General features: G+C 51.0%; 7 protein-coding genes and 1 non-coding gene across 13 annotated transcripts; 3 read left to right on the forward strand and 5 right to left on the reverse strand.

Annotated features, from left to right (window-relative positions):
- Positions 1-3,366: 3,366 nt before the first annotated feature.
- On the reverse strand, positions 3,367-28,562 carry KNL1 (kinetochore scaffold 1). The gene is made up of 26 exons (XM_074149515.1): positions 28,462-28,562; positions 25,577-25,631; positions 25,127-25,166; positions 24,819-24,878; positions 23,240-23,301; positions 22,688-22,743; positions 22,195-22,234; positions 20,923-20,960; positions 20,531-20,583; positions 14,239-19,470; positions 13,340-13,484; positions 12,307-12,374; positions 12,083-12,181; positions 11,161-11,276; positions 10,248-10,338; positions 8,606-8,722; positions 7,885-7,972; positions 7,504-7,572; positions 7,081-7,120; positions 6,866-6,967; positions 6,313-6,413; positions 5,950-6,018; positions 5,695-5,804; positions 5,007-5,125; positions 3,578-3,700; positions 3,367-3,472 (listed from the first exon to the last, which is right to left on the reverse strand). The coding sequence occupies exons 2-26, from the start codon at positions 25,609-25,611 to the stop codon at positions 3,367-3,369; spliced, it is 7,179 nt and encodes a 2,392-aa protein (XP_074005616.1). The 5' UTR covers positions 25,612-25,631; positions 28,462-28,562.
- A 358-nt stretch (positions 28,563-28,920) lies between these two features.
- On the forward strand, positions 28,921-29,002 carry TRNAS-GCU (transfer RNA serine (anticodon GCU)). The gene has a single exon. It is a non-coding gene; the product is annotated as a tRNA-Ser (tRNA).
- A 3,190-nt stretch (positions 29,003-32,192) lies between these two features.
- RPUSD2 (RNA pseudouridine synthase domain containing 2) lies at positions 32,193-36,383 on the reverse strand. The gene is made up of 4 exons (XM_074148645.1): positions 36,349-36,383; positions 35,074-35,575; positions 34,268-34,564; positions 32,193-33,560 (listed from the first exon to the last, which is right to left on the reverse strand). The coding sequence occupies exons 1-4, from the start codon at positions 36,381-36,383 to the stop codon at positions 32,727-32,729; spliced, it is 1,668 nt and encodes a 555-aa protein (XP_074004746.1). The 3' UTR covers positions 32,193-32,726.
- LOC141466184 (protein-L-isoaspartate(D-aspartate) O-methyltransferase-like) lies at positions 35,740-42,095 on the reverse strand. Its single transcript, XM_074149962.1, has 9 exons — positions 42,056-42,095; positions 41,639-41,770; positions 40,138-40,242; positions 39,805-39,836; positions 39,219-39,323; positions 38,565-38,685; positions 37,346-37,431; positions 36,956-37,125; positions 35,740-36,621 (listed from the first exon to the last, which is right to left on the reverse strand). The coding sequence occupies exons 2-9, from the start codon at positions 41,751-41,753 to the stop codon at positions 36,609-36,611; spliced, it is 747 nt and encodes a 248-aa protein (XP_074006063.1). The 5' UTR covers positions 41,754-41,770; positions 42,056-42,095; the 3' UTR covers positions 35,740-36,608.
- Positions 42,096-42,257: 162 nt separating this feature from the next.
- On the forward strand, positions 42,258-48,911 carry CCDC32 (coiled-coil domain containing 32). Of its 6 annotated transcripts, none has more exons than XM_074149966.1 (4): positions 42,258-42,298; positions 42,698-42,947; positions 45,162-45,318; positions 47,164-48,911. In XM_074149966.1, exons 2-4 carry the CDS (start codon positions 42,707-42,709, stop codon positions 47,300-47,302), a joined length of 537 nt encoding a protein of 178 aa, XP_074006067.1. In that variant the 5' UTR covers positions 42,258-42,298; positions 42,698-42,706; the 3' UTR covers positions 47,303-48,911. The 6 variants fall into 6 exon arrangements, with proteins under 6 accessions (XP_074006067.1, XP_074006066.1, XP_074006065.1 ...); XM_074149965.1 differs by having other exon boundaries at positions 42,267-42,335; positions 47,164-48,519; XM_074149964.1 differs by having other exon boundaries at positions 42,286-42,331; positions 47,164-48,252.
- A 6,846-nt stretch (positions 48,912-55,757) lies between these two features.
- On the forward strand, positions 55,758-56,849 carry LOC141466149 (prolactin-releasing peptide receptor-like). The gene has a single exon (XM_074149909.1). It carries the CDS (start codon positions 55,758-55,760, stop codon positions 56,847-56,849), a length of 1,092 nt encoding a protein of 363 aa, XP_074006010.1.
- A 35,285-nt stretch (positions 56,850-92,134) lies between these two features.
- On the reverse strand, positions 92,135-93,226 carry CHST14 (carbohydrate sulfotransferase 14). The gene has a single exon (XM_074149807.1). It carries the CDS (start codon positions 93,224-93,226, stop codon positions 92,135-92,137), a length of 1,092 nt encoding a protein of 363 aa, XP_074005908.1.
- Positions 93,227-104,998: 11,772 nt separating this feature from the next.
- Positions 104,999-117,511, reverse strand: BAHD1 (bromo adjacent homology domain containing 1). Its single transcript, XM_074149670.1, has 6 exons — positions 115,882-117,511; positions 112,340-112,701; positions 110,223-110,382; positions 109,179-109,255; positions 106,724-106,815; positions 104,999-105,439 (listed from the first exon to the last, which is right to left on the reverse strand). Exons 1-6 carry the CDS (start codon positions 117,509-117,511, stop codon positions 105,250-105,252), a joined length of 2,511 nt encoding a protein of 836 aa, XP_074005771.1. The 3' UTR covers positions 104,999-105,249.
- Between the last annotated feature and the right edge of the window lie 21,775 nt (positions 117,512-139,286).

The raw sequence follows: 139,286 nt of genomic DNA on the forward strand, positions 1-139,286 counted from the left end.
CCCAGAGAAGCTGTGGCTGCCCCATCCCTGGAGGGGTTCAAGGCCAGGTTGGAGGGGGCTTGGAGCAACCTGGTCTGGTGGGAGGTGTCCCTGCCCAGGGCAGGGGGTGGGAACGAGATGATCTGTAAGGTCCCTTCCAACCCAAACCATTCTATGATCTCTTGCTTGCTTTCTTACGTAGTATTAAACATTAAAAACAAAACAAACCAAATGACTGTTGTGTTAGCTGGTGAGGTAATAACAGAGTGATAATAAGAGGTGATAATAAGAGAGGCTTAACAGAGAGCTCCACAGTATTTTGGTGTATAATATAACAAAACTAACTTGCTATGAGTGGTATCTCATTTTAGCAAGGTTACTTGGTCCTGTTAGAAGATGTTTTACTTGAGACTGGCATCAGTGCTCTACGAGACTGCCCTCGGGACAACCACGATACCAGCACCTTGTGGGGCTGGGAAGGGGCTTTGAGTCCTCCCTGGGGACCCTGCTGACACCGCCAGGCATCCATGCCACCCTCCCCAGCACCACGGGGGCACGGGCAGCTGAAGGGGACAAAGAAATGTATACGTATACACGGGTATAACGTTCCTCAGGTGGCTTCACCCAGGGGCCTGGCGGCGAAATCACCAACCCCCAATGTCCAAGCGGAGCAGACGAGCCACAAGCGGCGACAGTGGCGATATGGGACACCTCTGTCAGCCCAGCCCCCCCCCCGCAGCAGGCCGCAATCCCCGCACCGCCTGGCAACCGCCGCCTCACCACCTCCTCGGCGCACCGCATCTCACGATTCCCTTATTTCCCCGACGCTGCCTGCCCTCCCCTCCTCCAAATCCATTATTTTTCAAATTTTTCCCTCACAAATCCTCCCCGGCCCCTCAGGCCGCTGAGGGCTCCCCCTCAGGCCGCTGCGGCCTTCCCCGGGTCGAGCCTCCCGCCGTTGAAGACCCGGACCGGAGAAGGAGCCGGGGCGGTGGGGGGGGAGAGAGCCCCAGGAGGACCGGGAAGGGCGGAGGGGAGGCGGCCGGGCCGGCCTTCACTCACCCCGCGGCGGGGACCGGACCCTCCCGTTAGCGTTGGTGGCCGCCGGCGGGTTCGGAAGAGCCCGCCACCGGCCTCACGTGACGAGGGGGAGGGAGGCGGAGCGCGCCAAGCCCCGCCCCTTCCCCGAGCGCGCGCCTCCGCGCGCGCTCGGGGAAGGGGCGGGGCTTGGCGCGCCTTAAAGGGACCGCCAGAAAAAATGGCTTTAATGTTACTAATAACGCCTTTTTTTTTTTTTTCCCCCCCTAAAAAAAGTAAATTAATTCTTGAAACGTAATTAATTTCTTCTCCCTGGACCTTTTTCCCTCCCATCCTTAAGAGCGATAAAGCCCTCGCTCCAGGTCTGATGGGAGCTTTCCCCATCAACCCCAGGGGATCGTCGAGGGAAAGGGGAGTTCTCCGATACCGTACGTCCAGCTTTATGATTGAGCAATGGCTGTGAAAAGCTTTAGGAATGGCATTCGCATCCAAATCTGGCTTGCAAAATACATAGTTTCTGTAAATACGTTCTATGAAGATTACATGTTATACATGGAGTGTATATATATATATACACACACATCGAGGTGACAGATGTTACCATCTTTAAGTCCTCATGTCCTGAAAGGAGTTTAAATTAGAGTGTCAAGTACAAATATAAATTAAAAAAATAAAACTGGGATCGCTCAATTTCTGCCAAATCCTCTTTTTCCACTGCAAACGCCGGGCTTTGCTTTGCGTCATCCGCTGCTTTGATTCAATCGCCGATAATAAACTCTTCCAAACCCCCCCCTCGGTCTAGTGAATTTAAGACTCTGACAGCGATCACGTCCTTCGGCTTGTAAATATTCTGAAAGACACCCAAACCAGGCAAAGGGAGAAGCCGGAGCGGGATAATGCTGCTCGAGTTCTGCTGCAGGACCTTCTGCCGCCTTGGGACGCTGGGACCTTGAAAAGGAACTCTGGGTTTAATACCCCAGTCAGTTGCAGCTTGGGCACGAGTCTCATAATAATAATAATAATAATAATAATAATAATAATAATAATAATAATAATAAATGCATCTGCAAAAGCCAGGCCACGAAAGCTAACACTAGGAAACGCAAGGGAAAAAAACCAAACCAAAGCCAAAACAACCAACCCAAACAAGTTCATCAGACAAAACGTCCTCCCAAAATTATTCCAATAGGATCAAGCACATTTTCAGTCACAAGTTTAAACAGAGCAGCCAAAAATCACAACTTGAAGAAAGAAGAGATATAATTCAAAAGTTTAATGAACTTCTACCTTCAAACTGAAGGAAAATTTGTAAAAAGACACAAACATTTATAAACACAAACACACAAAAACGCCTTGAAACTCAGCATATTTTACAGAGATCCAGAGATCTGCCTCCGGCTGGGAGAGCTGAGAGCTGGTCCCGGGGACACCTCCCCACGACCAGGGTAACATCAGCTCCCACAGCCCAACCCCATAATATACAAAATATGTACAAAAATCGGGCTGCTCCCGCGTTATTAGACACCCCCTGAGTTTAATTAGCTCCGTCTCCTCCCGGCCATCCTCGGGCATCACCGCTTCCGTGGACCAGTGCCGCCAGATGGGCTGTACTGGTCAGAGACAGCGGGTACCAGAGCAAAGTCCCAGCGGGAGAAGGTCCCACCGACGGAGTCTCCTGCTCCGCAAAGTCCATGGTGGAGGGAGGGCAGGGGGCTTTAGTCTTCATGAGAAAAGCGTTTCTGACTTTGGCCACCCAGCTAATTACCAGGGGTTATTTGGTTAATGGGAAGCAGGACTGGGGCTTCTGGGTTTTGGGAGAGGTTCCAGGGAACTTGGTCAAAAGTCAAACGTGATGCGATACGGTAAAACGCTACGAAGCAGTGAAATAACGACAGGGAAAAGTCAATCCCCAGCGGTGTTGATTTAGGAAATACTCGTCATTGTTTTATACAAAGAGCTCTGTAAATCAACCCAGAACAAAAGGAACATGTTACGGCAGGGGAATATCCACGCTAGGACAAGACTATACACACGCAAGGGGGCCAAGACCTGACTGAAAGAAGATAAAAGGCAGATTGGATAAATCCAAACCATAAGAAATTCTTCCTTCTCCTTTTTAGAGACCTCCGCTTTTATAAAGGCTTGGGGCCTACACCCTTTGGGGTGCTTGGTGTAGGCCCCAAGCCTTTATAAAAGCGGAGGTCTCTAAAATTATTAGAGATTATGGAAGACCTGGGGAGCAAACGGCGCTCCCCCTTCTGGCGAAGAGACACCTTGAATCCTCACGAGACTAAAAACAAAGAGCATCCAGTCCCGTTTCTGCAGTCCCTGCCCGTGAGATCTGGCGACTCATCTGGGATCCCGCAGCAGGTTTTGATGGATCGAGCTGACGATTCTCCGCAGGTAGCGGTAACCGATGGGGACTTCGGAGAGAACAGCAGAGATTTCCTCCTCCCTGGGAACGATAAAATTATCACCCGTGTTTGAGAGGACACGAAACGTTTAATTCCCCGTCCCTGGCTTTGAAAGTGTCGTGCGGAGGGGGTTCTGTCCAACTCACCCCACGTTCCCAATGAGCTTCCGGGCGGTGAAGGGCAGGGGAGCAGAGGGGTAGTTGGGAGATAGATCCAGGGTCAGTTCAAACTTGGCAAAGGCTGCGGAAGCGGAGAACAAAAGCTTCACTCTGTATGAGAAATAAACACAACCATCAATACAAAATATTCAAACGTACTGCTATCGCCTTGGAATTCGCTTCCAGAACTGAAAACAAACATTGGAATTGATGCAACAAGCTCGTAACTTCTGAAGAGTTCCAGCACAGACTAGCAGGAACTTCATAAATAAGGCTGAAAGAACCTTCCCACTCCCATTCGCTCAGCGTTCTAACACTGAGTCAGAATGCAAACCCCAGCTTCCCTCGCGGATAGAGTTAACACACTCATAATCCACAGAACCTTGCAAAAATTACAGGAGAATGTAGAATAATAACCAAAAATGTGTTTTCTAGTTAACATAAAATATTCCTAGGTAGCTAAAGTTTTCTGAAGTTTTAAGTGGGACTGATTTACCTCCAGTTCCAAAATTCTAAGCCTGTTCCACACATCCAACCCCATTTAAATGAGGGCAGATGTCTCTCTGGCGCAGTTCTCTGGCCTAGGACAACGTGCAGGAAAGGCCAGAGTTGAATTTTATTGAAAACAGGGGTAAGACCGTCACCAAGGACACAGCGCCCAGGAAGCAGGTGCTTTGTGACAGCACAAAGTGGGTCTTTTCCAGGTAAATCTCCCACAACTTGCAACTTCCTGAGCACAGGCTGCATCCGTTCTGTTGACTTAACTAAACAGAGCTTTTGTGGGATTTTTGGCGTGCAGTACAACACCCCGCTTGCAAAGGGTAGGACAAAATTAGAATAACCCCTGGGACCAGCATAAGGCACACAGGGCAGGGCTCACGGGCGCTTCTTCCTTAAGGATAGACATCAATAATGGAAGGATAAGGTGAGTAGTATTTATCTTGTTCCACTGGGACATGTTCCAAAATCAGGAATTAGTATGAGAAAATGAAAACTAAAGAAAATAAACTTTAGTTTAAGTGCATTTGTCCTTCAACAACTGATTCTGCTTGGCTGAAACAAGTAGAAGATTAATAAAAACAAAGCACTAAGCTCCAGGTAAACTCTTGGCTCTGTTTCCCTTGCACTGCTATGCTCTAACGTTTTAAGTGAGAGAGTGAAGTGGACCAGGGAAGCAGCAGGGAAGGAGAGGTTATACGGTAGCATGGAAATTGGCTGAATCCAAGAACAGCTTAATTTCCATACATTTGAATATTATAGTCCAACTGTACTAAAATAAATTACATTGTTGTTAAAAATCGTGGCATAAGATCTCAATTTCAAGCAAACCAAATTGATAATACTTCAGTGTTTGGTTCCTGATTTTCTAGAGACACTCTCTGAAGGAGTGCTGCAAACCCCATCTGAAGTTACTTACTTTGTGTCATTGACCTCTGTCTTCAGAAGATTAAATTTTCCACCCCATCTCTCCAGAAATTCAATCTCCTCTCCCAAGACCTTGCAACGACTCACCACCAGAGAGATGTCATGGAGAACCTAAGTGGGCAATCAGAAAAGCAATCACATCGGCGCTCGGGCTGGTAAACTATGTGACACCTGAAAATGCAGTTTATCCTAGAAATTATGCTAAAACCCCATGCATTTTAACTGCTATCTCAGTTTGGATGTGAAAATGAAATTGTACAAGCATAACATCTAATACACATTCTTTGCCTTAAGCTTCTCCCTTCAGCTCTGTGAGCAGGGATACACAGAGTCCCCTCCAGGGACACCAAGGCTGGCTTGGTGATTTAAATCAGTAATTCTTTAGGAAGCAGAACAGCATTCAGCTCAATTGTTTAATTTCTACTAGCAGAAAAAGAAAGGATTTTTAAAAAAAAATCACTAAGGCAGACATTAATGCAGCAAACAAGGAAGAAACCATAGGTTTTAGGACTCTTGCCTTCAGGGACAGGTTCTTCCCCTGCACCTCAGAACGCTCAGGGGCAGGTTTTGATCTGCACTGATGAAGCATTCATTAAGATGCTTTTGTTCTCGGTACCAGCCCTATTCTCTGTGACAGAAAAGATTTGAGAAAAGATGTTTTTCCAGAGCTGGGACATTACCTGGGGCAAGTAGTACAGCGTGGGACACTTCTCCTGCCAGCATCCTTGACTTTCAATAAACTGGAAGATGAGTCTTTGGACTAAACATGAGGAGGGTGGAGCTTTTTCCTCTGTAACCCAAAAGAAAAACATGTTGCCAGAAATCTTTCAAAAGCCATATGGCAATACATGAGCAGATAACCCACAAATTTACACGTGCCTTCCCAAGGACAGGTTATTAGGGCAGCTACTTTCAAGCTACTTGAAAAATCTTACCATCCAAGAGAGATTCAAAGTTCAGGCTCACTATCTTTCGAGAAGGATCTTCCCCAAAAACATCACCATCTGAGAAGGAAAGGAAAAAAAAAACCCAAAGAGTAATTATTTCCATACTTAGTTCTGAAGTTACAGCTCTTCCTCTTCAGAAACAGCCACTCATTACACACTTATTCTGAATTTTCACAGAAAGCATTGATAAACACAAAGCCAACTCTCTCAGCTTACATGCTCCTGCTGTTGTATGTTTTCTATTTCCTTTTAGCAAATCTTCACAAATATAGAAACTTTAGGTTTCTATTATGTAACTATTTAACCTTTCAAATTCATAAAAAACAGCAACCTACCAATATTGTCGCTTACCTATTGGGGGTCCAAACACAACCGTGAGTTCAACAGCGTCATACAGAAAACTAAAGACTGCCTGCTGTTCACTCCATTCGGTAATCTCCCACTCGGTGAAGCTACAACGGGGGGAAAAAAACACCGTCACCCTAAATTTCAACCAACCAAACCAATTATCTGAAGGACAAAGATCAGAGCATTAAGTGCACTTGCAGTTAGTACCACTGAATATACCAAGGAAATTTTCACTTTCCAACAGAATGTAAGAATCTGTTGGGAACGCAGCATAATAGCATTCATTTTACATAAATGTTCAGTTTGGAGTTGGAGGCGAGTTGGATATAGAAAGACTGAACATAGAATATCACTGCAGAGTAGTTAATGGAAAAACAGCACATCACACCTGGAAGTTCCCCAAGGCTTTATGGCTTATCCCAGGCTGTGAGGAGATGGGCATCCAAAGATTTCCCACATCAAATAGCAAGGAAAACCAAACCCAGAAACATTTATATGCAAATGCGAGGCCCCAGAACTAGTTGATAAAAATAAACCCTGAAGGTCTTTTCCTTACTCGTATGTCTCCACGAGTTCCCGGCAGCTTTTCTCCGTTTCCTTCAGCTGGTCCATCTGAACGAGCATTTGCTCATTCTCAGCCTCCAGATCCAACAGTTCTCTGCAAAGAAGCCCACCGTGAGATGCAGCACTCTGGTTACAAACACACCCACCCTCTAAAACCTCAATGTCCACATGCTATTTAAGGTCTTTAGATCCTCTGTGACATCTCACCTTTGAAGCTCCTCTTCTTGGGCTTTCAGGCTTTTCAATTCTAAGAGGAAGGAAAAAAAGCTGTGAGAGAAAGGAGCAGCAGAGAAAGCCTGAACTTGCTCTGTGGTCACTGTGCTCAACAACGTGAAAGAGCTCAACCCGATGGCTGTTACTGCCACCTGGGTATAGGCACGTGGTCACCACAGGTGAGGAATTACTGAACAATAAACTGCTGAACAGGACAGCCAGTGCACACTCTTCAAGTCACACCGTACCAAGCCCAAAACTCCATGTTTCCAGGGGAAAATCAGTCCTTTTTGTACTTTAACGTCTGTGTAACTAGCTATATCCAATGCGGAAAAGAAAGCAGAAGTGTTTGTATCCATGTCAGAATTAATATATCAGAATTTAAAAATCAAAAGTGCCATTCAGCTGGTACATTACCTTTCCCGAGGTTTTTCCCTTCTGCCGTTCCATCATCGCAGTCTGCTTCCCATTCTTCCCAGTCCGAATCTATGGGAAAGAAGCATCAGGTCTCTGCAGAACTTCCAGATTCAACGCTTAGATTCCACTTTATTTGTCTGTGCATTCTAAAAATCTTAGTATTTCAAAGCTAACTTAGAAAAATGTACCAAAAGCTGGAAGGGTATCTACCAAAACCCTCAAAAATAAGAGATAACAAGGAAAACTCCTTTTATTGCATTGTTTCAAAGCTGCTCCTGTGCAACTGATTTCTACTTAAGGCATTGGAAGAAAATTTCTTGGAAGAAAATACAGAGCACATCATTATGCAGCGATACTGGTCACCAGTTTGGAAACACACACCTGCTTCCAGAGCAACAAGACAGCTCTCAGCCTCCTTGATCAACTCATCCACCTTCTCCATTCGTGACTGTAGCTTTTCATGTTGTTCCTAAGATGGAAAAATTGTAAGTCAATAGCATTTTTTAAAAAGCTGAATTGTGTTTCTGGGACCACCACGTGGATCTTTGCTTGCTGAGAAGCTAATGAGGGCAGCTGATGTACTCTGTCGTTACAGCAGAGAGGCAGACTGACAAACACTAAGGCAGTAGCCAAGCGTAAGGAAGTATTAGATAATTAGCAATGTGACTTTCCTAAAGACTTTTCTTATGAAGGGATAAGACATGGAAATAAATACATTCATAGAGCTTTCAACATGTACAGATTTCTGATCCGTATCACAGTGCATTACTTCTGCATTTCCTTGATAGTTACTAATATTGACATTCCAACAGTATAAAGAGCTAATTTCTGATGACATTTCCTTTAATACTCCCATTTTGCACTCTGTTACTTTAATTGCCAAAACCCTTAGGCCAAAGGTTACTACAGTGTAAGTGCAAGAAACTCACTGTCCCAATGGGTTTTACATTTGCATAAAAATAAAAGGGGAGTATGTTTAATAAGAAGGAAACTTTCAGGAGAATGCACACTTACATACAGTAATTATGCTCCTAAACTTGACAGCCAAAGATAGAGGAAATACGGCAGAAGTTCCTTTTTTTAAAGCTAACCCCCCCCTTACCTGCGCGCTTTGCAGCAATTTGCTGTACAGTGTCTCCTTCTCATTGTGAGCCAAGATTTTGCTCTCCTTGGTGAAATAGGATTTCATCTTGTTCAATTCTGCTCCAAAGCTCTTCAGCTGCAATGAAGGGAAAATACAGAAGAGAGAGGGAATGGGACCATGCAACAAAAGATTGTTCAATTGACCCCTTAGACTCTTTCTCCCTTCTCTGTTCCCCACAATATCCCATTTCTCTACATGACACTTGCAAATTAAATCAAATTTAAGGCTGGGCAATCCCTGTCAATTTGAGCACAGTCGCCTACTAAAGTAACTCATTTTCTTCGCAAAGATCCAACAAGATCTTTACTCAAAGAGGGAGCTGCACAAACAACTAAAGAGATGCTTTTACCAAAACCCAGAGCACCTTCATTAAATACAAGGGATATCTCCCATCCCAGTTGTTTGAGACATGGATTAAGGAGGCCAACTGGAACGTTCACGGAACTCCAGGCAGAACCCACACCACGGGAACTAAATTTAAACCCTGTTTTAACAGCAGGTAGTGACAGATCATGCAGCTCTGGGTTTTCTCTGAGAGCTGTAAAGCCAGAAGCTGCAGAGCAATGTACAAAACCCCTTTTTCTGCCATATTTGCCATCTGCCTGTTTCCATTGGGTGGTACCGTTCTAACTGCAGGGTGTAGAGATTTGCTTAATAAGCTTTCACATGTTATTCTTAGCTAAGGGTTCCAGGTGCTTTCACTGTTCATAAGAGCAATTCTTCCCAGATCTAGTTAATGGCCTAGCCTCAGTGAGATCCTCTATCAGTCTAATTATGAACTACGAAAAATACTGTCTTTTATCAATGTTGAGACTTTATATTCGTTGAATAATCTTTACTCTTGCCATTAGTACCACAGAAAACAGAATCTCTTAATCTAATGTCTCAGTTGTGGCTGGGATACTTTTATAATGCTTCTGGGCTTTAAATGCAAACGTCTTTGCCATACTTTTCTGTGCCCATAATCATTAGCATTCTCCTTCAAATACCCTCCGGCCTCAGCTTTTGCTTTGGCGTGTGACAACATTATTGCACTCCAAATCACTGAATTTCACTGAATTTTTAGAGTTGGAAGGGACCATAAAGATCATCTAGCCCAACTCCCCTGCCGAAGCAGGATTGCCCAGAGCATGTAATCCCTTAGGCAGTTTTATCTTCTGTTCATTTTACACCTTGCAACATCACGTGTCTTTTTGAACTAAATAAGCATTTCAGTTAATGGCCAGTTCTGCTGCACCAACGAAGCCACAGAGTCTCTACAGCAAGAGTTCACTTTTTCCTTCCACAGTCGCACTGTTTGCTTAGGTCCCTTTGAGCTTCTCTTCTCTTTTCTGCCCTCAACTAACCTGAATTATCAAGTTTTTCTGTTTTATAGCAACATATTCCCTTTAATATATTTAAAGGGCACATATCCTTGCGTTCTCCTGACATATGAGAAGTTCTCACAGCAGTTTTCCATTCAGAAAGTATTTTGCCTTGTATCACCCACCTGCCTAGTGTTATTCTGTGACCATTCTGGTTCCTATTTTATTTAAATACATAAATTAACCTTACTTCCTCATTATGTAAGAAACAACATTCTCTCTTCGTGCAGTATTACCTCTTCGTCAGAGCAGGTTCTCATTACTTCCCACAAACCCTTATTCACGTTCACCAGGAGTTCGTCTTGGAGATTTACGTACTCTTTTAACCTGAAATGTGGAAAAAACAAGTTGAAAGAAAGTCTTGTTGCAACTGCACTGAGCTCATAAAGGAGCACGTTGCTATTTACACAATTCATTCCCCTTTTCCAATTAAAACACGGAAAAGTAAATATTTTCATTTAGTTCAGTCTTACATCTTGGGGAGACCTTCTAAAGCCTTGATTAAACATTTGTTAAACTCTAGCACATAATATAAAGTTAATTTCCTGTAGTCTTTGTGCTGAGGGCAGGGCTGAAGGAGGTGGGGAGGCAGAGAGCCACAGATATGGGAAGTGGTACTAATGAGAAAAAGTGCTGATATGAGAAAAATCTTACTGCTAATTTTGAATTTCATCATAAAACTTGTTTCTGCACATAAATTGTAGAAGGCACAATGAATCAGACCAGAAGTGACCTTCAGGTGAGAAAATAAATCACGTAACTGTATTTCAATCTAATAAACACTGGAATATTGGAACAAGCAACAGATCGTAACCAGTTACAGTTCTGCTTTCTATGTTTGATCGTTTTTGACACAATTTAAAAAACTGTACTCTAACTCTTCTGATCTGCGACGGAGACACTATTAGTAAAAGATAAATTGCTTGAGGAAAATCAAACTTTAATTATCTCCATAACCATGACTCGTCCCCGAGAGTTAGCCCTTTACCACCTAAATCTGCAATGAACTGGCTGCCAGCACGCAGTAGGTTAATTATCGTTTTTTATTGTCCCCATATGTAACATATGAACTTTCTTCAGGGCACTCTGCGGGCAACCAGAGCTGAAACAATAGTTACTGATATACTCTGTGACTGAAAAACCACTCACTCATCTATCCTCTGAGAAAGGGCCTGGCAATCTTCTTCATAAATACGCAGCTTGGGGCGGTAAATGTACTGGCTGTAAAGGAGGTCTTCTGGAGTAGGTGGTGAGCTGACTGCACACTGGGGAAGACAGAGGGGAAAACGGTGAAGGAAAAGAAAAAAACATGCATACTTTTCAGAAACAGTAACTTTCGATCAAGTCACGTACAGAAACCAGTAAAAGGCCCAGAAGATTTATTTTTGCAGAACAGAAGCATTACAGGACGATTGCAAAGTAAGATTATCACCTTGCTGGTAGTAACTGGTGCTGAACCAGGGGTACTTGTCTGCACACAAAAAAATAGTTCCTGTGTCTGCATGAATTCAGCAGAAACCTTTCAGGATCAGGATACTGAACCTGGGTTCAGGAAGGACAGACTCAAGGGGCAGAAATAAAGAGTAAGAATGTCCTGGTGAAGCACTTAAGAAGAAGAGAGTAGAACAGGAAGCGGGAGGCAGAGTAGCATTGCAGGGTTCTGGTTTCAGCGGCTGACAGACACAGTAAGAAGATAAAGTGAAAAGGTTAGATTGGGCTTCTAACTCTTGCTTTCAAAATTATCATCTTTAAAACAAGTTGAAAAAAAGCAAGAAGAACAGATAGTCCTGAATATATGGTATTTCATTAACAGATTGAAATCTGTTCTGTTTTTCAGTACTGAGGAAAAAAAGCATCAGACTTACAGAGGTGAAGAAGCAAAGAGAGAAGAGGCAGCACGGGGTGTCTGACACTCGGCAAGGCGGAACTGACTCTGGCTTAGCTCAGTTAAAGGCCTTTAATGCAGACCGGTTACTTGAGAAAAATTAAAAAAAAAAACCCAACCCCAAACCGACAAAGGACTCTAATTTAAGGTCAGTTATATTACGCGTCTCAAAGGACAGATACTCACGTTGGCTGGAACATGGCTGCGCCGGGGCTTCTGAATGGGAACATGGACTTGAAGAAGTGTAAAAAACTCCCCAACTGTGATAACACCATTCTGAAATTTCTGTAAGGATTAGGAAAACCATAGGGATAAGTACATTTCTCAAGCAAGAATGCTTGCTTGCATATATGCACACAAGTATTTTCCTGCACGGACAAGAAGTTGGCACCTTTCAGCTAGTCACGTACCTCCCGTAAGTTATCTTCACAAATGCTGTCTGTGAGAAGCAGAGACTCCATCTGACTGCTCCGCTGAACTAGCCAGGGGAAAAAAGGGGGATATTGCTGGGGTTAGTAACATTCTTACAGAAATATGAACCTAAATTCATTAGCTCTAGAAAAAAAAGCAATTTTAATGTAGAGTTTGACCTTTCTGTGTGTTTCCAGTGCTGAATGAAGTAACTAAGGAAACAACTACTTGGGACAAATAAGGAGGACTAGATTTAGAACCTAATGTAAAATAAACTCTGTGCCAGGGCAGTAGTGAAATGTCGGAGATTTCTCCGGGAGGAAAGCCATATGTCACATACTAAAAAGTAGTACAACTGAGAAAGAGACTCCATCACGTTCTCAGAGGGCATCCCACGCAGACAGAGCCCAAGCTTTCAAGGTGAAAACAGAGCACTGGAGTTCTGAGCCAACAACGGCTACTTCCTCACTCAAAGGAAAGGGCCCAGCTACTACTGGGTAAGGCATATGCTTCCATAGTCGCAGAAGGCCAAAACTAGAACTGGTTTTGTAAACAGAGGCAAGATATCACTTCTCAGATGACTGGCAGATTTCCGCCTCATTGCTAGGTATTAGCTACTGAGCAAGAGCTAATTAAACCTGGGAGCTGAATCTGCTTAGAGCCTGTCCCTGCAATGTGCTCTGAGGAGCCTTTTTCCAAGAGCATCGTGCTGAGACACGCAGACTTGTTCTGCATGGAACCAGCTTAAAATCACCTGTGGGCCAGCAGAGTTTGAGATGGGGCCTTAAACTACCTCATCAGCCCAACTTGCCCTGGGAAACAAAACTGGACTTAAAACTCTGCTCCTTTTTCTTCCCATCTCAGTTTTCCTTGAAGGGCTTGGATGTAGAAGCACTGACAGGCTGGGTGGGAAGCTGTGACATGAGCATTCAAGGCCTTTCACAAATGAAATATACTCTACAGGCAGAGGTCTTCCTTGATCAAGCATAAAGAACATGAGGTTTGAGGCTGTTCCCACAAAGGAAGTCTTACTTGTGAATTCTGTGTCAGGCTTAACGGAATCCAGAGAGCTGCTGGTGCTGGCGTGAGTGCAGTTAGGGCTTTTTGCCGACAGATTTGGAGGGTCTTCATCTTCACGAACTTCTGCTTGGCTTTGAGACACAGCGCCAAAGGTAACCTAATATTAGCAAGTTTAAAAACAAGGAAATATTAAAAGAGGTCTATGAAACAATGCAGGAGTTAAGTTCATCAGTAGCTTACTGTAGCTGTTTCTTGACATTCAGAATTGGTTTATTTTTAGTATCGGCACGTTTTACATCTATCAGCATGACAAACCGGCCTTTTCCTACGATGATATATAGGAAGCAAAGCTGCAAAATCCTTCATCCATTTCTCAAAGCAGTAGCCACCACAGCACACTCTTCCCGCTTTTGGAACTGGAAAGTTTTGACTGCTGATGTACAAACGTGCTTTTAAGGTCAGATTAACGTTTGCACAGATTTTCTTGATTCAGCTGCAATTTATGTTGTCTATGAAAAAGCTAATTTAAACTAAGCATCCATGTTTGGATTTTAAATAATTGCTTTAGGCCTTACTCATCGTACCTAAGCAACACCTAGCAAATAGTTTAGTTCAGAGGAGTAGGAGGAGTTAGTCGAGAAAGGGTTAAAAGGATACTATGGAGAGAACGATTTACAATTGACATATCCCTTATCCGTCTGGTTTGTGCGGTTCAGGAAAGTTAGACAGATCAACCCCATCCTTCTATTCTGGCAAAACAATGAAAAATCCAGGGGATGACATAGCAAAAGAAATGCTATGTCAGAGCATTTGAAAACAAGAAAACCTACCAACAGATCTGCTCACACCCCAACATTAAGCAGAAGTCTGTTAGTGGTCACTGTATCCTTATAGAGAGCAATCAGGCTCACCTGCAAGTCCTGGGAGGCCTCACCATCCACGTTTTCATCCCTCTTGACCTTCTTTGCACCTTGAAGATCCTCCTTATCTTCTTCCAAGGCTCTTTTTGCGTTGTTGCAAGTTTTTGTCTCTTCAGATTGATTCTCTTCATTGGGGGAGATTTGGTTTTGGCTTATCTCATTGCAAGCATTTTCCACGAGTTCGGAGCTTACAGATTCACTGGAATCCATTTCTTCCAGGCAGACGGGAAAAAATTCTTCTGCTATAAACTGCGAAGGGCTGAAGTTCTGCCGACTGGACGTGCTGGTACCTGGGGTTTCACCAGTCTTTACACTTCCTTCTGGAACTGGTGCTTCTCCTTTGTCTGCAGATTTTGCATTTATGCCTTGTACACTAGAAATGGAAGGGTTTCTTCTGTTTGGTAATTTAGGCTGGAAGATACCCAGAGGGACGTTTAGTCCTTGATATTTATCCTTAAGTGCCATGCCTAAATTTGCATCTATGGGGGCAGCTCCAGATTCAAGACTTGGGTTTTCCTGCTCTTTATTATAAAATAAATTATTTGGTTCATTTACAGTGTTTTTTCCTAACTTCAAGGTATCCTCTGGCTGAATTGATTTGGGCAACTGGTCAGAAAAAGCAGTTTCAGAGAGAACTGTGGATTTCCTTCTAATATTTTTCAGTTTTGAACAAACATTTAAAATACCTGATAAGTCAGGTGCAAGAGCGGGATCTCTTGGACTGTCACTGACCAAAAGCTGCTTAGTTTGTTCAGAGTTTATTTGAAAGTCCTTCGGAGGTGTCTCCCCCTCAGTTGGCAGCCCCCCATTTTCCTCTGGTTCCTTGTCAGAAGCTGGACCAAGGCTTGCTCCAGCCGAGCCTGAATCTGCACCTAAATCTTCACGTCCAGATGAATCATCTTTCAGTACTTGGTTCCTCCGAGTACTACGTGCATCTGGAGAAGCCTTCAAAGAATCTGGTTGCTGGATGGGACGTGAAACACCAGATACCAAATTCCCACTTTCTTCACTGCAATCTATGGGCCTGTTACTCGGAAGCTTGCAAGAGACTCTCTTTGATTCCCGGTTCTCTGGCGGTACGAAACCCTGCTGACTGCTCTCAGGGATGGAATCATCCGGGGGAAGGTCGCGATCCCGTGGTGTCCGCACACCCAGAGTCTCTTCTGGAAGTGAGACAGAATGGGCAGAATCTGGTGTTGTGCCACTGGGGACTTCGCGAGCTCCTTTCTCACTGGAAAATGCTGGGGCTGCTGGAGCAGAAGAGGCAACGCTGCCCTTATCCTCAGATTTTGCGTGATATTCACTGTTCAAGTCTTTTGTATGCGGAGAATCTGTTTCATCTCTGCAAGATGACAATGCACTACGCGAGTCTGGTGGCTGAGTGCTTTTATACGGCACTTCTTGGTTCTCAAATCCATTAATATTGTTATTAACAGCAATAGTATGGGATGCAGTTATTTCCATATCATCTTGGTTGTGGGTAAACACAATGGTTTTATCAGGAGGAACTGCAGAAGTGGCAGGAACGGACACTCTGTCCCGTACGTCCATTTCATCACTTGTCACAGCCGTGGGAGTCTGGGTGATCTCCATGTCCTCAGCCAAAGTAAAAATGACAGTTTTGCTCCCTGGGCAGGAGGTGGTTTCAACCTGCTGAGCCAGGTTTAATGTCCCCTCAGAAAAGACTCTTTCAACCCTTTGATCAACAGAGTGAGACTCGGTCATTTCCATGTCAGCCTGGAAACTCGTGAACATAATGGTGGAAGTTCCAGGAAGAGCCTGTGTGAGTTTCCTGCCTGGCCGAGAGTGTTCTTCCAGAGCCGCAGTGTGGGTTCTAGTGATTTCCATGTCATCCACAGCAAACACCGTAGCTTCGCTGTAGGAAAGTGCTCGCTGTCCAGCCTCCCGATCCACGCTTGGTTTAGCATCACACACAACTTTTGCAGTATTTTTATCAGCAGAGCAAGACTCGGTGATGTCCATGTCAGCCTGGCTACTTGTGAACGGAACAGCTTTAACAGGATAAGCTGAGGAGACAGAACAAAGCCCTCCCTCGTTTTGCGAGACGATTTCACGGCCTATTGCAGCCGTATGGCTCGCCGTGATCTCCATGTCATTATTCTCATCAGTCAGTGAAAATAAAACAGTCTTTTCCCCTGCTGTTCCCTTCAAGCTCTTCCTTCCAGCCCTTTTAGCCACGTTAAGCATCCCTTGAGACACAACCTTTTCCATAGATTTATCAATTACAACAGTATCGAGTCTACTTATCTCCATGTCATCGTTGTAGGTAAAAAAACGAGTTTTATCTCCAGAAATTAAGGCTATGTCATCATTTGAACTTTTATGCTGCAAAATTATTTTGTCTGCTGAAACTGTATGACTTCTGGTGATGTCCATATCAGCGTCTTCTGAAAATATGGTAGTTTTCTCACCCGCAAAAGGCAGATGTTTTAAACCAGTTGTGGTTAACATTTTCCTGCCAGATGCCAAGCAGTACGCATCGTGCACAGGCTCCTCCTGGCTATTTGTCACCATGGCCCCTTCTTTAAAGGACGTTATTTTATTTTCATCTTGAACATGGTATCCAGGAACTGCTTTTCTTTCTGATAAAGCAGCATTGACGTTGCAATCAGGGGCCATCACCATACAGTTTCCAGTCAAGTCCATGTTTTCACCAGAAGGAAACACAACTGACTTTTCTAAAAACGAAGGCAAGTGGGAACTTCCCTTCCGTGGTTCACAGGTGTTGGCTCGAAAGGGCTCCTCAGCCCCGCTTAAGGGCAGGCCAGCACCTGAGCGAGGCGTTTTAAAATCCTTCTCTGAAGAGACTGTTTTACCAACTGAAAAATCTCTCTCAGAATCGACTCGAGCTGGCAATACTTTGTTTACTACCCTCATAGTATGGCTTTTCTCTTGCCTCTCTGAGGTTTGGCAATCTGTGTTTATTCCGAATATTGTTCCAAGTTGTTCATTTCCTTTCATTCCAGAGGGAGCGGGCTCATTACTGGAAATAAACGAACCACTTGGAGCCAAAGCAGTAACAGTTTGCTTTTTTGTGTTCATTTTCAAATCCCCACGTTCTGTTGTTGGAGTCCGACTTGTGATATCTCCACCAGAAAACGGGAAGGTCTGGCTTTGCAGCTGCTTGGCCACGTCATTATTGTGATTATCATTATTCTCGTGTTCTTGTACTGTATTAATAGGAGCAACATCAAAGGCAGCAGGATGCGTTTTGGTGATGTCCATGGTTTGATCACCTGAAAACACGCCCATTCTGTCATTTGTGCAGGAAACTGAAGCATTTAAAAGGTTTGTTCCCAAAGCCTGTGATGTAACAACTTTTTGCCTTTGCAAAGACACGAACGCAGAGGTGTCGGGGACAATATTCTCAGGGACTTCTCTCTTTTGTTCTTGCAACAGACGCATGCTCTTTGTACAGGAACTCAGACTGCTTGCCTGAAAGTTTGCTTTTCCAAGCTTCTTATCCACCATTATCACCCCAAGATCTCCAGTGTTCATTTCTATAGCCTGGCTTCTTTTCATATCCCCAGTGAAACTCATCACCTCAAGATTTTCCTTGTCCACATCTAAAGAATTTGCATTTTCACTGACATTTTTATACTGGTTCTTTCTTGGAATCATTTTACAATGCATTTGTTTTGCTTCTGCAGTTGTCCCATTGCTTTGGTCATCGATGACAACAGGGTGGCATTTAGTTATTTCCATTTCTTCCTGCTCGTTTACACTGAGAGATGTAGATCTGTTCTGGAGAAAACGAGGTTTGCAGGTGACAGAGGCGAACACTCCAGCAGCAGATTGGTTTTCAACATTCTTCCCATCATCCTTGACAACACAGGTTTTAGTCAAGTCCATATCTTCTCCTGAGAATAGCACTGTCTTCTCACCTGGCCGGGAAACAGGCTGAGCGTTTGGTGGTCTGTGCTGAAGTCTGCTCTTAGAAACACCAGCAGACACTGAATTTGTGTGTGAACCCCAACCAACATCCACTGAAGCGGTCCCGTGGTCTTGGGTCACTCTTTCCATTCGTTCATCTGAGCCCACAGATAGTTCAAATGCACTATTTTTATATGACGCAGAAGCTCGATTATCTAAAGGTGTTAAACTCTTTGTAATGTCCCCGTCACCATGTGCTGGGCGTCTGTTTTCTGTTAGCAAAGGGTTCGTATGAACTGGCTTTTCAAAAGCTTTATGATGTGAACTGTTCGTTTCTTTGGTGCTGTCACTATAGATTACATCCGTATAATTCCCAGTAATTTCCATGTCATCGCATTTAGAAAAAACAACAGTTTTATCACCTCGGAAGACAGTCTCAGAAGAAATGGATCCCGGGATGGCAGACATTCTTCTGGGCTCTTGTTTAACAGTTTGCAGCATTGCAGGATCTCCTCTGTCTTCAGCAGTTACTGGTTTTTTGTCTGTACAAAGTTGAGGGTCCTGCTGAACAATTAAGTGCTGATTAGATGCTCTCTTTAATACGGAATTATCTAACGCAGTGGATGGGAAATCCTTTTTGAAGTTTAGACTTTGATTCCCAACACTGGAGAAGGGAAAAGACATTTTTGCAGTGTGACTAGTTGTCATATCCATTCCATCGTCTACGAATGCCTCGGTAACATCCCCGCACAGAAACTGCTCCGGTGGAGCTTCACAGCCACCAGAAAACACAGCTTTGACATCAGATCCCTGGCATTTTGTCATTTCCATTCCATCCTCTTGCCCTCTAAAGAATTTTGTTACATTGCAGGTGTCCGAGGGTTCATGGGAATGTACCAATTCCCCCGACGCTCGTGCCGTGTCTTCTGAGACTTGCGATGAGACAAAAAAAACATTCTCTTTTTCAGGTCCCCCAATAGGATCGGGTGTCTTTTCATTTGACTGCAAGCTCATCAAAAATTCATTGAAATTTATTTTTTTTATAGTAGTTGCATCTTCCTTCTGTTCAAAAGATGGGCACGAATGGCTTGTAGGGTCAGAGAAGAAACTAAATTCTTTGCTTGTTTCTGCCTTTCCATTATTAGAGTTTAACCCAGCCAGAAACGATGTGATATCTATTTTCTCAGTTTTGTCAGCTTGATTGTTTTTCAGGTTACGTGTAATCACTGCAGTGTGACTGGCTGTCATATCCATTTCATTTTCCTCTGAAAAGATGAGGGTGGTGTCAGGTCGATCTGTTCTCTGAATGGTGTTGTCCACATCATGCCACTGAAAAAAAAAAAAAAAAAAGAGGAAGAAATTGCAGTTACTGACACATAAAACAAATGATACAATAGTTTATTCTATTTCAAACAGAAGTCAGGTAATGCAGTCCTAAGGTTATAGCTCTATCTTTATACCTTTTTTTTTTTTTGGAAAAAAACCCAACCTGATTCCTGATTTCAGTTCTCCTCAATAAGCAATAACACATTCAAGAGAAGGACGACGACTGAGTTATTAAAGCATATCATTTTAAAATGTCTTTTCTGGAAAGAAATTGTCTCAGTTTTACTGTTGGGCAAAGACTTCATACCTAGACATATCTCAGTAAGCATGGAACAATTATGCAACAACCACACCAGATTTTAACTGGTTTGCTCCTAACATTCATTAACAAGAGCTAACATACACTTTTAAGCCGTATCTTTAAACTCAACGTGAAAGTCAGAAGCCACTGGAGTAAGGGAGACTTTGGGCAATTGCTTTGTTTAACAGCACAGCACCATGAGATCATCCCTGAGTGTAACACGGGTCAGGATTTCTGTCCAATTGAGCCTGTGAAAGTCTTGGCTAAGAATTCTGTGCTTTATCATTTGATTCAACTCAAGAAATTCAGTCACCTTTTCATGCTAATCACCGCAATTTGTCTAAAGTTCTTTAACAGCAGGAACAGAGAGTACATATGTGCATATTGTTCTACCCATGGAAGAAAAAATACACAGGCAGAGTAGTATGTCAGAAAAAATACAAACCCAGAGCTATCTGAAACATAAGATCCTTTGCATCTTCTTAGTTAAGAATTGAAAAGACTGGAGGAAGTAGCTGAGGTACTGAGAAGTTCACAAGCAATTTTAGAAGCAAGAGTTATCCCTACTGCAGTATAATGCCTATCAGATTAGGACAATACTTCAAAATAGAGAAGATGAGCTTTCGGAAGAATTTTATGTGAATACAAGGATGTGATTTTTAGGCAGCTGAGTTACATTTCTCATCTTTACTATGCAAATTATTGGAATATATTTTGGACACTGATACTCTCAGCATCAAATAAACAAAAGCCTTCCCATACCTCAGTCTGCTGCACCGATGCCTGGATAGGGGCATGAAGCAAAGTGTCCATCCCTGTCAAAAGAAAAGGAAATACTCCAGTTGTTGCACTACTTTCTTATTATTTTAATCACTGAGCTGAAGATCTATGCACTTGTTTTACAAATACTGCTGAGTAAGTAAGTACTATTAAAACCAAATATATCCTGAAAATATTTTCAGTGCTCCCTTCAGCATGTGAAAGAGCCGCCTGTACTTCTACAATCGATGCCTGTAAACAGCTTTAAGGAACAAAGCCCGTCTGTGCCATAGCCCTCTCGCTCAGGGAGACTGTTCTAAGCATGTTAAAATTATTCAAACAGGATCAATAGCTTTGAATAGTCATTTTGTTATTAAATCTATTTCCAGACTCACCAGTGATCTCACACGGAATGGCTTCAGGTTCTTCATTTCTAGAAAAGGCAGGTTAGGGAAAGAGTTTGTTAAAAGATTTCAAAACAAGGCTTCAGCAATATGCTGAAAAGGCAGAGAATTCTGTCGCAGGGCTCATACAGGCCTGGACAGCGGGTACCAGACACTACTTATGTTTCTTCAATGTATTCTGATGCGAGTTGCAATCTTATTTCCCCCTTCCAGTCCCTCAAGGGGCTCCAGGAAAGCTGGGGAGGGACTCTTGATGAGGGAGGGGAGCCATAGGAGGAGGGGGAAGGGTTTGACACCGAAAGAGGGGAGATTGAGATGAGGTGTGGGGAAGGACTTCTTTGCTGTGAGGGTGGTGAGAGCCTGGCCCAGGTTGCCCAGAGAAGCTGTGGCTGCCCCATCCCTGGAGGGGTTCAAGGCCAGGTTGGAGGGCGCTTGGAGCAACCTGGTCTGGTGGGAGGTGTCCCTGCCCAGGGCAGGGGGTGGCACTGGGGGGGCTTTAAGGTCCCTTCCAACCCAAACTATTCTGTGATTCCACAATTCTATGATTAAGAACAGCTAAGGTCTGAGAAAGGTAAGTTGCTTAGGAAATAGTGCATGGGAGTATGAAGGCCGGCTCTTTCCAGGCCAAGAAACCTTAGCTAGAGTCCTGATTTCTATATTTATATATACGTGCACGCATATAACACGCACATACACATTTGGGCTGATAACTTTTAAAAGCATGAGTTAACTACAGTTGCACTTAAGCTGTTTTCTTGCTATACATTTTAAATGTAAGAAATTCCCCATCACACACAGAAACTGTCTAAATTTGTTATTTTACCTACCAGGTCATGTTAATTTTAAAAATCCCATCATTGTTTATCTAGACAAGAACTTTAGGGCTAGACCAATACTTCATCTACCTCTGAGGGAAAACATTATAGTAATAAATATCAAAGACTATGTCTATGAGATATGGACTCTGGTAGGTTTTTCCTGGAAAGCATTCCCAAGCCATTGGCTTTGGAAGGAAGCAGTTTCAACCCATAATTGTTCAGTTTTTCAGAAACCGCTATCTTTTTGTGAGTGACCAACATGGGTATATCCTTTTTTTGTTGTATCCCTTCTTTCACCAATCCAAAGCACTGAGCAATTTGATATATAAATCAATACATATGCTGCATTTCTTTGAGGAGTAATATTTTGATGGTTGAACATCATGTGAAGAAATGTACTTGCAGGATAGAACTTTACAGTCATGGGAATTTTTTTCAAACTTACTGATTAAGCAGCACATCATTCCTCGTATCTGCTGCACACTCTAAAAATAGCAAGAAAATCAGGCATTACAATGTGAGAAGCATGATCAAAACAGCAGAGACAAGAGTAAACTCCACAGAAAAGAATGTTCTGAAGTACTCCCTCTCCATGTGCATTCTTATCGTGGCAAAAACCCAGCGAAGCAAAATACTTGAAAGTGCATTAGTTTTTCAGTTTCTTCCTGGGTAATCTTTGACAGAGCCAATAGGACATTCTGCTCAGCCTCCTGTTGATCTAAATCCCCAAGGCAGATTTTCTTCTAGGTGCATTTTGTCTAAGAAAATAACTCCTTTTCTGAGCTACCAGCTCCACAGTACCAGTAACTAATGGGGTTTCAGCCAGTCCATGACAGACAGCTGACCGTATTGTTCCTTACACAACCTCTTAAATTCAGGCTAAAATCTTATTGCTAATAGTCTGGGAATCCCACCAGGAGAAGAGAAAGGAGTTTTACCTGTACTTTCTCTCTCTGCTGCGTTATTCTTAAGATCTGACTCGAAGACTCTGCAGCTAAGAAAAAAAAACAAAACAAAACAACCCAGTTTTTTAAAAACACTAGACGATCTGTTTTGAAGCAAAGAAAATAACCCAATAAAGTAAAAAAAAACCAAAACCACCAGCCCTAATTTCAATCTTTTCCACATGGTATGTTCTGAAATGAGATATCAAAAGCCAGAAGCTTACTGAACCAACCATGTTTTCCAGTGGGAAGATGCCATTAGCATATTTAAGACAGAAATAACAAAAAAATTTAATGGGAAACAAAAATTTCTAATTCTATTAAATTCACTGAATTGTTTTTTTTCTAGCTAAGAAGTGAAAATGAATAATGGTTCTCTTAGGTCTCAAAATGAACTCATTATAACAACAATCACCAATTTGCCTTCACTGGATACTCACAAACGTACGCAAACAGCAGTTTTAGTTGGTACCATATTATTATCCATAGCCAGCATTTTACACTTAAATAAAGGACATAGAGCTGCATCCTTCAGATCAAACTTACTTTATGGTGTTCGCAAAGCTGACACGGCGAGAGTTCTTCCTACGTCTTTCTATATTGATGTCCTGACAATAAAGAACACAACACTTTGATATACAGAGAACTGTTCTTACCCCATAAGCCACAATAAGCAAAGCTGAAAAGCACAAACAAAAACAAAAACTCCCACATCCCTCAAAATAACAATCTATGGCCCCAACAAGTACAACAAATATTTACCGACATCCTTAAACTACTTTATAGTTCTCTAGCTTCTCCTGACATAAAGACATCACTCTCACAAGAAGCAGGATCTAAAGATCCCTTTGTGAGACCTGCCTGCTTATATAGCAGTTATAAGGCTTTTTGGCTGGCACAGTAGGGAAAATAGATGCAGTTGCTTAGCAAGAGAGCTGCAGGGCTTTTCTTTTCTTTAGTTTTTCATTACAAGAGCTGAACAAAATAGCCATACTGGTTTGTCTGTATGGGAGAAAGGGAAGGATTCACTAAAAAGTTACCATTTTCCTATCGAAATGTCTAAATGGTGTCACTGACTACATGCTCGTACTAATGCAATGGAACAATGCGGTATGACATACACTGGAAAGCTAATTCATCACACCCCTGCTGTGGTGTCTGCAGTAACCTTCCCTGAACTAAATAGCTCAGTCTCAGGACAGTGCAACACTCATTATTTAAGAAAACACAAAGTATTAACATAGCAGGCACTACCCGTTATATGCACGTGACTAACAAAGCCTGTAAAATACTTATTTTTTTAAAAATCATGTCAGCAACACAAGCAGTCATGAGTGATGCCACACGACTGTATATGACCATCTTATATTGCTCATTAGCAATACTGTCCGTCACTGTTAACAGGTATTAAAGTTCAAATGAAGACTGTGAGCAGTTCTTCATACTCAGCAAAGTTTTGAAACAGATGTGTTGTGCATAAATATTTCAGGCTCCTATTTCATATTTTAAAGAAATTATTAGAGGCTTTTTCACTGAAAGCCTTACGTGCTAAAAATGAGTTTTCAAGTTCTGTAAGCAGCAACAGATAAATCACATAAATATATGATGCAACTACAACATTAGTCTGTAGAACACGCCCTGGGTAGAAAAGGCATTTCAAAAGACATCCAAACTGAACAGGCCTAAGAAACAACAGACACCAGAAACATGAAATATATTCCGTATGCATTTCTGAGAGAAAATGTTTAATTTTTAGCTTCTACTTTAAATAAATCAGCAGGGTGATTTTTTCAGATGTAAAACCATCTAACTGACTATACCAGTTTGTCCACTGGTGGATCAAACTTCAAGTCAAACAGACTGCAGCAGGAGCAAGTTACACCTATTAATCTCTGCTTATTCCTCTTTTCTTGAGAGAAGAAATATTCTGGTGTAAAATAGAAGTATAAGAAAAACTCCATAGATTTCTTATAATATTTAGTACTCCAAACATTATCTTCCTGAACAGTTATTACAAGAGTTTTTACACCTGCATTATTCTAGTGATACAGTTTAATTAGTGACAAGATGAGGAGCAAACTAAAGATGTTAAGAGCATTAGCAAGAAAGAACTGAATAAACCTACCTGTGTCAATTCATTCCCATTTCCCAGATCATCAAGAGGATTTCGCGGAGCCTTTAAAATCTAAAAGAAAATATAATAGTTGAGAAGATCAGCTCCAACTCCAAGAACTGATTGCTTGGCTGGAGAGAGTTTCTCAGAGCCACCAGTGCCCCAGCCAATCATATCCATCTAATAGGCTCGCCCTTTGCTTTTGGAACGTTTTTCTTCAACTGGGATGAAAAAACAAGTTCCTCTTTACAGCTGCCCTTTCTCTCCTTCACTCCCTCCCTCACAGGGTTTTCTTTTGAGAAATGCCGTAAGTTACTCACAGAGGACAGTCGCTTCCCTTTGATGTGCTCTGTATTATCACTGGAGGGGAAAAAACGGAAATAGGTATTAGGGCATAAACTTGAACCAAGATGTGTTTCTTGAACAGTACTGCTACATGTTTAAGGTAAATAAATGGATTTCTCCGTTATTTTTACAAGTGTGAAATTAAATAAACAAGCTTACTTGGAATCAATCATTCATTCCACCACTAGTTCCCAAAAACAAGCTTTAGAAAACTCAGCAGATCACCCTCTGGCCCCCATGGTCAGTTGTCTCCAGAGAGTCCACTGCCACGAGATCTCCTCAGAGCTTTCCTACACACCACCATTCATCACAACGGATAACACATTGCATTCCAGAGATGCTGAAGTGCACACAGGGATTAAGAAAAGTTTTGCCTCTAGATGATATTTATACCACAATAAGATTCTTAGAAGGCTTCAACTTACTTTTCCATGTTAGGGTCTGCGTAAATCTTGTACATTTCTGAAGGGCGTGCTTTTCCTGTAACATACAGTACCAAAATCCAAACCTATTAATGAATCTCAGTAAGAAAGTTGCACACAACCACAACTACGTACTAATCTTAGATGCTATAATTTTTCTCTCCATCTGTCTCTAGTCACAGGGATGCACTGAAGTGTAATAGGCCTCTCAAGCCCCTGTTTTCTATTACGTACCCTATATAAAACAACTGTGCTAACGCTTTGAGTCTTACTGGTCAGGCGTCCTTTTATTTAAAGTTAAGATTCTGGTAACCGTTGGAGATAAATGTGCTCAAGCCTTATACAATACCAAGTTTGCTAGTTTGCTCTGACACACAAGACAATTTTTCAATCACTGCTTCTCCCCCCACCCCAAGAATATCTTATGTCAATGCAAACAGCTCCCACTAGCACAGAAAATTACCACACTTATTGTTAAAGTTGCATAAGGGGATAAAACGAATTAACCCACACTGAGAGGATGGCAGTGCTAACACAGATTTAATGTTACCTAACATTTCTTGTAAACAGCAGCAAAATTCAGGGCTTTGAATACCAGGTCAATATTCCTCATAACTTCAGTCTTCCACGGACCTCACAAAAACCACCAAAAAGACGTATCACAGAATCAACACCGTAAGAGCAACGTATGCCATTTTCTGTGCTGTTTCCTGGATTTCAGTGATGATCTTTATCTACATCCCACCATCAATAACCACACAAAGTATACTTACAGGAGAGCTAGAAGCAACCTGACAGCATTTGTCACGCTACTTTATTCTCCCCTTGCTAAACCTCAGCAAACAACGTTGTAAGAGAAACCCTTGCCTAAGCAAGGATCAAGCAATTTGTAAAACTGACAAGTTTTACAATTAGAAATAGAGAAACTTGCACAGAACTGCTCAGGTTCTGCGTTTCACAGAATCACAGGCTCTCGGGTCTGCAGGGACCTCTGGAGATCACGTTGTCCCCCCCTCTGCTCAAAGCCACAGCAGATTGCTCAGGACATTGTCCATTCCAGTTTGGAGTATCTGCATAGAGGAAACCCCACAGTCTCCCTGGACAACCTGCCCCACCTTCACTGCATTTGTCTCCCCGCCTTGTGTCTAAATGGAATTTCTTGTATTTCAGTTCCTGCCCGTTGCTTCTTGTCCTTCACTAGATACGTCTGAGAAGAGCCTGGCTCCGCTGTCTTGAAACCCTCCCACCAGGTATTCACACACATCCATCATTTTCCCCAAGCAGCAACATCCACTGCTCGCCCTTGTCCACCAAGCCAGTCACCTCACTGAAGGTCATTTAAACCACAAATTGGCTCTTATTTTCCAAGCTAAATCTGTCTTATGTAGGAAAAAGAAAGTCTAGATTTTGCAGAATGCTGAATCACATCAAATGCTATTGCATGGTATTGGGATGTTGTTCACAAGGCACAGCAGAGTTTGAATTCTAGGGGAAGGGAAAAGGAAAAATCCTTTCAGAAATATCAGTTTGCTCAAAGATAATGTTTAGGCAGAGCAAGAAAGCAGGATGAGAAAACTTAGCCAACAAATTATTTTTTTTCCCAGCAAATTTCTGTTTGCTTTAATAGCAAAAAGCACTGCTTTGAAGACACCATTACATGTGAAGGCATAAAAAATAAGAGCTGGAGAAGTTTTTTGGAAAGACATTGTACTCGTACACAGAAGCTGACTTGCTGAAATGAATTTTATTAACCTCTTATTTTTGCAGACTAATTCCTCTCACCAAACCTGCAGTGGGTTTACACTAGTACCAGCCAGAAAGGCAGCCGGAGAGGACTTGGCTTTTGGGGCCGGCAGCTCTGAGGCCACAAAGCCCAGATGCCGCTTCCAGGCTGGCATCCCCACGGCATCCTGACAGCTCCGCACATCGGAGCTGCCGCCCTGGGCCAGGCTGAGCACCACAAAGAAGGGACGCAGAAGGTGGCCCTGCGTACAGGGGTCTGGAGAAGAGGGAGAGGACAGAGTGTGGCTATCGAAAGCCATGGCTACCAAAAGTCTGCTGGGGTCTGCTACGAGCAGGTCTGTTAATCCAGAATTCACCTGCCAGTCAACATGCTCAGGAGTCAGTCTCTAATCCTTCTTTGAACTTATTTACATATCTCTGACATACAAGCATAAGGCGGCAAGTTGAAAAGCTTTGTTACTCTGTTCATTAAAAAGTACCTCTTATTAATCACATATTTGATAAGCAAGTAACTCCCCGTTCCATACTGTGAATGTGAAGAAAGTTTTTTCAATTCATTCCTGATCTTACAGATGCCCACCCAAGCCCTCCTCGGAATTCCCTTTCTGTAAGAGTAAGAGCCTGTTTAGTCTGTGTTTACGATTCCTTTTTGTTCCCTCGCTCTTTCCCTCACAATCCCCCGTGTTGTGTCCTTTCCCGCCCTGACAGGGCTGACAGCCCGGCAGCCCTCTCCAGAACCACCCCCAAATGCTAAATTACACCTCACCATCACTCATATCGCTCTTTTACCAAAGGCGAGTTACTTCGCGTCGAGCGGGACTGAATTTATCCCTCAGTTTATCAGCGATTCCCCTCACGCTTGGAGGCCGCTCCCGCCTCCAGCCGCCCCCGCCGAAATCTCCTCAGGCCCAGGCCCGGGCCCGACGCCCTCAGCCCTCTTCCCGCCTCGTCAGGGAGCGCCCGGCTTGCGATGGAGGCCTCTCCCCCGCCAGGACCGACCTTCTCCTCCCGCCCTTTCTCAGCCCTCCCCTCACCGCCCGCTACCCCGCGGGATCCGCCCCAGACACGGGCCCTCGCCTTAGCCGCCCCCGCGCTCCCCCGGCCCGGCCTCGTCTCGCCGCCGACCCGTCCGCGGCCGCTCTCACCTACAGCCCCGGACAGGGCCCTGCCGCCGGCGGGGCGCTCCCGGCTCCGCTCCCGTAGGGCCGGGCCGCCGCCGCTCCGCCGTTCAAATCTAGCCGCCGCCCGCTGCGCCTGCGCTGCGCGCCAAACCGCCGCCGTGACGCCGCCACAGCGGCCGCCGTACAGCATGGCGCCCCCCACCGCTCCGTACAACATGGCGGCCTCCGCGCCATCACCCCGTTCCCTGCCATTTCGGTATTCCCCCTCGCCAGCGCGCCCCGCGGCCGCGGCGGTGAGGCCGGAGGGGCAGCGGCCGGGCCGCGCAGCGTCGCTCGGTCCCCGTGTGGTGGCCTCGTCCCGCGGTGTGCCGAGGAAGGGCCGAGCCGCCGGCGCCATCTCGCAGAGGAAACGGCGGGCGGGAGCCGATGCCGGGAGCGGTCGGCACACCTTCTTATAGGCCGGGCGAAGTACCGGGATGCCGTGACGAGGTGGCCGAGTGGTTAAGGCGATGGACTGCTAATCCATTGTGCTCTGCACGCGTGGGTTCGAATCCCATCCTCGTCGAGAAGTTAAGCTTTTTTCTCCATTGCATTTTTTTTTCCCCCAGCTCTCAGGCGCTGAGGCGTTCGCTGCCGCTCCATCGCGGCCCCTCGGCTCCGCCGAGCTCCCTCCCCCGCCGGAGGCCGCGTCCCGCGGCGTGCAGAGAGGCGGACAGGCCGCTCCGTGGGGGTAGGCCCCAGGCGAGGCCTGCACCCCGCGGGGACACCCCTCGGGCTGCCGCCTCCCCGGGGAGGTGCTTCAAACCTTTCTGGAAGACGGGGAAGCGAAGCGGCCGCCCGGGGCAGCCGCAGTGGTGGCAGGATGGTGTCCCAGGATTTAGGCCTCACAGCCCCGGGGGTCTGGATCCGTGGGGTCGGCCGCCATCCCTCTCCTCGGCTCAGGAAGCAGCCACGGCACCGCTGCCAACACACCGCCCCTGGATCTCTCCTTGCAATCCCAGCAAAGCGTCCCGTTCGGGCTGGCCTGGTCCCCGGCGGGACCTCGGGGTGAATATCTGAGGGATCAGGGGCTGAGGGAGCTCCGGCCAAACCGACCGCCCTGCGTCATGGAAAATCGCGTCAGCGTTTGCTTTGGGAAAATAATTCCTGCAGTCGGCCTTGCTTTTCACGAAGTTGTAATGACTTAAAATCCTTAAACGATTGTATTGAAGAGATAGAGGAAAGCTTTTCCTCTCTGCCTCGTCCATCGATAAGTTAAACTTCTTAAAAGTCTGGATGCAGAAGTTAATGAAACCCCAGCTGCCGGGAGACGGCCCTGCCCCTCCCTCAGACACGCCATGGCCGCGGGAAGGGGCCTCGGGCTCCCCCATCTCCGGGGCAGCTCCGCCAGCATCATCTGCCGGAAGATGCACATCCTCCGGGCCCTTTGCTGGGGCACAAAAAGGTGTATCAAAATACAACCGCACTAGAGAAAGGACTTCCTCCAGGACCCACGCTTTGTACAGGTAACTTTAAGCCCACAATCACCCCACGTTTACCTCAGAACTAACCTTAGATGGGAATTTCACAGAATCACATGGGGTTGGAAGGGACCTCTGGAGATCATCTCCTCCAACCCCCTGCCAAAGCAGGTCCACCCAGAGCAGGTCCCACAGGAACGTGTCCAGGTGGGTTTGAATGTCTCCAGAGAAGGAGACTCCACCACCTCTCTGGGCAGCCTCTTCCAGGGCTCTGCCACCCTCAAAGGGAAGAAGTTCCTCCTCATATTGAGATGGAACTTCTTATGGTCAACTTTGTGCCCGTTTCCTCTTGTCCTGTCACTGGGCACCACTGAGAAAAGACCAGCCCCATCCTCCTGACACCCACCCTTTAAGTATTTACAAGCATTGATCAGATCCCCCCCCAGTCTTCTCTAGACTAAAAAGACCCAAGTTCCTCAGCCTTTCACAGCCTTTCATTTATCACAAGGCATCTCTAATAGTAACACCTTCCCTGTTAGCAAAACAGCAAACACCGACTTCTTTTGCAATTTTCCAGCAGGTATGGGCTGGACACCAGCTCTGAACTGAAATAAAGTGAAATGCGATGCAATTGGTGGCAGGGTCCTTGTGAAATCAACCACAAGTTTTCATTGTTCACAGTACCTTGAAAACAGAAGCCCCAAGGGTTTCTTGACCAGCACGGTGTGATAATTAAAAGATACTCACTGCAGTCATTATGCATAGAAAAAGGAAAAACACAGCGCTGAGCTCTGGCTCCACACCAGGCCCTCCAGCCATCCAGTCTCCATCTACTGGCACAAGTCAGTAAAACCCCTTTTAGATGCTTATTTCTTGCAGAGGGAAAAAAAAAAAAACCACCACAAAAAAACCCAAAAAACCAAAACCACCCCAAAACAAAAACCAGACGATATAACTTGGGACATCTCAAAGTCTAATTCAGAACTGTTGCCCCTAAATCTACTACCTTTCCCTTGCGTCTAAAGCTACTAACAGTTGCAGACTCCCTTACTTATACCCTAAGGTGCCCAAGTTTCATTTACAGTTACATGAAATGCGTATTTCAGTGCATGAAAAATCTGGAGGACGCGAGCTTTTAGCCTCATCTCTCAAACACAGGGGACCTTTTATCTCCTTCATCTAACAAGCTGCCTGTAGCTTAGTACTAGACCTGCCCTTAATACACGATGGCAGGAAAAACATAGATTCCAGCCTTTGGTTAAATTAGAATCACGTGAGACGGGGCAGGACAGGGAAGAGCAAAGCTCAAGCCTGAGTGAACTTTTATGGAGAGATTCAACACATCAGCTGGATGATCCAGGAGAGACAGAAATCACTTGGCCACTTCGAGCTAGCCCGAGAAGTAAGCACTGGTTTATTCTGTTTATTCTTCACCTTTAAAAAAGGCTTCTTTAATATTTCACAGGTGTAGAAGCCCGTACCTGCGCCCTGTGTGGGGATGGGTGTGGAGAGAGGGGGGTACGGAGCAACAGCGCTAGAAACCAGAGGCTGCAAACTGTCCTCAAACAGCACCCCCCGGGTACAGGTTCCGATTGTCTGTAGCAGTCCCTGGAGCTGGGCGTTACCACCGGGGACACATACGGGAAAGGGGAAAAAATAAAATAAAACAGAACCTGAGACAGCAGAATTATTGTAATAACCCTCCCGGAGGCCAAGAAGTGACCATATAAACACTGATGAAAGAACTATAGTGGTATTTATCATCCTGGCAATGTATTAATATAAAATGTATTTTTAAAAAAAAAAGTCATTTGGTTCATAAAACAGCTTTTGTTTTCCTTTAAAGCTGATTGTCACATTGAAGTGATATTAAAAACAATTCTGCACCAATCAGAAACAACCCGCCTACAGTACAGTTTAAAAAAATAATTTAAAAAAAAAAAATGAAGTCAGCAGACGGATTTCTGCTTTGGGTTTCTGCTCAAGTCCAAGGATGTTTTCGATGAGGCATGAGGGATGGAGATCGAGAAGTTCTCAGAAGATGTTTTTGAGAAGGCAGCAGAAACGTCACAGGGGAGGGGGCAGAACAGAAAGGCAAACCATCTACGAAATCAGCCTCCTTGTAAAACTCATAAAGACAAAACCCGGGGATGAGCACCTCCAAAAATATGCCCAACATAAAAAGATCCCTCCCTACAGTCACTAACTTTAAATTAAGTCGTTATTGGAACCAATGGTGAAAGAGCTATTTTGAACTCTACCTTGTTGAAAAATGATAAACACAAAATAGATGGGCTCCACAGTGCTCGGATTTTACCTTGCGGCGTAACATTTGGGTGATAACATCTCTCGGTCATAAAGTTGGGGTTTTAAAATCAGCCTGACAATAAAATACAGTAAGAATCGTTATGTGTGTGACGTGACACCCAGCACACCAGCCCATCGCCACTCCCCCAGCTCTGAGCATGACACAAGCACATCACCTAGCGCGCCAGAGGAAAAATCACTTTTAAGTGCACGCACTTAATTATCTGTGTGGATGATTGAGAGCAGACCCAGAGCAGGCCGAGGTGAGAGGCAAAGCTGCCCGTGCGCAGTGATGTTTGCTGCCCTGAAGGGCTAATTGTAGCGTCATAGCCCCGTCTTCCTGCTGCTCTATCCCAGTGCCCGTGGGCAGCCAGGACAGTTCTCCGGCCCCAGACAGCCCTTCCCACCCCATCTCCAGCTCACGGGCAGCTTGTCCACCTCAACCACACTGAAAAGTGAACTTTTAGTCTTTCCAGGAGGCTTTCCCGGCCAGCAATGTCCGTGGGCGTCGGAAGCCCTCGCTCATTCCTCCCAGTCCTCCATTGCCCACTCGGGCATCTTGGAGCAATACTCAAACTCGGCCCCCTTGTAGCGCAAGGCGTGCAGGAACATCACCAGCTCCTTGGGAGACGGGTCCCGCCGGGTGATCTTACACTCCACACATAAAGGGTCCTTCTCTTCCGAACCCTTTTCTCCCGTTTGTCCCTCCCGATTCTCACACGAACCCAGTTCTTTATTTTTTTCAAGCGTTTCCAGGTCGCTATCAGAGTTCAGCAGACAGGCTGCGACGTCATTTCCCTCAGGATCCTTGGCGTCCCCCTTGGGATCCTCAGCGTCCCCCTTGGGATCCTCAGTGTCCTCAGCCGGGCAGGAGCTCTCATTTACGGGATCGGCCTGCGCAGACTCTGTGCGGTCACTTGAATTACCGCAGTCTTTATTTTCAGCGCTGGAGCTCAAGTCCTCCTCCGAAATGCCCAAGACATCCAGGCTCTGTTTGGAACGATGCTCCTCTACCAGCGCCTTTAGGAGTTCTTCGTCTGTTTTATCGATTTTGCCGCCTTTTCCCCTGTGGGGGCCCCAGGCTTCCATGTTGTAGATGGGGTCGTTGACTATAGGGTGCCCCAAATACTGCAGATGGACCCGGATCTGGTGCGTGCGGCCGGTACGCGGCAGACACTTGACCACGCTGGTCTTGCCGTTGTAGCTGAGTCTCTGGAAGATGGTTTTGCAGAACTTCCCTTTGGGGTCCACGCGGCACACTCCCACTTTGTAAGAAACCACCAGGATGGGCTCCTCGCAGACCACCTCATGTTCCGGGAACTTCCCCACCACACGACAGACGTACTCCTTCTCCAGCTACGGGGAGACACAACCGTAACGCTCAGAAAACAACAGAAAACCGTCCCTGGCCTGATTACCCCCCCAGCCCCATCCCCTCCTCTCCTTCTCATCAATGAAATACGTTTGTAGGCAACATACCACCTGAATTTTATTACAGGTGAACAGGAAAGGGAAAAAACCACAACCAGCCATTTAAAGCCAAATTTCTCTCATGCTTTCCACAAAGAGTCAGGAAATCAAGAACCCAAGGGCCTGGCCTATTTTCCTCATAGTCAATTCAAGAGCCATCTCTCAGCGACCGTCAGTTCACGGCCTCCAAGCAGATCCTGGAAGGCAGTACCCAACAGCTACAGCTCTGCCTGCGTCAAGAGCCACCGGAAAAATGGGAAAAACTTCCAAAACTTTTAAAACTGAAACAGTATTAGATGACTGACACGTTTCCGCTCACAATTAAAACCGCTCTCTAACCGGTTTGCACAACCCCAGTCAGTTTGTACAGCCCTGTAGGGAAGGAGATTCCTTTTGATCTAATATAACCAAAATCACTTAATTTTTTAGCCAGTCTTTCTCTTGACGCTTCTCACGCTTAATGCAATAAGAACAGGAAGAGGACCACAAGCTGTTTTGGGAAGTTGTGCTCATTTAGACCAAAAATTTGGCTGACTTTGGACCTGCTTCAGGAAAATACCATGCAGGAGACCCCCACATCCTGCAGCTCTCACCTGCCTCTCCCGAACCTGCTCATCAATCCTCTTGGACACCTCTGCTGTCTTGGCAAACATCAGGACCCCCGAGGTCATGCGATCGAGCCGGTGAATGGTGTGCAGCTCCTTCAGATCGTGCTCTTTGCCCAGGATGAAGATGACCGTGTTGTGACGAAACCTGCCGCAGGGATGTACCGGCAAAGAGGAAGGTTTGTCCACAACCACCACCTCATCGTCCTCCACCAGGATCTGGATGGGCTGGGCAGTGACCGGTGGCTCATGGCGATGCACCGTGTTCCTGAGAAAATCATTATTCTGCAAGACAGATGGAAAATTAGTGAGAATCCAGCCCGTGTAACCACCCCTTCTGACCACACACCATGGGGGCTTGATACGGGAGCCCCTCTGCTGTGAGGACAGGCTGAGAGAGTTGGGGGGGTTCAGCCTGGAGAAGAGAAGGCTCCGGGGAGACCTTGGAGCCCCTTCCAGTCCCTAAAGGGGCTCCAGGAAAGCTGGGGAGGGACTCTGGATGAGGGAGGGGAGCCATAGGAGGAGGGGGAAGGGTTTGACACTGACAGAGGGGAGATTGAGATGGGATCTGGGGAAGCAATTCTTTGCTGTGAGGGTGGTGAGAGCCTGGCCCAGGTTGCCCAGAGAAGCTGTGGCTGCCCCATCCCTGGAGGGGTTCAAGGCCAGGTTGGAGGGGGCTTGGGGCCACCTGGTCTGGTGGGAGGTGTCCCTGCCCTTAGAGGTCCCTTCCCACCCAAACCACTCTATGAAACCGCGCCCGGCCCCCGCAGCCCCCGGCCCCGGGGGGTGCCCACCTTCAGCACGATGTCCAGGTCCCGCACCGGCTCCTCGTTGAGGCGGAGGCGGCCGGCGCGGGCGGCGGCCCGGTAGTAGGCAAGGGGCTGGGCGCGGAACTCGGTGCTGAAGACGTGGAGGAGGCTGCGGCCCACCCAGCGCCCCTTGCAGTAGGTGCGGAAGTCGAAGTAGTAGGGGCGCACCTTGCGCAGCCCCCCCTCGAAGTAGTAGGAGGTCTCGGCGAAGTGCGCGGGGCCGAAGCTCACCCCCGTGCTCAGCTTCCGCGGGGGCGGCACGTACCGCTCCCCGCCCCCCAGACGCCGCTTCTTGGGGGCCGGCGCCGCTTCCCCCTCGCCCCCGGGGCCCGCTCGCCCCTGGCCCGGCTCGGCCATGCCGCCTCCGGGGCGGGCAAGGAGCGGGCGCGCCACCCGCGCCCAGTTCCGCGCCACGCGGGCCCCCGTCCCGCACCGCCCCGCGCGGAACACGGCGCGCCGGCGCGCCGCGACGTAAGGGCCGGGCGGCCTATCGCCGCCAGGCCACGCCCCCTCCCCGCGCTCGCGCGGCCCTCGCCTCTCCCCGCCCCCAAAGCCCCCCGCCCAGGTGAGGGTCCGGCGCGGGAAAGAGGCGCGTGCGGACCTCCATTGGAGGGGAAAAAACAAACAAAAAAATCTAAAAAAAAAAAAAATCACACTTTCTAACCAGGCTTTTAATATTTAGCATAGATATGACGTCATTTAGAAATTTTTGTGGGGCTCCGATTGGATGAGCAGTTCCTAAGGATACACAGTTCTCACGTTTTGAAGCTTAATTCTGTTTTCTTAGGGAAAAAAAAAAGAAAAAAAGAAGAAAAAAGAGAAAAGGCCACGGAACCATAGAGCCTCGGGGGGGGGGAGGGGAAAGTCCGGGGAAACGGCGATTCAACAGGAAAAGAACTGGCACGGGATGTGAGCTGCTGCAGAGGGCACCGGGCGGGATCGCCTTTATTTCCCGGGAAAAGTGGCCATTCCACCATTCCCACAGTTCCAGAAGAGCCCTCCATTGAGACCGGGATCTTTCTGAACCCCCAAATTCTGGGTGTTGCTACCAGCGATTGAATTAGTTGATGCACGAGAGGAAGAGAACACTCTCCTAATTAAACTTGGCCGAACGGGGGTAGGTTTGCTGCTTGAAACAGGAATGGGCATCTCGTTTTCTTCAAGCGTTAGGCACAGTAGTCAATATTAAAGGGTATTTTTAGTGAAGGTTTAAGTATTCCTGCCTGCGTTGGGGATTCCCTGTGGATAGGTGTTACCTACAGCTTATCGGGGAGGACAGTCGGAGGCGTCGGCATCCACGGACTGTCTGGGAGCGACACGGCCCCCGAGAGCCTCCCCCGGCTCCTGCTGCCGGAGAAACAGCCCTTTCTCCATCCCTCCCCCGTGAGCTCTGCGAAAGCAGGACTTGCCCTCGCAAGAGCCTCCGCTGAGAAACCTTCTGCTCAAAAAGCAAACCCATCCAGACCCTCCACAGCCACCAGGAGCTTCCTGAGGTCCCTCTAGAGATATCCGTCCCGCTGTCAGAATTCATCCCTGAGGCAAAGAAAAACCAACAGTTACCATTCGCAGCTTCGGTTCAGCGACAGAACCACCACGGCCACCGTGCTTATGAAAGAGCTCCAAAAGAAGGAAAAAAGCAAAAAAAAAAAAAAAAAAGCTTGAGTCCTCAGTCTGCAAGCCCCATCTAATAGAAAATGCCTCCTGCTCCCCTGCTGTGCCTTTCCACAGCCAAACTCCTTCTCCTCTCTCTCACCACCAGCATCTGCTGGGGATCCAGGACTCTGTCGGTAAAAGCAGGGTCAGGGACAGCGAGCCCAGAGACAGCCGCGAGGGAGAAACCTTCCTCCAGGGAGCGCACGTTTTTTACCGAGGCCACTGCTTCTCCTTATCTGTCAGGGGAACGTAGATGACACCCATCAGCTGCGTCTCCACGATCTGCCCGTCGCTGGTTTTGTCGTACTGCATCAGCACCTGGTTGGCGCCTTCGGGGCCAACGGGCAATATCAACCGACCTCCCGGCTTCAGCTCGTTCAGCAGCTGGGGGGGCAGAGAAACCAGCATCAGCAGAGCCAGAAAAGAGAGATACGACAGACATAAACAGTACTGGGAAGGTTGCGACACCTTGAAAAGCACGAGCTTGGCAGCTCCGTATCAGACAGAAAAAAACAGCTTCCAGAGGTTCCCTAATTATTAGTTTTTTCACAGCTGCTGAGGCTGGAGCCCCACGGCAACAGACACCCAGCAGGACCGCTCTCACCTCCTTTGGGACGGTCGCTGCTGCTGCCCCGACGTGGATGGCATCGTACGGAGCCTCTTCGGGGTAGCCCTGCCTGCCATCGCCAACTGCCGGAGCAAAAACACCCAGAAAAGACCTTTGACTTTTTTTCTGGTAACAACCCCACGCAAAAACCACTTGTTCTGATGATAACAACCCCACGCAGAAATAATTCCTTCTATATCCTTTCAGTTGAAATCCAAATAATGAAAACTTTGCAACAAGATTGTGATGGGAATTTGAATTTTGTTGGCTTACTTTTTAAAAAGGGGGAGCGATTTCTGGAATGGAGCCATGCGAGAAGGGGGAACAGTCGAAGCCAGGAGGCCCTTTCAGTGACACGGTGGCTTTGTGCGGGCCCGAGATTGCAGACACAGGAAGAGGTGACTCAAGTTATCCCTCCCAAAACACCACAACAGCCTGCGCAGGCCCGTTCAGAGAAACCAAAACCCAGAGGGGTACGACCGCTCTGCTCTGAAGAGCATCTCTTGCTGAATGAGGGCAGTCACCACACACTCGGAGCTAAGGGGTACGGTAAGACCTCTTGGACCATTAAATATTAGTGGTTTACACCAGGTGAGCGTGGCACGGGGCTTACTCAGCCACTGGTTTCTGGCAACACCGTGACAAGCATCAACGCAAAGTGCAACAACCGCTCGGAGAATCATAGAGTTGTCTGGGTTGGAAGGGACCTTTCAGATCATCGAGTCCAACCATCAACCCAACTCTGATAAAAACCCATCACTGAACCACGTCTCTAAGCACCATGTCAACCCGTCTTTTGAATCCCTCCAGGGATGGTGCCTCAACCACTGCCCCGGGCAGCCCATCCCAGTGCTTAATAACCCTTTCCGTGTCAAAATTTTTCCTACTATCCAATCTGAACCTCCCCTGGGGCAACTTGAGGCCATTTCCTCTTGTCCCATCGCCTGTTCCTTGGGAGCAGAGACCAACCCCCCCGGCTACCCCCTCCTTTCAGGGAGGTGTAGAGAGCGAGAAGGTCTCCCCTCAGCCTCCTTTTCTCCAGGCTGAACACCCCCAGCTCCCTCAGCCGCTCCTCACAAGACTTGTGCTCCAGACCCCTCACCAGCTCCGTTGCCCTTCCCTGGACACGCTCCAGCACCTCAGTGTCTTTTTTATGGGAGCCTGAGGGAACACACGTTCACAGGAGGACACAAGCACCAGGACCCAGAGATCTCACCCACGAGCTTTACGCGGCCAGAGCTGAGCAACGTTGGATCATCTTCTTGGACATTTCTGATGGACTCATGTACCAGCTCTTTAATGTGCTCCACCCCCACAGCTTTCCCTGTCGGGCCCATCTGGAAAGAAAAACAGCAAACGCCTAACACCCCCTATACAGCAGAGAGGTATATTTTATAGGGCAAGTTACTGAGAATTGGAGAGTTTCCAGGAGGAAACTTAAGAGCAGTTTCCAAACAGGAGGTGCAAATACTCTGCCCCCTGGATTTAAGGGTGAGTGGTCCCAGTTGGATCAGCTACTCGAGGGATACACAGACACTGCCTATGGGGATTCCGAGTAATCCTTCATTTCCAAAGAAATCATTATTTGGTAGAATTAGCAGCTTCTGTGGCAGGGCCAGATCTTGACTAAGTAACCTCCCAAGAGGAGTAACTTCACCAGCTCTCTAGCACTTCACAGAAAATAGTTTCAGAAGTTTAACAACAGAACACCCCACGGCAGGTGCAGCAGCCACCTAGATTCCAAAAGTGGATGTATTTGGGTTTATACAAGCTGGTCTGGGAAGAGTTTACACGAAAAGCCCGTGCCACCACAGCAAGCCCCCCATCCTGATGCCCCTCACCAGCCAGAGCTGGAGCCCACAGAGCTTACCATCCTGGCAAAGCAAGCCGTGAGGTACCCGCTTCCAGAGCCAACATCCAGCGCTTTTGCACCTTCCACAAGCTGATCCTTCAGCAGCTCCAGCGCGTGGGCATGCTGCGTGGACAAGGTGGGAAACAGCCTGGTTTAGTTTCCCCTCCTAAGACTTTCTCTTGTTCTGAGCATTATCCGCTCTGGTTTCAACACAGCAGGCCTAGCATTCTGTCTGACACATTCCCAGTGAAATTCAAGTGTTTGATCGGGAAGATCTTTTTCAGAACAGCATTCAGAGGTTCAGTAGTAAGATGTGAAGCAGCAGGAAAAAAGGTCTCATGCAAAAAATGCACAATATTAATGGTTAGCCTCACTTGCACGGAATTGCTCTCTAAGCACACTTTTAAAGCAACTTAAAGAGTATACGGCAAACTCTTCTTCAAAACAAAGAAGCCTCACATATAGAGTGTGTAAAGAAAGAAGTGTGATAATCATGTCCACGGGATCCGTTTCACCTTTCTACTGTAGTTTTTAAGAAAAAAAAAATAATGGGAAAAACCCCAATTTTTTCCATTTCTGTTAAAAGTGAAAAGTTTCATCTTACCATATGCGGTGCGCTGATTGTAGCCTTGTATCCTAAAAGGAAACAAGTGGCAAAAGTTATGCGATGATAAAGAAAAGGCAATTAAAATTGCCAATATGAACAGCTCTTTATTCTCCCCCACTCCACCCTAAAAATATTTCCCTAAAAATTTCCTCTGGATCCCACAGCTGGAAGAGAGCTGGGGTTTGCTCCACCTGACCCATCGTAAGACTCAGCTGCTGTTTTGGGGAGAGAGCACCCAGCACGGGGAGCTGGGACCTGCCATCACACGCCCCGCTGTCCCCGGGACGAGCACAGCAGAAAAACGGTGATGCTTTGCCTTAAGGTACTCACCGATAGATTGAGGAGAATCCATGTACGGGAAATACTTGATGTAGTGACCTCTGTCAGTAGCCAAGAGCACATCAAACACTCGCTGGGATTTAATGATCCCTTTTTCTGGGAAGGAAACAGGGACAGAAAAGACTTAGATCCTCCGTCCTGTAGCAAGAAGAGGTTTGGAAGGGGGGGCACAGTTCAGGGAGTGGGTGGAACTGGGAGAATTCAATGTTAAGATTCTAAGAAGGGACAAAAAAACAAAACTGCAGATGGAATTACGTCCTTTTCAGTTTCTGCAACATCAAATGAAATCTCATCACTGTCCCAGCCCTCGGTCCAGTCTCTCTCAGAGAACAGTGACCAGTGTTTCTGGGGCTGCCAAACGTAACCAGAGATAAACCCAGTCACACTTTCACTCCTGAAAGCAGAGACTCGGGTACAGGTTTCAGGAGCGCTGGCACCGTGAGTTAACTAAAGTTAAGTGTGACGACTGCAGAAACGTTCAACATCCCTTCACACCTTATCTCCGAGGGAAGTCTTCTAGGGGAAAAAAACAGCTTTGGCAGCAGCAGGGGAAATTCAAAGCTGTTTTTCAGTGCATCCCAGCCCCCTGCCCAGGGCATTGCACTGGAGGGGAAGCACGGGCTGAAGATACTTCAGCGTCCATGGGCTCAGAGCAACGTCATGCTATGCAGCCTTTTAAAAGTGTCACGTTATTTACCACTCCAGAGGAGCTGAAGGAAGACTGTGGATAGAAGCCTGGCCAGCAGGGTGAGGAGGGGGGATTTTGCCCCTCTGTTCCGCTCTGGGGAGACCCCCCCGCCCCCAGTGCTGCCTCCACCTCTGGGGCCACCAACAGCAGAAGGACACAGACCTGTTGAAGCGGGGCCAGAGGAGGCCACGGAGATGCTGGGAGGGCTGGAGCCCCTCTGCTGTGAGGACAGGCTGAGAGAGCTGGGGGGGTTCAGCCTGGAGAAGAGAAGGCTCCGGGGAGACCTTAGAGCCCCTTCCAGTCCCTCAAGGGGCTCCAGGAAACCTGGGGAGGGACTCTGGATGAGGGAGGGGAGCCCTAGGAGGAGGGGGAAGGGTTTGACACTGAAAGAGGGGAGATGGAGATGGGATCTGGGGAAGCAATTCTTTGCTGTGAGGGTGGTGAGAGCCTGGCCCAGGTTGCCCAGAGAAGCTGTGGCTGCCCCATCCCTGGAGGGGTTCAAGGGCAGGTTGGAGGGGGCTTGGAGCAACCTGCTCTGGTGGGAGGTGTCCCTGCCCAGGGCAGGGGGTGGCTTTAAAGATTCCTTCCCACCCAAAGTATTCTATGGTTCTATGATAGTCTTTCCTGCCACTTTTGGCATAACATCTTGTTTCCAATTATAAATAGAACAAGTTCAGACCGGGACAAACGCTGAAATGCAGGCAATCGTTAACTCCAGCATTCCAGAGCGAACAGCAGCAGGACGTGTCGCTATACACCAGCAAACACCCGCACACGGAGGCGCAGCCCGGTGCCGGTACTCACTGTAGAGGTTGTTGACGAGCTCGGGGTGCGTCTTGCCGCTGGAAGTCCAGGCCATCGTCCTGGCGAAGAGCAGGCCCATGAGTGCAAGGAGGGCGGCGGGCGGCAGAGAGCTCATCCCACGGAGAGGGGGGCCTGCCGGGAGGGAATTCAGGCCCCAAAACTTAGTATTTCCTCACTGCCGCACAATCCTGCGCTTATTATAGCGTTCAGAGTGCGCCAGAGCTGCCGCGTGGCGCAGGGCGGGCTGTCAGCCCCACAGAACCGACACCGGGCCCAGCCCCGCGCCCCGGCCGAGGGAGAACCTTCCTCCCCGGTCCGGCCGGCCCTTACTGGGGAAGGGCCCGGAGCAGGCTCCGGCCGCCCGCTCCCCGCCAGCCCCCCCGAGCCGGTACCGGTACCGGCCCCGCGCAGACGCACCAGGCCGCCCCGTTGCCCGGTGTAACGGCGCACCCGCCTCCGCCGCGCAGGAACCCTTCCGCCCTTCGCCAAGATGGCGCCGAAGGGGCGTCAGTTGCCCTCACGCATCCCGCCTCTTCTCCGCCCTCCGTTGGGCAGCGGACCAATGGTCGCCCTCTCCCTGCCGCGGGAGCGCGGCGATTGGCCGGAGCCGGACGCCAATCGAGGGGCGGTGAGAAGCCGCTGCGGGTCCCAGTGTTTACGGTGCGGGCGGCTGCAGCGGTGGCGGCGGCCCAGGCGGGTGCGGGGACCGGGGCGGCCCAGGCGGGTGCGGGGACCGGGGCGGCCCCGCCGTGTCCCCTGCGCGTCCCCGGGGAGAGAGGCTCGGGCGGCCGCGGGGAGCGGGGGCACCAGGGGCCCGGGCGGAGGGGCGCGGTGCCGGCAGGGGCAGCGCGGCCTGTCCCTGCGGGGTCCCTCGGGCCCCGGGTACAAACGCCACCCGCCGGGGCCTGTGGTGACTCCGCGGAGGGGGGCCGCGCTTCCCGGGGGGGGGGTGTCCCTAAAACATCTGCTGACGCGCCTGGGGCAGAGGAGGGTGGACGGGGGAGGCCGGGAGAGGGGTTTTTCTGCTCGCTGTTCATCGTTTAATTCCCCCCCGCTCAGGACTTCGCCATGAGGATGATCGAGAGCGTGGACTCGGTGGTGGCCCGCTCCGGCGAGGACCTCTGGGCCGAAATCTGCTCCTGCCTGCCGCACCCCCAGCACAAGGACGGCACCGACGCCTTCACGGACTCCTTCACGGATTCCTACGCCGAGGGAGGGAGCCAGGGCAGGGGATCCGATGCCTCTTCCCAAACCAGTCCGAAGCCCTGGGCACCCCTGAACGATTCCGAGGTGTATTTAGCGTCCCTCGGTGAGTGTCTGGTGAGGCTTCGGCTGCTCCGTGTGCTCAGAGGATGGCTGCGGCTGAGGTGACAGTGCTCACAGCTGCGGGTGGGAGGATGTCTCACAGCTGTTTAATAGAGCACCCGACTCATTTACTGCGAGCGCATCAGTGGAAATGAGCAGCACAGTCATAGCTCCCTCAGCTAGGGAACTTTTTATTAAGTACAAACCAAAGAATTTGTTGGGTTTTTTTCCCCCAAATAAGTGGGGTAGGGACGCTGCTGTTTCTCTCTGAACAGCACGCAGTTCCACTGTAGTTGACTTGGGGAGGGGAAACGCATCCTGAACTCATTACAGAGCCTGTGTGTTTTTGTGTTACCAGCGTTTGTCTCATTCCTTTTTATGGAGTCTCAGGAGACGCTTCTGAGTGGAAAGAGTAAAGTGAAATTTCTTTCTGTGACCCGTTTTCTGTGACCCGTTGGACAGGAGGGGGACAGGTATGGGAAAGAGAACTTTGATGCTTTCCCAAATCACGCCTGCTAGAATCTGTATTTTAAGATGACAGATCATGCAGGTTATCTTTGCACAATTGCTTCTCTTCATTCCAGCATAATCTATAACGCCATAAATTGATTGCGAACAGCGTAACAGCTGATAGAAACACTTGATGGGAGGGATGATGAGGTTACCAGTACTGGAGCTAACGCCCTAGCACAACTAAGTGCTGCAGCCTTTAGCTCTAAGGCCAGAGAATTTGTCGCCCTCTTTTAAGTATTTCCAGCTCCCTGCAGAGGCCTCGTTGTTCATCAGCGTCCAGCCCTGGGGAGGATGCTCCTGTTGCCTGTTAGGAGGGAGCTTTGAGGTTCCCCTGCTCCCCAGCAGCTGGACTGCCGCTCTCTCCGCTCATAGCAAAATATTCCATCTTTATGGCTCTTCTTTTCCCTTCTTTCCCTCCTGTGGAGTTATTTTTATCCTGGGTCAGTTTGTAACCTGGTGTGCAGTGCAGCATGCCCAGAGTTGTCTTGGCGTGCGCAGGAGGCTGCAGACAGGAACAGGCCCGGAGGAACGGGTGGCAGAAGTGTTTTCTTAAGCTTTTATTTCTGCTAGAGCTTCCGTCATGCCTTAGTTGCTGTTTTAGGCTGTTATTTCAGAGTACACTAAGTAGAGCTCTTAGTATCAGATGAAGGGTGCCACAGCAACAAGATATAAATTGCTTTTCTGGTATTAATTACTGCTGCAGTTCCGAGTTGTTCAGAGAATGCCAGTGGATTCATTTTTACAAGCAGGCTTCAGACGAGATCTGTGTCTGTTTTCTCACAGCCAGGATGAAAGCGTGACACAGGCACAAAGTTTCTCTTGGATATTCTGGCGAAGTCAACAGAAGTACAAACCTGGTCTAGGTTAGTACCTGGCCAGGATTAGTGATTGTGCAATCGTCAGCCTGGTGATATGTTTGGACAGATAACGGTAATTCAAATCTGAATTGCTCGGGCTTTCGGTGACAGCTCAATTCTTTGCCACAAGACAACCTCCAAAAAGCCCAAAAAGTGGCCCACAGTGTCACGAACTAGCCCAGTTCATCCAGTGGTGAACTCCTCAATAAAAAGTGTGATTACAAGTCAATACCTGACCCAGTTTAAGGAGTTAAACCATTATAATGGGAATTTGTGACCAGAGAAATTAATGAAATTTGCTTTCTTGTAGCTTTGTCTTGTAGCTGGATTACCCTGCGCCTGGTAAGGAGCTGCTTCTCATCGTCCCCTGTGGCTGCGAAACTCACAATATCACACTCTGTTATGAGATACCCAACTAATAACACTGCCACACTTGCATTATTTTTTTTTCCTCAGTTTGGGCATTATTTGGATTCACACTACAATTAGTGTGATTTGCATGGAAACTGTGGGAACTTAATGCCTGTGAGATCTGAACCCTCCTGTGTGATTTCATGGAAACCAAACAGTGAGCGTGGAAGTTAGACAACTCAAAAACGGGCAGAGTTAACTGACTGGATAAACCTCACTTCCTTCAGAAGCATCACCAAAAAAATATCTTCTTGTACACATAGAATAAATATAGTCGTGTAGATCTGAACTACAGGGGGAAAAAGACACTTTTAAAATATGACATGGTCCTGAAAGGTTAATTTAACTTTTTTGCTATAGAAGTCAGATACTGCTTTTCTTCCCTTTCAGAAGAACTGAATAAAGGTAATCAAGTCCTCTCCTTTGCCTCCTCGCAGAGAGAAGACTGATGAGAATTAAAGGCTTGTCGCAGGAGGTGACCTCCAAGGACATGCTGCGCACCCTCTCCCAGGCGAAGAAGGAGTGCTGGGACAGGTTCCTGCAGGAGAAGTTCGAGGCCGAGTTGTACGTGGAGGGACAGGACTCTGATGAGAGGTAATAAGTCAATGAGAAGGGATCACCACTTACTGCGTTGGCAAACACACTTTTTTTTTCTCTTGAAAATTAAGGTTTTGTCAGGAGTTGCGATAGGGGGTTATGACAAAAATGCCACCTCACTGCAGCTTGGTAAGGGGTCACAGACTTTCTGAAACGGTTTGATAATGAACATTTGCATCGTACCAGAGGGAACGCACAGAGCCTGTAGGGTTTGAACTTTCAGTGCTGTTCACTGGTTTTTGCATCCCTCAGACTGGGGTGGAAACAACTGGAACCTGCTGGATAATGTCCTGGGTCACATTTGGGGTAGGGAAGACTGTTGTGGAGGAGGGGGGGTGTAATGTGTGTCCAATGGCTTTTTTTAAGGCTTAATTTCAAAAGCGAAGCCCAGGCCATTCCCCACAGGTGCGTAAGGGCCCAGTTAAGCACCGCTTCAGCCCCAGGTGGGATCTGAGTTCGTTACGGGGTTGGTACCAGCCCTGAGATTAGATTTCCTGAGTGGCTCTCCCTTCTGTGCCTCTCTCACGATGCTGCTGCTGCTCTCTCACCCGCTACCCTTTCATAGATGATGGATGAATTAAGATGAGAGCCCTTTTCTTTAGCAATCTCACATTTCCAATCACTTATAATGCTCTCCATTTTTCTCCTTCCTGAGCTGACATTTTTCATGATTGCCTCTAACTGAAAAGAAGATTATTTTTCTCCCTTGAAGAAAATCTACTTAAGCCAGTTTGGAAGTTTTAAGTATGAAAAATAATCCATGTTTATAAGGAGTTTTTAGATTCTTTCTTTGACCAGTTAACTTCAATGTGATTTAAATTTAAAAACAAGCTTTTGTAGACGTATGTGCTGTCTCTGCTGTTTTTAAAGGCTGGGGATGTTATCCATGAAAAAATTCTCCTCCCTAGAATTGGACTCCGAAGTTAGAGGTCACTCCTGAAGGGTGCCGAAGTGTTTGATTCTCACCCACCAACATAATTAAACAAGCCTTAGCTTTTAAGCACGCAGATAATTTCAAGGACATTACCCAGTGAAATTCTGCTCTTGTGAAAGAGCAAGAGCAAGTTAATTTTGTTGTGGCGGGATTGCGTGGCCCGATGGCACTTGCAGAAGATGAGCACACACACACACACGCATACATTTAAGAATTATAATACTAAATACTAAAATTCTAGGGTTATAGCCAGCATTTAAACAAAAAGGGGGTGGGTTTGTTCTGGTCAGACCAGTTATCGCAAGATAGGCTGTAAGACAGGAATTATGCCAGTATATATTTATAAACACCTATAGAATCCATAGCATGGTCACGGTTCTAGAGTGTCCACATACCGCCTTCTCCTTCTTTAATCTTTTGCTGTTATTAATGCTCACACGTTTTTATACGTGCTTCCTCTTTTGGCTTTGTTCTACTCCCTCCCCTGCTATATTTTCTGATCTTCATCACAGTTAGGCAGTTGTGGGGTTTTTTGGTTGTTTGCTTTAGCACTAGTTTTCTTACTTCCAGCCCAGAAAGCTGGAAATGGAATTGCAGTTCTGGCTACAGAGACAGACCGGTGCTTCCAGAACGTAAAGGCTGACGTACCTGCTGAGGATTCTTGTCATTGAGAAAAATCTGAGTGTGAGACTTCTCTAACCATAGTTGAAAAAGCCCAATTACAGCAGAATGTCTTTGTAGAGTGAAAGATTCCGCTTTCTCCTCTGGCACAGGGACCAGTCTCCTGACAGACCTTACCTGTGGCAACGGGAACACCCGCAGAGGTGGAAGAAATAGATAGGGAGGGTTTCCCAGACGCTTTTTCATACATTGCTCTCATTTCACTTTGTGTCTCTGCTCCCCCCCAGCACACTGGAGCACCTCAAGCGGTGGCTGCAGCCTGACAAAGTGGCGATCAACACGGAGGAGGTTCAGTGCCTCATCCCTCCCGAGCCCCAGCCGGAGAAGCAGGAGAGCGAGGAAGAGCCTCCGGCTGCCGAGCAGTGAGATACCACCAGCCGTGCCACAGGCTGGCTCTTGTCCCAGCCCCGAGGGAGTATCCAGCCATAGAAATAACGGGGCGGGGAGGGGGGGAAGTGCCAATTAGTCATTTAAAAACAAAAAACCACCCAACACACAAGAAACCCCAGCTCTGGACCTGCAGCGACAGCAACTGCCACCCGTTACGGACAAGAGCAGAATGTCTGTGACACAGAATATGCTGAACTGAAATCTCTCACTTTGATCTTCTCCCAGCCTGTAGCAACTGAATCATTCCAGTCTGAATGTGACTTGTTTGTAATTAATCAGGACACGTATTAAACAACAAAAAAAAGCAGTTGTTTGGGAGCGTCAGAAAACGTAACGGTCTAGAACAGAGCAGATAAAACCACTGAACCCAATTTTCTTCCTGGCTTGTAACTTTTTTATGACTCAATTGGGCATTATTATTTTTTTTCTTTCTTTCCTGCAAAGTCCACTGTGGTGTTTCCTTCAGGTCTGCACTGTTTAAGTCAGAGCTGTGCCTGGAGGAAGAGATATTTTTCACCTACCTGAATTTGGAACCCTAAAGGCAGCCATCGTTGCAATCATTAAAGCCATGGTATCATTGACGGTGTAACTGTTTAACATTCTTCTCTATGTAAGTGTTCCCCCCTACTGTATTGGCCAAACCCTCTATTATGGAGTAGGCTGGAGGGGGAGGATTTTTTCCCTCTTGTTGGTCATTTTGTACCTGCTTTATCTTCTTCACCCCTCCAAAAGAGGGTCTGGTGAGATTCTCTATCGGGAAACCGAGTGCGGTGACCAGGGAGGCTACAAATAACTTGTTTTCATCACAGACTTGCACAGAATTATCTGACTTTAAATATGGCCCAGTATTTAATTGTTCTTCCATCCTGTTTAACTCTGGTGAGGGCTTTTCCCCCCACTGCTGATCAAGGAATGTGTAATCACGTGTTCGTATAAAAGTGATTCTTCCCGAGCCTGTGCTTTCTGCCTCAGCAGGTCAATAGAGGGAGGCAGCGTCCGTCTGTCGAGGGAGCTCGCTGGGAGAGGAATTGCAGGGGAGGCTCTGGGAGCTCACTCACCCTGGATTCATGCCACCCTCCTTACGGACCTCTATGGAAACACATTTTTAAAAGCAGCTTCTTGATAATCCTTCCTTGTTCCCTATCTCTGGGCAGCAGTAAACGGTGCTGTTCTCCCCGCCGCTGACAGCTGTTATTCAGTCGGTGCTTCTCCCTTTCTTTTTTTTTTTAAAGCCTTGAGAAATAGGGGGAATCACCCGTGTGTCACCGATAGGAGACTCACAAGTCCCGTGTCTTGTTGGAGGGTGGGTTTTGTCATCTTTTAAGTGTCCCTTTTAGTTTCTCTCCAAAAATAAGTCTGGTTCCCTGTACAGATGTGGTGCTGTCAGTCTCACCTGTGATGTCAGGCTCTAACAAAGATGCTTCTGAGTATTTACCAGAAACAGTACGTACAGAGAGAGAAAGGTGCAGTGTCTCTGCCTGTACCCAGGCTGCTTTGTAGTCAATACATTTCCTTCTTGTGATTGGTGATGACTGTGAAGATACTTTATATTATTTTGTCTATTCCCATTAAATCTATCGGAGAGAAATGTACCCGGGTGCTGCCCCGAGAGAGCGGCACAGGGGCCATCGCCCCCGTGTCACCGCCCAAAGCGACAGCCAGAGCAACGTGGAGAGGGGAAGAGGGGGCTGGGAAGCAGCAGAAGGCAGCACCGAAGCCAGCGAGGGACTAAGGAAATAAAAATAATCAGACAACAAACACTGATAAATGCAGAGTCTGACACCCACCCCCCCCCAGGGGAAGGGGGAGGTCACCGAGTTCTTGCACCAACAAAACTCAACCCGAGGGAAGCGCGAGCTGGCAGCAGCAGGTGACGATGCCGAGAATATTCCCTCCTGATTTTTTAATTGAGCAGCTCTCTAGGACCTCGGGTTGGGAAAATGAGGGAGGAGGGTCTGGGCTGCGGTTGCCATTGACAGAAAAGGTGACCACACTGACACTAGAAGTGGCTCCAGGTCACTCTCTGGAGATGTCCTGCTGGTGCTGGAACCCGCAGTTGTTTCTAAAAGCCAACCCGGTGACTGACACACAAAGAAAAGGACAAAAATCACAGCAAACTCCGATTCCTGGTCATGTCCGTATGGGGCACGATGGCCCTGGGATGTCACAGCAGATGCCGATGCTTCCAGAAGCACGGCCAGCTCAGAGGAGGGGGGGGGGGCAGCTCCCTGATCCATCCCACGTGTCCATTCAGAGACAGAAACTCCAGGAGCTTTGGAATAAAAGTGACTTAACCTCTGGTGTCTCTGGAATCGGTACAGATTAGGTCAGAAAAGGCTTTTCCAGGATAAGGATGTGCAAAGGGAAAGGCTCCCAGCGTCACTGTGGGTCACCCTGGACCTGGCCGAGCCGGGGTGGCCACGCACCGTCCCAGCTCCAGCATTTGTCACGTTCAAACCCCATCTCTCATCTCAAACAAGCTTTTAAGAGCCTCCTGCTGCCCGTATCAGATTGTTCTGCTCTTTAAAATGAGCAGCAGCTCTCGGCCAGGCTGCCATAAGGAGACAGAGATGATTTTCCACCTGCTGATTATTCGTCAGGGCCAAGGGCTCCTCTCTGGAGCCAGGTCCCAGCCACCTTTAATATGAAACACCCACCCACAGCCACCAGACGGAGACAATCCACAGCCTCCTCTCACCAAAAGTCACGCTTCTGCGGAACTTCTCCTGGGACTGCTCTGACTGCTCCATTCCTCTTACTCACAAAAAAAAAATCCAGTTGTTTACTATTATTTTTAATTTTCCCTTAAATAAGTAAGCTGTGAAGGAAAAAAAAAAAAAGGAAGAGATCCTGCACGTGGAATCAGAGGCTTCCATGGAAACGGAGCTGATGGGCAAGGACCTGCTTTGGATCCGGCAGCCGGGTACCCCGAGCACCTTAAACCCCAACTCCCTCATTATGGGGCATACAGTGATTAATCCACCTGACTTCAACACAACACCCGTGGAGAAGCAAAGATTTGTTTTTCCTTCTGCAGGAAAAAGAAAAGAAAAATTACAAAGCCCCAATCTTTCCCCGAGGGGCAATAACTGCTCCAAGGCAGTTTCCCCACAGTGTATTTCTGAGCAGCCGAAAGCTTTAAAATGGCAGCCTTTGTCCTGATGCTTCTAATAAAAACTTAGAATACTGTTTTAGCTGAAAGATGGTGTTTGTGGTCGGGGGAAAGCAGCTGCTTATTTTTTCCGGGACAAATTTTGCAAACCCCGGGTGGATTCTGGATGCTCGTTGCTCTCCCAGCACCTTCGTAACCCGCTGTTCTGCGGTAAATGGCCCCAAGCCATCAGAGTCCGGGGGAATCCAGCTGCTGGGGCTGGCCCAGGGGGGCTTCCCCCCCCCAGTGCAATTCCCAACATTTTCACCTCTGTTTTTACTCTTTCCCTGCTTTGGGATATCTCCCAGTCCAGCCCCGGTGGGACCAAACCAAAAAGGCTTTTCTGGGGGCTCCCTCCGCGCTGAGAAACCAAAAAAAAGGCCACAAACCCTCTAACCGGTGGCCATTTGCCCGAGGTGACATCAGACCCATCGCTCGGGGCCGCAGGGTAATTAATCCCAGGTCTGATATCAGCCCTCGTTACCACCGGGGGTGTCATAACACTCGGGCGTACTGTCACGCAGGAGCGGTGATCGCGGCGGTCACCGGACCCTGATGTTATCGTTTGCCACGGAAGCCTCGTTAGGAGTTGTACGTTATTAACTTCATCACATCAAAGCAATCCTCGGTTCCTCTTCATAAAAAAAAAAAAAAAATCAGACGATGCAACTGTGTTACAGTAATAATTGCCCAATTAAGGCTAATTTCTCCCAAGCCCCTCTTTCTAAAGCCTGTCTCCGCCTCTCCATCCCTCACGCAGCGATCCAACCGCTCGAAGCAAGCGGGGAATGGTTTCCAGAAGGAGACAGAGCGGGGAAAGCAGCCCGGGAGCGGGGGAGGCTGCGGGGAGAGGGAGGATGAGGAGGAGCCGCGGCTCGCGCAGGCTGTGAGCGGGAACCCCGACGTGACCCACAGGCGGTGGGGTCTCCCCGAGTCGCCCCGACCGCCCGGACCCCGGCGCCGGAAGGACTTTCCGTGCCTCTGCACCCCCTTTCGCCCTGTTCGTGCCCGGGGGCTCCTCCCTCGCCCTCCGCAGAAGCCCCCGGGGCAGGAGCGATGCTGCTCCCCCCCCGCCCCCCCGATTTATGGATTTCACCCCCCATCACCGCTCCCATCACCGGGCAGCAAAGCCCCGGCTCAGACACAGGTCGGGGTGATGGGGAAGGGCCCTGGGCAAGGTCAAGCAAAGAAAGGAATTCCCTGAAACTGCCTCATGCAGCAACAAGCACCGGCCCGGCCGGGGCCGCTTCCCGGCTCGTTGGATTCCCCGGAGCCGGCGGGTACCGGCAGCGACCCGGTACCTCCCCCGCAAAGCCCCGCAGCTCACGGGTGCCAAGAGCTTTGTGCTCCTCGCTGTACTGCCCGAGCCTGGCTCCAGCCACCCTTTGCTTTTCCCATTCCCTCTCTTATTTCCAGCGTTCAGCCTCGCACCGCCCTCCCCCCCTCCTGTCCTCCTGCCCCCCCAGCGCTCAGCGGGGACACGCCGGGGGAAAGAGTCACATTTTCATCCCCACCCCCGCCAGATGGGCGCTCCCGGGAGAGGGACAGGCAGATGGGCAGCTCCAGCGTTCGGTACTCACGTTTTCGGGTCTCCCCTTCTCCCTCCTCAGCCCCGAGCGGTGCAGGATCGGCCTCATGGAGCTCTTCCTCGGGCACAAAAGCCCCTTCGCACCCTAACGCCGAGGAGATGGAAACCTCCTCATCACCAAGCACAGCTCTTCCCGACCAGCGGGGCAAACCCAGCTTGGGGTTTCCCCCCCACTGTAATATTTTTCCCTTAAAAGTTCTGTGGAAGCACTTGAAATGCTATTTCTAAGTTCAGCAAATTGCTCCAGCCCCCCCCCCCCGCGCCGGGCTCTGCAGCAGCCAGAGCAGAAGGAGCTGCTGAGGAGGAATAGTCCCTTACAGAAGGGATCTGGGGTGACCTTTTATATCTAATTGGGGAATTGGTTTCACCTTTTCCAGCACCTTGGGCTGCTCCAGGCACAGCTGGAGCCCCAGCAGCTCCCCTGGGGTTAATCACCCCCTGGGGTTAATCACCCCATTCCAGCAGAGCAATAGCCCGGGCTCCGCACCGGCCCCGGCGGAGCTGCCTGACCTTAAACCTGCCTTAAAGACCCGCTCCTCCGGCCCCGCCTGCACCGAAAATCTCTGATAAAAAGGAGAAAGCTCATTAAAATAACTCCAACCACCCTCTGGGGCTCTGCCCGTACGGCACATCGGTCAGGCACAGGCTGAATCTCAAAGAAAAATAGCTTCAGCCACATGGATCGTGCTCGCCCTAAATCCGAAAATACCGCTTTTTTGCGAAAACTGCCTTTAATCGTGGCTCGGTGATGTCGTGACAGGGGAATGTCCTGAGCACAGGCTCTCTGCAGAACGGCAGGGGGTGAGGATGGGTGGAAATCAGTAAAAAATAAAGAAACTAGAGAAACTTCCGCCTGTGCTACGTCCTGCTTTACATCGTAACCCCCGAGAGCCTCATTCTAAGAGCCAACAGCACACGGAGAGATCGGGTTTATTTGGTTTTAAAGACATTTACGTTATTTGTAAACACACTCGGGAGAAAACAGCCAAGAAATGGAAATCTAACCCTGATTCTTGCGTGTCCCTAAACGCTCCATGTGCGCTGCCGGAGCTTTTTCCACCGTCTGTGCAAAGAGCATTTTAGTGACGGAGCCTTTTTCCCAAGCTCTTAAAAATGTCAATATTGAAGTTACCTTGAAGGTAAATGCCTGTTGATTGAAAAGGTTTTATATTTCTGGTGTGTCTCCGCGCCGATCCCCCGAGCACCGAGGTTCCTCAGCGCATCCGTCACACAGGGTGGCCCCAGGTATTCCTGGAAACGTGGGAAAAGCTGCTCTTTTGGTGGAGAGAAAAACAACGGCGTGAGGCCGGCCCCGGCTCCCGCCCGCATCTGGGGCAATTCCGCTTAACTTCCCGGGGGCGGAACGTGGGAAGGGGGGTCGGTGGGAGGCGGGGAGACCCCAGTGCCGTGAGGGTGGCTGGATCCTGCCCCGCCTTCGCTTTTTTTCCCCACCAGGAAATAAAATGCAAAACGGGATTTTTATTCCCCCGCCCCGTGGCTGGGGGCTGGATGTGACCCCCCCCCCCCCCGCTGCCCCTCGCCATCGCTGCCCCCGCGCTGGCCCTTGCTGGCTTGTTGGCTGGTTTGGGGACAGGCTGGTGCCGGTGTGCACTGGGGGGGCAGCTCTGTGGGGCACACGCTGTACCCCACGCCCGTGCCCCACACCACGGCTGGCTGGTGGCCCCCCATGGCCGGGCCACACTCCTCCCACGGTTGGGTGCCCATCGACCCACGGCTGGACTACCCTCACCCCACCCTGCCTTGCCCCACAGCTGGGCCACGCACACCCTGTGGGTGGGTGCCCATCGCCCTACAGCTGGGCCATACTTGCCCCACGGCTACCCGCGCCCCATGGCTGGGCTGCCTTCACCCCACTCCACCCCCGCCCCACGGCTCCCCTCTCCCCACGCCGCCCTCGCCCCCGCCCGCTCCCCCGGGCCGGGACCCCCGACGGGGCGGCCGGTGCCCCCGCCCAGGAGCTCGTCGCGGTCCCTCCGCCCGCTCCATCCCCTCCCCGTCCCCCCCAGCGCCCTCCGCTCCGCTCCCTGCCGAGGGGGGGGCGCCTGGAGCCGGCCTCGGGGGCTGGGGGGGGGTGGTGGTGTCGCCGCAGCGGCCCCCCCGCCGGGCGCAGCGCTCCGCTCCCCGGGCGCCCCCGGGGCTCCCCGCCGGGCTGGGGGGGGGCAGATGCGGATCCAGCTGCGGAACGGTGGGGCGGGACGTGCGCGTCAGCGCCAACAGCTGGAACCCCCAGCGCCGCCGGGGGGGATCGTCCTGCTCCTCCGCGGCTCGACAGCTCAGGCACCGCGGCAACCCCTCCCCCCCCCCCCCCCAAAACAACCCCAAACCCCCCCGAACCCAAGAGAAACCCCCGAGCGCCAGCGAACGGGAGTGCCACCTGCGGCCGCCGGAGCCCTCCCGCTGGATATCGCCCTGCGGGTCCTCGCCGCCTTCCCGGGAATACCGGCAGCCCCCCCGGGCAGGTAAGGGCGCTCCGGGTCCCCGCCGATCCCGGCAGCGGGGGGGGCAGCCGGGGCGGGGGTGTCCCCGCGGGGTGCGGCGGGAGAAGGGGCCCCGCTCCGCTCCGGGAAGGAAACCGAGAGCTTTAATCTCTCCCCGAACGACCGTCGGGGCTTCCGGGCCGCGCGTCGGGACCGGGGAGCTGTTTTCCCAGCCCGGGCCGGGCACGGGGAGCGGGGGCGGCACCGCTCCCCCCCCGCGCTCGGTGCCTGCAGCCCTGGGCTGGAACCCGCCTCTCCCCGCTCCTTACGGGGGCTGCCTAATGAAGGCTGGTTTAATGAAGGCTGGTTTAACGAAGGCTGGTTTGACTCTCCGCGGGGGGGAGGAAGAGCGCCCGGGCGGCGGTGAGGGGTGAGCCGGTGATTTGACAGCGTGGGGTCCCGGAGGGTCATTCTGCGTTTCCTCGCACTTTCTGCCAGAATCCGGCCCACATCATCCCCCCCCCCCCCCCCCCCCCCGCCGCCAGCGGCTCCGGGGACGTGCCCGGGGGCAGCAGCCAGTCGCCACCGGGCGAGGCGGGAGGAAACCTCCCGGGGCAGGAGGAGCCCGAGCTCCGCGGGTGGTGGAGGAAAAACCACGGGGGCAAAACAGCCGCGTGGGACGGGGGGCGGTGGGTGGAGAGAGGCGGGAGGCGGGGGGGACCCTCCTGCGGAGCCCGGGGGGCCGCGGGGCTGGCGGGTCGCGGCGGAGCGGGCAGGGGACAAGGGAAAAGCAAAACGTGCCGGGGTGCCCTTTATTGCTGCTTTCTGTCACCGCAGCTCCCGGGTCACTCTCCGTGAGGCATCCCGAGCCGCTCTCCCGTCCCTCTCCCTGTCCCCGTCCTGCAGCTCCAAACGGGCAGCTCCCCGCAGACCTGTGCCCGGCTGCTTAACCGTTTCCTAGCCAGGATAACCGTTTCCTAGCCAGGATAACCGTTTCCTAGCCAGGCTCCCCGTTTTTCTCCGTAGGGAAGCTCCACGTTGTCTGCCACCAGGAACGTTTGCTCTTAAGAAGTGACAGCATCTCTGAAGTCAGCCGGAGCATCACTGCGGCTCTGCAGGAGGACCTAGACCCTGGGGTCGGGTTCTTCTGCCCGGCACAACCGAAGCACGTTTCTTTCCCCTCCAGGGCTGAAGGTCTCATCTCTCTCTGACTTCAAGGTGAGGAGAAGCAGCGGCGGCGGCGGGGGAGACGGCATGGCTCACAGTCAGCTGCCCAACGACTCCTGGCAGAACGGCTCAGCCCCTCTCTTCACCGGCCTGGACCTCCTCCTGGAGCTGAAGCCCCTCTTCATCCCGCTCTACGCCACGCTGGTGGCAGTGGCGTGCACAGGGAACCTCTTCCTCATCCTCCTCATCGCTCTTACCAAGAAGCTGCACTGCACCACCAATTTCCTCATCGGGAACCTGGCGGCGGCCGACTTCATCATGTGCCTCGCCTGCGTCCCCCTCACCGTCTCCTACGCCTTTGAGGTGCGGGGCTGGCTCTTCGGGATGTTCATGTGCTACTTCGTCACCTTGATGCAGGCCGCCACTGTCTTCGTCTCGGTGCTGTCCCTCACCGCCATTGCCATCGACCGGTACGTCGTGGTGGCGTACCCTATTCGCAGGAGGATCAGCCGCAGGTCCTGCATCTGCCTCGTGGCCTGCATTTGGTTGCTCTCCATCATGGCCTCTGTTCCCACGTCGCTGCACACCCACTACTTGGATCTCAACACCATCGGCCACGACATGATCATCTGCGAAGAGTTTTGGAAGCATGAAGAGAGGGAACGGCTGCTCTACTCCTGCTTGATGCTCCTCTTGTCCTACATGCTCCCACTTCTGGCGGTATCGGTCTCCTTCTGTGCCATCACCTACCACCTGCGGAGGAGGAACGTCCCGGGCGCTGCCTATCCCTGCCAGGACAAGTGGACCAAAACGAAGCAGAAGACCTTCCGGGTGCTGACCGTCTCGGTGGTGTGCTTTGCTATCTGCTGGCTGCCCCTCCAGGTGGTCAACTTCATCAGGGACATCGACGAGGAGTTCACTATCCTGGACAAGAGGTACGTCAACGTCATCCAGGTCTCGTGCCACCTGATTGCCATGAGCTCTGCCTGCTACAACCCTTTCATCTATGCTTCCCTCCATGACAAGTTCTGGTTCCACCTCAGCAGCTACTTCTACCGCAAGAAGAAGAGCTCCAGCGTCATGTCCTGCAAGGCTTCTCGGTTCAATACCTGCTCCACCCTGGCAGATGCTCCTACTGGGATCTCGGATAAGATAGCTTTGCAAACCAGATTCTCTTAACTGAAGGACCTCCAGAGATCAACTTTGCTTTTGGACCCGGTGTGTGTTTTGCTCTAGACTGGACATAGCTGGTCATGGTGGTACCTTGCTGTTCCCAGAAGAGGTCTCTTGTGCCTGGCAAGGGTCAAGAAAAAACCTTTGGGCTTTGTGTCCTTGAGGAGCAGCTCTTCTGCGCAGCTCGAGGATGTTTTGTTCTTTGGGGAGAACAAACCGGTGCGACAACAGGCACGGCAGCCACGCAAAGGCAGCGTGATTGGGCGCAGGACATACCTGGTAGCCCCTGTCCAGATGCCGGAGCAGAAGATGGTTCCCCCTGCCCCAACACAACATGTGTCCCTGAAACAACACTCGCTTGGCTTGTTGAAACAGAACAACGGATGAGTATGGGGATGAGTGACCGAACAACAAGCCTGACACAGTTCTCTACAAGCCCCAGTTTTCAGAAATGCCTCCGCATCGGCACGGCCAAATCTGTCTCCATTTCTGAGCTCTGTGTGCCGAGGAGCAACACCTGAGCCATGGCCCTGCACAGAGTGCCGGGGCGGTGGGGCAGGAAAGTGGGGGATGCCTGGGACCAGCAAGCTCCCCATCGGGCTTTTACAGACCATACCTCACGTCATGGCTGAGTATGGAGTCTACACCTGATACCTCACATCATGGGTGGGCATGGGGCATACACCCTGTGTCTTGAATCATGGCTGGGTGTAGAGTATGTACCCTGTACCTCAACTCATGGCTGCTAGGGGGTATGTACCCTGTATCTCAACTCATGGCTAGTTTGGGGTATATACCCTGTATCTCAACTCATGGCTAGTTTGGGGTATATACCCTATATCTGAGCCCATGGCTGGGTGTGGGGTATCTCGAATCCCAGCTGGGCACAGGAGGCACATGTTGGAGCACAAAGCCTTCTCCCCGTGGTTTATTGAGGAGGTGGGTCAGCTTCTAAGCACGACAAACACACACCGGGTGCGATTAAAAAAAAACTCTTTGGAGAATGTACGTCTTCGTTTTGTAGGGTAAAGATTGTTCCTAAGCAACAGATAGCACTTTCTGTCTCTGGAAGAACACCGGCTCTCGCAGGTAGCAGTTAAATTGCTCTGCATTTTTTCTTTTAAATTGCGGTTCGTTGGTGAAAGGACAATATACGTTCAGAAATGTGCATTCTTCAGGCAGAGACCATGTGGGAGCTCGTGGCCACTGAAAGCAGGCAGCTTCTTTTGATGGGGGGGTGACTTTCGTAACCCGCCCGTTGTTCTGGAGAAGGCGCCAGTGTAACCAGGCTGGAGGGATCCCCTTTCTCCAGCCACCAGTGCGCAGCCAGACAAGGCGGACGCAGCCACTGAAGTTACTGCTGTTCTTCGCAGCCGAGCAGGACCCAAGGGGATGGAGCACCCAGAAAGTTCTCAAGTGATGTGTTTGCTGGGGAAGATGTCTCAGTCTCTGCTCCCGGGCTAGTCTGAGATCCTAAATGTCCATGTTCAAGGTCCTTGGGTGGAGGAGGGCATCCTGGTGACAGGCTGCTCTAACCCAGACACTTGTCGGACACTGCTTGGTGTCTCCATCTGTGGCCCGTCAGCTGGGTCCCTGCAAGCGGTGCACCAAGAAGGCACCATCTGTTTGCACCCAGATGCCCAACTCAGTTTTAACCTCTTGATCTCCCAGGAGGAGCCCCCTGGGGACAGCCCACAGGCACCAGCATCACCATGAGCACCAAGTCTCAGGGTCACAACAGCTGCTTGGCCACCCAAGGCCGTGCCTTTGGTTCATCATCTGCTGCTGTGCCCCACGGGGCTGAGCCATGTATCTCCCACTGCACTTCATGTCCGGGGAAGGACTTTAAACCCTTGTGCAGTGTGTCCTCACTACTGCATGAAAGTTCTCCACGGCGTTGGCCACCACTCATGCTTTCACAGAGCAGCTTGGCATCCTCCGGTGCAGATGCAACTGGTTGAACCCTTACAGGGTCCCTCATCCATGCTCGTATTCCTGGGCATGAGCTGCTGCCCACTCGCCTTTCTGTTGGGACCTTCACGGTGGCTCCAGGAGGACCATGCTGACATCCTTGGTGCCACCAGCGGGGACGGGGACCTGCCGAATGCAATGTGACGTGGATGCTCATGGCCTCTACTCCCTTCGCTTCTCGCAGCTCCCCTGTGGCCACCCAGGGTTGTGCCAGGGGCAGAGGCTGGATGGCTCATCCCAGCAGGAGGAAAGCCAACCAGAAGGTGCACTGCTTGTCCTTCCTTCTAATAAAGGCTTGAAAAGCTCAGGCTGTGTGTTTGTATTGATTCAAATCCAAGAAAAATAATCTCTCCTTGACTGCAGCTTCATCACGTCCCAGGAAGCCAATCAGTCTGGACATGTTTATCTGTGTGGCCGTCACCGGCGGTGGCAGATCCTGGAGGGTCAGTCTGAGATCAGGGCTGGGGAAATGAGGTTTTGGGCCAGCTCTGCCAAGCAGCAGCTCTGGCTGCAGAGAAAAGGTTGGCCAGACGGGTTTTTTTTTTTAACGAGGTAATGACTCAAGACGTGCTTTCATTCGCTTTGATTTCTGGCTACAGCGCTACGATTAGCCTGAATCTGTCTGTCCGAAATCTGCAGCAGCAAATAATTGGTCTCGAGGGTGAGGGCACCCTCCAACTCGTTATGGGCTACCACGCAGTGGCCACTTCTGCTGGCAGCGTGGGCAAGTTGGGCTTCACAGCCCCACAGCTTCCCCGCCAGCCACGCACCCCATGGGCCACCTATTATTTGCTAGAAAATCTGCTTCTTGCTTGTGCCAGGTCATTGCAGCCCCAGCTGAGCCAGGAAACCCCCAAAATATGGTCCCCCCACAACTTCACCTCGTTGCCTTCCACCCCTGCCACTGGCTCGTGGTTTAATGGCCCAGCCTTGGCTCGCAAAAACGGGATGGACAACACCGAAGTCCACCTTCCCCATCAGAACCGCCACGTTTGGACACGGGGTCGGGACGCTGTGGTGCTGCCGGCGGCGGCGACGAGCCAGAGGGAGGGCAAATGGCAAGAAATGCCAGTGTTTTACAGGAAAAGGCACAAACCCAATTCTCGGGGCGTGTTTTCCTGCAATGAAGTTGCCTATTAGTGACATAAAAGCCCAAGCAGAATGGGCAGAATGACAGCAGGCAACACAGAAACCTAGTGAAGAAAATGGTAATGAAGTTTAAAAGCCATTTTTTAATGTTGGATTTTATTCACGGCAGAACTATGGGGGTTTCCTATTCAACAGGGCTCGTTCCAGGTGGTTTCCCTGCAGCTGGTCTCTGCTCGGCGGCATCAGGGGGAGCTCGGGGTGTCTAAGGATGGGAGCCCTGGTCTCGTCTTCCACGAACCGGGGCAGAACAGAGCTTTTTCTCCATTTAGCACTTTGATAGAGGCACTGGGAAGGCTCAAAATTGCCTGGAGGGACTAAAAGCATTTCTGCCGCTCGCAGCTTCAGCAGCAAAATGGATCCGGCTGATAAATCCCCCCCGAGCGGGACCAAGGCACCCCCCTTGGCAAACCCCAGCTGGGGGTCCCGGGCCAGGGCTGGGCACGGCCAACACTGGCCCCCACGGCTGGCACCGAACTGCTCTTGCTCCATATGGTGATTTCTACCTTTAATTAGCTCGGGAAAACGATAAGCAGAAGTGATTAAGTTGCCTGGTCGCTTTCAACCCTGTGGGGCTGGTGTTTCCCAGCCGAGCTGGAACACACAGAAGCCTCTAACGAGGGTGAATCGGGTGGGAATCAGCAAAATGCTCATGATTGCTTTGTTAAATTAACGGAATGTCAAATTAGGCAGGTTTCTTCCCTGGGATTTCGACTCTCAAGGCATGTGGCCCTGCCAAGGCCACCCGCCGGCAGCTCTGGTTCCAGCCCAGCGCTCTTTGAAGGTCCCTTCCAACCCAAACCGTTCTATGATTCCATGATTCTATGATTCCTGGGGAGAGGGGGAGGCACGGAGCCAGCTCTGCCAAGCGCAACTCCTGCCTATGAATCAACAGCAAAAACACAGCCCAAATATGCGAGAATTTTTTCCCTCGCTTATTTACAGCATCACTTGTTCCGGCTGTGTCCTGTAGCCAACGTCAGACAGCACACATAGGAACAGAAACGTGCCTTTTCATCTTCTATTTTCTGACTCCTGTTCTAAACAGAAACGTGGAGCTCCCTGCATCTATATCCTTCAACCGCGAGGATTATTTTGTTTTGCCACATGGCTTGAAAGCTTTCTGGTACGCAAGGGAAAATCAGGCTCAAAGCCTAGGAGAAAAAAAACAAAAACGACCCACACAAATCCTTAAAAGTGTGGAAAAGTAAATATGTATTAAAAAAAGACAGTGCTGCTGCAGGAGGGAGCTAGGGCGGCTGGGGGTGCATCGATCCAGCCTCTAATAGCTGCTCATGCTGGTGGATTTTGTGTCTTGCACGGGGTTTGGATGGGAAATATCCCAACGGTTCAACACCGAGATGGTGTGGGGCAGCGGTGGGGTGATCAGAGGGGGGTCCCGGTGGGAATGGGTGCTCAGGTGGCTCCGGGGGGGGGGGGCGGGGAGGGGCAGGGCTTGGGCACCCTGAGAAGATCCTTTGGCTGCCTTTTCCCTTCCCCTTCCCCAGTTCAGCTCTTCCTGCCTCTCTCCTTTCACGTCCCTGGTGCCCACAGGTCTCCTGGGACCTCCCCTCCCTCCTGGATGAACCCATCCCCACCTTGTCCTGCTCCGGAGGGAACCAAAACACCCACCTATTGCACACATCTCTGGGGGGGGTGTCCTCAGCTGAGGCTCAGCCTAAAAAAAGTAATAAATAGAGGCTTAGGAACAATTGCAGATATCCCCAGGAGAGAGGGGAGGGCAGCACAGGGCTCCTCTTTCCCACCCAACTCCCCCCCCCGGCTGGGCTGCTTTGGGTTGCTGAACGCAGCACAGAAATCCCCAAATCCCCCTTTCACTTCTCCCACCAGCCGAGATAAACCTCCCAGCGACCTGCCTGCCGCACGGGGTGCCGAGGGGATGGTGGGGGAGCATCCTCTCCCCCACGCCCAGCCTGGGCTCACAGCACACTCTGCCTGGCCCCTCCTTCCCCCCATGCCAAAATCTTGCCAGCAAAGCCTGGGCACACCAGCTGCTCGGGGATTTCTACTTTTCCGCTTTCAAGAGGAGCAAACAAAGAAGCTGGGGGCACGTTTCGGGTCCTGCTGCGGCTGCGGGACCCGCACCCCAAAGCACTGGCCCACCTCAAAGTCACCTGGGGGTGGAGGAGGCTGGAGCATCCCTCGCCAGATGGTCGCTTCCCGGCTCTGGCTGTTGGTGCGAGGCAGGAGGAAGCTTTTCCAGACTTTATATGGCTTGTTTTCCCCTGTGGGATGAAGCGGTCTGGAGAACATCATCAGCGTGCAGCATTTAACACCTCGGGGCTTTACGAGCCAGGATCTCCTCCGGCTTAGTCTCAGCGCAAACAAGAGCCAAACCAAAATCTTCTTGACCTTTGGCTACAGATGCAGAGAAGACAAACCAAAGAGTCCCAGCATGTGCGATGTAAAGCCTCGAATAAGGAATTCACTCCAGCATCAGCCCTTATTTCCTTACCCCAGTGCCCTGGGGAGCACGGGCAGGGATTTCTCCCTCTTTAACTATCAACCACCTGGAAAGGAACAGAGATGCAGCTGGGACAGGCTGGGGCTGCTGCTGTCCCCACCCGCTTCGAGTATTTATTTCCAGCAGCAATGACAGAAGATGCAGGTTCTGGTGGGGAAAAACCTGCAGAATCCTGGCAGGAAGGGGGATTTCATGCCGAGTGGGGTTTGTGGGAGCAGGGAACGATGCTTTTTGAGTCATGGGTGGGTTCATGGACCAGATGTGGTCTGCTCAAGGTCCCGTTTAAGATCTGGGGGTTAATGAAGCCATCATGGCCTGTAGGATCACGGGTGGCTGCTGCGATAAAAACTCATCCCTGCATCCATGGTGTCCCCCAGAGGGGTGACAGCCCGTCCTCCTGTGGGGTTGTCCCCCATGAGCATCATGGATCCAATCACTGTGAGAAAGGATAAGAACCAGAGCACAGAAACTGCTCAATTGTGTTCTTTCACCCAGAAATGGGCTTGTGTGACAGCCACAGCCACGCCGGCGAGTGTGGAGAGCACTGAAGGGTCAATGCTCTTTGTGGGGTTTTTTTTGAGACCATACGATGTTTGCTGTTCTATTCAACGTTCACCTTCATCTTCAGGGGAGGAGGATGTGGCCTGAGATGCAAACCTACTTCTTCCCAAGGGCTGCTGAGGAACGCAGGCCAATTCCCTGCAAGATTCTTACAGGAAAATAACATTCCACCGTTTGTTCAACATCAGACAAAGAAAATGAAAATAAGAGGTCCCTCTCCGGCAGGTCCATTTTCTTCTCTTATTAATGTCACTGACTGATAAAAATCCCTGTAGTTTCAAAGTCAAATCAAGCCTCTTCTAAATTCAAGATTGTCTGAGAGGCATGTACTGAATGGGCAGAGGACACAGTTTCTGTGTTTTATAAAACTTTTATAACTGTAAACAGACAGCAGAATCTAGAGAGCGGAGGGACCCGACCCCTCGCGCAGGGTTTGTCCAGGCTTCCTACTGTTTGCTCCCACTTAGCGTTAATGGACCCAAAAGGATGGCGTTTTTACTATTTGCCTTGGGCTGTTAGTCCTCCTTTGAACCCACTCACCGGGCTGTTATCCAGTGCGGAGTCTTTCTCTCTTAATTTCCTCCCATAACAAGCTCTATTACTTCACTCTTAATTAAAACCCCTTAAATTGCCCTAAATAGCTCTTCTTGTCCTTTTTTCTTCCGTCTGGGGCTCAGAGGCGCTAATGTGAGGAGGTGGGCGGCCCTGAAAGGGAAGACCCACTACCCCTTCATTCCCATAACCTGAAACAATTTATGTGTTTCATTAAAAATATATAAATATATATATATCAAACCTGGAGAACTGATCTACAAAGAGTATGAGGTTTCCTCTTCCACGTTTTCAGACTAGACCAGAATTTGCAATTACTGAGCTCCAGGAGAACCAGCCCCCACCCCCAGGCTCCCCGCCGAGATGTTTTGTCTCCCCAAATTATGTGCAGGAAATGGGAAAACACTGTTTTGCGAGGGGTGAGGTAAAACCCAGGCGTCTTCTGAGAATAAATTCAGAACCTCCCCAGAAACCCAGCGGCCACAGTCTCTGGTTCAAAGAAACCGGATATATAAAGAGGAACATAATTTGCTCACTTAATGAGAGTGAATTAGGTAAATGGGTGATGAGAACATGTTTGAAGGCTGATTCTGCGGAGCTTTCCCCAGGAAGACACTGTTACCTTTGGCTACCAGAAACCCGTGGGTATACAAGGGACGATTTTGTTGAACCATCCTGCGTTATTAAGACTTTTGCCTCCTTTCCGACTCTCGCCAGCTGAAGCACAGCTGATGAGCCGGGGCTCTCGCCAGCCCGGTGCTGCTCTCAGGCTCAGCGACAGCCCGCAAAGAGCCTTCCCGCAGCCCGTTGCCAGGAGCTGAAGAGGTACTAAATTAGCCAAAAGTTAGCCTGCTAAAGGGGTTTTTTAATTAAGTATGAGAGTCTTGAATGCAGGGTATGACCTTCGTAAGCAGCTCTCACTGCAGTTCGCATCCGGCTTAAATGTTTTATCAGTTGATTTGGTAAAACTGACAAAGACCTGTGGGCTGGGGGTCTTGGCACGTTGCAAAGGTCCAATCAATTCTCAACCGCGTGTGCCTCAGCTGAGATGAATCCTTTTTTAACTGTCAAGATAAGGTACAAGATGATCCACTTCTCAGCTGACGACAGTATTTTTGATTGATGAAATTGTTCTCTGTGATACCCAAGAGATTTCAGCGCTGGTGGCTCGGGACCCCCAGCGTGTACTCCTTGGAGTGAAACCCTCACAGTTGTGTAGATCCTCCCAACATATCATAGATAGGTATTTAAAGACCTCATGATCCTTTTCTCTGGCGAGATTCTCCCACCTGCTAGAAGATGGCCCAAGGAGCATTCAAGATCATCTGTTTTGAATTGTCATTGACATGTAAAGTGGTAATACCGCATTTAGGTGGATTGCCATCTTCTTCGTGCTCACATGATCCTCCTTAAATTGATTATAATTAGTGATTTCAGTAATTCAGGTATGTGACTTTAGCCTGCCTGTTTTGAGCGAGTCTGGTTTTGTCCTCTTTGCCCACCTTCCAATGTGCCCCCCACCTCTGGTGGCTTGGTGGCTTCTTCCTTTCCCTCAGGATCCCAGACTGAGTTGTTTGAGGGATCCTCCAAGGACCACCTGCCGAATCACAACCCTTTTTCTCCAGCGCCGCCCCCAGCGTCAGCTTCAGGTAGGGATGTCTGAACATCTGGCGTGGGCGAGCAACCCCAGGTTCTCTACAGCCTCCCCGAACCCACTCGCTTCTCATCGCTCCCCACCTTGCACCATTAAGAAAGTCGGAAAACTTTGTGAAGTGGAAGGGTACTGCCACCAGGGTTCTTCTTGTCAGAGACCTCCAAAAAGGAAAATATTAGAGACAAACCTACAGAGGGATTTAACAACAGCAAGGGCCCAGGCCATTTAGCCTTAGCCTGTTTAGATGTCTACAGCTCTGAGAGGAAGATAATATTATTTATTATGGTGCCGTTCTTTAGAAAGCACTCGAGAGATTATCATTTGAAAGAGCTTACATACATGCAAGGTATTATTACCATTATTTGATTACCATTCATGTTTCTCCCACAGCTGCAAATGATGAAATCCTTTGTCCTGCCTTTCAGAATGAATTGAGATGTAGCATTAGCTTTAAACGTACATGAAGGATCACTGATTTTTTTCATGTGTACTGAATCGCCTCTTGGAAATTTCCTCCTTTGTCTTCCAATCAGGCACAGCAAACAAAATTAGCCTGGTAATTTTCCACTGGTTTTAGCCCCGCTCCTTGACTATGTTTGTTCTGTCTTGATGTCATCAGTGATGAACACGAAGGCAGTTGACAAAACAGCCAGTAAAAGAGAACCTCCTCTGCTGAATTGGGACCATTAGACAAATTTTGGTTGTGGAGGAACTTGGCTGGAAAATTCTTAGGAAATGTTGATGTATTTTATTTTGTTATCGTTTCCTGGTTTATTAAGAATAATACTATGACTCTAGCCAGGGATCCCTTAATTTCCGATTTCCTGGACAGGTCTTGCAAAATAGCTTTTGCATTTCTCTGTAAGCAGAGATTTCATGGGCCGTACAAACCGTGCCCAGCTCTTCCTTCTCAGGTCTCGGTTCAAGCTGAAGAGGCAGGTCTGCACCATGTACACGAGTACACTAGGCTTATTTTCACTTCTTTTGGCCAAAACCACTACAACTCAGGCCTCCAGTAATGATTTTTTTTTTCTTGGCAGAAAGGCAGCTCTTCTCCCCAGTCACATTTCCAAGGGGGCTCTTCTTTATTCACAAAATCAGCTACTTTGAAATGAAAAAAGGCGAGCTAAGAAGAGCAGCAGCAGCAGGGAAATGCATACCTACCTCCACAGAGGGCTCCTGGCCACAGCTGGAGGTAATAAATAAGATGGGAATTAAAAACCTGGGAGCAGAGAGTGTGGCTGGGTGGGTATTTGGACATTTTGTCCTCTCCTTCCAAGGAGTTTGGCTGAAAAGCAGTGGTTACCCGAGCCTGCGAGCAGAAAGACATGCTGGTCCCTCTCCCTCCTGCCTGAGCCTTCCCCGCCGCTCTCTGTTTGTGTAGCTGGGGTCTTGTGCTAGAGACCCTTCCTGCCTCTGAGCTCCGGGTTGACTTTCTTATTACCCGCGAGCGCTGCACAATAAATAGCTCCCGTGCTCTCCTCCGCGCTGTGAGGGCAGAGGCAACGGCTCCAAGCCCCTGAGGAGCCCCGGGGCAGGCAGCAGATTTAAACTCTTCTTTAATGTCAGGCTCTTCCTGGTGGAAATGCTGTTTGCCTTGGCCCGGTGGCCATTCCGGCAGCGGGACACACGGCCGGCTCTGCCAAAAGACACCGAGTAGGGCTGTGATGCTCCCCTGGATGCCAAAAAAGCCAAGTGATGGGTCAGCTGTAGCAGGGGGTGGCACATTTTTGAGTGATGGAGTTGCTGTAGCAGGGTCCCTCGATGGCTGGTGCCGGTGAAGAGCCACCCCCACGCAGACAAACACAACTCCCCCCTCTCCCACATCTCCCCAGCTTGGGCTGAAGCTCAAAGCTCCAGCCAACCCCAGAAGTGAATGCCGTGCATGTCCCAGTAACGCTAAAGTACCTGGGGCTCAGCAGAAGTCAACAGAGAACTCGGATGGCCAAAATCCCTTGGAGACAATGTTCAGCTCGGATGAGAAGCAGTTAGTGATGGGGAAGGGATGGGAGGGCTAACGAGGTGCCCCACCGCTTTCGCTGCTATTACACCGATTGCAGAGAAATAAAACCAAACCCATCCCTGCTCCATTAAGTTATTAGAGAGATGGGAATTGCTGCAGGATGGTCACACGGTAGAAATGAAGAGCTTCCACGAGCCCCTTCGCAGGCACAAGCTGACTCTGGTTTGTCCTGGTGCCAACCATCACTCAGATGAGCAGGGTGCTGGCAGCCTCCCAGAGGTTTGCTCGCTCCCGGAGGCCCTGGGAATAGCTGAGATGAGCAATTTCTGCAGAAATAAGGAGTAATGGCTTCTTTCTAAAGATGAATCATCTTCTATGCACGCTGGATCATTGAAGATGTATGTGGTTGAACTTAATTAGTAGCAGTCTGGTCCTAGCAACTTGTTGGTGTTCCCCAGTACAGTCAGCAGGTTCAGCGATGGTTCCTCCTCCTTTTTGGGAGGCACAGAATGCTTTGGCAGGACCTCATCAGGCCCCACACAACAATTTTCGGATAGCATCCCCTTTGGGATAGCAGCAGGGCCATGGTTAGCCTTGAGGAGCCCAAAGGTGGGAGAGGTCCAGGAAAGGGTCCACCATGGTGATGACAGCTTCTCACTGGAGCTCCACTGGACGAGATGGGCTGTTCCCTTGTCATTTAGGCTTGAATGTGTTGTTTTGCTCTGCCAGAAATGAATCTCTGTGGCCTTGTATGTCTTAACCCTGACCTGGGAAGGTCACAGCCTCAGGTCCTGCCTTTGCTCCACCAGCAACGCCATCCAGGACGCTCACTCCTTGGCCACTGGCACTTGCTTCTGCGAGTCATTTCTCCTCATCTAGTACAGGTAAAGAGGGAAGAGTTGTACAAAATCAATAACTCTTTGCTTCTCTTTACAGTCCCCAGTTTCTAGGGGTTGGGAGGGTTGTAAGCCAGGGCCTCAGGCAGTAAAAGGGCTGGAGTTTCCAGGAGATCACCCTCAAGAAGCCAGTTGGCCCCATTTCTGCTTAGCTGGCATCGTCAGCCAAATTGGCTTTGAACCATCTCATGCTGTCAAGCTCCTCTTCCAGCAATTTGCTCCCTGCCAGGCCCCGTGGGACTTGGCAGACCCGAGTGCTCCCACTTCTACAGAAATAGGAGGTAATTTACCCTGGGGAAAAAATGAGTCATTCTTTTTGGTGGAGGAGGCTGGCTGGGGCGGGCTGGGCACAGGCTGCCTTCCCAACCACCGCCAGCTCCGGCTGCCTTCCAATTCCTCGGCATCACACACCTCCTGCCTGCAGAGAGCAGCTGGGCAAGCCACTGAGCCCACTGCCAGCCCCAAAACACACACAGTTGGGTCGGCGTCCCCCATCCACGCAGCCTGGATCCTCTGGTTGGTCCCCTCCAGGCACGAGCCCTCGGTTAATTGAATGATAAAGCCTTCGAGGAGATGCTGTTACGCAGCAGAGGGATGATCACGCTCAGCAGGCATGTTCAGCCATTGCCCCCATCATCTGTAGCTGCCCCCTGTGCTCCTTGGAGTCACAGCTCTTCCTCTGGGAGCCACCGATGCAGGTACTCTTGACATGGCTGTTAAATATCAGAACTGTCAGAGTCCAGCCCGGCTCCTCACTCCCCAGGTCACCGCAGGACGATGAGAAACAAGTCGCAGACTGAGCGCCGCACTTAGCAAATCGATGCCAACACATCTTTGATCCCTATCTCAAATCTCAGTTTTCCCCATCAATATTACCAGTGTCATCTCTTGGGCAGCAAGCCAACATCTCGCTCTGACAGGGTGAGCGGCGAAAGGGCCGGCGCTGCTTCTGAAATCCAGATAAACTAAACCATAAGAGAAAGGGACTCAGGAAGCCCAAGGTAGACAACACCTTCCAGATAATTACTTCCTGCAGTAATTTAGGGATGACCAACTGCCATCCCATACAAATCTCAAAGCCCAGCTATTCCTGCCTTTCCAACCCAGAGGGACTTCCAAGAGATGCTCAGAAACCAGGTAGATCAAATCCAGCATCACCCAGGGTAGTTCATAACCATTAATCCCACCTCTGACAAGACCTAGCAAGGTCTAGATTCCAATAAATCCAAGACCTGGATTTATTCATCTCGTGTTGGAATTTGTAGGAGGAAACACGGTTACTGCCTTTTGTGTTTCCACGTGGTTTGTGCCCTTCAACAGGCAAAAAGGCTTCATGCTGAAACCACACGGAGTAAGTGCTTTATCCCTCACCGGGATAACAACGTGCTAATGGCTCAGCTGAGGAGAAAGGGGTCCTGCTGGGGAGCTGCCGAAGGGATCTGAGATTTTCAGGAGTTCAGGAAGAGTAAGTCAAACCGCCTCCAGAATAAGTTAAATATAGAAACACCTAAAAGAGGGGAAATTTGACTAAATCACCGCTTAGCTCCAAAAAACCCAGAAGCAGTTCTGCAAAATGCTGTCTCCAGGACAGCCAAGAGGTGATGGTGCGTCTCCCTGTAGCAGAAAGACCATCCCAAATGGCCCTGGGGTGCGAAGAAAAGAGCTTGAAATATTCCCATGGCTTTCTAAGATGCCTATTTCTGGGTAACAAGAGGTGGGTGTCTTCCTGGGTGCTCCAGGGGATGGATGGAAGGGATGGGGATGGGTGGTGACTTGCTTGGGGGAAGCCTGGTGGGAGAAGTGGTGGCACCGGGGACACCCTGCAAGCACAAGCCTTGGCCAAGAGGTTGCTGCAGGAAACGGTTAGAGAGCAATAGCTCTAGTGAGGCATCAGAAAGACAAACTTTAAATATTTGTACTTCAGAGAAGCAGTTATTAACCCCATTTATCTTCCTGCAGAGACACAGCGCTTGGCTGGGGCTGGGGCTGCACAGGGCTCTCTGGCATGAAGCCACCGAAGGAAGATGAGTTTGGCCAAAGCATCCACCAGAGAAAGGGGGTGGGAAAAGAGGTTTTTTTTTTTTTTCCCTTCTGGTTTTCTCCAGTTCATGAATCTGAAGCCAACCTGACATGGGCAAGAAACCACCCATTTCTTACCCAGGTAACCTCACAGTAGGAATTTACGGGATTTTTTTCCCCCCATACCATATGGAAGTTGAACAGATGATGGGGCAAAGCAGCAGGGAAATGTTTTCACTTTAACGACATCACCTCCTGCCTTTTTTTGTCCGACAGAACCTAATGGAACCCATTGGCAAGTCTATATTTGGTGAGAGGTAACAGCCCAGAGAGCCCAGGCTGCAGCAGCAGCGTGCGGTTGGGCGGCCAGGCAGCGAGGACGCAGTGCTCTGCTCATTAAGCGCCGCTATTTCCATTTATTGCTAAGAGTTTTCTATTGTGCTCCGAGAATCGAGCAAAACAAACAGTCATTATGGGCTCCTTACTTCGTTATTTATTAAGTGATGCAGCTGAGTCACCCTCGCCGGGGGGCTGGCGGTGGCGGAGCTGGTGGCCCCAGCTGGTGGCAGGAGGTTGCTGGGGTTGGTCAAACCCCTTGGGATCACCCCCCGGTGGGACCGTGATGTGGTTGCACCGGTCACGGTGCCATCACAAGGGGTTTTTAGCTTCATAAGGGCATTCGTCACTGCATGAGTGGGAATGCCTCCAGCTCGACCGATCCCAAGCCCTGATCCATCTTCACTCTTGATGGGTTTTTTTTGGGGGATTCCTCTCTTAACCACTCTTTCTTTCAAACCCACCCTTTCACGCATCTTTATCAAGTCACAGACCCCTTTTGAAGGTGTTCCTCTAGGATTATTCAGACTAGATTAGAAGGTTTAAATGCCACAAAGACATTTTATGAGTATGAAAGATGCCCAGTGGTACAGGGATGCCCAGAGGTATCAAGGGATACCTCGTCTTAAAAAAAAGAGGTCCTACAAGCTCCAGCAATGCTTAGTTTAGTGATGTCCTACCACTAGGAGCACATCCCAGGAAAAAAATACAAATATAAAAATTTATAAGCAGTATGTATTCACAGAGAGCCCAATGAACCTACCAAAAGCAGCCTGGCTTTCCCGAGCAGATGGACCCTTACCATTGAGCTCAGCCCACTGAAGTCTCTGCACTAAATGCACGATCACCGCTTTAATGGCCCCCCTACAATGTCACCAGACCGTTCGGTGACAGCTTATAATTACAGTCACTGCATTTCCACAAAAAGGGAGTTATAGCAGAGACATGCTTTGTAGCACTCACAGTGTGAAGCGCTCTCGGTGGCCTCCTGTCACGGTTTTGGGTTGGATTGGCCAATGATGATGCTCCTCCAAAGCCCTCGGTGCCATCTCCTGCAAGCGCGGGGGCTTCTCCAGCGAGCGGCTCTGCGGGGAAGGGCAGCCCGTTCCCAGAGAGAGCTCAGACATTGCACTTCAATGGATTTTTTCCTATCAACTGTTAATGGTGTTCATGCAGTGCCTGAGGTCGGTGTCCCACCACCCTGATGGTCTCCTTCTTGCTGCTTCACGAAACGTTAAAAGCTGCGTCCGAACGAACTGCAACTTCAGGAGCGATAAAAAGAAAGTCTCTCCCCGGAAGAGGAGCTGGCTCAGAGCAAAGCCTCTTCCCCACCCTCATTAAAACTCCAATTCCTTTTCTTGCTGCTGCTGCAAGACCCTCTGCTCACCTCCACATCCCTCCGGCCCCAGCCTCTTCCCCCACCTCTCGCAAAGGATGCGGTGGAGACAGCGGTGCCTGACCCCACACCATAGGTAGTCTCTTTTTTAAAAAGAAATGGGGTTAAAGAACTGATGAAGATAAACTATTGCTTTTTCTGATGGCAGCAAGTTGGATGGCGGGAGGAGAAAGCTGATGCTACATGGAGAGACTCTCTCTACCAGCATTAAAAATGCAGCCTGTGTGAAACCACACTCAATGTCTCTTATACCTTAAGGAGAACAAAAATGGTGACATGCAAAAGGCAACACAGAGCAGCCTTCTAAGGAGGAGCTGTTTTACCACCACCTTCTCTTCCCTCCTTACTGCGCCTGGTGAATCCAGGGCTTGGGAACCACCTCGGGCACCGTCACAGCCCTGGAGGCTCAGCCCTCGTGGACAACCACCTTTGAAACCCAACCTGTCGTCTGCAGGCAAAGCACCTACCCAGCATCACACCATCCAAATACTCCCCTTGGTTTTATAGCCTATGAAATAATATCTAGAATAGCCTGTTTTTATTCCTTGAACAACTTTTGCTGCCTTTCAGAGAGGACTTTGTCCAGCCCGTGCTCCTCCCCGCCTCTGCCAACACTTAAAAGCCTGATTTCCAAAGAGCTGGGATAATTATTTTGCTTAACTCAAACAAATCATTTTGTTTAACTCCAAGACGTGACCCTGCGACGATGAACCCTCCCAGGGCTAGAACCGAAAACGCTGCTGGTAACTCGGTAGGTGGCCGTTTCCAGCGGGCATGTGGCCCAGCCCGGTACCAGCCATCCTCACCCAGCGCATCCTGTGGCACAGAGAGGGCAGTGGGGAAAAGCCCAGGGTCTCGTTGGATCAGGCAAACCGACCACCTCCGCCTGGATGTTCCCTCCCCGGGACCCACCGGGTCCCGCAGCACCGGGGGATTATGGAAAGTGCCGCAGCTGATTTATGAATGTACCCGTTTCCACCGCGCTGCCTATTCCCTGGGTATCTCCTCCTCCTCAGCTCGCTGCAAGATGATTTTGAGAGCTCACATTTTAATTTCTTTAAGCATAGCGAGCTCTTGCCGCAGCAAATTAATGAAGGTTTCTTAAACCCCAGTTTACTTTTCATTCAGCCGGTTTCCCCTTCATTCAGCTCCCGTGGCAGATGGCACAAAGCTCCTTAATCACGCTGTACGGTCACCACGTTCTCTCCCCAAGAAAAACCTGGCATTTGCCACACTTAATTCAACGTTGTTCCCCGAGCCGGGGATGAGAGCTGGGGTGCCTTGTGCCAGTCCCCAAAAACCTACAGCCACATCACCCAAAGCGGGACCCACCAGCCAAGGATGGGGCAGCACTGGGAGACACCCCCAAAAAAATCCCACAACCAAAGCATGGCTTTTACTGTGTTTTAACATCCACTTTTTTTTGCAGGGGGGGATAAATAAGGCCCAGGTATTCCCTGCAGCAGGGACGGAGTTGTCCGGCAGCCCCCCCTTTGCCATCCCTGGCAACAGTGAACTTGGGGTGATCCTACAGCCGTGGGGCAGAGAGACCCCTCCATGGGGTCCTGCAGCCGCGGGGTCCCAGGTGGTGGTAAATCGCTCCAGCCTCTGGTTTGTACTGGCTGCTGATTAGTATAATCATGTTGACGACACGCCAGCGGCGCCGCAGCGTGCAGGGTGACTGCCACTAATTTCAGGAAATGAGTCTGAGCGCTCTTTTATTGTCATAAAGGTAAAAGCAGCGGCGAGCGGCTCTCTGTTGCCATAGGAACCCATCAACCCCGGGGGAAAAGCCGGACCGAGGAGGCTCCTTCGGAGGTGGCAGCTGGGGGGGGGGGGGGCTCTCCCAGTGACACCCCTTCTGGCCCGAGAACGGCACCAGGAAAGTGAAGGGAGGTGAAATGTGGCGGTGGGGGGGGTGTCTTCCAGGGCTGCTGTGGTTACAACTGCGCTACAGACCTGGTACTTACGCAGCCTCAGGTCCCCCTCTCCGAAATTGGGCCTCTCTGGCAGCTGCTTGGCTTGAGCTTTCACATCGGTTGGAAGCAGCCTCAGCTCTGGGCACCAAACCTGCCCAGATGATGTGCTCCGGAGGTGCCGCCTTCTTCCATTGGCCATAAAACACTGTGGAGAGCCAGGTCAGCTGTACCCATCTCTTGGAACCGCCTAAAATTGGTGAAATCCATATCCCTGTTCCGGGAGGGATAGTCCCCGTTCCCCTGCAAGCCCCTGGACACACCAGTGAGGGTGGAGGAGGCATTGAAAAGGTCCCCACCATGGAGATGCACAAGGGGCAGAGCCAGGATGAAGCTCAGCTCCCCAAAACCCACCGCCTCCCTGGCCCCGGGTCTCTGGTTTCCGTCCCTCCGCTCAGGCAGGGAGCCGTGTTGCCTCCCAGCATCGGCCCCAGCCCTCCCAGTTCACCCACCGACTTCCTGCAAACTGGTTTTAAGCCCCTCTCCCTGCACGCAAAGTTGCGGCATGAATAAGTGGGTTTTGGGGTTTTTTGTTTTTTTTTTAGCAGATGCACAATCCAATGCTTATCGACTGAACACAAATAAGCCCAAGGGTGAATTTGAGGTGGAGGATGGTGACTCCTCACAAGCTGCTTTTCCGCCAGCACCGTGCCAGTGTTTTCCTGTGAGCCCCAGCACCAGAAGGAAAGGAAACCGGAGCCACGCGATAAATGAGGTCAAAGCCTAATGGGAGAGATAAGGGTGAAGTGGCCAAGGGAGAAAAAACTCTGCATCATCACATATTCAACTGAAATTAAACTCACGAAACATAAAGCTGCTTTAAAGGAAAACCGTTAAAGAAAACCTGATGTTCCAGAAAATACAAAGACTTTGTGCTACAGAGCTCCGCTCCCAATTCTTTGCTGCTGCTGCTCCATCCCCACCCCACGCACGTCGCACGCTGACACAGAGCCCATCCTGCAAACAACCCTCCGGGACGAGGGGCTCTGAGAAGCCCCCGGGATCGCTGATGGTGGGGAATGCTTTGGTCAGCGATGGATGCAACCTCCCACCTTACACCAGGTTGGGAAAACCTCCAACCCCCCCCCATCAGTCTTTGGTTAAGTGTTAACAGGTTGGGGAGAGACAAGACCAGGTCAGAACTTGGGCTTGACCCCAAGCTGAGACACAGACCTCAGTTCTGAGACCAAAATCTGGATGAGAATTTAGCAGCTCTGCCAATTCCCACTGCCAACCCCCAAAAAAACCCCATAATCCAGCTGCAAATATCCCTCCTCAGCTCCGGTGTGAATGAAATCAGGAAATCTATGGGATGGAGGGATGCACTTAATAAAAATGATGGAAATCCGGGCACAAGAGATGCCACAAACTGGGCAAGGTGCCTGGACGTGGCCACAATCCCAGCGCATTTTCAGGGTGCGAAGGTCTGGTGACCCCCCCCTGATGGACACTGGTGATGGAGATACCCCGGGGTGCACGAGGCTGGTAACACGCAGTGGTCCTTGCACGGACCAGAGGCAACGTTTATGGTCCTGTCCTGATACACGCAGACAAGGAAAAAAAACATCTAGCCCCCAAACTTGCTTGCGTCCAGCCCCAAGCAGGCCAAATTTAAACTAAAAGCTGAATAAGACTGATGCGAGAGCAGCGTGGACACGACAGGCGTGGGGTCAGCTCTCCAGCAAGCCCAGCGCTGGTAACGCTTTCTTAAATGCCCTGAAAAAGAGGATTTGAAAGAGAAAAGTGACAGCAGCATGAGAGAACCGGGCGATGGGGACATCGGTATTTTGGCAGGGGGACGAAGGGTCGCTGCGGGTTTTACCAGGGCTCTGAAGGGAAAATCCGCATTTGCTGCCAATGTAATGTCTGGGATGCTGATAAAAGTCCAAAGTTTTGGACTAAGATCCTTGCAGCTCTTTATCCCTAAAACCACAGCAAAAAAAAAAAAAAAAAAAAAAAAAAAAAGGGCATTTCAATAATCACACCGGGGTAAAACAAGAGCCTGGACAAAGCTCGATCCGGCAAAAGGATGAATTTCTAAGATTTGCCCTCAAACTCAGCCCAGGGCAGAGCCTGGCCCTCCTTATCCCAGCAAGGACTGTCACCCTCTGGGGCCACCCCGAGCCCAAAGCAACGCCAGGAGATATCCGGGCAGGTTCACTGATGCTCACTCCTCCCGCGTTGACAAGAAATCTTCATTTATGCTCTTGCCACAGGGAGTTCTCAGGCTCCCAGCCTCTTTCTTTCACCGAAGACGACACAGTTTCTGAGCCTCCATAATTATTTACACGTGGGCTGTATTTATTGGCAATTAAATGGTTCAGTGGCTCTGAGACATTCGTCTCCTCTACACGTGTTGGCTGCCAGATTGCTTCCTGCCAGCAATCCCTGTGGACCAGGGAATTCTGCCGAGCCCTCCGGGGCTGCGTGTGGATCCGGGGGAGCAGCTGGGAGACCCCCCCCCACCCCCGGCCGAGGCTCTGCTCACCCTTGGAAAAATAATGCTGCAACACAGCCTCCCGATGGGAAACTCGGAGCCAACGGGAGGGGATCGTGTTTGCTCTAAACACACTGGCAGCCAGGCGGATCCGAGAGGTTGTGGGGATGGTGTGCGCAGCATCTGTGGGAAACGGCCCAGGAAGAAAAGCAGCGAGGCGGGAAAAGACGCAGCAACTTGGCAAAACTTGCAGTGGGGACGTAGGAAGGAAAAAGAAAAAAAAAGGCAGTGAACTGGTAAGACGTGCAGAGACCACAGAAAAATTTGCAAAGTTGGCAAAGCGTGCGGTGGGCTGGGAAAACCCGGAGCAAAACCAGTAACATGCAGGAAACACACGGTGGCTCTGGCAAGACGTGCAATAACCCTGGGTAAAATATGCAGCAGCCCCAGCACAATATGCACGGATGCCAGTAAAATATGCAGCAGCCTGGTAAAACGTGCTGTGGCTTTTGCAAAACGTGCAATAAGCCTGGGTAAAACGTGCAGCAGCCCCATCAAAATACGCATGATCCCAGTAAAACATGCAGCATCCTGGTAAAACACAAAGCAACCCCAGCAAAACACCTGAGAGCCCTGGTAAAGCATGTAGGAGCTCTGGCAAGATGCGCAATAACCCTCAAAAAACATGCAGCAGCCCCAGGAACATATGCAGCGATCCCCAGTAGGACACGCAGCAGTCCTGGGAAAACATGTACTGACCCGGGAAAAAATGCAACAACTCTGGTAAGATGTGCAATAACCCTGATAAAACACACAGCAGCCCCAGGAAAATAGGCAGCAGCCCGGTAAAAAACCAAAGCAACCCAGAAAAACATGCAATAGCCATGGGAAAAATTGAAATAGCCCTGGGAAAACATGCAGCAGCCCTGGGAAAAAAATGTACTGACCCAGAAAAAAAAACGCAGCAGCTCTGGCAAGACGTGCAATAACTCTGATACAACATACAACAAGCCAGGAAGGCATGCAGCAGCCCTGGGAAAACATGCCATAGCCCCGGGAGAACAGGCCGTGGCCCTGGTGAAGCACGGGGTGACCTGGTGAAACGCGATGGTTTGGCAAAACCCACAGCGGTGCTTGAGATGCCCCGGTGCAATACACCATGAACCCTCTCCCTGGCAGAGGGGAAGGAGAAGGGATGGGCGAGAGGCAGCTCGGATGTGGCAGGGACCGGTGGAGGAGGAGGAGAGCAAGAGGAGGAGAGCAAGAGGAGGAGTTTGACTGCAATTCCAAAGTTCGGAAGGCTGCTCTGCTCCCCAAGAGCTGCAGCAGCGCGGCTGCAGGACTCACACAGGCACAAAACACATTGGAAACCTGCTCGGTGCCAGATTTCCAGACTGAGAAGGGCTTCTCGCTCCTGACCCAAGCAGAGAATGTCATGCCATGTGGCAGGAGCGTCCCAGCTCGGTGTGGGGACCAGGGAGATGCGAAAACATGGGATGGGGCCACAGGGACCACGCCGCATCTCTGGGAAGGCACCCGCTAGAGGGAACAGCAGGTGCCCAAAACCACCCCAAAAGATCCTTGCAACTATTCAAAGATCCATTAAAATAAGATGTGGAGCTCGTTCTTACTACTGCAAGACTTTTCCTTTTTTTTTTTTTTTTTAAATTATTCTAAGGAAGTATCTGAAGTTCCCAAGATCCTGGAGGATTCCTGCAGAGCTGCTTTGGGGCAGCATCCAGCGCGGTGCCGAGTGCCTGGCCAGAGGGGAATTTTCAGTAAAGCAGAGGCTTTTGCTGCCACCCCAAACATCCCCACCTCCTCACCATCAACGGCTGCCACTCGGTATGGCGGGGGCTTCGCTACAAGCCTCACGGACCCCAAATGCCTCCCAGCCCCTGGGACGGCACGGAGCGACTTCCCTCTCCCCAAAGGCCAGGCTCGCTGCCCGCCGGGCTCTCATCAGCCTCAGACTCACGTGGGCTTGCTTGCTAACGAGCACCGGGAAGCAGGAAGGAGGCGGTGGGATGAGCCAGGAGCCTGGGGATCCGGATTTTAAATGCCTTCATTACGTTTTCAAGTTTTAGATTTCAAGCTTTCACCATTTTCCTCCTGCCTGGCCCGTTCCCCGGCTTAGCTGGTGTTCGGCAAATGAGCCTGAATTGCCTCAATTCTGCTCGGTTGGTGTCAGAAGAGCAGAGCACGCACCCAGCCACGCTATTTCGCTGTTTATCCTTTACCCCTCACTATTATTCAGGCGCCTGAAGAGTCGATTAAGCAGCGGTGGGTTCAGCAGGGCTGGCATCACGCGCCTGTCTGGCTGCTGGTCTGAGCACCCCGATTTTCCGTAGTTTCCTCCTCGCCTGCCGCTCCCCAACAGAGATACAGCAACAAGCGTGATTTCGCTGGTGGCCCGGAGCATATTCCCACGTTGCCAACCCCCACGGGTTGGACTGGGGAGAGGGGGATACACCCCCAGCGCTTTTAGGAGAGCAGAAGGATGCATTGGAGCCCCAAAGAGTTCTGGGTTTTCCCATTTCTCCCATTGCCCAAGCTCCCATGGGCAAACACCACTCACCAAAGCGCTCCGGAGCATCCGCAGCGCTGCCGGCTTCGGGGAGCCGCTGGAAGGTGCAGGTCCCCACAACGGTCCTTGCTGGAGAGTCTCCAGTTTGTGGATAAATCCCGCCGGCGCTCTCCTTTGGCTCTCCCTTCCAGCGCAGCGAGGCTTCCCTGGCTCCCGATGGCGTTTCCCAGGGCTATACAGGGAATTCATGGAGCTTCTTGGCTGGAAGTCGCGTCACGCCGTGCTGACAGCAAAGAGAAGGTGCAATTTATAATTCTGCGTTTCGGATCCGCAAAGGCAAATACTTTTGCCAAATTTGAAAAAACTACAGGTTTTTTTTTTGTTTTGGTTTTTTTTTTTCCCCAGAAGAAAAGGAAGCTACTTCATATTAAACTGTCTTTATCTCAACCCAGGAGGGTGTTTTTTCTCCCTTTCCCCTCCTGTTTTCCCCTCTTCTCCCCACCCCTCTATGGACAGGGGGGCGAGCGAGCGGCTGCGTGGTTCCGGCTGCCGGCTGGGGTTACCCCTCGGCACCCCATTACCCCAACACACAGGGAAACGCCGGGTGTCAAACTCCATGGCGTCCTGCGGCCTCGCTGGAGCAGACCTGATTCAGAGCCGAAATAACCCCGGCCGCCTTAAATTTCTGCTAAAGCTCTGGCAGGACAATTTGTGAGAACGTTGGGTGCTGCTCCAGCTTTTTCCTGGCTGCCCTTCCAGCGGCTCCAGCGGCTCCGCGCACCCGCCTTGCCCTTTGAGGGCAAACAGAGATTTTTTTTTTGTTTTTTTGGCTCGTGCATCCCCAAAGCGCCGGCAGCACTTGCCAGCGGCCCATGATGAGGCATAAAAAATCCCACAGCGGCGGGCTGGATGCTGGGATCGGTCTGCAGTGATTTATGGGCTGTATTTTGGGGAGAAAGTCTGGGAGCCCAGGAGTCACCCTGTGCTGAGTCGCGTGGCCGTTCACACCGGAGAGGGATGTCTCCGCGTTGCAGCCCTGGGCCACAGCGTCCAAAGCATCCTCCCGGAGCAGCGCTGCAGCCCAGCACCTCGGGGCTCTGCAGTCCTGCCCACGTCACAATGAGAAAGGGGGGAAAAAGGGAAAAAAAGAGCTGTTTGGTGCAGCAAAACGCCCCAGCTACAGCCTCACCGGGAGGCTTGGAAGTATCACAGCTCTTTTCCTGTGGTTGCTTCTCTATTGTTCTTTTTAGTGGCCTGTGACGCCATCGGTGCAGACTGAAGTCATCTGCTGAGTGGGGCTCTAATGTAAAGCACACGCTGGCCGTGCCGAGGAAGTTTGGGAAAAAATAATCATCCTCCTGCCTAGTCTTATAACGTGCACTAAGGAGATGGGAAAATCTAGGACTTCGGGAGCCTCTCTTACCTTTCACATGGGATTTGTCCCTACAAAATGCTTCCTGAGGCACTTCCAGCCCTCCGGGCAGGAACACTGGGCACCCTGAGTGCTGGCTCCCCCGAGGGACCCATGGGCTTTTTTCACACACAACTTGGAGAAAAGCCGGGAGCAGCCGGCCAGCCGCGGGATGCTGATGGGAAAGCACAGGAAAGCAGATTTTCAACACGACGCTGCTCTCCCTTCTCCTCCCTCCAGTTGTGCAGGGCTATCTTCTGTTCTTTAATCGCATTATCAGTCTGCCTTTGGGAGGAAGCTGTGGCAGCACGTCCCGCTTCGCCGTGGCTGATGATACCTCCTGCTGGGACGGGCACGGCGGTGGGTAATTCCCACGGAAGGAGAGCAGACCCCGCTTTGGCTTGGAGCCGTGCCTGGGGACCCCGACACGATGATCGCTTCATCCTGCAAAACTGGGACTCCATTCAGGTCATAAAAATGACAGCTTTGCTCTCAAATCTCTTCCATGTGTGCGCTGGGGTCGTGTCTGCTGGAAGGAGGAAAAAAAAAAAATATCTGTCTTTTCCACTGGCAAATCCAAGAAACTGGGCCTGCCGGTGAGTGAGCTGGCTGTGGCCCTCTCCATTTGCCACCAGCCCAGCTCCTGGCCAAAACCTGCCCTGAAAACACACGGCCAAGCTGTTGGAGCAGGTCCCTGGTGAGGACAACCTGTGTACGGTGCTGGGGAAGCCACCAGACCGTGGACAGCCAAGAAGGCGCTGGTCCTGCAGGAGCCCCTCGAGTCCAGCTTCATTTCAAGACTCCAGGTATGAGTTTGGTTGCTTAAAAGCCACTTCTATAGCTTACCGATTTAGCTCAAGAATGTGAAAAATCCCCATTTGATTCGATTTGACCCAGAGGGCTGCAATGCAGCAGGCCTGACCTGCCTAGTGATGGTTCTCCAACGTCCCTTCCGGGCGCTGATTAAAAGCCCTTGGCCAAGGGACAGGCAGGAGTCGGTGCGAGAAGCATCTCGCATGGGGCTGCATCGATCTCTGCTGCTGGGAGCGAGACGATAATGAAGAGCAACCTCTTCAGACACCACTTACTGGGAGGCAAACACGTCTCTGTCACCGGCTGGTATTGTTTATGGCCACTGGTGGTTGGTAGCCAGCCCTCCTGGCAGCACTCGTGCGTCGACCAACCATCCACCCATCCCCATCAAAGGCTCCAGCCCTGCTCCTGCCACTCCGCTGGGGGAAAGATGAAGCTTTAACACTCCTGCTCTTTCCTAATTACCTCATTTTGCCATTAATACCCAAGCGCTAATTGCTGATGGCCAGCAAGCTGCTCAAAATTAGCTGCAAGGAACAGCAGGCATGGTTTTAACCAGTGGGATTTTTATTCTTTTTAAAACAAAACCATCCACCCTTTCTTGCTGGGAGTTGGCTACTTCTCTAGCAGATGGCCAAAAAAGCACGGTTTAACGCCGCTACCTTGGGGGATATAGGAAATGTCCATGCAATGTAAGTTCTGGGCTCCCCAGCTCCAGAAGGACAGGGAACTGCTGGAGAGGGTACAGCAGAGGGCTACAAAGATGAGGGGCCTGGAGCATCTCTCTGATAAGGAAAGGCTGAGGGACTTGGGGCTTTTTAGTCTGGAGAAGAGCAGACTGAGGGGGGGATCTGATCAACACCTATAAATACCCAAAGGGTGGGTGTCAGGAGGATGGGGCCAGTCTTTTTCCAGTGGTGCCCAGGGACAGGACAAGAGGAAATGGGCACAAACTTGAATATAAGAAGTTCTACCTAAACATGAGGAGGAACTTCTTCCCTGTGAGGGTGGCAGAGCCCTGGAAGAGGCTGCCCAGAGAGGTGGTGGAGTCTCCTTCTCTGGAGACATTCCAAACCCGCCTGGACACGTTCCTGTGGGACCTGCTCTGGGTGGACCTGCTTTGGCAGGGGGTTGGACTGGATGATCTCCAGAGGTCCCTTCCAACCCCGTATCTTTCTGTGAATCTGTGAATTCCCTCTCCTCCGTACAGCCTTACCAGGGCAGGATTCCCTCTCCAGACCTCGGCACCTCTCCTTGCCTTTAGCATCTTCACAGGTACTTTGTTGATCTCTTCCTTCTGGCATCAAGGCGAGAGGTGGCTTTGTGCCACCCTGGCATTTTCCATCTTAGCCAGAGCCCTGATTTCTGTTCTCCCTCCACCTTCACAAAATGTATCTCAGGGTATAAAAGAGCCTTTTTCCATCTCTGAGCCCCACAAGGCCATGGAAAGATGTGACCTCCCCAACCAAACATCACGGGTCAAGTCATGTCCCTCAAAGCCACATCCCCACAGATGCGTTTTTGGGCTGCCTTGGAGTTACCTGCAGCAAAGCCAAACCCTCTAACTCCTGTGTGAGGTGTTACAAGGGATTGGGGCACCAGATTGTATCTTTTTTCCTCCCCTAATGTCACACATTTGGGAGCTGATGTAGTAAAATGATCCATAAACAGACTACTAATCCCAGAGCCAGCTACCCCCTCTCTTTGCCTGTGGGCAACGGCACATTCCCAGTTTCCCAAGTTCCCATAGCCTGATGCTTGCAGTTAATTCAGCCTCTACGCAAACATGCTGGTTCTGAATGATGAGATTCTTCAGATTAAAATGCAGCTCTCTCAGATCTGGTCTAGGACCTGCACGTCACCATCTAATCCCAAATTTACACCTCATCTGAAACCAGGATTATAATTCTTTATCCAGTGCCAACCTGGGGAAGACTGAGCTCCCTCTAAGATACTCAGTCCTAAAATCCAGAATTCTTTCACCTTGACTCCAAATCCCTACAAATATACAGGTAAATCCTACCATGATCAGGAAGCCCACGGCTGCCACCCTTGGATCCACAGTCTACCATCCAGTTTTCCGACCATCCAGTGGTTGCTCTTGGAAACCCTAGCACTTGAACTGATCCTAGCATGTGTGATTTTCTCAGAGACAAGGTGTATATTTGATTTCCTCTATCGAGCTCACTGCCTATTTTTAAGCATCGCATTGATGCAAGGTCAACACCTCCTGGCTTGGTCTGCTGCCAAACTCAACAGGTGGACACCAAACAATGGCAGGGAAGAGTTTTAGCCATGAATCTCTCCTCATTTTTCCAATTTCTTCGTATAATTTCTCAAAGAAGGGGAGTATTGCTGGGCAGATTTTTCATTAAGCTGAAGAGGGCTGATTTTGAATAACTGAGCTGGCTCAAACCCTCTGCAGAGGAATAAATCTGCATGTGGGGCAGCTCTGCTTAATTTGGTGGCACCAGCACTGGAGAAAGAGCAGAGATGAGGTTCGTACAAGCCCTTTCCATCCCATTGATATTTCCAATTTCTCCGTTTATGGCTCTTCTGAGCCAAAGGACAAACTGCCAAGAACAAGGGTATCTGAGGAAAAATTGCATGGTGGCACGTGGGCTCCCGCAGAAGTTGAGTGACCGACGAGGCGTCCCCTCCTCCCTCTGGCTCTGGGCCTGAAGATATTTTGCTCACGATGCAACTTCCATTATTTCCATGGCAACCATCTTTTGCCAGGCCTCAAGACGGGAGGTTTTTTTAACAACTCCATTTGCCAATTCCAGGCCCAGGAGGAAGTGGGCTGCAAAAGGAGAAAGTCCTCATTCAAATGCAAAATAGCTGCAATAACAGCCCATCCCTTGGGCACGTTGCTTTTCATCCAACCCTTCCTCCTGCCCGTGGTTCACACCGTGTGAAAGAGCCTCATCCAGCGGCACGTTTGACACTGGAAGCCACAACGTGCGTTGGGACACACAGACAACGCCAAGCCCGGCTGGCACAGGCCTGAATGGGATTTCCCCCTCCTGAATGGAAAGATATTTCTTTGCTTCAATGGGACCTTTGATCCAGTTCTGTCAAAACCACCCTGGGCTCTCCTGGGAATGTGCTTGGTGCCTCCTTCCTAGGCCAAAGAGGTCCTCTGCCCTCGGTCCCCTTCCCACAAGAAGCACCAGCTTCTACCACAGTCTATCTCAGCTCTCAACGAGTCTAAAATTAACATTCAAAATGCACCATGAAGGGGCTTGTGCATCATCACCCCGGGAAAAGAGGCCCAGATGCCAGTGCTGCTGTTGACCACTTGGTGCAGCAAAACTCCAGCTCCAGGGATCAGGGCTCATCACTTCTGCCCATCTACCAGGTCCCGGGGCTGTCACTGCTGAGAAACGGTCCTGCCTCCCCCAGCTCCTTGCTGGGACATGGGGACACCAGTTCACACCGGGCTCCTTTGCAAATGGGAGTCATGGAAGTCTTAGGAGCCCCTCCAACATCTCAGCCTAGAGCATCCATCGGCCTCAGCCCAAATTTTTGCCCAGAGATCTCACCCAAACCCGCCTTGCTCTGCTTCCTAGGGTAAGACGGGTATTTCTTCTCCCAGGAGACAACTAACCTCATTAAAGTCAACCAAATAATTTGGCTGCTCATTAGAAAACGTAGCAAACTAAGCAAAAAGCATTTTGTGCTTCTGCATTCACATTTTTTGTTACCGTTTACTTCTGTGGCAGCCCAGAGCCAGCCGCAGCCCTTTGTGCTGACCTCTTTCCATTGAAGCCCCTGTCCTGTCACCTCCCAACACAAACCAGTACAGAACTGGGACTGGAGACAACCTCAATGGCAATGAGGAGACAAGGAAGTGGGATGGCAGATGGAAACACAGCCTTTCCAGGGCATCCCCAAAGGAAGCCATCTCCTGGTGGCCAAAGAAATTTCAATCTCTTTCATAAAATCTCATTAAACCTGAGAACATGAAAAGCAGTTCTGCTCCGAGCATCGCGTGGCTTCCCCAGCTCCGGTGGGCTCAGGTCTGTGCTGCCCGCCTGGGCAATTTGATGAAGCATCTTCTAAATTGTAATCCTGGAAAGAATAAAAAGACCTGGGAAATGCAGACTGCCGAAAGGAAAGCTTTGAATATCCCACCCTTCCCTGTAACTCTTTGTAATGCCCTGGACAACGGCTCCAGGACCTTTGTGGGTCTGACGGTGACGCCGGAGCCCCACTGTCGTGGCAAAGCTTTGCTGATATCCCTACCCAGAAGGGCTCCAAAAGCCTCTGTGATGTTTTCACTTGAAGAGTATATTTTTTTCCCCTTCACTCAATAACCCTTCCCACGACTCTGTGGCTGCTGCTCCATCTGCCCACCCCGAGCCCGAGGGAAGCTCGGCTCCATCATCCCAGAGCCCTCACCACTTGCCTCAGCTCCAGCTGATTTTTCAAATCCACCTCCCACTCGCCTTCTTTTTCCCCGAAGCACTCCGATCTCAGCAAAAGCGAAACAGGAGAGACACCTGGTCTTTGAGACAAAGGCAGCCCGATGTGAGAGTGCCATCCCAGCGCCTTCTTAAATCAATATTTTGACCTTTAGCTGTTTTGCTGCCCGTTGGTCCTGCACTGCCACAGGGCAAGGCAAGGGTGTGCACCTCATTTCGGGGGTGTTCATCCCCTGGACCTGGGACCAGCCTTTTTGGGCGCATTTTCACCAGCAGAGAGCACAGGAAGCAGCTCTGTTAAAGAGCAAACTCGTGCCTGAAGCACACAAATAAAAAACCCTGTGGTTTTCTCCAGATTTTCATCTTGCCGTGGCAGGCAGACGCTATCGAAGCCTTGCGCATAAAAGCAGACCGGCAATAAAAGTTTTACATCCCCCTGCAGAAAGGAAACAGCAGGAAGGGGTAGATACACTCTGCATAAACCAAACGCACTGACGGGATTCGCACCCAAATCCTGCCCCACCAGAGTCACTGGGGAAAGCCTCGTTCGATGCAGGGAGGTCAGGGCTTCAGTCTTGGGTCGTACAGCAAGGCTGATCTGCAAAAGATCATAGAATCAGGGAATTGTTTTCATTGGAAGAGAACTTTAAGACCATCAAGTCTCACCGTTAACCCAACACTGACAAGTTACCACCAAACCATGTCCCTCAGCACCACGTCTACACGTCTTTTAAATCCCTCCAGGGATGGTGACTCCACCACTGCCCTGGGCAGCCTCTTCCAAGGCTTCACAACACTTTTGGTGAAGAAACATTTCCTAATATCCAATTGGGACACCGTTGGGTTCAATCCAGCCCTCGGAGCCCCCTATTCCTGCACTAGGCAGAGGGATCCAGGACACTCAGGACACTCAGCTCTACCTGGGAGCTACAAGAGGGGAATCCAGACCTAAATGTGCCTGCAGAGGTATATGTCCTATCTTGAGGCCGTCTGGGACCTTCATCCCATGCATCCCAGGAGATTATTCCCTGCTGTACTGCTGAGCTCTAGCACCATTTAACATTACAGCTGAGAGGTTCATGCTCCTATTTCTTTTGGCCTTTTAATCAAAAGTTCTTAGGAAAACAAGCTGGTATTGATTTGGCTTCATCCAAAAATAAACTCTGCCCCAAAAAAACCAAGATAAACTTTCTTGCCACTGCAGGATGAAAAAGCAGACTGCTCATGCACACCCTGCTGTGCTGAGGGCTGAGCACCTCATTTCTGAGAACCAGGCAAGGGGAAGCTACGGTTTCACTTCAACAGCTTGTTGCGTTTTTACAGTGCCTTGGTTCAAGGCTTTCAAAAGCCTTTACAAACTCTATTTACCTCCGAGTCCTTGGCTGCAGGGTTTTGACCCAAGAAGTGTTTCCGTGGTCTGCACAGAAGCACCTCAAAGGCAAAAAAAAATCTCATTGAAGGACCCACCTCGTGAAGTTTCCTCCATCTGGAGCCAAAATCTTGGGAAAACCTTGCTCAGTTTGACCCGAGCTCTGGTCCCAGCTCCCAAACAGTGTGTGTGACTGAACCAGCACCTCCCAAATCGCAGGCAACCCCCTGGGAGAGTAAGACAATAAGACACTATTGATAAGCCCTGAGCAGGTACGTGTGGAATATCGACTCCACCAAAATATCTCAGCCTTGTTATACGCAACAGATCCATTGGAGGCTTTTTCTTTTGGCTTTTCCAACATCCTGCTGATTTGGAGAATGAATGGTTAAAGGTCATTAGTGTAGATTTAGTACAGCTTGGCAAAGAACAGAGCTTGGAGCCCAGGAGGCCAGCATTCCAAGATAAGGAACTGGCCTTGTGTATAAGATAGCAGGAACAGCCTGCATGCTAAGGAGGAACCCAATTGTCTGGGTGCAGTGTCCATCTGGTTGGGACCAGTTTCGCGGTCTGGGGTCCAGCCAGCTCAGCATTCTAAGCCAAAGGTAAAAGTACACGGTGAAGAAGACTATGAGCCTTCCTCCAGAAGACCCCGGCCCACGACCACTGGGCGACAGTAGGCATGCGGCAAGGGGAGGACTTATGATAATGAGTTCCTAGAAATAATTAGAATAGTAACACCTTTTCTTAGAATTAATTATAATAACCCAGCCCACATTAATGAATATGTGTGCTTTTTATCATAAATAGATGCTTGTTTTACGAGCCAGCGTGCAAGTTAGGAGGAGAAATCCCCCTTCCACCCGGTGCCACAATAAACATACGTGCTTTATAACTCTATTCGAGTTGTAGGGTTTGTTTCCGTGCGTCACTGCCTGCGGTGAAAGAATCATCCCAAGGATGCTCAAGCCTCCACGTGAAAAGGAAACGCAGCTAAAAGCGAGAGAGGGGTCTGTGGTGCCTCCCCTCCGCCAGGAGCCAAGCTGGAGGCCAAGAGGTGCAGAAGAAAAGCTGGTTTATGGCCTCCCGTGGCACTGCTGACTGCCACCACGCTCCACAGGCTTCATTCCCGTCGGATCTGGGGTGGTGGCTACCAGCCAGCGAGACGACCGGCAGCCTCCGAGCATTTACTGCAGCGCCAGTGCCTGGCAGGGAAGCTGGTTGTTTCTGCAAAAGCAATAGAAAAAAAGCCCACAGGAAAGCGGAAGATGCTGACACACGCGCTGGAGCTCGGTGCGGAGACCAGAGAGAATGTGATCTAACTCTTTTCGTTCTGCCAGTGGCTGGCGACAATGACCCTGGGTTAGAAATTCAGGGACACCAGGTGGTGGGTGCCAAATTGTAGCTCAGCGAGTGCTGCTCGTCATAGAATCATAGAATTGTCTGGGTTGGAAGGGACCTTTCAGATCATCTGAGTCCAACCATCAACCCAACTCTGATAAAACCCATCACTGAATCCACGTCTCTAAGCACCATGTCAACCCGTCTTTTAAATCCCTCCAGGGATGGTGCCTCAACCACTTCCCTGGGCAGCCCATTCCAATGTGCAATAACCCTTTCCGTGTAAAAATTTTTCCTATTATCCAATCTGAACCTCCCCTGGGGCAACTTGAGGCTGTTTCCTCTTGTCCCATCCCCTGTTCCTTGGGAGAAGAGACCGACCCCCCCTGGCTACACCCTCCTTTCAGGGAGTTGGAGAGAGCGAGAAGGTCTCCCCTCAGCCTCCTTTTCTCCAGGCTGAACACCCCCAGCTCCCTCAGCCGCTCCTCTGTGCCTGAAGGGGCACCCCAAATCATCTGGGTTAAAGTAATTTCTTCTGCCTGCTGTGAAACCCCTGAGCCTCAACACCCATCCCCAGCGCTGCGCTGCAAAAAGCCAGCCCTGAAACAAGGCTTGGCAGGCGTAAGCAACGTTGGGATTGGGCAACGAGGTGACAGCCGAAACGAGATTGCTGAAACAGCAAAGGATCCTGACCTGTCCCGCTCTCTCCTCCAAAGGAGAGGACCAAACCAGCAGCTCCGAACGCCAAAAACCAAAGGGCTCTGCTCTTCCCTGCCGTCGTAGTCCGAGCGTGATGCTGCGGCTGTCAAACACATTCAATTATTGCAATTACTTAAACGCCACAAAGACAGAACAGGGATCAATTTCCCACACGTGGACACAAATGGCAACATTCATGGGCAGGTAAAACACTTCTGGTTTTGTTGGTTTGTAGGTAAGCAGGCTAAGGCAGCACTAATGATGAACTAATGTAAAGTAACATCGTGGTAATTTAGAGGCAATTGGCAGTTCTCCGTATAACGAGGTGGAATTAAACTGCTGGAGCATCTCTGCACATCCAGGCTTCCACCGGGATGGGAAAGGCGAGGGCTGGGATGGATCTGGGAAAAGTGAGGGAAACGCAGTGACCAACCCCAAGACCAAAACCTCGGGTTATTTACCTGGGGAAGTTCGGGGCGTTCCGTACAGTGTTGGGGCTCAGTAAAATCCAATAATTCAAAGGAGAAAAGATCACCTTGTCATCTGCTGGGTGACTGCAGCACGGAGATGGAAAGGGGGAAAAAGGAGCTGCCGAACTGGAAGAGATCAGAAAGCAGAAATGTTGAACAGTTTGATTAAACCAAAACAGTTCATAATTTTATGGTTTCTTCCTCGTTTGTACTGGAGCTGCTACGAGACCCCCTCCTCCCCGCTCCCACCCCCAGCTGCTGCTCCCAATTTATCCCACACTCGAGAAACACCTGAGGAAAAAAGGAAATGACCCAGCTCCTAAGGGAAATTTCCTTTTTTTTTTTTTTTCCTACTTGGCCAAAAGCTTCCTCAGGAAATTGCATTATTGGCCGTGGATGAAATGCAGTCCCGCAAATGGAAACCTAATTGAGTTTTCCTATTTGCTGACTTGCGGCAAAGAGATAAGAAAAATCAAAGATAGTCCATAACCTCGATCAATTAAGAAAAATAAGCTTTACAGGTAGGTAACAGAATGCCTCCTGCTTCAGCTTTTGGGAGAATTTTCCTCACGTTTTTGCCAGGTACAGGACAAACTTCTGTCCAAGCTACGAGCTTTTGCCTGCGTTAAACCCTCCTTAAGGGAGGGCAGGAGGAGGTGGGGGGGGGCATTTGCTTTTATTTAAAGAGAAAAAGGTGACCAGTGATATCGAGTAAAGGAGCAAGAGACAGTCAAAGGAAAGCAACATCCTTCTGTGTGCAGTAAATTAGATTCAGGGGAACAGAGGCAAAAAATTTAATATAGAGAACAGAAGCTGCAGCAGATAAACAAACAAGCGGCACAAACCATTCAAACTACTGAGAAATAAGCATTTAATTAAAAACCCAATCACTAAACGAGCAGGAAACGTTCCCTCAGCTCCACAGAAGCAAAGATAGCAACGTCTAACCAGCTTTCTCCTCGTTAGCAAGACCTGAGGGTCAGGCTTAATTAAAACGCAGCCCACCCCACTGTTGGCATCTGGTTTACAAAATAAAATCAGATTTTCAGCTGGAACCTGGGGCCTTTGGCTGGGGAACAAGACACATCTCCAGCTCTTCCAGCACCAAACAGTGCTGTTCTGTCACCAAAATCGCCGGGGACGGACAGAAATTTGCAGGTTTCGGAGGGGGCACAAGGAGCAAAGCCAATGTCCCACCCATTTCTGGCACGGGGGCACCCTGAGCAAAGGTAGAAACCACCCAGCTCCAGCCGTGCTCGGCCACTGACCTCAGCAGAGGGAGACAGCGACTTTCCCCGGAGTTTCTAGATACAGAAAATCTATAAAGTTACCCAAATCACGCCCGAGGCAGGATTTTTCATCCCACACTTTGCGTTTGCCAGGATGTGGCTCCACACCCTTCTTCCAGACGATTTCCCAAATCCTACAGAAAATACCTTAATTTTTCCTTCCCCCCCCTTTTTGAGAGATTAATCCCGGGAAAGCACGGGCTCCCGCCGTACCTGTAACCCATCCCCACCGCTCTGTACCAGCTCCACAGCAATCAGACACCTATTTTTGCCGCCGGCTGCTGCTTTTCATCCCATTGCCCGTGTCGCGTCACCGTCTGGGGTGTGTTTCTTTCTCCACTCGTTACCGCCGCTCCGGCACCTAAAACACAAATTAATTGAGGCAGGAACCGCCAATCCATCACACTTCCACGCCGCGGCTTAGCACGAGGGGCGGGCGGCCTCTCCAAGAACACAAATAACCACCAACAGGGCAGGAAAAGCACCAAGAAACAGACTCATTCATATTAAAACTTTATTATAAATGAGGACACGGCCTCCCCGGGAGCAACGTTACACGTTACCTCCCACGCTTTTACAATTTAACGGTCATAATTAAATAGCAGTAGCTACGAAAATGGCGTGCGCGTCTATAAAAGAAGGGGAACTAATCCTCAAACTGCCATTGTTTCAAACAGGGCCCCAAAAAGTGGTTTTCCGTGGGGGTTTGCCCGCAGAGACCCGGCCAGGCTGGGAGCTGGCACCCCGCGGGTACCTTCCGTCCCCAAACCAGGACGGGTTTGATCCCACCAGAAACCTGTATTGCTTTAATCCAGAGAGAGGAGAGCAAATTGCTATGGCTTGGCATTGCACCTGGTGGGCTGTGCTGAGTAAACAGTCGGTACTTCGAATTCTTAAAATCCATAAAATTGAATATTATCCTATCACTAGTTTATTTCAATAGTATATAATAATTATAATTAAGAATAATTATAATAAAAAAGACCCCAGAGGTACTACTGTTGCAGAAAAAAAAAAAAAGACCAGCCTCATTTAACCACCATCTACAGCTGAGAAAATAAAGGATTAAATAGTTCCTAGTTTATAAAAGCCTCTTCTTCTACGCATACCCAAAAAACTACCTCCTGCCTAATCTAGGACTGGTTTTAACTGCGCTAATTTTCAGCGCATCAACCGCTATATTGTGACTGCAATTCAACTGCATACCGTTTGGTACAAAACATAAAAAAAGGAGGGAAAAAATGCTTAAAATATATCCATTTCTCAGTTTTCTTACAGATGTTTTCTGTGTCGTGCCGTAAAAAAGAATTTGAAGCAAAATAGATATATAAAAGCTACTGTGCTCAAGTCAGCGGCGTATGTACACGGTAAAATCAGAACAATACAAAAAGTATCCTAGTAGCAAAGGCAATATATACTATTTTATATAAACAGTGTTTGAGAAGTATAAAATTAGGGAACAATGCATAGAAGAGGGTGTTTCACAGGCCCTGGGGGGCAATGGCTCTCCCAGGGGGCGGGCGGAATCCAGCCCAGATCCCGGCAGGAGCCGCTCACTGCCTGCAGAACTCGCTGGTGACGTTGGGGAGGGGGTAGGCGAAGAGGGAGAAATCCAGGATGTATTTGGGCAAGAGCTCTTTGATCAGGCGGCGCTGGGTGTTGCACAGGTAGTAGTGGAGGGTCTCTGCCGTCACGGGCTTGTACCAGGGCTGCCGCTCGGGGAAGCGGACGAAGGAGGGCGACCGGACGCGCTCGAGGACGTGGTTGGCATCGGCGTTGAGCCGCTCGTAGGAGCCGATGAAGTCGTACCGGACGGCACAGGGCTGGCACAGGTTGTAGATGGGCATCCAGTGCTCGTTCATCCGCTCCACCTCCTCATCCAGCAGGTACCGCAGGAACTCAGAGAAGGTCACGTCGTCGCCCGCCGAGTTCCCCCCGTTCTTCCGATACCGCCTGATGATCTCCACCCCGTACTTCTGCTGGTACTCCTTGATCTCCCCGAATTTATTACGGTAGGCCGACAGCAGCCGCTCCATGGGGTTGCGCACGAAGATGAACTTGTAGTAGTTCTTCAGGCGGTAGCTGATCTCGTCCGGCTTCATGTCCCCCAGGAACACCAGGTCGCTCTTGTGGTCCATCTTCAGCTTGACGTCCACGCTCTCCAGTGCCCCGTCCAGCACCTTCAGGATGCGTTTCCAGTTGGAGCAGGCCACCTTGGGCACGTAGCAGTACAAGAAGCGGTACTTGTCGTTGACCAGGAGGTGCCGGAGGACGGTGCGGCGCTGCCCGGTTGGCAGCTCCCAGACGCTGCGGGGCATGGCGGGCTGCCCGCAGACGGCGCGGATGGTGCGGTTGCGGATGTCCCGCAGCACCTCGGCCTCCAGCTCCCCGGGGGCCTCCTGGCCAACCCCCTGGCCTCGCCGGGAGCGCTCCCCTCCCGCCGGCTGCAGCGGCGGCGGCTTCACCTCGGCCAGGATGCCCTTCTCGATCATGAGGAGCAGCCCGCTGGAGGCCAGGATCACCCCGAACATCAGCATGGAGGGCAGCAGCACGGTGCCGCCCACGGCCCCCCGCGGCCGGGACCGGCTGCGGCCCGCGGCGGCCGCCCGCCTCACCTCCCCGGGGAAGGGCGGCCGGGGCAGCATGGCCTCGGAGGGGGGGGCGGCCTCAGCCGCCTCGCCTCATGCCGGGGACCGAGCGGGGGACTCGGCGGGCGGCTCCCGGCCGCCGGCGCCGTGAGGGGAGCGGGGCGGGGCGGCGGCCGGCAGTGACGGCCGCGGAGGGCGGGCCGCGGGCAGGGGGAGGCGGCGGCCATTTCGCGACGGGCCCGCCCCGCCGGGGGAAGGGGAGGAAGAGGGAGCGTCCCCCCGCGCCGAGCCCCGGGGCCCGGCCCGTCTCGGGCGGCTCCGTGAGGGGATGGGCGGCCTCGGGCCGCTGCGTTTCCAGTCAGGGCTCCGGTCTCCGGGGGCGGCTGGGCCTCGGCCCCGTCAGCCGGGCACCGGCATCGCCACAGGAGCGCCCCGCGCTCCCCAAAACACATTGTTCACGTAATTTAAAATAAAACCCTCCGGCTTCCTCTGAGTTACAGGGTGCTGCTCGCAGCACAGTTGCTCCCCAGGTCCTATTTAGCCCTTCTGTGGCGACCTGCGGGCTTTAATGCAATGGTTGCAGTGGTTTTCGCTATACTAGGCCAAACGAGCTGTAATTGGTAGTTGTGCCCTATGTTTTTTTTTTTACACTGAAAGGGTTATTTTTCACACGGAAAGGGTTATTAAGCACTGGGATGGGCTGCCCAGGGCAGTGGTTGAGGCACCATCCCTGGAGGGATTCAGAAGATGGGTTGACATAGAGCTTACAGACGTGGTTTAGTGATGGGGTTTTATCAGAGTTAGGTTGCTGGTTGGACTCAGATGATCTGAAAGGTTCCTTCCCACCTGGACAATTCTATGATTCTGTGTTATGGATGTGCAGTTTTGGCAACCAAAAGGAGGAGATGGGAGTTACCTGAGAGCCGAGCCCGGAGCAGCGCCAAGGACGAGGATGGCCGTGCCACCTCCCAACAGCCAAAAGGAGGAGATTTCAAAAAATTCATGGCTATTTCCCCCAAGACGCCTTCTCCCGATGACTCCGGCTGACGTTCTCTCAAGGCAAGCAGCGTGAGGCTTCCACCAGCCAAAGCAGCCAGAAGCTGTAGCCAGCGGTGGCCACTGGAGCCAGCCCGAACAGCCCGTAGCATTGGCCAGCCATAAGGATGCCGTTTCTACTTGCTTTCCGGAGCAAAAATCATTTCATGCTGCCATTCTTCTGTGGTTTCTCGTCGATGCTTTTTTCCAGAGCGAACCACGGGGCTTGTGCGTCTGAACTCGTCGTGCAGGGACTCTCTCTGTCAAAAGCTTTCTTAACATCAAGAGAAAAAACACTTAAGTTTTCTTTGATCAAGAGCCAAGAGCGTTTTGTCAGCCAAGGCAGACAAAGCATTTGTAGCGCAGCGCGAGAGCCCGAAGCTAGATTATTTTACATTTTACAGGTTTATTTTGATGTAAATAAGCACTAGCTCTAGGAAGAGATGGTGAGTCCTGCCCTGCCACCAGCAGCACAGCTGTGAACCTGCTCTGATTTCAGAGGGAACTTCCAAGGATCCCATCCCGACCTCGACACCAGCGAAAACTGAAGCTGCACCAACGTATGGAACCCCTGGCACCAAGAGGAGAACCAGGACTCCTCGGAAAGCCCTCCTCTTCCAGAAAAATACTGCGATTACAGTAAACTCCAGTAATACAGTGCCAAAGCAGCCAAAGGAAGATTTTGTTTCTTAGAAGGCACATTAGTCTGGCACCGCTTGTCATCTTTTGTTTCTGTTCACCCCAAATACCTATAGGTCTAGAGTAGTTATAGATGGTAACAGCAGTTCTGGAAACATATTCCAGACTGCTAGAAACAAGGCTGCCCATGATGTCGGTGGGTTTATTTTTCTCCTAGGTTTGAAGCTGTGAGTCTTGCGGGTCCGTGCTGGGGGTCACCACCGGTCTCGTTAGCCCCTCGCACACCCAAATAACGTGGAAAGTCACAGACTGGTTTGGGTTGGAAGGGACCTTAAAGCGCCCCCAGTGCCACCCCCTGCCCTGGGCAGGGACACCTCCCACCAGACCAGGTTGCTCCAAGCCCCCTCCAACCTGGCCTTGAACCCCTCCAGGGATGGGGCAGCCACAGCTTCTCTGGGCAACCTGGGCCAGGCTCTCACCACCCTCACAGCAAAGAATTTCTTCCCCACATCTCATCTCCATCTCCCCTCTTCCAGTGTCAAACCCTTCCCCCTCCTCCTATGGCTCCCCTCCCTCATCCAGAGTCCCTCCCCAGCTTTCCTGGAGCCCCTTGAGGGACTGGAAGGGGCTCTAAGGTCTCCCCGGAGCCTTCTCTTCTCCAGGCTGAACCCCCCCAACTCTCTCAGCCTGTCCTCACAGCAGAGGGGCTCCAGCCCTCCCAGCATCTCCGTGGCCTCCTCTGGCCCCGCTTCAACAGGTCTGTGTCCTTCTGCTGTTGGTGGCCCCAGAGCTGGAGGCAGCACTGGGGGGTCTCCCCAGAGCGGAGCAGAGGGTCCAAAACGAGATGCTGCCAGCAGAGGTTGGGGTTTGTACAGTTTGTTTTTAAATGAATAAACACATATGATTAATCTTAACCATTTCTCTAAACTCAGCATGTTTGGAAAGGTGCTCCCAATGTTTTCAAGCCTTAAACGTATCAGCATAAAGGTGCTTTTGAAAGCGAGCACCGAAGAGAAGGGAATTAGGGAGGAAGCTCAGGATCTAGGTAAAGGGAACGGAAAAGGTTAAGCAAATTCCATCCCTCGTGAAAAATGAGTTATTATAAAACACGTGCCATTGTTAATTAGATCAACTAACGGAAGCGACTGGAGCAAGAATCCCAGCCTGACATCTGTCCCAGCAGAGTTCCTTCAAAATAAGCATCAGGAGGAACGAAATAAAATAGGTAAATCTTGTATTTACTTGTGAATTCCGGCAGTGGGACGAGGTCCCCAGGGATGGGGTGGGCTCTGGGCCAGCCCCACCGCCTCCCCGGCTCCTCTGGGCGTTAAAGGGACTCGGGGTGTCCCCGAGAAGGGGACCCTTCGGGTAACCCATCCCCGGGGGGGGTCCCAGCTTCTGTGTCGGGGGGAGGCGAGAACAAAACCCAACCACGAGAACGGCCAATGTGGTAAAATAAAGGGCACTAACGTGCCAGAGAATTCCCTTTTTACGGGCAATTACACAACGTGGTGTGAATTCAGCCCTCCCCGTTCCCTGCGCTTGGGCTGCGATGGCGGGGGGGGGGCTGGGATTGGTGATGGGGACACTCCTCCCCCCCCAGCCTGGGACAGGAAAAACAGTTAATTGCAAAATCACCCTTGTTCTGAGCAATTTAGAGCCCCCTCCCTGAGAAATTAATGTCCTGGGCCCTGTGGAGAGCAGAGGGCGGCTGGTTCCCCTGCTGGGGGGGTTCATGTGTGTGCCTTTGAGGAAAAAAAGGAAACAAAAGGTGTGAAGTAAAGGGAAGGGAGATCTGAAAGCACAAACGCTGCTCCTGCTGAGCAGCCCTGGAGTCAGAGGGCACCGCGCTCGGCTTTCAATCAGGGTTCAAAAAAAGAAATAAAAATCAGTGTGTTCGAGGGGAAATCCCAGAGAATCTGCTCCTGCGCCCTGAGCCGCGGCTCGGGGGAACAGGGAGAATTTAACTCCTGGGGAGGAAGGAGGAATGTTTTCTTACTGGCTTTTCCCAGATGCTTTCAAAACCCCGACGTTCCCAGCGCCTGAAGCAGAAACGCTCTGGGAAGAGCCACAAACCGCTTCCCAGAGGGAATCCCGTAGGGTTCCCGTCACCACCTCCTTTATCGCAGGCTGCAGGTGCCACCATCCCCATCCTGCCTTTCCTGTGGGATTCTCCCTCATCCCGGCGGGGAACCAGCACCGCATCCCTGCTCCATCAGCAGCGTGGGAATAGCGGCGAGCACGGCTGGGGAAAAAAAGCTGGATTATTGATGAAATTATTGCATTATGAACCAGAGAAAACTCCGAGCAACGAAGAAAACTCCTTCTGCCAGACTGCCCGGAGTTTAACAGACGTTTGCAGAGGGACCAGGGTCTTGTGGGCTTTGCTCTGGGCTGTCACAAACCTGTGCTTGAGCACGTGACATTAATTAATTTTAATTATTAAATCATTTTTACATTCATTTCACAGGAGAGGCAGCTGGGACCCAGAAAACAGCCCTTTGCTGGGGATAGGGCCGCTCGGGGATTTGCGGAGACCCCGGGGAAGGACGGCAGCAGCCAGTCGCTGCGTGCAGAGCATCGTCTCATTCCCTTTCTCATCCTAAACATCCTCCGAAATCTTGCGCAACTCCCAGAGAAGTCTGGGGGGACACAGGCACCGGCGGCCGCTGAGCCCGGGCGCTCCTGGCCCAGCTTTGCTCGATATCCTTTCGAAAACACCTCTCCATTAGAACAGTTTGTTTGTCCATTTTCTAATACACGTATCCCAAGGCTCCGGCTGCAGAGAGAGGAAAAATATTCATGGAGATGCAGGCTTTTGTCAGCCTTGTTAAATTGATTTGCTTTTAAGAATTATTGGGCGGTCGAGGCCGCTCCAGCTCCAGCTTGTTTTTGCAGAACGCTCTGGAGAGGTTTATAGAGATATTAAAATTAAATATGAAGCCACGGAATAAACGGTGGCTTCCATTCAGCGTATCTTGTAAATCCAGTTTAAATTGTTTCCTTTATTAAATATCCTTTTCCTCTTAAAAACGGATTAACCGCTCTCACTGGAGGCTCTGACGGAGAAGCCACCCCATTTCTATAGCAACGAGTCACACAGACGCTGCCGCCCCAGGGTCTCGCTTCACATGAGCCCGAGCATCCGCCCATCCCAAATTGCACCGGTACGGCACTGCCCCTTATTAACGGCCCGTTATTAATGGTAACGAGGGTGGCACCGGGACCGCACGGCACCAGGGTTCCTTTTCCTGGGGATCCCGGCCCCTGTGGAATGTATGGATGGATATGGATGGTGGGTGTCCGCATCTCCCGGCGAGACAGGCAACACCAGCCGTATTTCCCTCCCTCCCTCCCTCCCCCTGATCTGGGACTCGCTGCTTTTCTTTTTCCCAACAATTGTCCCCAGTTTCTCCATCCCCTCATGGCGGCCCTTGGACTTGCCACTGCCGAAGCTTTGCGTGGGGGGGTCACGGAGGGGGCCCTGCAGAGCTCTCAACCCGTGTTTCGGGGTGGTGTTTGGAAGAACATACCTTGAACCCTGTGGTGGAACACCCTCGTAGCGTCACAGGAAAAATTCACGGATAAAGAGCTGGTTTGGGTGAATTTCTGGGGTTTGCAGGAGCCCAGAACAGTGTGGTTCCGGCTGGTCCCCACCGCGGCTCCTTCCTTGGGGCCGGATGGGAATTCCCTTTGTGCCGGTGGCTTCCATGGCAGGGGACAGACTCCGGGCTCACACATCGTGGTGCTTCAGGGGAGAGGGAGCCGTGCAGGGTGACCTGTGGCTTCCTGCTGCTCCCGGGCCCCGAGGCCGCAGCAAGGACCCGTTTCAGCCTCCGGTCCCCGCAGCGCAGGCAGAGGGATGCAGGAACCGGCCGAAGCAGCAGCCGAGGTGAACATTTCGGGTCCCAGGGACACCAGGGTAACACAGGGATGTGCATCCCTTCTCCCTGGGTGGCACCAGCGCTGGTCCTGCCGCCGTCGATGTGACAAACCTCTCGCAGACACAGCGGCTGCTCGGGCACAGCTCATTTATCAGCAGCCGCTTCGGAGGGACGCAGCCGGGAGAGTGAGTGAGTGCCCCGGCGCATTAATGTGACAGCCCAAATTGCTCCCGTCTCTTGGCTGGGATGGATTCTGGCACAATTACAGTCAATTATAATTAGCGGCATCAAAGCAGCAGTTAAACGTAACCAGGAGCTGGTGGCTTTTGCTCCGGGTGGGAAGACAGGGAGCGAGTCCTGACGGCGCTTGGGGTTTGCTGGGCTGGGAGACACGGGGAGCGCAGTGGGAGCCCCGGGAACGCGGCACGTGCCAGGAGCCCAGCTGGCATCTTCCCTGCCAAAAGGGGCTACGCCAACGCGAAGCGACGAGCCACGGAGCGAGGAGCCGCACCAGCACCCCCGTGGCTGCGGGGAACCCCCACAATAACGCAGAGGAACCATCCACTGCTGCTCAAAGGGTTCAGTTCCCAAAGCTCAGGCTTTTCAACGTCTCCCACCCACTGAGCTCGTCCCAGGGCCCAAACCTCACCCAAAGCCTCTGGAGGGGCTGGCAGCCCCGAACGGCTCCTTCCCAGCCCCCCAGGTGTCACCGTGTCACCTTCCCCACCGTTCCCACGAGGTTGGTGATGCTCTGCCACCCGCAGACTTCGCATGTGGAATCAAGGGGAGGTGTGACGCAGCAGGCGGGCTCTACAGAATCACATGGGGTTGGAAGGGACCTCTGGAGACCATCTAGTCCAAGACCAGTTACCTTAAATCACCCTGGGGTCATCAGAACTAGACGTGGAGCCACCACAGAACGTCCGCTGGGCACGGTGGTGCGGGATTCGGGTGACAGTACACCTGGGTGCTTCACAGTCGGGTGAGGCCACCTCCGCTGACACACGGTGTCACCTCCGAGGACGACCCCGTAGCAGTGAGACTCGGCCAAGGCGGCTGCAAGGTCCCCGGCAGCGTCAGATGCGGCACAAGAGCAGGAGTTTGGAGAACGTCAGGTGCAGGAGAGACGGATACAACCCAGCGCAGCTCCCTCGGGCAGCAGATTTCAACAGTAAATCCAATTTTGTTTGACATTAATCCCAACTTTTCAGTGCGCCACAGATTATCCTTCTGAGGACGGCTCACCAGGCGGGACGAGCCGGGACAGAAATGCTTTTTCCTCAGTTTTCTTTCTAATTGACCCCTTCGAGAGACTGTTCCCGCCCGGCAAAGCGCCGGAGCTGCCCAGAGGCGCAGATTCCCGCTCCATTCCCGGCACCGGCGCTGCTGATCCCTCTGGGCAGACGAGTCGCATTAAACACAACTGGAAAATTTCAAATCGGTTCTTCAGCAGAAATCCAAGGCCACGGGGTCAGGAATATCATCCCTGCTGACCCCACGCCGGCTTGCAAATCCGAGTGTGACTGGACGAGCTCCTTACTCCCTCTGGGAAGATAATTCGCAGTTTAATACACTTCATTATCAAGATGGTTTCCTTTTTCAGCCTGAATTCTCTGGTTTTTATCCCCTTCTCCAGGTTCGTGCCCAGCCTGCCCGCAGTTCCCCGCCAGGAGCTGCAACACGGCTCCCTGTTAAACGTGATGGACACAGAAAGAAGGCAGGGATCCTCCAGCAAAGCCCTAATCCCATGAAGAATTCCAACCAGGAACTCGATAAAGGCAGGCTCCGGTGGCGGCAGGTATGAGGGGCAGTGACCGAGGCAGGTTGGGAGCGGTGGTCCCAGCTCCCTGCTCCCCTGACGGGACACTCTCACCATCTCCCATTCCAGGTGACCCAGGAGCAGAAGATGCTGCAGGACTCGGTGAAGGACGCTGCAGCCGGGACGCGAGGGGCGTTGGGGATGCGGTTACGGTGGCCAGCCCGTCTGCATTCACCCAGCGCTCGCCACTCACCTCCCTCTATAATTAGGAGCTAATTCAGTGTCAGTAACAGACCTTACTTTTTCTTCCTGCTCATTTTGTTCCCAGGAGTCATCCTCTCCCTCCCCAGGCGTGCAAGGGTCTGGTTCTAATCAACACACAGCATTATTTCTAGAAATAGCCAATGCCAAGGGGCAGCCACGTCGCCTCCCCACCCAGGTGCGGATGCTCGGCACAGCCTGGTCCCAGGAAGGGCACCGAGCCCTCACCGAGGCCACTGCGGTTCTGGGGTGAATTCCCCCGTGCCCGGAGGAGCAGCCCAAGCGGGACCTGCCCAAGCGGGACCCTTCCTGGCCCATCCCCGGCAACACCAGAAGAGGGACCGCAGCCCCAGGAAGGCAAACACCATCTCGGCAGGGAGCGGAAATCACGAAAAGCCCAGAGGAGCCTTTCCTGGAAGCGGGGAGGCAGGTAGAGCTGGTTCCGCCTTCAGTTAGTGCTGCAGAGAGCAGATAAGGCGGCCGAAACACGGAGTTAATTCAGCCGAGGGAGAGAGGCCGGACCGGACGGGTCCCAGATACGCGGGAGCTTTACAGGAGTTGGTTTATCCTTCAGAGGAGAGTGCGGAGAGTCCCCACATCCACCCACCGCCACAAGGGAAACCTGCAAAAAGCCTTTTTTCTCACCAAGAAGGCAGAGCCTGTGAGGCAGCTCCAGGGGACGATGACCAGGGGCTGCGTGGGAAGCACCCGGGCCACCACCCGGGGACCGCGTAAGCCGTTCTCACAGAGCGTGCAAGAGCCCTCGCAGTCCTCGTGCACGGGACTCTCCTCGTGCAGCAGCTCTGGCCGTGCACCTGAGACCTGCTGTGAGCGCCCCGAGCTCCGAGCCTGCAGACAGCTCACACCCGCCTTTAAACATGGACATTTCCATCCAGATCCCGCTCCTCGCTGAGGGTTTCAAGCAGGTTATTTCACTCCTCTCCGCTCCTGCTCCCCCGTGTCTCCTCCTGCCATCTGGGGATGGCCGTGCAGACCCAGGGCTGTGGGACCCATCCTCGGTGGGGGCGCAGGGCTTGGTGACACGGAGCCCGGACACTCCTTTGCTCCTTCCAGAGCCAGAGACGCTTTTCCACGTCCTCGCAGGGTTCCTAGAGCAGGGGCTGACACCCCGAGCCTTGCAGAGAGCAGCTCCACCACCACCCCCCTGACTTCAATATCCCCGTGACAGCAGCTGTCGAGAGCAGACTGGGAAAGAAAGAAGTCAAACCCCAACCAAATCTCCTTCCACTCGCTCCATTCCCAGCAGAAAACCCCAGAGCAGCTCACCTCCGCCTGCCCCCGGCCCCGAGCACCCACCTCTGCTCCCACATGGGCACCTGCCATCGCTTCCAGCTCCCGCAGCCACCGGACGCGAGTGGGAAGTTCAGGGAAGGAGGAGAAGAAGAGCAAGAAGAGCGCAGCACCCGTGTGTTTTCTAAATCAATACAATTTTTCAAATTTATTTTTTAAGAATTACTTCTAATATATCTTTCTCACAGAAGGAGGGTATAGGGAATGTTCTCATTCCATCTGTAAACACTGAAATACAGATCTGGGAAACCAGGGAAGAGACACAAAAAAAGTGCATTTTACAAAATTATCAACTAAAATATATTTTACATGTATTACGTTTCAATTTAAATTCTACTGACTGCATTTTCAGTTTCAAAAAATATTTCCATATCTAATAGATTAAAAAAGCATGAAATATTTTCATTATGGATAAGACATTTCAATTAATTTACATGCTGTTTGCACAACAGCATACGCAACCACGGGAATCTCCAACAATGTTCTTGGCCTGAAGCAGATTCTAACACGAGAAGAGTCAGGATTTGTTCTCTCCAGAGGGGGCCCAGAGCCCCTTCCAGCCCCAGGGCAAGGACCATTTCTCTTCTGCCTGGAGAGGAGCCAGGAGAAAGGTGGGAGCGGGGAGAGAGGGCTCAGAAGGAGGAGTTCCGGGGAGTTGCTGTGGTTTCCGAGGCGGGTTCCAAGCCCTTCCCTGACTGTGCAGCGACGCTCGGGCTTTGCCGGGCGGGTGGCTCTTGGAGCATCCTGCATCTGGTGGCACTTTGCTAGAGGAAGGTGGCTGCCAAAGGAGTCCCTACGGAGTCGAGTGTGTGCATTTGGGGCTTCCCGTCACCTTCTGGGCCACCACCTGTGCCGCGGCCCCGGGGTGCAGCTCCCCAGCCCCCTCCACCATCCCGTCTGCGACGGGCAGGGGCAGCTCTGTGTCCCCAGCATCCTCCCTCCCAGCTACGGAGGGGACCCACTTAATATCCTCTCCCGGTAGCATCAGAGACCACTTTCTCCAACACCCCCCTGTGGCACGTCCCCCCGAGAGCCCCAGCAGCGCTCCCGACTCCCCTCCCGACACGGCGCTGCTGCACCCCCAGCCCGACCGCATCCTTCCAAGAGACCACCAGTGCCCAAGCGAATCGTTAAGGAGAAATCTGAGCAATTACTTTGACACTAACAGTATCTTGAGGTATAAATGAGAGTAGATGCTTCACCCACAGAATTCTTGCTTGGACCAGACCTCCTGGAGTGGGGGGTTTTTCCCCCTGGGCTACACAGGCAAGAACAGAGAGGGCTCCTCCAGCATCCTCGGCAACACTGAGCGGGAATCGCCCACCAAGGGCAGGGAGACACGAGCCCCGCTCACCCACCATGGTGGCTACCGGATCTTCTCACCTCCTCTCGAGTCGTCTTCTCAACACGTTCCCCTCTTTGGTATGTAGAGCAAATCTCTGGAGAGCTCCTGCCTTGATGGGCCTGATGCTGGGGGGGTTTCTCTCCAGGCCGGGCAGGGGTGCAGCCGCTGGAGCGAGCCGACGAGCCCTCCCTTCCCACCACGGGGAGTTCGGGTGGTGCCACTTCCACCCGCAGGACAACATTAAAGCAGTATGAACACTTCCACCATTTAGCACGAGTTCAGAAGCCCCAAAAAGAAGGGGGGAAATGCAGATCCCTAGTTTCAAGGAGCGACTGCAGCCAGCAGGAAGGTGGGCCGAGAGGGTGCGGGTTCTCCTTCGTTATGTTAGTGCAATCTAGAAAGGACTCCCGGCTCGGCGCGAGCGACTCGAGGGGCTGTTACACACCGTCCTTTGGTTTGCTTTAGAATGAACTCCAACAGTCTGCATGAAGATAAGCTAAGGTCTATCTGGGATCTAGACACGTAAGGCAAGAGGCAATGTCAGCGGGACTCGGGGCGCATCTGTCCCTGTGAACCTGGAGCGACGCTCGGTTCCTTCCAGGAACCACAAAGCCCCCTTGGCCAGCCCCCTCGGACGCCGGGGGGAGCCTGGAGGGAGGGGGCTGCAAGGCAGCGCCGAGACGGCACCGCTGATGGCTTCAACAGCACGCCCAGGTCAGGACAGTCACGTGTGGGGTTAAAATTTTAAAAAAAATACCCTAAAACGCTCAAGAAAAGGGTTTGCCATCTCACCCTCCGGCCTCTAGCTTCTTCACACTGAAGACGTACGGGGTTAAACTGGGAACCGTGAAGGACGTTACAGGAGAACAAACTGGGAAGAGCGATCGAACCCACTTCTATGGGCACGGGCCGTTGGAGGCAGAGCAACAGCCGGAAGGGAAGAGAAAACACGGTTCTCACCACTTTGTGAGCTCCCAGCTCCTGAGCTCCGTGGGGCAGAGACCCTTCGGGGCAGGGACAGGGTGTCTGTGACAGACACAGGGCTCTCCGGACACCGCACCGGGATGGATAAAGCCTACGCTCCTGCCGGCTCCCCCTCTGTCCTGCGATGGAGCGGGATTCCAAGCCGGGCTGCCAAGCCCCGGTCCAGGCGGTGAGTCAGAGAAGAGCGAGGAGAGGGGAAGAGGAAGATGAGGGAGAAGAGGGGTCACCTCTTCCCCTGATGGAGCAAAGCCTACTCAAACACGACACAAGGCCACTCTGCATCCCGGCGGCTCCCAAAGCAAGGGCTGTGTTTTGAAGCAGCTCTCACCCACCGGGAACACTCAGTTCATCCTGGGGACAAAAGAGACCCTCCTGCGCTCTGCCACGGAACCGCTCTGTCCTCACACGTCACCTCAGGGCACGAGACATCACGGAACTGTCACAGCTCGGCTCATACAACGCACCGACGCGGCCCTCCTGCGCCTTTCCACCATCCCCACCAGCCATGGCTCTGGATTCAGTTTACTGGCTTTTATCCCCTGTGAACCCCTCCCAATATATGCATCTCTAGATACATATATAGATATAGATTTACATATGCAAGTACCTATATCTATATACATATATTTATTTTATACGTATATATTTTCATTTATGCTTTTAACGAAGTGCTGTGCTTTCAACCGCTGCCTTCCTCCGCGGGGATCTGCTCCTGCGCACGTTTTTCAGTCTGAGGAGAGAGCGCCGGGCGCCCTCGCCCGCGAGCGGCACAGGGCGAGTGGTGGAGAGCGGCACCCACGTCCCGGAGCAGCAGCCCACCCCTGGGCTCCCCACCGCGCTCCCACCGCACCGCACCGCCCTGCTACTGCGGGTTCTTCAAGATGCGCCCGTGTCTGAAGTCGTAGACGTGACGACAGAGGAAAACCAGCTCGGGGTCAGTGTCCTCAGGCACCTTGCGGTGCAGAGGGGTGGAGTATTCTTCCGAGGGAGGAACCATGATGGTTTTCCTGCCTGGGATCCCTTCGACGCGACGCTTTGCCAAGGCACAAAATCTGCAAGGAAATTAATTAGAAGAGTTAGCACGGACTCGTTTCATCCTCCACGGGTCGTGGCTGCCTGAGGATGAGGGGTGGAAGAGGAAGGACAGGAGTGTGGAGGAGAATGGAGCTTTGCTCAAGAGGAGGACGTGAAGTAGCTGTTGCTTTTGATCCCCCCCAAACCGTGGGACGCAGCACAAGAGTTTATATTCCTACAGCGGTGGATGCCGCGCAGTACAGAAGATGACTGCAATTAACCCACCACGCTTTTACTACTTTGGCACCGCTGTTCAGGCAAAGGAAGAACTCAGGATGCCTTCAGGGATTATTTCTCAAAGGTGACCTTACCCACAACAGCATGAAAAAATGCCTGCCAACAACTATTCCAGAGGACTGGGCTGTTAGAAAGGAAATGAGCTGTGTAGATCTAAAGCTTAGGGTTTTTTTGTGGATTTTTTTTTTGTTTGTCTGGGTTTTTTTGAGAGTTTTCAAAAGAAAGAGCAAAATTTAGAGTACAAAATACAGAGTTTGTAAAACAGGGTTTGTTTTTAGAAATTCGAGCAGCAGAGCCCTAGACGAGGAGCAGGAGGACTAAGAGAGCATTAGGGTTAACCATCCCCTCCCTGATAAGGCTGCGCCGCCGACACGATGCAGGCAGCAGAACTGAAGAGCTGTAAAGCATCTGCATCATGGATTTGGGCGTCCATTCAACCCCTGCTCCCACTCTGCCCCGCACTTCCATCCATCAAAGGATGGCAGCCTTGAATACGGATGCTGGGAAGTTCTTCCTTACTAAGTTTCTGTTCCACCAGCAAGAGCTTATCAGTAAAAGCCTCACTCACTGCTCCGGGTGCTGCTGCTGCTGCCAAAACACCCGGATCCGCGAGCACACACACCAGGGGCTGGGAGAAGTGCTGGCAAAACCAGGCTTTTTGGCTGGCTATGGCACAGGGATAGACATACAGCACGATTTCCTGCCTTGCGTAGCTTTTAGCTCCAAGTTATGGGGTTTTCCGCACTGTTCTCCACCAATGTCATACAAGTACAAACATTTGTGAGCCCTTAAAGCTTATCTATTGCAGAAATCAGACACAGAATGACTCTAGAGTGGAAGCATCCCCCACAGAGTGCAGTACCGAACTTGTACACAGAGAGAGCATCGCTCATCCAGCTCCTGCTCCACCCGAGTCTGTAGGGCTGGGACAGTCCTGCTGGGTGATGGTGGGAAAGGGGAAGAGTGACAGGAGCTGGAGAGAGATGAAGGTCTCGGAACGGCAGCAAGTTAAGAGCACCACCTACCTGCAGTACTCTGCAAAGGTCAGCACGTAGCACTTCTCCTCTATGCAGGCAACGCTGTTTTCGTCCTGATGCCGGGACGCGAAGATCTCATTCTGCAGGAGAAGGAGGGAGGTCACCCCGCTGGCCAGGAGCCCCAGGGAGGCAGGGCCAGCTCCACACCTTCCCCCGTCACCCTCAAGGGGAGTCTATCAAAGCGTGCTCGTGGCAGAGCCAACGTTTCACAGAATCCAGACACTTTCCAGGTGTTTTGGGACCTATTTATAGCGTGCAGCAGAATTTTATCCAGCATTAAGAGTTCTCCCATCGTTTAACGCTGCCCAGCGCACCTTGTGAGCCCAAGTGTTCAAGTCCCACACATATTGCCAACGTCACAAAAGCAGCGAGGCCACGGCCAGGTACAGCCCTCGGCCTCCTCCTTCCTCCTGGGGACCACAGAGAGCTTGTGGCCACCGCTGAGAATGTCCCAGGAGAGGAGCCTTCGCAGTGCTGCACCGGGAACAATAAAAGCAGCGTTTTGAAAGCGCTGTTGCAATGCCTGGGGAGGACAGCGGGACACGAAAGAGGGAGGAAGGCTGAGTTCATTGGGGGAGGTACCTCAGGGGCTCAGAAAGGGAGAAAAAAAATCCTGTAAGAGGTGTCTTTGCTCCAGCTTCTCCAAGATCTGACTCCGTGCCCAGACTCCGCATGGAAGGAACCGCATCAGGAACCCCGGTGAGCAACGCTCCTGCAGGCAGGAGGTCGGAGGACTCCCCACACACACATTCCCCCGAGACACTGGGGATGTTCTCCATTCATTCTCCCTCTCCCCTGCCGGAAACCCTTCAATTCACTCGCACAGCTAAGAGTTTAAGTGGAGGTTGAACAGCACTTTGCTGTCCTTACTACTACCCTGTGACACACGACCACTCTTTCTAATCCATCTCTGTATCAAAGCTAAAGGAATCCCTTCTTTTCCAACCCCTTCCTCATCCCCATTCAATTAAAAAGGCTGGTTTAGGGAGGGAAGTAGCAATAACCTTTTTTTCCCAGGGTAATTTAGGAAATGCGGCTCTGCAGCCGGCGGGATTGGTTAGACATGGGGCAACCCAGACGGAGCCATCTGAAAGAACGGCAGGTGTGGTCCGATCAGCGAAGGGGATCTCTGGGCACGAGGATGCTCTGCACTGGTCTGGGAGCGTTACCCGCAGGCTTTGTTTCTGCTCCCAGCCCCAAGGAAGGAAGGACTCGCAAAAGGGTCACCGTTTGGGAACATCCTTAATGGAGAAAGGGAGAATGCCCCGCCTTGCTTCTGCACATCGGGGTTTTGGTTCTTAGGACTCTCTGAGTCATCTCTGGCAGGCCCGACCCAGCTGCTCAGCCCAAACGGCACCCTCTCGTTTGAAGTCTTGTGTAATTAAGCAGGTGTGCAAAAAACTGGCTTCATTCCTCCCGGCCGGACTACTGGTGCTTTCTCTCCGCACTAAAATGCAACCGGACACAACCGCGCTTCATTTATGGACTGGAAAACTCTAAGGTACCACATTTTGGTTCAGAAACTCATCTGTGCCTGCAAGTCAGGCCGGCACAATACCCCGGCTGTTGCCCAGTCCTGCTCTCACCCCCTCCCTCCCCTTTCATTTAAAAAAAAGGGGGAAAAAAAAAAGGGAGAATGCACCAAGTATTTTGGTGGGTTGAAAACAGCAGTAAAATTCTCCATTCCCAGTTTAAAACCAGCTTCTTCTGTCACCCAACACAAGCCCATGCAAAGCAGAGCAAGGCGTGAAGTCACAATGATTCACACGTTTTCCCTTGGAAAAAGCGAACTCCGTGATACAGGCACAACCTCCGCGAGTCAGTCGTTCATTCCCGTCATAGATCTACACGGGGGAAGGTGACGCACCCACGTTTCTGCACAAAACAAACAAGCTTCTGGAGTTTAAGCAGCAGATTAAGGGATTTGTGATAAAAAGGCAGCACATGATAGAGGCGCTCCAACGTCCCGCAGAACGGCAGCAGGAGCTGTAGTGTCCGGCTCCGCGTTTCTGGGTGAATTCAAATGGCCTTTTGGGAAAAGTGTCTGATCTTGATTCAGTACAAACTCCTTTTTCCTCACTCCTAAGGCAGCACTCAAAACAACCGCCCACCGAACGTGCAGAGTTTTATCAGATTAAAGGGAGAAACGTTGAAACTCAACAGAGGCGGCCACATAAAGAACGCAGCGGCTTCTGTTACGGCCCAGAGTTTCTACACATGGCATTAAATTGGGGAAAAGCACCCTCTATAGGACACCAGCACCCAACACATCTGGCAACAGCTGCATCACAGCCAAGAGGCAGCTCCGGTGCACCCAGAACACGGGCTCAGCCCCCTGCGTTTGAGGGCAGCCGGGAATGTGGGGAGATACCGGGGCGAACCCCTCTTCCCGCAGGAATGGGGACACACTGGGATGCCCTCACCCCGCGCTGGGATGGCTCACCTGGTGCATACTGGGGTTACGGCCGCCCTGAGTGTGCTCTGGTCTGTAATACCACAGGAGGCTCATCATCAGCTCCCCTGCAAGGAGATTTATTAAAATACGTCAAGCCTCAGTCTTCCCATAATGTTTTCCCACTAATACCCAGCTTCCTCCTCCTCCCTTTCATTCCCACAGCGCTCCCGTGGAGGCAGCTGTGCTGCCATAAATATTTCATGCTGAACTAGGTGTCCTTTTGTTACGGCAAGAAGCCATATGAAGTCGGTCACGTTGCTCTTCCATTACACCTTCACCCCCTTCTGCTTGTGCTACAGCGTCACAAAGAGGTCAACTTGGCACCAAAAATTACAAAAATCAAACGTTTCCATCTGAAAAAAGTATCCATTCGGACTGCAGCTGGAAAAGATGCTCATGCAAAGCTCGGCACTGGAAGCACTAACTCCCAGGTCAGTGCCAGAAGGGCTGTTGCAGGATGACGGGTCTCACCACACGTCAATCACTGCTTTTACATGTAATTTTTTTATTTATTCTACTGTTAAGCAAGACCTGTGCTTTACAACACTGGGCACAGCTTCCTTGGCTGAGGTATTGCCAGTCAGACACGGGACCTTAAGAGCAAACCCCCACCACTCCAGTCACCACCTCCCCTCGCGTCCCCCCGAGCTGCTGGGGACCAGCCCGAGCTCCACACCGGCTCCCGGCCCAGATGTCGGGGAGAGCATCTGGGTACACAGCAGCTCCCGAGATGTCTGCTGCAATGAAATAATAAAGGAGATCGTTGCTAAGACGGGCACTTGGCAGATATTATGTGCTTTCACGACCAGACAGATTCTGATTACCAGTCCCAGGCTAGTGATTAAGAGCGTTTCAGTTCCTGGAACCATCTGAATGGAAGCCATGGAGCTAATCTCTTCTTCTTCATCACCCGCTCTGGCAGCAGCGGAGTCCCCTAACAAGCTCCCAGCTCTCCCGAGACCCATCACTTCCCTCTCCCAGCTCCCCCTCATCTCTCAGACACAGAGGAAACACATGCTCTTGGCACGGTACCTGTTTTGGGGTCTTCCCACAGCGCCGAGATCTTGGCCACGTACGGCATAGATTTCTTCCGGGGGCCTGACTTGAGGAGGACGGTGTCTCGTACCCGGATGATCTCCCCGTCTCTCTCCACAGCCTGGTAGCTCTTGCGAACAGCCGGCTCCGGTTCGTTCTATACCATCAGAACACACACAGAATAAAGCAACCTGAGTGTAGAGGCAAAGGGTTAATTTACCGTTTGCCACTCCAGCCCGAGACTCCCTTGGTCCCGCTGCGAATTAAAAACTTGCCCAAGCCTACCCGGAGCCAAGGGCTTCCGCTCCAACACATCTCCCAGGGAAGTCACACAGCATAAACCCTCTCGTGGCATCTCCAGTCCCACCAGCTCGGTTTATTACAAAGATCAGGTCGAACAAATTACTTTTTATATGAGGTGGGCATTCGCAGGTAAAGAACGTTCACTGAGGAATAGCATCCAAGTTATCCACAGGTCATAGGTGGCCACCCTTTTAAAATTAACCAAAACACAACTATTTCTCCTACGTAGCGCAGGCAGGGAGGAGCCGCTCCCCAGCGGGACAGCAAGTCTCATAAATGCACCCATTTCTGAAATTAATACCTTATTTCAAATTAAAAAATACATTTCTCAGAAATACAGAAAAATCACCGTTTTACCTGCCTACCCACAGGTGTACATTTCCTCGTAGTCAAAGGCAGGGAAAACAAGGCATATTTTGAACGCTGTGCATTTCTCTGATACACGCATTGTAAGAAAACAGATAAACCACGAAATATTTCACATGAACGGGGCAGGGAGGGCAGGGAGGCGGTGGCATAAAGCTTCACGAGATGGCTAGTGTTTCCTTTGTACCCTCTAATGTTACAAAATGATGACTTTTTGGACTGAAAACTGGGGGTTTATATTTTATTTTAGTTTTTCTCTGAAAACTCGCTTCAGAATGCCTGAGCAGGACAGGTTTAACCTCCTGCCCGACCGCCCAGGCGCAGTCGGAAGCGTTAGGTGCCGGGACTTACGGAGATGAAGGGCGTGCTGCTCCCCTCCAAGCATCAGTCCGAGCGAGGGACGCGACAGCCCTGTCCCTGCCTTTCGGGGGCTCTGCCCTCACACAGCCCCTGCTCCCCGGACACAGCCCCGAGGGGTGAGGCTGCAAACCCCATCCCGGGGGATGCTGGCAGCAGTGGGGGTCACGCCACCGCACCCCGCGGAGCATGGATGGCTCCGCTCGGATCACAGCTCCCCTGGGCACTGACATTCACTGGCCCCAGCTCAACGCCTCCTCCCGCCTTCCCAGACAGCACGTGGGCCCGGATTCCGATCCATGCTCTTCTGTTTTAATAACACGAAGAGTATTTCCTTCTCTCTCAATTAAGTGGGCTTTTCTGGAGTTAAGTGCATTTTCCGGCAGGAAGTCTCCCATCCTGCAGGAGCCAGTCTCTGCCCATGAACACAACAAATGGGAGAGCACAGACAAGAAATCCTGGAAGGAGTAACTTCTCTGGTGGCATGGCCAGTCACAACAAGGGGGATATCGGGTGCTAGGAAGATTCCATCTGGGAGCCAGGACACTGTCTCAGCCCTCCGTGCTCTCTGGGAGATCCCTCTGGGCTGCAGACACCACCGGTGAGAAGAACCACCTACTAGAGCGACCTTTAGACAACCGCTCCTTACAACAAGGCTAAAACCTCCCTGGCTTTCTCCAGCAGGTTTGCCCTAACCCCGGAGGAGGAAGCCGGAGGACGGTCTCTCTGCAGGATGGACTCACACGTACACAGATGCCACCCTTGCAAATGCCAAAGCCAGAAGTATTCATCATGGTGGCATTTCAGCTGATGCCAGCAAAGGAGCAGCAGGTTTTCCTTCCTTTCCAAACAGCCCGTCGCGCTGTGCCAGGTAAAACCAAGGTGCACGAGACAAACAAAGCCAACAGCAGCGTGGCCTCGAAGCCCAGCCAAAAGGCACCATTTGCTTGTCCAAGAGGTTCTAGATGGCACCTAGTGACCGTCTCCACCTTGAAGCAAGACCCAAAACGCCCTCAGGCCTTCATGATCTTGCACGACTGGGAACAGCTGTGCACACACACACACCCCAGCACTCCACAGACACCTACCACAACGTAGACGGCCTTCTCGCAGGCTGTGCCCACAGGGATCCAGCCGTTGGTGGCTCTCCGTCGGCTGATGCGCTGCTGCTTTGGGTGGGAGTGACCCCCCGCCGCTTTGCTGTCGGAGGCGTGGAGACAGCCCGGAGTATTTCGGAGCCCGGATTTGGAGCCGCTGGGAGGCTTGGAGCTCTGTGGACATTCCCGGGCCATGGTCTGAGGGTCAGAGTTGGGGGTTTGCAGATGAGGAACGGGTTCTGCAGCCGGTGGCACGCTGGGTACAGGGCATCCTGAGAGCGGGTGGGCAGGCGAGGCAGGGTGCCCTGCCACAGGGATTGTGAGGTTCAGCTGGTCCAGAGACTTGCAGCCTTCTAGGAGAAGGGAAGAAAAGAGATGTGAGACCCACTGGAAATATAAGAAGACCACACAATCAAGACCGTCCCAAACTACCACTGTTTTCTCCCAAAACTCCCGTTATTGCATTACAGTAGGAAAGACTCTCCGTGTTGTAATTTCATTTTGCACTGTCACTGGATTCTGAAAGCAAAGACGTTTCTCAGCCTGCGATGCTGCAATGTGTCGCTGCCGGTGACGCTGCACCACAACAAACCCGGCTGAACCCCCCCGGAGTAACGCCAGCCAGCAACACGCATAAGGCTGGCCGGTCTCCAAAACAGTTCCAGGCTGTCAATATGTATAAAAGAAATAAAAGGCTTATCAAAACGATGGGAAGGATTAAACCACGCTCGCAGACGCAGCCAGCTTCTTTCAAAAAAGCCAAATTCTACTAATCAGGGAAAATTGAGACGATTCTCTGAATGAACTCCAGAAATAGGCAACAACGCGGAACAGAACTATGTAAGAGGATGCACGCTGCTGCCTTCAGCAGAACCGTGTCCCCAGAGCAGAGGCATTGAGTGCCGCAGGTTCCTATGTTGGCTGATGCTCAAAAAGCATCCCGGGACACCTCGCACGGCTCCAGGAGTCACAAAAGGAGCCCTCAGCCTGGGCCAACGTGTCCAACAGGAGCAAGTGGGATTTGAATTACCCGCCGGCAGCAGGGAGGAAGCTCCCAGATCAACAAACAAAGCCCCCCTGTTCCCTCAGTCCGAAAGCGTGGGGTTTTGGGGTGACCAAAACGGTGGCTTCAGGCCAGCTCCAGGAGATGCCTCCGGAGCAGAGTGTGTCCGAGCAGATCCATGGGACCGTGCTGCTGCAGAGCCCCTGAAAAACCTAACCATGAACAAACACCTGAAGTCACCAAGCTCCAGCCGAGTAACTGCTGAGATCCCCTGGCAGTAACGGGGAATCACCGCCTCCTCTTTCCCACTTGATGCTCCCGAAGAGGGTTGCAAAGAAGCCACCACAAGCGTGAGGGTGGCCCTGGGCTCTGCCGGCCCCGAGCAGCAAACGCCGCAGCAAGTCCCCAGCCACGACGTGGGGACGCGCGTCCAGGTCTCCTGCCCGGCCCCGGCAGGCACGGGAATGAATCACCTCTCGAGTATTTTGCTTACAAAAGCAGTTTTCAAGCTTGAACTAAAGCAGGACGAAGCTTCAGAGAAGTATGTACTAAACTCCAGGCGAGTAGCGCAGAGCTGGCCACGCCGGCCACCTCAGGACCCGTCCGTGGCTGGTGGGTCCCGTCCCATCCCCACCACCCTGCAAACCAGCCGGGGGATCCCCCGCGTCCGGCAGAGCAGGCTGCCCAGGTTACAGCCTCGTCCCCCCATTTGTACCAAACAGGCACCGGTGTTTCCACGTGAACGTCTCAGACGCGCCGAACAAGACCGATACACCAGCAGGAAGGCGACAGGACCCCCTGGAGCCCCTGGCACCAGCGCGGGAGCCTGTCGCTTGCAGCCAAAGCGCTCCTTTCATTCAGATATAAAAACCAACTCCTAAGCGTAAGTCCCTGTTAATATTCCAGGAGACCTCCTCATACACTTCAATCCGCAAAACGCAGTCTAAATTATTCTGATGTTGTAGGCTTTTAAATCTCAGTTGCTCACAGGAAGGAAATCGGAATCAGTGATGCATTTATACTTACAGTCAGCTGTAACCCACAGCGCTCCGCATCCCAAAAATGTGCCAGGGAAAGAAATTAGCTTGCCATTTACAAACCTACACGGAGAAATAGCAGCGGGGTGACGCAGCGACAGTAAATACATGTCCCTGGAATGACTCCTGTCCCTGCCAGCACCGTGAGGAGTCACGGCGAGCGCAGGGAGGGCTGAACTCCAGCAAATACACCGTTTGCACCACCTGCGTCCTGCTGGTTGTGCGATGCGACGTTAGAGGCACGGCAGGCGAAATTTCAGGAACAAAGTGGAGCGGCACGACCCCGGGGCAGCCCAGGGAGAGCTGTCAGACGGGAACACGCTGCCGAGCCGGGTGTCTGTGCCCGGCAGAGCAGCGAAGCCACCAGCCAACTCCGTCTCGCGGCCGCCGTGGGAAGCGGCACCGCGACAGCGGGGGTATTTAGGGAAAACAGAAATTCTGCTTCAACCAAACGCTCCCCACTTTCAGCAGCTTCAACAAAGAGACAACAAAGCCTCGCCCAAACCGAGCGCTGAACCAAAACTTCACCTTCCTACCTGGAAACGTGTTCTAAGCGGGTAACTCGGGCCTCCTCCTGCCTCGGGCACGGGGATAACCACGAGCAGACGGCAGCCCCGTCCAGCTCCACCGCTTTTATACAACGTGCTGGTGTCTGATAACCCCCACGCAACAATCCACCTTTAAATATTTCAAAAGATATTTTTCACTAGCAGAGGCAAAGCTCTGAGATAAAGCACACCGGAGGACAGAGTCTGAAAAAGAGACGGGACAGAAGCGCCAGGGAAATAACTCCATCACCTCCTACACCATCACCTGCTCTCAGGTCAACGCTTCATTTTCAGGTGTTAAGAGCAAGGACGGGGCCGCTACTCATAAGGACAGCATGCCCAGCACTTCGAGCACCGCAGGGAAATTCAAGCTCGTGACCAAAGAGCAGACTGGAAGGGAATGGTTACACAGCCCTGCCAGGTCTCATCCGTAAAATCTTAAACACTAGCTGTGTGGGGTTGCAGTCATTAAGAGCCTAACGACTGAGGCAGTGCCCGCCTCTTCCCACTGCCAGGCTCCGCAGGGATGCTGCGGTCCCAGAGCCAGCTTTTGGGAAGGGAGGAGGATCTCGGCTTCAGACCCTGCGCTCGGAGCGGCACAGCAGGACGGCCAGAAACCTCACAGGGCATGTAGGAACTAAAACCCACTCATTTTACACAGATCAAAGCTGAGCGGTTCGCTCCGGCATGACAAGTCATGAGTCACCTCCTCGCTGCCCAAATCCTTTCACCGATTCTATGCTTTCCACACCAATAAGACCTTCCAGTGGGAAAAACCCCTCAGGGCTAAAAACGGGGCAAGAGGAGGTGAAATGTGGATTCTTTCCGAGCTGCAGACAGAGGGAACTTGCCTCCTGGCCACGAGACACCTTCATTAGCCACCGTGCTGAACCAGCCCTCTTCTAGGAACGCCAAACGCGATTTTCTCACAACTTTGCACCTTACCTGCTGCAAAAGGCATTTTGTAGGGGTAGGCGTTCCGGCCGGCGTGCACGCTGCCGATCCGGCCCTCCGGCACGTGCACCACGCCGCAGACGCTGTAGCTGTTCACGGCCGTTCCTTCCCCGCAACAGTACGGGGAGTTACACCAGTGGAGTGGCTGGAAATGAGCACCTGACGGCAAGGAGCCGGGCGATACCAAGAGCCCCTCGCAGGTAGCGGACTGCGAAAGCTCGTCCTTGGGGTAAACGGAGCAGTGAGAGTAGCCACTGTATCCACTTTGGCCATAATACACGTAAAACCCGTTCAAGGGAGTCAGATCCGAGGATTCATAGAGACATCCACAATCCGTGTGATTCCCGGGCACGGGCAGGGGAGGGAACTGCTGCACGGGAAAGGAAGGCTGATGAAATTCCTGTTTGGGGGTCGGGGATTTCTCTCCGGGTCTTCCGTACTCCGGCTTCATGGAAGCTTGTCCGCCCATGAGCAAAGGCAGTCTGTGGTAGAACCCCTCTGTGCTGGCGTAGGAGCTAGACAGCGACTCGTAAGGGCTGGGTTCTGTCGCCCCGTAGAGCCTGGAGGAGTCCCGCTGCTCTCCCTTCCCGAAGGCGAGCCCTCGCCAGCCGTGCTGGCCTTCCATTTTTAAGCTAGCCATTTCCTTCTTGGATTTGACGCAATTCTTCTTACCGGCTTTGGCCCATTTGAGCGTAGATTTTGAACAGTGGTTCTCGGACTTGCCCTCTCCGTCCGATTTACTCCTCTGCTTCAGGGGTTGGTCTTTCTCGTGGGTCAGCTTCAGAAAGGCCACGGCGTTCAGGCTGGCCAGTCTCTTTGGGGTGGGATGGTAGGAGATGGCACCGTCCTCCCTCTTTGTCCCATCATCAAAGACCTCGTCCAGTGAATGGTCACAGCTATTGCATTTCGGACTGGGCTCATGCCGGTTTTTGCCTTTACCTGTTTTCACAGCCGTTTTTTCCAGCACGGGCCAGTTGTCACCTGTTGTTTTGCAATGCAAGCTCTTAACGGTACAGTCCCCCCCGGCTTTAACCGAGTCCCTCCGAAAACGCCTGCCGGATAACAAGCCATCGTCCCGTTCAAAGAGCAGATTGTTCACGGCCTCGGCGTTGAGCGAGGCCAGTCTGCGCTTCCTGGGCTCCGAGGGAGCAGCGTCAAGGTCCTGCTCTGTCCCTGGATAAGTTATTGTGCACTTTTCCCCGGATGAATCACTCTTCCCCGCTCCCACAGGCTGAACTTGTTCGGAGAACAAAGCAGGTCCCAAACCCTCCATCCAGCTGGGAAGGTCCTTTTTTTTACAGCTCTGGCTCTGTTTCGACAGAGACCCGGCCACATCTTCCAGCCTGGTGAGGAGCACTTTGCAGGTCTTTTTGTTCACCGAGGGGAGCAGACGTCTCCGCAGCGGGTACGTCTTTCGCACTTCGTGCAAATTCTTGCTTTTGTTCGTCCCCACGACCCCACTCGGACAGTTCGGAGCCTCGGTGGCATCTCCGTCCCTCTGCTCGCCGCACTCCGCGCCGGTCCTGTCCATCCTCCTGCTGCCCGGTGGGGATGAAGCTTGGCCAGCAGAACCAGCTGGGTGTTTCAGAAGGAAAAGTTGTTTCTTCCGGGCATGCGTCATAGGATCAATGTCCAATCCTGAGAACAAACAGAAAAAAACCATCTATTAATATTGCCGAGAGGGACCCATCTCCTCACAAAGCACCAACTGCCAATTAGGAAATATTTGGGGAAGCTTGTTTCTATACACAGCAGAGCCTTTTTGGGTGATGGCCAGTTAAGCCAATTAAGAGACAGGATGCAATGAGATGTGGTTTAATATTAAGCCACAGAACACGGCAGTAATTAAAAGGAAGGCGGTGACGGCAAATGCCACAGCAGCTGGGAAAAGCAGGGTACGGCAGAAAGCTGCTTCGCCCGGCTCCCGGTCCAGGTACGGTCCCCGGGACAGCCATGCTGCTTCCAACACGCGACAAATTCTCATCAAATCTACTCAAAGCTGATCCCAAAGCTGGGCTGGGGCATCCAGCAGCAATAAATCCCAGGCATTTGACTGGTTGCATGTTGATACAGGCAGGCTGCTTCACTGTCGTTTTCTGAAACAATTAGGCAAAAGAAAAACAAAAAAGTCCACCTACTCATGTGAAAGGTAAACTTGGTCTATTAAGCAGAGATCTGCCAGCATTAATAAATTAAATAGATGCAAATCCCCATGCAGGTTAGAACCTGGCTACTCGCTGCTGCTGTCGTTCCCTACAGTTGTATTTTATAAACGTTGTGGACGTGAAATCACCAAATCATCACGTTCGGCAGAGAGGCCCTAAAAATACGTTTATGGGAGGAAAAAGAATTACTCAGCTGTATGTCATTCCTGACTGTTCATCTAGATGCTGTGTCAAGTCCCTCTTCAAAACCAACGCAAATTACTGAAAGAAGGAGATAAGAATCAGCAGCGGGAAGAGGAACCGCCTGGCTGGAGGAGGGCTGAGCACAGCAACCCTCTCACCGGGCTGCCGGCACGACGGGCGGCCTCCCCACAGCCGGACCTTCCCGGCCAGGTAGAACGTTACAGGAATTCTGATTTACCACCAGGAACTCTTCCTGCAAAGGCAGAAGCCGTGCCAGCCTCCGGAGAACGGCTCCCTCCAGGCTTTCGCCCCACATCACGGGTAGGAGCTACTGCTAAACAGCCTCCTGGTATTCAACGAGCAAGAGCCACGTGTTGGCTTCCCGAGCTATCCACCAAACCAAACCTCAGTTTGCGTTTTCCTGTTCTGTTTGTAGCAGAAGGGTTACCTGCGGCTCTGTGCTCCCGCATTTCCAGCTCAGCCAGCGACCTGCCGCGGGCGCCTGCCGGGGCTCTGAGGAACCGAGGGGTTTTGCAGGCTGAAGGAGCACACCTTCTCGCAAAGAGCTGTAGGTCTGACGCTAGGAAAGGACTCGGGTAGGTGATACTAACCTATAAACATCAAAAAATTTCAGCCTAATTGGGTGATATCGGAACAGATTTAATTAAGTCAGTATCTGAGCATTGGGCACAGCAGACAAAGACAACTGCTTGCATTCAATGGTATTTCTGAACCAGTCAGGTTCCCTGCGCTGGCACCAAAGAGCTGGCCTTGGCATTAGCACCACCCCAGGAGCGGGCTGATCCTCCCTGCAATCAGGTATTTGGCTGGAACACTCCTCAACTGACACAATCGACGCTGCTCTGCCACTTCTGAGGCTCTTAATTAAAGCTACTACTGCTTTTGCAGTGATTAGAACAAAGCCACTGAATTACAAGAACTGCTCATTTGATATGGTTTAATCAAGCTGATAATTAGATTATCTATTTGAAATAAGCCCTATGTGTTTTAATTGACTTGCTTATATACACATTAACTAAAAGAAACTTAGGAATTGAAAACCACTGTGGTTTGCACATTGCTTTTCTGGATGTCAGACTCTTCCCGTTGGGTTTGGGGGTAACAGACCCCTCGCACCCCGTTCCACACAGGGTACCTCCCACGGCTCCTGCCCAAACGGCAGTGCTCGGTGGGGAGCAAACATTTATGTATATCCATGTTTCTTCCGATAAGAAAAACAGGTTCTGGAACTTAGGAGGATGCTTATCAAGTCAGAGAGAGAGTTTCCCCCAAAATCGGAGTTCTTGCACAAGCGGTCAAGCTGACCAGAGGCACCCTCTGGGGTTTGCAGGAGGACTGTAATTTACCAAACCAAGGCGGCACAGGGGGTTTGGCAGCGGCAGAGCAGGCATCCAGTGCAGCCCTGCCCTGGGGAGGGGAGCTTTTCCCAGGCTATAGGGACCGGCGGTTTCCTATTTTCTGTTGTCCCACCGAGAGGCTGAGCCTCTGGCAGAGACGCTCAACAGAAAGGTGAGAAACCCAAAATAAACAGCCGTGGCTTGTCTTAAACCCAGCATCAGCCACCTCCCGCTCCCCGAGCCTTCCCCAGCAGCTGCCCGACCTCCTGGCCACCCACCGCACATCCTTCACCCGCGGGGGCTTTAGAGCCATCAGGATCCGAATGAATACGAGTGTCCACCAAAAACTGAGCACTATAGACACGACTGTGCCCGTACCACATCTGCTTGAAAGTTAGGAAAAGTCCGGTAGAGATCGAAGGGGATTTTTCCAACAGTGAGGTAGGGAGTCACTAACAGCACAGTGACCATCTTCCCTGTTTGACCCCGTAAGGATTGCCAAGACAAACAATAGCTTAAATAAAGTATATTTTCTGGATCCTAAGCACAGGAATGCTTTAAGTACCAATACCCAAAATGAAAACTGATTGCCCACCTCCTTCCCTTTTTTCGTTTTCTACATAGGTTTGCTAGCACCGGGAGAAACCCACCTCCCTGCCCAAAACCCGGACTCGAGACCCGTTTTCCAGCACGGAAGAGGCGGCATCGTCCCGCCGTGTTGTACCACATTTCCAGCTAACACCGTAACCCAGCTTCCATCCCTGACAGGCTGCAACCAGCAACGTCAAGAGAAACACTGGAGTCGAACAGGGAAAGATGACAATAGAGATATTGAGGCAAAAAGGGCATTGAAGTGGGAAGAACCCCAGGACTCAATGCAATCCGCTTTCAGGGTCTCGGCCACATAAGCCCTTTGACACGACAAGTTCCCAGGCACAATAGGAACCAAGCAATCACAGGCAGCCGGGGGGGGTTATTTCTTATTTTTTCACTGAAGGGAGGTTATGTGTGCATAGATCTCCTCCTTGGCATCTGGTCTCTTGAGTTCTCTCCCCCGCACGTGGAGCTCTGCTGCTCGAATGCTACGAAGCACTTATCTACAGATGAAGAACTAAATAACTGGAAATTTGTGGAAAGACAAAATACGGACAGAAAGTATGTGGAAAGCCAGCCCCACGCCATTTTGGCATCATAGCCACGTAAATCCTTTAAGTGCCAGCAAGGAAAACACCAGTACCATCCAGCAACACCTCCACCTGACTGCAAAACCCCCCAAAAAGGAGGATTTGCAGCAGAAACAGAGGACGACAAGCAGAAATACAACTACAGCTTAAGCCAATGCAGAAGTCGGCATTACTCTCTCAAAAATTTCCATGGTGGATTCCTTGGCAAAAAAAAAAAATAATAAAAAATTAAAATAAATAGACCAGCCAAGTTTCCCCCCGATGTGCTCAGTTTGGAGACCCAGAGAAGGTTGTTCTTCCAGATCACATCCCACTGAAAACCTGAAGCCCGAAGTCAGGTGAATTCTGTCTGTCTTCAAATGTGCAAACTGAATTTGCTTTGCTCTGGCTCAGTATTATCAGTATATTATTGGCAGAAATAAAGCAATTTGGAGTGGATCAGTTACAAAGTGTGGTTAAAAAGGTTCATTTCTACCCAGGGAACTTCCCCATGATATCACCACGATAAACCAACCGCCGTGACCCGCAGGGTGGTTTCTAGAAGCCGGAGCGTTGTTTGTCCTCCCAACTCCTTTTTCTGACATAATACTCCGATGGAGGTGGGAACATCCAGGTTCAGCATCCGTAATGAAACTTGTCATTCCAGAGCCATATGCAATGAGAATTTATTACAAACCAATGAGGAGAAAAAAAAACCCCGACAGTTGGCTCCATATCCCACAGAAGCCAAGAATAATGTTTTAGACCTGCTCCTCCACACCTCTTTTGGAGAAACCCTCTCACCTCTCCCCAGCAGTCACTCTCAGCCTGCAGAAGGTCACGCATTTTTCTGTTCTCCGTGATTTGTCACACACAGGTGCAGAAAGAGCCACCCCGAGCCTCACTATGGCGATGCTGCTGCCTGTTGTGGAGAGGTATTGCGATAGGCATTAAGGAAAAAAACCTACTAAATCAGCAATTGAGCCCCACGGCGAGCACACACCCAGCAACCGGCACCAAAGAGTCTTACGAGATCGCTGTAATGAGCACAAGCCATCGTGAGGATGCTGGGCTACCAAATGGACTGCTTTGCCAGGGGCATGCTCATTCCCTCCTCGGGGAAGAAGCAGCGAGCAGCTGAGGCTTCCCTGGGATCTAGCAATCCCTTTTCTATCCCCAGCATAACACAGGAGCAGAGATTTCGAACGCCGCTCAAAACTAAAGCATCCCACAGTCGAGCGTATCATGCCTCAAAATCAGAGTCGTGCCGAGTTACTTACGGGGAAGGCAGAGTGTCAGGGCTCTTCGTCCTCTTCCCACCTTTGTATTCATTCACAAAGCAAAGAAGAAAAACCAACTGTGCCCAGAGGTCTCCAAGAAATCAGGAGATAATCCCAAGAACTGAAAGTGAAGGTACTTAAACCAGAAGCACCCATTTAACCGCTTGCAGCCGAGGAACTGGATGAACGGTGAGAAGAGGTTTGGGTGTATGTATGTATGTATGTAAGTATGTATGTATGTATGTATGTAAGCATGGGAAATGAAACCAGCTCCACAGAGCAGCAGCTCGGTCTCACCAGCTGCACCCAGAGCCCACCGAGCCTTTTAAAGCTCAGCTGGAATCGCTGCTTCCTTCCTCAAACCGGACTGGTTCTCAAAACTGTCTTGACAGCTGTGGAACCCAAACCAGACCAGAATAAGGACGAATTAAAGAAAAAAACAGGAACACCACCAGTCCAATTTTCTGCTAGAATAAAACCACTACCCAAACAGCAAAATCAGAAGAGAGTTGATGCCTCATTAGTAGGAAAATAAGCAAGTGTGTTAACAGCTGCATCTTCTGTAATCACGCAGCTGCAGCATCTGTCTCTCCCTCTCCATCACTTGATTGCAAGTGAAATTAGAAGAAACTAGTCTGGGACTACCCGTTCAAGGACCATTTCCTTTCCCAAGCTTCACTACGGACCTGCGCTCGTTCCACGGAGACGATGCCAAAAGCACAGAAATTTAAAGCTTTTAAAGCTCCTAATCCATTTGGCACTTCAGTAATATACAAAGAGTTACGACAACACGGATCTGCCTCTCCGTGCAACAGCATCGTTCTGCGGAGTCTCAGCCCCTGTCTACTTGAGGAAGTTCTATCCATTCAAACCGGCGCAGCTTATGCTGTGACAACAGCCCTGTAACTGTAAGTGTCTGGAGGATTGGCTCCCTTCTCCCTGCTGCTTTCACGGCTGAAGAATTCTCGGTGCTGTGAGGAACGTGTTGCACGAAGGAAGCCTCCCAGGAGCTCTCGGAAACCCAGATGAATCAGAGAAGCGTCGGGTACCCCAGGCTGAGTTACCCAAACGCTGCCCCAGTCCCACGAGGGGAAGCGTCGCTTCGGTTTCAAACATTTAGAAAAAGCGTAATTGTTGCAGGCTGCAATTCGTCTTCCCGGAGTCCGGCCCTGATTTTTCTCCGGAGGCCCATCGAAAGCTCCATCATCCACATGCTCCAGAGAAAACTGTTTATCCAGAGCTCATTAGGCTGCAGAAAAGACTTGTTTCTCTCTCTCATCGACACAGCCCCAAGTATTTGCCGGCACCTCCTGAAAACCACGGCAATACCGTGCCGGAGGACACAGCCCGCGTCTCCGTAGCTTCAAAGAACGCTCGTAGAAAGGGATGTGGGGCAATTCCCGCACAGCCAAGAGAAGATCTCTGGAACTGGTGTGGGACTACGCTCCCCGGTCCCAGACCAGTAATTACAGCTTTGTTGCGAAAGCCTGTGCTGCAGCCGCGGAGCCGGGAGTGTCGCAGAACACGTGTGGCCCTGAAAAATTACAGCGCTCGCGCAGCTGCAATTATAACCCGGTGCTTTACAACCCGGAGCGCTCCACCGGTCTGCAAGCCACGGCAAACGAAACCCGCTGGGGTGCAGTCCCCGCTCGCGGGGTGACCACTCGCAGAAACGGGAGCCAGAGCCGGAGCCGCCCCGGCACAGGAGATGCCCAGCTGATTTCTCGGGGGGCCGGTCCTAGCCCCGACTCTCTGGTTTCAGATCTTGCCCAGTGGCAGTGCCCTGAAACGCTTTGCAGGGAAGCCAAAATTAAATTTTTCCGGCTGTTCTCACACTTCCCGCAGCCCCAGCGAGCAGCGTTCACGGGGGAAAATAAAGGAAAAAGAAAAGAAAATTAAAAAGAAATCCCTGCTGCGCTGATACCCCCGGTACAGGGAGGGTTCGGTTCGGGGTTCGGCATCTTTCGGCAAAGGCAGGGACACGCTTCTGGAGAAGCGATTGTGTCAAGAGCTGTTCAACCAACTTCACTTGCCGAGTAAGCTTTTTCCCTTCGCTTAATTCCACACACATCTAGTTGAGAAAAGCCAGCTCTTTCCGCACCAGCGGAAAAGAAGGATGCACAGGTTTGGGGGAGAGTGGGAAGACGTTTCTTCAAAATCAATGACAAGGAGCGTTGTCTGAGGGACTGACGCAACATCTGGAAAAAGCACGTTATTCCCTTTTGGAAAGGCACCAGCTCTCCCTTCCCCCTGACAGGTGTGAAGGAGCCGTAGCACCGAGTTACGTTTTCAGTGAGAGCTGCCACTTCGGCTGAGTATTGAGTAAATATCCAGTAGCCGAAAAATAAATGTGGGAAGCAATATGCGACCTCAGCAACTCAAACATCAGTCACCAAAACCAGATCAAGCTTCGCAGCCGCAGTCTCTTCACATATTTGCATTGAAGTAAACCTGAATTTCCGAATGCAAACCCTCCGCTGACCGTCTCTTTGTAGAGCCACGACCAACACCCGCAAACCCCACTTCTATGGCCTGGGAGAACTAAAGATTTCCACCCCCAGCAGTGGCCACGTGCCTTCTGCTGTGACTGACCATACAGCAGTGTTCTGTGTGTCCACGGGACGTTCCGATGCTTCTGCTGTTGCGTACAGCCGTGTCCAACAGCCCCGGGAAATCGGCCCAGGAGAGCTCACAGCCCAAGAGGCACGGCACAGCCCCCGGGTCACACTCGCTGCCTGGAGAAGAGATGCAAAAACTGTGTTACCCACCAGCAAACCGCCCTCACCTCCCCAAACCCCCTAACCCACTACAAGAGGCAGTAGTAGGAAAGCGGGAAGGAATGGGAGATCAGGATTTTGCCCTCAATTTGCTCAGAGGGACAAAACGACCACCTTCCCTCACTCGGAGGGGACACGTTCCTTTTGCCTTTCGACAAGTTTAAAGCGGGATGAACCGGGACGAGAACAGAACTTTGAGCTCACAGACGTTTAAGGGTGACAGAGCACACGGCAAGTCCTGAACAGCGTTTCAATCCTGTGCTTCCTACAAGAAGCTTCCTACAGTTCCTTCCTGTAGCAGCAGGAACCTGTGGCCACTCCAAAATATGGGGGGGTAGCCCCAGTTATATGGATATTATATTATATATGGATATTATATATTATATAATATAATATGGATATTACTCTCTAAACTCTACCTGTTTGCGCAGCAAGCGGCTCAGGGGCTTCAAGGAAAAATACTACTCAACCGTGTCATTAAAGACACAAGCAAACACAGAGAAAGCCAACCTCCTCCCCGAGCAGAAACCGCTCCTTTGCCAGTGCAAACACGGGGAGGGTTCCCGCAGCGCAGAGCCCACCGGCAGCTTCTCACCTCTCAAATCCAGCGTGGAAATCAAAACCAGAGCCGTGGCGACCAGCCCCAACCCCGCTGCCGCAATGAGAGCCCGGCTCCGGCAAAGGAAATCCCCGGCATTTGCAAGCGCAGGCGATGAGCACGTGGAGGTGGGGGTGAAAATCAGGCTTAACTTGTCTCAAGGCTGACAACTTTGAGCGAAAGCACTCACGCTTCAGAGACGCTGTGACGCGTGGCCTTTGCTGTATCACTCCCCGGTGAGTCAGTCATTAACATCCCCTTTTAACGAAGACAGGCAGACCCCAGAGACGAGGCCAGGACTGGAAGTGCACAGCCCGCACCCCCTCAGATACAGGGAGGGTAGAGTTTACCCAGATTTTGCAATTCTTCTGAAATATCCCAGGGAACATCAGCAGCAGCTACTACTACGCATAAAATACTCGCTATATTAAGCATCATGCGTTTACAAAGAATTGCCTATTAGAACTTTAAATAGGTTCCACATAAAGCTGCCTACGTGAGAGCGATGCTAACAACGCCCCGTAAGATGCCTATAAGTAGTTTGAGAAACTAAGTCAAAAATATCTCAGGACAGCTTTGACAGCCGTGTTTTCAGAAGGAGCACAAGCTTTGCCAATCAAGTTAATCAAGGTTTTAAAAAAAAAAAATAAAAATCCCAAGCCCTGCTCATCTGATTTTCCATATATGCAAAAATGCAAAATAAATTCCTTCGCGGCAGAAGGCTGAGTCTGGTAAAATATCAATCATATGTCACTTTGCTCAGATAGCTCTGGCACCATTCCTGGAGCGCACAAAATGGAATAACAAATTATTTCCAAGACTTTATTTTGAAGAACAAGGTGCAAGGTTTTCCTATAGTAAATATTAAAGCTCTTCTATATATTATAATCACACCCTTCCACAACCGCTTTAGGAACTTCCTCCGAGCTGCTGGGTTTAAATAATTCAGGATGCGCCGTGATTTCATGTATTACACGTGCATCTGCGAAACCGCGCTGCCCCTGGGGATGTCTTGGGCAGGAGCATCCCCGCCAGCTCCTCAGCCCCGAAGCCATCGCTGCCGTCCCATCTCTGCATCCCGACCTCCCTCCTCCTCCTCTCCCGGTACCGCCACCTCCACAAAGGGCTCCATTCACTCTCTCGGCTCTTTCAACTGGAAAGTGTCAGCGCGGCACCCCTGAGATCCAAAGACAACATGTTACTACTCAGCGAGCTCCAAAGCTGCTTGAGGGGAGAAAAAAAGCAACGCAGGAAATTCAGGGAAGGGCAAGGCACTCCTTCAATGTAATATTTAATTAACTGTCCTAAAATCTCACCCAAAATACAACTTCAAGAACTCTTTTTGTTTCCTTTAAAGAATCTTCATCATCTTTTCCTCACCTTAGAGCATCCCTTGGAACCGCCCGACAACCCCGTGCCCCACCTCAGTGTCGAACCCTCAGTACTACGGCTCCGGGTACCGACTCCATCAGTTATCCTCTACAAGAGGAGGGCAGAAAACAGACTGGATTTTAAAATTTAACAGACACGCATGTTTAGTACCTCGGCTTAAACTTACAGAAGCCTTAAACCCAGGCAGGCAAAAAAAGGCTATGTTAAATAACAAGTTCATGTAATATTTTCGAGGATTCCTGTGTTCTGACTCATCCCCAGCTGAAATACATTGACCAGAACTACCTCTGCAGACTAAAACTGTAGTCTGAATGTATTTTCAGTTCCAGAATAAGTAGTTAAGACAGTATTGTCTTTCAGTTGGCAATACCTATGGTTTCTGTGCAGTTCTAACAGAAGCATTGCATTACTTCAACCTCAGCTTGGGCCATACGAAGCAAGTTGTCCCTAAAGCAGAACACCTTTCTGGGATTTCCGATAGCCTCCGTCCTAAGTTTTGATTCCTCTTTCCATTCAAAGCGCAACAGACATTTCAAAAGAAAATACTTTCTATTTCTTTACTCTCCCTTTCCAACCACCACTTGAAATACCATCACCCTCCAGGCGCTTCCCCAGCTGAGGACACAGGTGACATAAAGCGACTTACGAGCAGTTTGCCATTTGAGAGCTTCAACCCCAACCCAGAACCTGAGTCCAAAAACGACTTTACAAAACCCTTGTGTTCCCACCGGAGTCCCTGTAACCACACGCTCTCCCTTCCCCACGTGTCTTACAAACCACACTGAACGCCAAGGGAGCTTCAGTCTGGAGCTGACTTTGCTGCATTTGAACTTAGGGAACAAAGGTTCAGGTGGGGCTTAAGCTTAAGATACTCTCATCAAATTGGGCAGAACTTCTGCAGGTCGAGAAACTTGGAATTCCAAGCAGGGAGGAGAGTAAAGTTACAGGACACCCATTACCATCTCAATACATAAAAGTTATCAGGTGTGCCCAGAGGTTTCCTCAAGAAGCTAGCCCGCCTGACAACAGCTCTACAAAATACTGTAAAATACACATACAATTATTTTTTTCCTTCACAAAATACAGATTTGACCAACACCACCCATACAGGGGTATATTCCCACACCTTCTAGCGGTGCAGCTACGACCAAGGTAGAACTGCCAAGCCCAACTCAACCCAAACCTACTGTAAAACCTTCCCTCCCTCTTCTTAACGCAAGAGCACAGGATCTACAAATGAGGACAAGGTAAGTGAAAGAGCTCCCCTTAAAATTTCACAACTCAACTGGTTTAATGTATTAGCTCAGTCAAAAACAATTTAGCACAACTGAATGGTGCTGCAACACCTCATTTCTCAGAGGAGAACAAGCTCCTCCGTTCCCAAGGTGGCGTGAACACACTCACTCACCTCTATGACTGGATTCAGACACGGGTGGGCTTTTTGTTGTTTTGTTTTTTAAAGAGCAGTTCATTAATTGATAGAGGGACACACGCTCTGGTACGGCAGCGGGCAGGATGGGGGGAGACGGTCCCAGACTCGGGGAGTGGATGTGGGGACAGCCCCAAGGCACGGTCGCACGGGAAACAGAGCGGATTTTGGTCTGGAACCTAAAGTTATTAACGTCTTCATCAGACCAGCCCGAACCTCCACCAGCCACTACGTGCTCAGAGTTAATTGCTTGGCCATTACACTTTTCATTACTAAGCAATTAGCACTTCAAGGTTTTAAGCTCCCAGCCCCGGCTCTTTCCAGAGCCAGGAGGTACCCGGGGTGGGGTGGGGAACCCCAGCATCGCAGGTGGGCCACTGGCCCAGTCACACACCACGGCTGCCACGGGCTACCAGCCGAGGGACCCCTGTCCCCCGCACAAACTTCGGGCTGGTGGTTTAAGCCCAGGCACCCAACGCCTGCGTTGCCAAAGGTCTGAGCAGAGCTAGGAGAGCATTTCTGGTGACCAGCAGCCAGCATGAGGTTGCCATCAGAAATCCGAAGAGAGAAAACTCCCAAGGCGGACAGCGGGACGGTGTTATACCTTTCTACACAAGAACTGTGAAGTGGTATTAAAGTAACAGAAACCACAAGTCAAACACAGGCAATTCAGCTACTTTCAGCCCAATCACCGGAACGCCGCTTCCACGAGAGCCCATTTAACTCCCATTAGAAGCTGGCCCGGCTCTTTCATCCTTTACCCATATAGAGGTATATTTAAATACACTCATTTGCTTGCGCCCCAGGTTTGATCAGTCATGGCAACAAATACCACCTTTAAATAGACCGGACAGCATTTGCAGACCTGTGCTGGGAGCGATTTGTTTTATATCCACTCATTAACTTGCATTTATCTACCCACACATGCGTGACACCATTTGGCCATTCAGAAAGGGAGTGATTAAACACACTTCGCTTTCAAAGCCGTGGCTGTAAGACGTTTTCAAGAAGGTGAGCCATTTAAGCTACATCCCACCAAAGTACGACTTCGATTTTGTTGCATCCTCCACAGCTGGAAGGAAAAACAGACTTAAAAAAATAAATCAGGAATGATTAAGAACAATGAGTAAGTTACACAGTCGACCCCAAGAGCTCTGGGTTGAATTATGTGGGGGTTTGGCTGGAAAGGGTGCCCCATGTCCTGGGGGGGGTCCCTGTGAGGTTCTGCTCCCTGGGTGCCAGCGAGGGATACGTGGCCTGAAGGAAACCTCCATCAGGTACAGTCAAACACAGCCTTCCCCAAAGCACAACCGAAAATGGTGACAAAACACAAGAGACGGGGCAGGTCTGAGACTAGTCAGTATTTTATTCGCGAGTCACAGTCTCACCGGCAGGTAATGCTCGGGGGCACAGCAAACAAGTCAGAAGACAACCTGTGGGTTCACCTATGATCAAGATGGACCAGAGAAGCACTAAAAAAATAATTTAAAGAGCCCACCAAAAGGGACAGACAGGCAACTTGTACACCAGAGAGGAAGGAATCATCAGTCCCACAAAGGCAGAGCGGGTGGCAGGCAGCGAGGAGGCTCTGCAGAACACAGCTGAGGTTTCTCGAGGAGCACGAGCTGGGTGGTCAACAACCTCCCACTGCCATGAAAAAGCTGGGGCAGATGCCCAGGAGTCTGTCAGCCCTGCCATGGCCCGGCAAGGAATAGAATCACAGACTGGTTTGGGTTGGAAGGGACCTTAAAGCCCCCCCAGTGCCACCCCCTGCCCTGGGCAGGGACACCTCCCACCAGACCAGGTTGCTCCAAGCCCCCTCCAACCTGGCCTTGAACCCCTCCAGGGATGGGGCAGCCACAGCTTCTCTGGGCAACCTGGGCCAGGCTCTCACCACCCTCACAGCAAAGAATTGCTTCCTACTAATTTCTTCCTTTCTTCCTAAGGAAGGAGCCCTGACAGGACTGGGCTCCAGCTTCTCACATCTTCCCCTGCCCCGTGCAATCCTGGACGAGCTGGGAGCAGCGATGGATACGAGGGGGCCAGCAAGGAGGGGGCACGGGGGCTTAGTCATGCGATTAAAAAAACAGCAGAGAGAACAGTTCCAAATGTGTAAGAAGATGGTGATACAGCGTTCTCTAGGGAATGAGAGGAGAGGAAAGGACTTAGACCATGCTTATGGAGAAGTCTTTTCCTACATCTTTCCTTCCTGCTGGGCTAGAAGGAAGAAGTTCCTGAAGGCTATTGCCTGAAGAAGTTGAGGTTAAACAAAAAAGGGTTAGAGAACATCTGTCAGCAAGGTTTGGGTACAATCCATCCCCTGCCCCTACAACCACTCCACGTTCCTCCTCTACACCCGCTACTGCTACGGGTCTGACTTTATTCATATCGGGACATTTCTCATGCAAACTCACGGCTACGAGAGCGGCCCATGTGGGCATCTGCTCCTGAGCCAGAGGAACCGCCTCATCTCACGGGGAACCCAGCAACACCCAGTCTTTGAAGACTTCCATTCTCACATCAGGTCACCACGAAGCCGGTGTGAACTCCGGAGGATAAACCATCAGATCTCTGGCAAAGGAGCATAACTGCGAGTTCCTCTCGGGAACCACAGCGCTTTTAACCAGTTCAGTCTAGTTTTATGGAAATGTCATGGGTGCCTCCAACGGGATTTTCAGGAAGGTCCCTTGAAGTCAGGCTGTGGCTTCAAAGCACCCAAGTGTGTTGAGTGCTGGGGACAAGAGCGCTACAAGTGCTGCTCAAGGTGTTCTTCACAAAGGAGTGCTCTGATACTTTGAAGGCTCTCCTCATGCTTCCTCCAGCTCTGCCTTCAAGGAGAATATATTTGCAACAGGGAAGAAAAGAGCCAAACTTTGGAGGACTCCTAGCACCAACAAGTGGAGAAACAAAGAAACCATCAGTATTACCCCCTGATTGCCAGCTCCAGGATTTGAGATCATTGATTGAACACTGAGATGTCCAGCACACGGGGCAGATGGATGGGGAAAAGTGCCCCCCTACATCCGAGTCACCGGCACAAGAGCTTTAGGGTGAAAGATGCGAAGGGTTGAGAGCTGTGGACTCCAGCGGGCTGGGGCACAGCCAGACCACGGTAAATCTGCCCGCAGAGGCAACGGGAGAGGGCTGCCAGCTGAAGCGGAGCCAAAGTGGCAGCGGGAGAGGCTCGCAGCTACCGGTGGAAGGGCTAAGGACCGGCAGAGAGTCCCCGGGAGCTGCTGGGAGATAGAGGGAAGCCGCAGCCAGCTCTGCTTTCCCATGCCGAGCCCAGGCGGGGAAGGCAAACAGCCGATAAGGAGGCAAAGCCCCCCCCGCCACAGCCACGCTGCCTCCACGGAGCCCCAAGGACGACTCCCAGCACCCTCCCGGCTGCCCGGTTTCACTGCCGGCAGCCCAAATCTCCGGAGATTTGCCCCAAAGAGAGGATCTGATACTGGACAACAGCTCCAAAGGGCTTTGAGCTGCCGAGTTTGTGCCCCGTACGGCAGTTCCAAGGCACAAGGCTACGATATACCCTCGCAGGGTATCCCCAGACACCAGGATTTCAGCTCCTGCCTCAGCTATTTGTCACAGTAAAACATTTTAAGCCCAAGCACGCTAACAGCATTCTTTAAACTAAAATGACAGATAATATCCCGTTTTAGAGCTCTGAAGTGAGAACCTCGCTACCCATTTCAATAACCAAGATAAACATTTTATTTAATGGCTGTATTAACAAGCAGAAATACACTTCCCTTCGGAAAGCAAGGCAGACTCGCAATTCTGGCTTCTGCAGAATTTAAACTCTCAATTAAAGCTGAATTCCTCTAAATGGAGAAAAAAAAAAAACAAACCTCACTTCTTCCAAACAGAAACCAAGTGTCTGGAAATTCTCAGGCCTTGGGTAAAAGACGAGCCCTGAGGGCACCGCAGCACCTTCAGCTGGTCTGAGCGCTCAGAAGCAAATATCCAAATATTCCTGCACTTCCCTGCTCCTCAGGCGATGCACATCCCACCGCTGCCCTCCGAACAGCCCAGGAACGCTGCAGCACCAAGGTGCTTTGCTACCCTCTTAACGCGACCAGGACACTGTTCTACAATTCACCTAAACACTTTATATTTTTGGGGAGTCTAAATATGCATATAAAGACTCCTTTGGGTGGATGAGGGAGCAAGCCTTTGCAGCGTGCTTTGTTCAGCGGAGGGGCCGGACGGTTTTATATGGCTGTGTGAGCTTTCCAGCCTGCCAGAAAGGAAGGAAAATTAGGAACCAAACTATACAAACCCATGGTCTGTATGGGAAAATGTAAAGCTCCGAGAGCTGGAGTGAGACCTTGGGGGCAGCAACTGAAGCCACTTTCTCCTTTTTTTTTTTTATTTATTTTTAAATTGACTGTGTTTCATTTACGCACAGCACAGACTCCTCCAAGAGGAAGTATCTGACCTTCAAGTACTCCAAACACAGCTCCGTGTGGGGTTATCACAGATAACCAGTTTTCATCCTGGGTAAGGACTGGAAAGTAGAAATGCTGCTGCTTCTCCTGCTTCCCTGCCCCTCTGTGGTCCATGGCTCACCGTTGCCTCCCATGGTTTCCTTGGAAACATATGCAACTTAAATCGGATTGACATTCACTTAGTGGACAGATGGAGTTTGGAACAGCCCAGTGCCTGAAAACCAAGGCCGAGCCGCGGGATGTGTCATGTTATCAGTACAAAACCCACCCCCCAACACCTCCCCAAACCCCCAAACTTTGGGGAAAAGTTAAGGATCACCTAATTATTCAGTAATGAGCTTGGAGGCGGCATCTCAGGCGAGGTCAGCGATTCCCCATTGTGCCTGGGTGAAACACGGGGCTGAGCACCGACAACGTTTGTGTTTGGAGGGAAGGGTTTAATTTTTGTTAAATGCCCAGAAAACAGAAGAGTTCTTAAGCTCGTTAGTGGTTTCAGGCAGGACAACTGATGGAAATCACATGTAGGCTGAGGGCAGCCCAGAGCCCTTTGCAGGTAGCGATGCAGTCTCTGCTCTCTAATTACACTATTTGCAACAAAACCTTCATTGCTGGGCTGGAGTTATCGCTAACGACTGGTTCTGACCCGCAGCCCCCTTCCTCCCCAGCACCGGGACGGGCAGGGCTTTTATCAGACCTTCACAGCCCCGCAGGTGTCAGGACTGCAATTTCAACAAAGCTGGGAATTTATTCGGAGGTGGGAATTGCTCCCTGGCTCTTCTTCCACTATACGGGAAGAAACGGAAACGGCAAGAAATGAAAATGGCTTTTTTTTTTTTTTTTTGAAGGCTAAACAGTGCTTTCCCAATCACACTGTCTTCTCTAACAGGACTGAAAGGATTCGCTTCTTTGCAACCAGAACGCAAGAAGGACGACAGCAGAAATCCCAAATAACCGCCTTCCTAGAGATCCTTCACGAAATCCAGCATTTGAAAAGGGGAGAGGGGAGCTGAGAGCCGCTGCATACCCCCCCTCGCCAGGCACACGTGCCGGGTTACTGTAGGTACCATCTCCAGGTAAGGCGGGTGTGCGACAGAGCTGGGTCACGAGTGATTGTTCAGGGCACGCATCCCCAAAACGCCTGGCGCACTGCTACTGCTCGAGCAATTTGCTGAAATCTAAGGAATCCCTCGTTTGGGATTTACCTGTCCAAGCCATCAGGATTTTCATTCCTGTCCCGCCACCCCGCGTTCAGCCGGGATTTTAAGAAAATCCCTTCTTCTCTGCCTACACGTGATTACGCTGCCAAGCCCTCTCCCGTTGCTCACCTGGGGGAGATCTGCTGTGTCTCCTCACCCCGAACCTCCAGCCTCGCTTCCTTCAACCGATTTTGACTGAGCGAGACAAACAAAGGCACAAAACCAAACACGTCTTGCATCTGGTTTGGGGTTGATTTTTTTTTTTTTTTTTTTTTTTTTTTTTAATTTAGAAAAACCCCTCCTGCTGCTCACCAGCTTTCTTCACAAGGCTGTGCTTTCCTCCTCCTTCCAAAATTTCCGTGTTTATCAGTGTGTGTTTATCGCTGCTTCCCCCCCGGGGGCTGGTTGGGGTTTGGGGTCTGGTTCAAAGGCTCTTTAGCGTAACGGGGACGGGGTGTGAGCGGAGCCCTGTCTCCCTCCCGGCCCCCAAAACTCAACCCAACCACCCTTTCCCGCACGCTTTAACTCCCCGTTTCTTGTCCTCAGCCTGTTCCAGGTATTCCGCAGGCGCCCGAGGACACAACAAAGCCCGGCGGCAGAGGACGAGGCCGTACGGCGCCAAGGCAGGCTAAAGCTTGCTATTTTCAGTGCTTTGCACAGGCCACCAGCAGGAACAATAGGCGGCCAGGCTCGGTGCGGGGATGGAGCAGCGCAGTTCAGCGATGTCCAGGGATCTCGATGCTTCCCCGGCACCGCGATTTTATTTAAAGGATGATAATTCAGACAGGATAGAAAAAAAAAAAAAAAAAAAAAAGCTGCCAGCAAAGCTGTTTTATTCAAATCAATGCTGGGAAAATGCCTCCTTTTTATTGCTAAGAGCGTCGTAAATAATTTGAAATATTGATACACATGCAGTCACTAAAAGCCAAGATCTTTTATTAAAAAAATAATAATAATCAAGCCTGCTGAGCTGGGCAAGCTGTATAGTTTCAAAGCTGAGCATGAGAAAGCCCTTCAAAAAACTGCTTGAAGAACAATGGGTGCCAGCAAGCACTCCTGTGATGTGGCTTACAAAGGGGGAGGAAAAAAAAATAAAAATCATAATTTTCTTGTTTAGTCACACCTTTGTTCAAGAGAACTGGGACACGAGGAACACAGCAACTGGCAGCTCTGAACCGAAACATCATCTTATTCCTGAACGCGACAGATTTATGTTAAATCCCAGGCTCTTTGATGCCAAACCCACTCCCGATCAGCCACGCAGGAGCCCACCCGCTTCACGTGCCACTTCCAGACGGCTGCCATCCCCGACACAGGGGACAGCCCCCAGAGCACAGCATATTCCGGGGAGGGGGAAAGACCCCCCGGGCTGCAGGACACCCCTTTGGGCCGGGGAAGGGGAGAGCATCCCTGGGCTCCCCGCCCCACGCGCGGTACCCACTGTGACACCCCGCCGATGCCACCGGAGTCCTCTGTGTCACCGCGGTGGCCGCACGTGTCACCACAAACACCTCGCACGTCTCTAAACAGCTGGGAAATTTAAACAGCAGAGGCAGGAGAACTGCAAAACCAAGGACTGAAATCAGCTCTCAGCGATAATTCAACCGAGCATCATTAATGAAGATGCACCTATAATTTAAAATCAGGATTTATTAAAAAAGGTGATAAAAGCAGCATTTCCCGGCCGTGCCACGTGTGAAAAGCATAGATGTAAGGCCTGGACACACCGAGAGGCTGTTGAACACCTGCGAGCAGGCTCACACCAAAGAGAACCACGGCAAAAATCAGAAGCATCTCCCCCATCTTGTTTTTGACTCACTTGGAGTTAATAATCACACACCCTGGAGGAAAGACTTCATGAAATTCAACGTATATCAACAATTAGCTGGAGATGGGAAAAATAACTGCTTCTCCAGGCGAGTTATCCTCATTTTCAGGCACGTTCCGCCAGGACCAGAGTGCAGCCCTGCTGTCCCTAGCCAAGGGGCTTCCACCGCCACTCAATTTGAAATATTCTTTGGAAATTATATCACTGCAATGTCCACAGTTCAGAGGTTTTAGAAAGAGGTTGAGGTTGCTCTCTCCACTCATCTGACCACGCTTTTCACACCTTGTCAGCTCTCCCTGCTCTCTCCTATTTCACAGGGGCTTTCACTCACACCGCAGAAGAAGAAATAACATGGAACAGCCAAATTCAGTTCCAACCCCGCAAATATTGACAGGGGACAGAGAACAGGTGCAAAGTTAATTAATTTAAAATCAGATTTACATTTCTTCTTCTTAATGACATCCTTTCGTTAAACTTTTTAATGATAACATCAGTCCCTCGTTTCACTTTACATCACGATAAAGATTTCCATTGTCCTGTTCTTCCAATGGAATATTTTTTTTTTTTTTTACTCTGACATGAAATATCACAGCGACTCTACTTTATTCCGCTTTTTTTATAACAAAGCTTCATGCTAGAACATCAAGTCTGGACAGTAACTGGATAAAGGCCTATTGCATCATCCCATACAATCACATTGCTTTTGGTCTTAAGAAATAGAACCAGTAGCACCACATTTAAGTGCTTTTTCCCCATTTAAAGAATATGGGTTGCCAGTACAGGGGTGGCAAGTGCGAAAGCTCAGAGAGTTAAATCGTAATGGTCTTGTTCCAGATAACTCATTCCCTCAGAGTAGCAGCCTGACCATGAATTTTAGTATTTTTTGTCATTAGAAACCATGCCTTTGGTCCAAACGAGAAGGGAGAGTGCTGCGCTGGACAGCAATGAGCATCCCTGAAGATCCCCCCGTCCTTACAGCCCCACGGGAAGCAGGGACACAATCCCTCCCGCAAATGTAACCCCTTTTCCTGCAGCTCCCCTACAACCCCCCAGTGAACAACCCATGGCAAGGCCCAGCCTGGACGCTCAGAACCCCCCCGGACCATCCAACCCCCCCGTCCACGACAGCCCACGGCACCGAGCTCACCGAGCTTCTGTTTGAAGTTATTTTTAGTTTTACGACTTCTTTGGGGTGTTTGTTTTCGGTTGTTGTATTTCCCAGTTATCCGAACTGCCGTTTCATGTATTATTAACAATACGATAGTTGTGACTTAATTAGTTGGGCTGGTTGGGCAGAAGCGGGGGCTGTTCCCGTCGTTACCTCCATGGGGTGTATGGCCACGCTTAACCGAGTATTACATGGGGCAGAGAGAGCCCCACGCGGCCCCTTCCAGATGCAATATTTGCCCGTCTGAGCATCCCTGCCTTTTTTTGCAGCACCAGAGACCATCATCCATCCATCCATCCATCCATCCATCCATCCATCCATCCATTCATTTTCTCGTGATCTGAACTTAGTGCCAAACAGCGAGCGTGCCTTTGCCTACCATTTCTAATTATTTTTCAATTGTTTACTTTGGATAGATTTGCTGCTAAGGGGTTATTTTCAGCGCTGCAGTAGTATTAGAAAAGCATTTGCTGAAGGGTGTATTTCCCCAAAATAATCACCAAGCGCTCTCTGAATCGGATATCCACGGAGCGTACCAGCACACGTGTCCCGCGACAGCCCCCGAATCACACAGTGGCAATTAACACCATCGCAGCAAACAGAACTAGCTTACGGATTCTGCCCAGAGAGGTTAAAAAAAACCCCAAATAAGTAATGGGGCTGTGGGGCTGGAGACCGAGAGGTGACTGGCGAGAAGGAGAGAACACCAACGCCAGACTAGCTGATACAGTTGGATGAGGAAACCTCAGTGGCTTCTGAAATAACAACGTTTCTGCCGCGGGACCGAAGTTGTGCCTGGTTTTTTTCCCCCCAAATGCTACATTTCTGAGCAGCAATATATTGTCCTGTGCAACTGGCACCGTCCACCCACAGCAAAGAGAGCAGCCCCAACGGATCCGCTCTCACAACGTGGAGGGAATTCTTTTCAGCCGCAGGTTTGGTGCTTTCCAGCTGATTTGACACCTACGAGCGATGCTACACCTCCCCGCGGCAGCGACTCCGTTCTGCTGGAGAACGGCACTCGGGAAGCCTGTGCTGCTGCTCCATTTAAAATGCTGCACTGAATTCATTAGGAAAACAAACAGAAATCAATGTTTAAATCCAAAATGCCCTGTTAAATCAGACTAACACACAGTTTCCTATCGCAAGCAAATATTTAGACAGTTCCAGCTGAAGCTGGGGAAGGATTCAGGTAGCCAGGACATGACAAACGTGAGGGATGGCTGGGGATGAATACGTTAGCAGGGTATTTCTGTTAGAGCCATCAGCAGCGTGCTGGTATTTAAATCGCATTAAGATTTCAAAAGCATCAGTCTATCGGGCAGCTCGTGTCACCCTCCCTCTCACGACTCTAAGGACTGGAAACCTCAAAAGAAGAACCCCAGACCCCAGGACGGGGTCCTGCCACCGCGGCACCAACCATCACCCAGAGCCCGCCAGTCTGGAGCGAGCCCTTTCTAATTGTGGCAAACTGATGGACAGATCAATTAACCAGGCTAGTAAAAGCCCAGAAAAGCCTTTCGCTTTGAGGTTCGCCCGCCCCTGACAATGACGACTTCAGATGGAGAGCGAGCACGAGGGGCAGCTGTATTCTTTAACACAAAACCAAACCAGAACCTCTTTCAGATAAGCACTCGTGGAAAGGGGGTGGGGGGGGGGAAGAGGGCGAACAGAATAGATCCCAAATGCTGGTGTTTTTCAAGTTTTCGCGGCTGCTCTTTGGACAGAGAGGGGGTCCCCGGGGCATCCCCGCCCGGGTGGCCGGCTGTCGAGCGGCGGCGGTGGCCCGGAGAGAGCTCGCTGGGCTGCCGAGATCTGCCCAGTCACATGCGCTGGCTCCTGCGCCTCGTAGAAGCAGCTGGAAAAGAGGGAGCCAGCAGAGCTGCCTCCATTAGGAGCCACCGCTACACAAAAGGAGAAGAGGAAACAAGCCCTCGGCCACCGGAGCTACCGGCAGGAAAAGAGAGATGTCCAGGGCCACGGGGACCGGGCGGCAAGTGCAGCCGGGAAGAGGGGTGTTAAAACACGATGAAAATTAAAGCTCCTGCGCCGTCGCCCAAAAGCCACCTGCGCTCACCTCCGTCCACCTGCGCGGCGTCCCCGATACCGCACGGCCAACGGCCACGAAGTCCACGACCAACTAATTAACGGCCACCCAGGCCGGGGGGTTTATCGCCACGCTGGGGCGTGGGGGACACCCCCCTCCCCCCCCCCCCCAAAAAAAAACAACCCACCAACCCACCGCCACGGCCGCCCTGGGCGAACTTCTGCCCGCCGTGGCTCCCGAACCGCCCCCCCGCCGCGGGAGGGGGCCGGGGCAAAGCGGCTCCACGGCCCCGCGCTCCCGCCCGTTTTTCCCGGGAATCGCCTCAAAACCGCCGATGCCGGGACCACCCCGCACCATCCCG

The sequence above is a fragment of the Numenius arquata genome, chromosome 6 (genome assembly GCF_964106895.1).
Source record: "Numenius arquata chromosome 6, bNumArq3.hap1.1, whole genome shotgun sequence".
Classification (NCBI taxonomy): domain Eukaryota; kingdom Metazoa; phylum Chordata; class Aves; order Charadriiformes; family Scolopacidae; genus Numenius; species Numenius arquata.

What these genes read in the sequence shown, in the direction of transcription:
- KNL1 (XM_074149515.1), bottom strand. Translation starts at nt 25,611, where the DNA reads ATGTACAAGATTTACGCAGACCCTAACATGGAAAA. An exon ending in AGGGAAAAACCTCGGGAAAG is followed by an intron (nt 7,121 to 7,503) that starts GTAATGTACCAG and finishes CCTTCCTCTTAG; the next exon opens with AATTGAAAAGCCTGAAAGCC. An exon ending in CGCTGTACTACTTGCCCCAG is followed by an intron (nt 5,126 to 5,694) that starts GTAATGTCCCAG and finishes TTGCCCACTTAG; the next exon opens with GTTCTCCATGACATCTCTCT.
- RPUSD2 (XM_074148645.1), bottom strand. Translation starts at nt 36,383, where the DNA reads ATGCCGACGCCTCCGACTGTCCTCCCCGATAAGCT. An exon ending in ACTGTCCTCCCCGATAAGCT is followed by an intron (nt 35,576 to 36,348) that starts GTAGGTAACACC and finishes TGGCGGCGATAG; the next exon opens with GCCGCCCGGCCCTTACGTCG. An exon ending in ACCTGGACATCGTGCTGAAG is followed by an intron (nt 34,565 to 35,073) that starts GTGGGCACCCCC and finishes TCTGTCTTGCAG; the next exon opens with AATAATGATTTTCTCAGGAA.
- LOC141466184 (XM_074149962.1), bottom strand. Translation starts at nt 41,753, where the DNA reads ATGAGCTCTCTGCCGCCCGCCGCCCTCCTTGCACTCATGGGCCTGCTC. An exon ending in CAATCAGCGCACCGCATATG is followed by an intron (nt 39,324 to 39,804) that starts GTAAGATGAAAC and finishes TTGTCCACGCAG; the next exon opens with CATGCCCACGCGCTGGAGCT. An exon ending in CGGCTTGCTTTGCCAGGATG is followed by an intron (nt 38,686 to 39,218) that starts GTAAGCTCTGTG and finishes TTTTCTTTCCAG; the next exon opens with ATGGGCCCGACAGGGAAAGC.
- CCDC32 (XM_074149963.1), top strand. Translation starts at nt 42,707, where the DNA reads ATGAGGATGATCGAGAGCGTGGACTCGGTGGTGGCCCGCTCCGGCGAG. An exon ending in TATTTAGCGTCCCTCGGTGA is followed by an intron (nt 42,952 to 45,138) that starts GTGTCTGGTGAG and finishes AAGGTAATCAAG; the next exon opens with TCCTCTCCTTTGCCTCCTCG. An exon ending in GGACAGGACTCTGATGAGAG is followed by an intron (nt 45,319 to 47,163) that starts GTAATAAGTCAA and finishes GCTCCCCCCCAG; the next exon opens with CACACTGGAGCACCTCAAGC.
- LOC141466149 (XM_074149909.1), top strand. Translation starts at nt 55,758, where the DNA reads ATGGCTCACAGTCAGCTGCCCAACGACTCCTGGCAGAACGGCTCAGCC.
- CHST14 (XM_074149807.1), bottom strand. Translation starts at nt 93,226, where the DNA reads ATGCTGCCCCGGCCGCCCTTCCCCGGGGAGGTGAGGCGGGCGGCCGCC.
- BAHD1 (XM_074149670.1), bottom strand. Translation starts at nt 117,511, where the DNA reads ATGACGCATGCCCGGAAGAAACAACTTTTCCTTCTGAAACACCCAGCT. An exon ending in CAAAATGCCTTTTGCAGCAG is followed by an intron (nt 112,702 to 115,881) that starts GTAAGGTGCAAA and finishes CCCTTCTCCTAG; the next exon opens with AAGGCTGCAAGTCTCTGGAC. An exon ending in ACCTTTGCAGAGTACTGCAG is followed by an intron (nt 105,440 to 106,723) that starts GTAGGTGGTGCT and finishes ATTTCCTTGCAG; the next exon opens with ATTTTGTGCCTTGGCAAAGC.